The following is a 143,078-nucleotide window of genomic DNA, read 5'->3' as shown; positions in this document are numbered from 1 at the left end:
ATCTGGGGGCATAAAAATAGAGACGTGATATGTAGAAAGTATGCTGTAATAGATAGAATTTGGTGGATATGGATGTATTGGGGAATCCATGGAGTCGGGATAATAGGTATCAAATTCTCAAAGAACCCTTTTAACACGAAAAGACGTCAAAAGCCAACAACAAAGGTATAAACTAAAACATATGACTCACTTACGCTATCCTACATTAAATAAATCTACATCTGTACTTTATAGAACCGACATTTTGAATCTTCATTGAATTAGACTATTAAGAATAACTAAAGAGCGACGACTGTTTCCATCGCCTTATTCCATCTTAAAGGGATCTTTTCACGCTTTGGTAAATTGACAAAATTGAAAAAAGTTGTTTCAGATTCGCAAATTTTCGTTATAGTTATGATATTTGTGAGGAAACAGTATTACTGATCATTTACCATGGTCAAATATAGCCATTATATGCATCTTTTGACGATTTTAAAACCTTAAAATTATAAAGCGTTGCAACGCGAAACGATTGAATAATTTGGAGAGTTCTGTTTTTGTCGTTAAATTTTTTGAAACTACGAAGATTGCTTATATAACGTATAAAATACATTATATATATGTACACGGCGGAATAGCTCAGTAGGGTAAAGCGTTTTTACTTCAGGACTCTGGCAGGGCTGCAGGGGTCACTGGTTCGAAACCTGGTCCGGGCAATGTTCTTTTCCTTTTTTTAATTTTATTCTTGATTTTTTACTGGAGCTTTTACGATCCAATGTTTACATTTATCGATATAAAGCATTTAATGAATAAGTTAAAAAATGCCAAAATCTGTGAAAAGGCCCCTTTAACTGCTGTCCAAGTAGTAAAATATCATACTTGTTGTGCAACTAACTACACATAGTAATGTTTAGAAAAAGTTATGATTCTGCCCTAATGAATAAATACAGCTACAGAAACCATCCTGACTTATTTTTTTATGCGTTGAGTTAAAAAAAGTTCTGAATACGCGCAGGTCATAAAATGCAACGTCATCGATACTGCTTGGCTTACATAATGTATACAACAAAAGTTTAGACATATTGTTTTACAAATCATACACTTATCGTAGTTTGCTTTAAATTGGTCTTCCCGTCAAATAAACAAAGTATCTTTTTGTAAACTTCAAATAAATGTGTGATGAATAAATGTTTCTTTTTTTAAAGAAATGGGGAATTATTGCTAAGCCATCAACAGATTCTGTATACTTTGACGTTGTATATAAGAAATCATATGATTTCAAAATCGTTGCTCACTTCAACTGTGCATATCTGTGTGAGTACTATGAATTTGGAATACACTAAAATTGTTTAGAATTGAACTTCATAAGTCTGCTGTTTGCCGATCATTACCTTGTTACATGAGCAGAACATAACTATGCACAAGGGTAGCATTAAGTATTTGTAGTTTGAATGATTTTGTGTTTTATGTACTTGTACATTGCACAAACTTTTGTTGAATATGCAATTAACTGACTACAAATGCTATAAAGGATTTTACATTTTGTGTTATTGTTTGGCCATTTACATTGCAAAATGAAGTCAAACAAACCTGTAAAAGATTGCTCAAAGGTCGATTCCACAAAGGTCGATTCCACAGACATGCTACCAGGTTCATCTTTAACATTTCTACATTTGGCAGCAGTGTAGTTCATGAGTGCATTTATGTAAGAATTTAGATTCTTCTCAACCAGAGTCGTATCGGCTATATTTTCAACAGTTTTCAGTTTAACTTGAGCAGCCTCTAGTGAATGAATCACTTTCTGTGCAGGTGTCTCCAATATGTCATTTTGCAGCTGAATTGTAAAACAAGGGCTGTTTGTAAAACACGCATGCCCCCCAAATGGGCTGTTAGTTGTAGTGGCAGCCATTGTGTGAATATGTTAGAAACAATTTTACTGCTTCAGGTCACTGTGATCTTGACCTTTGAACTGAAAATCAATAGGGGTCATCTGCCAGTCATGATCAATGTACCTGTGAAGTTTCATGATCCTAGGCCTAAACGTTCTTGATTTAATATCATCAAGAAACCATTTTACTGTTTCGAGTCACTGTGACCTTGACCTTTGACCCAGTGACCTGAAAATCAATAGGGGTCATCTGCCAGTCATGATCAATGTACATATAAAGTTTCATGATCCTAGGCCAAAGCGTTCTTGAGGTATCATCCGGAAATCATTTGGTGAACGGACGGAAAAACGGACCGAAAGACGGACCAACAGACCGGCCGACATGTGCAAAACAATATACCCCCTCTTCTTCGAAGGAGGGCATAAAAAGTATGTTTGAAATGCAACAAACTGATACACCATGTATAGATTGTTAGATAATACCAGTACTTGACCAAGAGATGTGTTTGTCAGAAACACAATGCCCCCTATTGCGCCGCTTTGAAATAAAATTTCAATATATCATTTGGCAGGTTTAGAAATTATCTCCCTTTTATAGCTTATTACTTCCCTTGGGTTGTATTTTTTGACATTTGACCTTGAAGGATGACCTTGACCTTATTTTTTTTTGATTATATCCTTTAAAAAAATATTACTCCCCTTGTGAAATGATCTGTACCTGCCAAATGATATAAAATAGAATTATCTCCCTTTAAAGGTTGTTACTTTCCTTGGATTTTGCGTTTTGACCTTTGACCTTGACCTTGACATTTCACCACTCAAAATGTGCAGCTTTATGAGATACACACGCATGCCAAATATCAAGTTGCTATCTTCAATATTGCAAAAGTAATGGCCAATGTTAAAGTTTTCGGACGGACAGACGGACTGACGGACAGTTCAACTGTTATATGCCTCCATACCTGGGGCATAACAAATGTACAATAGTTCTGATGAAGTACATGTATTATAAATATAATATACGTGATTAACAATAAACCAATATAAATAATATATAACACTATTGTTGATAAGTGCATGCTGATTTGCCTTTTGTTATTATTATAAAGAGCTTCTTAAGTTTCTTCTTACAATAAACTTGATATTTAGTTAGTATTCTTAACATGCACTTTCAACTTGTAATAATCTGTAAATTAATAAGTAAAAAAGAGATGTGTTAATCAGAAAAACAATGCCCCCTATTGCGCCGCTTTGATTTTTTTTTTTTTGACCTTAGACCTTGAAGGATGACCTTGAACTTCCAACACTCAAAATGTGCAGCTTTATGAGAACACCGCTTTGAATGTGTTTTTTTTACCTTTGACCTTGAAGGATGGCCTTGACCTTGAAGGATGACCTTGACCTTGAACTTCCACCACTCAAAATGTGCAGCTTCATGAGAACGCTTTGATTTTTTTTTGGACCTTAGACCTTGAAGGATGACCTTGACCTTGAACTTCCACCACTCAAAATGTGCAGCTTCATTAGATACACATGCATGCCAAATATCAAGTTGCTATCTTCAATATTGAAAAAGTTATGGCCAATGTTAAAGTTTTCGGACGAACAGACGCCATATATTTAACATTTGACCTTGAAGGATGACCTTGAGTCTGATCTTCACCTTTCACCACTCAAAATGTTCAGCTCCATGAGATACACATGCATGCCAAATATCAAGTTGCTATCTTCAATAGTGAAAAAGTTATGGCCAATGTTAAAGTTTTTTTCAGACGGACGGACAGACTGACTGACATACTGACGGACAGTTCAACTGCTATATGCCACCCTACCGGGGGCATAAAAATATGTCAAATTTATAACTACATGTAAATGTACAGTACAGATTTTTTTCCTTCTTTTGTACCAGCCCAATATCTGCCCTTTCCCCTAGACGTATCTTCATGAAAATTTCCCGAAACCATCTACATGTGTATTTCCCCCAAAATTGCTTTTATATTGAACAAGAGGGCCATGATGGCCCTGAATTCGCTCACCTGACTAACCTTGCTAAATCAACTTAAATTCTATCAGACTATGGCTAGCTATATCATGATGTACAAATGGGCCAAATTTCAGGACCATAGCTAAAAAAACAAGATGGCCCTAGATCAGTCATCTGAGGAAAACTGGTATAATACATGAACAGGAGCTCCTACCAGCTCTTTGTAATATTATGTACATTTTGATTCAAGATGGCTCATTTACAAATGAAACCTGATTACATCATACAGTACACTCCACGCGTTTTCCCCAAAAAACGCGCTCCCTCCGCGTTTTTTTTTTCTGCTAGCGAGTGTTTACGCGGCGTTGGAAGAGCGAGGTGAACTCGATAAAACGCTCGGCGTTACGCCGCGTTCGCTAATTCCCGCGGCGTGTATTACTTTAGGCTAGTCGGTAAATGCAGACACTTTCCGTTCTTATCAGTGATCGCCGCGCAACGCCGCGTTAGCAGTGTGCTACTGGGCATGCCAAAAAATAAAAACATTGTTATAATTAATTGTTTAAACACTGTAGTACATGTATAAAAAAGATAATTGTATAGAAAATTAATACGTATAAAAATTATGTTTTTTAATTCACAGGTACGTCTACAATATGAATTAGTCTTATATAATACATTTGACAAATTAATATTTAAATCATAACACATATGACACAAGAATAAATGTTCCGTAAAATTTCCAAATGAGAATAATAATTCGTAATCCGAAACACACTACGATTTTTAATTGTTAACACGACGTTTACAAATGCTTCCAATATACAGTCATGTATATTTCCAGACAAAAGCGCGCGAAAATTATGCTGCAATGTACAAGGTCAAGGTACAATGTATACTCCTGCAAAGCGTGCGTGTATTGATTTTTTTTATACAAACTTTGTAGCGCAGAGAACATTGAATTTTCTTGATTTCGGTTAAAAGTTTCTTTGGTATTTATTAACGAAATTATATCGCGAATAAGTTAATATTTCCTCTAAAATAATTTCAAATCGAACACGCCGAATCTTTATCGTTACTGTATTTTAGTAGAGTAATTATTTTAACACTAATTGTATAGTAAACTGATTAAAGAAGACATCTGGGCGGAACTGGATTTTAAGTGTTTGACGTTATGAAAACACGCAAAGCTTGTCTACTGACCTATTGTGTAGACTGCTGTCTGCGGTGTTTTGACAAAAGGGATTAACATGTGTGAATGTCACTCTGCCGATTTGGTCCATAATTACTGATAAATATTGTTTAGAATGTCGACGCAACAAGAATACAACTGTTAAATGCAATTATCATCTCAATAGTTACCACCTTTTAGCAATCAATGGAATAACCTACAAACAAAGAGAAAATCAATGCATTAGCGAGCAGAGAATTGACTTTGTTCCGACAATTAAAACCATTCCTTATGCATTCGTTGAACGTGTTTACTTGAGTAAGTTATGCCTGTAGACAGGAAGCGGCTTTTCTTTGATTACGTCAAACTGTCAATTCACACAGATTTGCGAGATTTTTAGGGTCCTTGGTCATTTGTATACATGTTCAGTATAGAAAATCACCTGCTAACATGAAAACTTTGGATTAAATTATCAAAATAAAAACAATGTTGCAAACTGTGTATATATTAATTGGTAAGTATTAGTTAAAAGACGACGTTTTGTGTGTCGTAAATCAACGAGTTTTCTATACAACAACAACTACTTCTACAACCACGTCGGGATCGATCTATCTTGGTTGTTTTTTTTTTATTGTAAATATTATACTACATGTACATGTATGTACTTGTAATAAATGTAATTTTATTTGAAAATCAGGAAGTCAAACAAAATTAAATTGATCGATATCTCGTAAAACGCGGAGTTTCCCCCGCGTTGCCAACGCCGAGGGCCGCCGCGTCGGCTTATCAGTTTTGCCGATCGTTAACCGCCGCGTCCAAAATCATGCAAACGCCGCGTATAGCGGGATTTTCTTAATCTCCCTCCAGGTCGAAACCCGCGGAGTATGGAGGGAAATTGGGGAAAACGCGTGGAGTGTACTGTATCTATTGTATGGCTATACTCGAATTGACATTCTAGAGCACAAACAGATATGACCTCTTGTCTGTGTTTTGACCCCAGTTGTTTCGTGTGCAATCCAAATTTAGACGAAAGACAGACAACACCAGGAGATGTGATAGCTATTCGGCTTGACCTCTATCGTCTACAGGAAGTGTTACTATGATTTGACCAGATGACCTACTTTTTGACCTCAGATGACGCATATACAATTTCTAGCCAGATTTCATCAATTAATACATTCTGACAAAATTTAATTAAGACGTGATGAAAACTGTGACCTCTTTCATCTACACAAGGTTTTACTAGAATTGGTCTGGTGACCTAATTTTTGACCCTAGATGACCCATATACAATCCAAAATCAGATATTATCAATATAAACATTCTGACCATATTTTAATAAAATCAGATGAAAACTATGACCTCTGTTGTCTACACAAGGTTTTTCTATGATTTGAACTAGTGACCTAGTTTCTGACCTCAGATGACCCAAATACAATCCAAATCCAGATTTCATCCAGATAAACATTCTGACCAAATTTCATAAAGATCTGATGGAAACTGTGACCTCTATTGTCTACACAAGGTTTTTTATGATTTGCCATAGTGACCTAGTTTTTGACCCCAGATGACTCAAATACAATCCCAACCCAGATTTCCTCAAGATTAACATTCTGGCCAAATTTTATTAAGATTGGATGAAAACTGTGACCTCTACTGTCTACACAAGTTTTTTAAAACTTTGACCTAGTGACCTAGTTTTTGACCCTAGATGACCCAAATTTACTTTAGCCATATATAGCCATATAAGGAAAAATGCCCCGCCCCTTGGCAGCCATGTTTTTCAAGCAAACACAACCATTTTCGAACTCATCCGAGATATCATTGAGACCAATCTTCTGACCAAATTTCATAAAGATTGGACAATAAATGTGGTCTCTAGAGAGTTAACAAGGCAAATGTTGACGGCGCACAACGCACGACGGACTAAAGGCGATCACAAAAGCTCACCATGAGCACGTTGTGCTCAGGTGAGCTAAAAAGAAACAGTTTAGCTATGTTTACAAGTACCATAAGAGTTCAACAATTTTAACAATATTATTTACCGAAAAACAGCACTTTCCCAAGTGGGAGAAAACTAAAAAAATCCCAATGGCTGTCCGCAAATGCAAAAATTTGTTAATTTCCCTAAGCAGCTCCTTGGCTTAGACTTAAGTAAATATAATATTGACAACTTGACAGGGCTTAATTCCAATTTTTAAGTATTTGTTAGCACCAAATAAAATACACCAATTTCCCAGTCTGAAGACTTCGCAAAGCGAATAATCCCAATTTTAGGTTTTTTCGTGCTACTTTTTCCCCAATTAGGCTGGTACCGGTGCCTTTCCTGATTGAGCAAAAAAAAAAACGCTGAGATACCAGCTTATTAATTTTAATGTACACTGCGAAAATGTGTCACAGAAAAACGAAAGTGCCTGTAAATTGAAGTAAAAATTGAACCTGGGATAGTTTTCTCACAGCCTCCTGTGCAGTGACATCATGTGCTAGACAAGTTGGGTCTGTCAGCAAGCTAGTCAGTGTTGTAAAGATGTCTTGGAGATTTGGATCTGTGACTTTACAATGAGATGAATGACGAACAATCCTGCCGATGTCGCGTGCCTATTAATATGAAAATATGGGTATTTTATCTTAGTTTTTGTCTGATGTGGTCTAGAAAACTGCATGCAAGAAGCCAAGAATGCAACAATGTGTAAAGTAATTTGAAAGCTGCAAAATTATACCATACACATTGTTCATTTACTTGCAAATACATGCATTTTCGTTCAGTTTTTTTTAAAGATAAAAAAAGATTTTGCAAATCTGAAATATCATTTGTAAAATGTTCTCAGCAATTGTCATTATTATTGAGCCTAAAACGTGATGTCTAGAACAAATGTTTCTTTAAGTTTTCATGTTGATTGGGCAAAAAACATGTTACACTGTAACTCCAATATAACGCGGATGAGGGGGTCCAAGCCATGCAACAGCGTTATAAATGGACAGCGTTATAAGTTTTGAGCTCATTTATTTAAGGGGCTATAAAAACAGGTAAAGTATAGCCTATAATATAAGTCCTGTGTATAGTCATGCTGTGTTGTCATCCGCAAATACATGCATGTAAACCTAATCGAACGATAACAGTATAACTACCGTTTTCTAATGTGCACATTTATCCGATAATCCAATATAATTACATCACTTATGAAAAAATAATGTTTAACATTTATGACAAGAAATATGTTTACGAACTTCGTAAACAAATTCATATGCCTAAGCCATTTTTCAGAAAAATTATTACAGTGCATTATGGGACACAGCTTTCATTGGACGAGCGAATTTAAATTTAGATTGAATGCAATACGATACATGTACAAAGAAATGTTTATTTAAGTGCATCTCTGTTAACGTTTACACTGCGTTAGCATGTAAATAAATCGTCAGGATTTTTTAATTTATTTTTCGTATACGTACTGAAACATTTAACACACACAAAGATATTTTTAATTATCAAGCATGTGTAGCATATAATAAACGATAACGCACTTACACAGCCATAGTTTATACAATGAAATACAATACACGATAAATACAAAACATAAACAGGTAATCGTTTTAAATAACTTTAATTTGATAATTATTCCGCTTGCACTTGCCTTATTGAAATTAGCGCATCAAACCGCTCTGATAGGGAATACAGGTAATAAACACCGACTCGCGAGTTTTCACACCTTTATTGACATTACAGAACAGATTAACACCAATTAGCTGTAGAGTGTCGTTTAACCTCTAATCGATTAAAATCAGTTAAACGGACAAATAAAGCAATCAAGCTGTGATCGCCGGCTTCTTTGAATTTATGAAAATACATGAAGTTGCATAACATGGATTTGAATCAGAAATGGAAGGTTGGAGAAAAAAACGGGATCCAAGGACCCCCCGCGTTATATTGGACACAGCGTTATAACGGACCGCACTATATTGGAGTTACAGTGTACTTCTAAAGTTCTCACTAGGTTTCACATTAGCTATATAAGGAAACTGCCCCACCCACTTAAAGCAATGTTTTTCAATAGAGCGCAACAATTTTTAAACTCGGCTTAGATACCATATGAACAAATGTTCTTACAAAGTTTCATGAAGGTTGGACTAAAAATGTGAATGTTAGAGTGTAAACAAAATTTCACCATGATTGCCAAAATTAATAAGGAAAACTGCCCATCTGTCCTGGGAGCAAGGTGAATAAACAGACTAAAAAAATTTTCAAACACAGCTTTGATATCATAAGAACATGTTTTGAAAAAAAAAATCATGAAGATTGGACAAAAATGTGACTTCTACAGTGATAAATAGCTTTTTTATTTAGTGACCAAGTTGTCATCCTCTAGTGACCAAGTTTCAAACATGGCAAAGCTTTCTTAAGGTCAAATGTTTTGACCAAGTTGTATAAAGATTGGAAAATAAATGTTGCCTCTACAGTGTTCAACACTAACGGGAATCCGTTAGTGTGAACTCCTGGAAATGAGACTCGGACTCCTTGTTTTGTGTCAAGGAAGTCTGTTGGACTCCTTAAAAATCATCTTCAAATTATTAAAAAAATCCGTTTGTTTACTTATTCGTTTCGCAAAATCAGAATGTCTGCACAAAGGACACCTTACTCAGAATAGTCATAGTGGAACACTGTCTACTAAAACTTTGGGTTGCATTTGTTTATGGTCACATTAAAATTGTAATAATTTAATATTCACCTTGTACATACTGCAGAGAGATTTTAATACCAAGTTATTACCGCACACTTCAACCACTGCTGCTTGAGAACTGTAAAAGTTCTTCTTAACAAAGAAGATTATAGACAGCTCGTCTATTGATAGTGAGAAGTGTCCGAACAAAACTAAATGATGTCAGAAGCTAGAACTGGAACAATACCACCATTGAAACTATGCACTTCATTAGGTATTTTTCTTTTATCCTATGAAAACCCTGTCTGGTCAACAAGTTTGTTTTCAGACGATGTATTGATCCAGCGCTTTTTTTCCTTCTTTGTGACCCGCCGAAAAACGGCCCTTTCCCCTCGGATTTTTTTTCCCCTCAGCAGGTAAATTTTCCCACAGACTTCATTTTATTCCCCCTTTTTTTTTAAACTTTAAATACATTAGCTAACCTGATCCAGTGTAGAAAATATAACATATTGCATAATTAAATTATCTGTTGCCTTGAATTTGTTTTAAAAACTGCAAAATATGTTAAATCGATTATTTAAGACTTTCCTTATTTTCCCCAAATTCCGACGTTTCGCATGATTTTTTTCCCAAAAAATCCGGCATTTCGCGTATTTTTTTCCCCTAAAAAAAGGCCAGGCCCTTTCCCCAAAATCAGATAAAACCACCTGATTAATCTGTATACTTATTAATGTATTATTATGATGAAAATACTTTCATTGTCCATTTTATATTGTATGTAAGCACACACAAAAAAGAAATTCCATTTACCCGTTTTAGTCATACGACATTGAATGCAAACGACTCCAGTCTATTGAAAAAAACCCTGTGCAGAGTGCTCTGTCATAGCTTACACAGATGTACCTAGCAAGAGTCCTTATTAGATAAAAAGAGCACAACTTGCTTACAGTGAGCTTTTGTGATGACATTTTACCAATTGTTAATCATCGTTCCTACATTGTCCGTTGTCAAAATGTACATTGTTAATACTCTAGATTTTTATTTCCAATATTCACGAAACTGTGTAAGAAGACTAAATGACTATTGGGTAAATTACAAAACTGCGTTCAAATACTAGATTGGTATGTGAAATTACGTGTAAAGTTTCTGAACATTGCTGAGTTTGATAACGGTTGGGGTCAAATGAAAAATATGAGTGCCAGTGGGCTATGACGTTTTCCTTATGTGGATGTTGTGAAACTTTGTGAACAATCTAGAAGTCCAATGTTTTGCCAAATAATCGTGAAACTGAACAACAGAACAATTTTAATCATTATTTTTCAACAGAATTCGGAATTGCTTCTGTCTGTTCCAAAATAAGACTTAAGGTAAAAGTAGTTTTTTTTAAATAAACTATTATTAATTGCCTGGGTTGAAAATTGTCCCCTCCCTGAGGGTTACTTGCTCTATATGTATGGCGCAAACACTTAAAAAAAAAAGGTCTTCTTTGAAACCGCAAGGCCAAAAAGTTTGGTTTTTGGCATATCATTCTATTGTGGTCCTCCGCCTACTTGTTTTTAAATATCTTCTGTTGCGTTAAAACTGGCCAGGATGAAGACATTTATTTACACAGGGTTCCTGCTGTTGATCACCATTAGTGCCTATGGCGAAAAAAATAAAAATTCTGGCGTCAAAATTTCACAATTGGCGATTTTTTAAAAATCCGCATTTTTATCTGACTAAAATTTCCTTAATATGACATACAATGCTCTGTTTACTAGCCGCTTTACGGCAGTGGTTATGCAATCAATTTCCGTGATGTAAGCGACAGTGCAGAAATCAATGGAGCATGCGACTGTCGCAAAGTGGCATGTAATGGTGATAATTGCGATGATTTGGGGTGTTATTACATCTTAATTGATCTTCAGTTTTATTGCTTTAGAGATAAGGCAACATTGAAATACACTTCAACACCGTTATTTCGAAGTGGTCTGGACCTTTATAAATACTTCCGATTAACGATAATTCGAAATTAACATATGACAGAAGACTTATTTGATTCAGTAAAAATAAAACGTTGTGGAATTGGCATGGTTCGGTTACACGCTACTATTAATAATTGTTTTACTTAAAAAACGTAAACTAGTCAGATAGCAATACAGTGCTCCAGCTAGGATTTGAAAAGGGCAGGGGGGCTTTTTTGTGAAAAGGGCACTTTCGACGCGCAGTATTTTGTGAAAAGGGCACTTTCGACGCGCAGTATTTTGTGAAAAGGGCACGTTCGAGCGCGCGGGTGTTTCTGGAATGCTTCCTATTGCACGTTAATTTATATATTATAAATAACTGTATTATTCCAATTATTATTAAACCATTCAAATATAATGTCTACAATGAGGATTAAACTAATTACAATGTAATAAGAGATTTATGAATTATCATATATGTAAAAAAAAAAAAAAAAAAAAAATTATATTTTTTTTTCTGAGGGGGAGGGGGGGGGGGGGGCAGGGCGGAGGTTCGGGAGGGCAGGGCGCGGCGCCCTTCGATTTAGGCCTAGCTGGAGCACTGCAATAGATTTTTACTTGTAACAAATGGAGGAATAAAACAATTCTTTTTCTTCTTTTTATTTTTCTCTAATTACAGAATATATAAAATATAATGAATAACACAAAAAATCAGAACATATAAAGTATAACGATTAGCACATCATACATGTGAATACATATGAATACATTTTTGGAAATTAACATATTTTTTAAATAAGACGCCGCTTGACCCTCTTTTTATTTACTGCCGATCAGGATATCCTCCAGGGTTGGGTACCGGGCCCTTCTCCAGATTGCTCGACATTTGGTTCGGGAAATAGTAACATGGTTGACTTGTTTGTATCAGAATTTTTTTAATGATTTTTGTTATAAAGTTAGAGTTTATATATGATGCATTTCATTTTACCACATTAACTCAGACCTACCGTGAGATGTTTGTTTGTTACTAAAGAATGCAAATCTACATATATAGTAATTATCAGCTTTTGACAAAATTATAAAATTAACACGCTAAGCGCAGACGACAAAGGTGTAATTATCGGCTTCGACTTGCCACATGCAGACAACAAAGGTGTGAAATTACGCTCAGTGTTTTGCAGTTTTGACTTCGGATTAAAGATTGATAATTAGGCGCGAATTATAGTGTTGGGACCGACAGAATCACTTCGAATTAACGATTTCTTTGATTAAACGATGTTTGGATTAACAATGAAATTTTACATTAAACAAAGAAGAATCACAATTGGGACCCAGAAAATACTTAGAAATAACGGTGACTTCAGATTATCGGTGTTCGAAATAACAGTGTTGAAGTGTATACCGACTTAGCACTTAAATGTGAAGTGTTTGTCAAAGCGTACGAAGCCGATTCAAGACTGTTACATTGAACACCATGACAATCAAAAAGGTAAGTATCAATTGTTTTTAGCAAAATCGGTGTAACTATAGGAAATAATTAAACATTTTACATGACTGTATTGGTTCTATTTAAACGTGACATGATATTTCTGTTGCACTCATCAATATGGCAAGTTCAGAGTGTATAACGCCTTGTAGAAAGTGAACGTTAGATTCTGATAATGTTGAGACTGATTCAAACATGCAATCGGTCCCCCGCTAACAAAAAAACAAAGACAGTTGTTAATCAGAATTTTTTTTCCTTCAATATGATTTCTAACACACAATCTATGCTGTGTGACCTCTTTATATCCTCAAAACTAATCAATTCATTCACTACAGCATGCACTGTTTCAAACAAGAGGGCCTGAAAGGCCCAAAGTCGCTCACCTGAGATTCAAAGGAACTGACCTGATCTGTGCAGCCCAAGATGTCATAAGAACAAAATGTTCTTACCAACTTTCATGACTAGTGAACACCCTGGCAGCCACGTTTTTCTACAGACCAGAACCATTATTTTCCGTAAAGCAGGGGTTGAAGAATCCACTCCACGGCTCGCATATGCGAGTGAAGTTGACGGTCGGGCGAGTAAAATTTGTTAAATACTCGACCGACCGGACGAGTGCTGTTTTTCAAGTTGAGAAATATAAATTCAGTTCCAGAACTCCTTCCACATCGATACCAATTGCGAACAATTTTTCGAACTAACAAAAAATATGTTTATAGTACACAAAGAAACTGCACTTCCGTTTTGACAATGAAAAATGACGTCACCTGCACAGTAAAAATAATTCTCGAAATCGGCTGCGCTCTTTTCGTCGTTTTCAGTGCTCTTAGCTAATCGATTAAAAGTGAATAAAACTGTTAAATATATTGGTCATTCCGTGAATTTCAATGTAAATATCAATAAAACAATAATACATCACGGTTAATTATAATACTTCTTATATTCAGGGTTCGCCAAAACTTGAAAAATCTGTCAGTCATCCGGACTGACAGACTTGAAATTTTTGTCAGTCCGAATCAGTTTCTGTCAGTCCCACTGCCAGACTAAACTATAACAGCAACAGGGGTTTTTTTTGGCCCGATTTTATAGCCGAAATTGGGCTATGTTCCCAATCCCAAAAAGTATACTTTTTTTCCCAAAATGTGGTAAAAAAATTCCCAATTTCAAAAAAAGAAAGAAGTGTCTAATGCGTTTTTTATCTCAATTTCAATTCAATTACATTTAACAAAGTATTATATGATTTTGTTCTTTTAATTTGAATGCTTATAAAGAGTTATATCAAATTGAGTATTTCTCTAATCAGTGGACATTTCGTGTGAAAAAAAGGCCAATGAATTTATTTTCCCAATTTCATGAAAATGCCGATAAAATTCCCAATTCCAAAGCCATGGGCTATCTTCCCAAAAAGTGGAGAAAAAAACCCTGAGCAAAACACAACACAAGAGAGTACCTTTTTGATGTTTATTGGTTTTGATCACATTAAAATACAATAAAAACATGTCCAAAGTCGATATAATTAAACAATTATTATATTAATAATAAACCACATATAAACCAAAGGTATTCTTTTTAGACTTCTTTTTGTCAAACTGTTTTTTAGCCTGCACAGCTCTACAAATCCGTGTCCTTGAAAAGTTAGGGTGACATCCAATCAAGTTTGACTTAATTGCACACACCAATTCACACTACTTTGGATGACTTCAATTTCTGTTTATTAGCCGATTTCACAAGTTCTAAAACAACATCTATTGTTAAAATATTTTCTCTTAGCCGAGGTGGTTGATTTCCAGGTTCAATTAAATAAATGTCTTTCACACCTATTTCTTGATAGAAAGGCCCATGATAATTACCACCATCCATTCTTGTTGTCTGAAATAACACAAAACATATTGCTACAAACTATCAACAACAAATCAAAACATAAATATCCCTTTGTCCGAATTTTAAAATATCCGAAATATAGTACATCGGGTGAAAAATCTAATTTTGATTTCAGAAATTGTTGGTGTGTAAATTAAAATATATCCTTCCCAGAACAATATAATAATGAAACTATTTAACAGAAATGCTCACAAATGCCTGTTGAAACAAGTTTTCATGCGGGTTTTGTTGTGGAGAAATTAAATGGAACAAATAAAATGGCGGACGCACTCGGTTGCTTTTTTAACAAAGACCGTTGATTTTGAACTCGCATGTGATAGTCAATTCTAATCCAACTTTAAACATCAAAACATCAAAATGAAGGTACGAAAAAAAGGATTTTGACAGAAGTTGAACAAAAAGTATTTACCTTCTATTAATCCAATAGCATATTATACACTTTGAGTGATCTTTTTGAAACCATTTTACATCCGATTGTGTCGGTCAGTCGGACCGATTATCTTAAATCACATGTCGGTCCTTAGAAAAATTTGCCGGTCAGGACCGGCGGACCGACGGTTTTGGCGAACCCTGTATATTTAATTAAAAATAAACAAAACAAGAGCACCGCCTTGCTGGTGCAGACGGCTCATCTATTTTCTTTTTGAAGGTGACTCTCATTTTCAATCACAAAGGAGGGAGGGGTGGAGTGAAGAGGGGTGTATAGTGTGAGTGTGGACATTTATTACATTATCTTCCAAAAATGCGAAAAATATTTGGGGGGTTGGGGTAGGGGGTATAGTGTGAGGGTGTGGTGGTCATTTGTGAGATGATCTTAAAAAAAAAAAAAATAGGGGGGGGGATTCGGGAGGGGGGGATTCTTGGGTGAGATGGTTGGACGGTATTTCAAACATAAAATAATAAAAATAAATATTTGTGTTTTTTAACCGTTTCTAAAAAAATAATTTGGGTGAGGGGGTGGGGTGGGGGGGGGGGGGTATAGTGTGAGGGTGTGGTGGTCATTTGTAAGATGATCATAAAAAAACAAGGGACAAAATTGTCACAAAACCAGGTTTTCATTGTGAAAAAAAAATCTGATAAAGGGAGAAAACTCAAACTGAACTTTTGAAATGAACAAACAAAATTAACCCCCTTTGTAAGTTTGTTTTTAAAAAAAATCTATTTTTAGTCGTGGCGACCTTGACATTAAAGATATTGACGTGATTCTTTCGTGCGACACACCGTCCCATGATGGTGAACAAATGTGCCAAATGATTTTTAAATCTCACAATGAATGACATAGTTATGGCCAGGACAAGCTCATTTATGGCCATTTTTGACCTTTGAACTCAAAGTGTGACCTTGACCTTGGATATATTAACTAAGTATTTATATGTATGTCTTGTCTATTTCCAGATCTTTGTGGACATCCTTTAGACGATTTAATAAATCCATATAGAGGAAGATAGAGACTTTATTTATGCCCACAAATCTAACAAATCTAACAGTAATCATCCTACTAACATTTGAATCTCACAGCATCTAACAATCTCATCCTACTAACATTTGAAAATGGTGAAACTGACTTGCCCAGTTGATGGTTGCGAATGGGAATCACAGGACCTGGGGCCAGAATTTGCTGCCGCTTTAACTGCCGCCCTCTAGATCCATGAGAAGAATGCCCACCCAGCTCCAACTACTGTACAGCCCACCAAGATAAAGTTCGAATCGCCAAAAATTGGCATAGGATGTGACCCAGATCAGTGGTCTGCTTTCCAAAGACAATGGAACATGTACAAAGCAGGCATGGCGATCACGAACGCCATGATACCGACAGCCTTGTTTTATTGTTGTGATAGTGACCTGAGAACAGACTTAATGAGAGATATCCAGGGTGATGTCTCGAAAATGCCAGAGAACGATCTTCTCAATGCTATAAAGAGACTAGCTGTTAAAGAAGAGAGCACGCTCGTACATAGACTGAAGATGAATCGCATGGTACAGTCCCCTGCAACTGGAATTCGTACATATCTCGCTACGTTAAGGGGTCAGGCAGCCTTATGTCAATACAAAGCCAACTGTAAAGAGCCAGGGTGTGCGCATGTTTTCGATTACAGTGAAGAGATTATAAAAGACAATTTGATCAGGGGCATTGCTGACCCGGAAATTCTGTCTGATCTCCTCGGGGACTCGAAGACTGATAGGACCTTGGACGAGACTGTCTCATTCATTGCACAAAAGGAGCAAGGCAAAGCGACAAAAAGTGCTGTTGGCGATTCGCTAGGTGCAGTAGGTAATTCACAACCGTTGGTGTCAAATGAACAACCTGCTAAGAGATGTTGGGCATGTGGCGGCCCATCACACGGCCAGAGAAATGACCGTAAAACAAGAACTAAACATTGTGAGGCATGGACATCCACATGTGTAAAATGTGCGGTTAAAGGACACTTCACGTCATGTTGCAGCAAGTGTGTCAATTGTAGTACATTGGGTCACCGTGATTCATCTTCAAGGAACTGTCCAAAGAATAGGAACAATAAGTATCAAAACAATAGACCACATGACAATTCAAATTCAAACAGAGTTAAGAATGTTAACGACGTGGGTTATGTGTTTGATCAGTTATGTACTGTGTCTGAAGAAAGCCTATCATGTGACATACAAACATTACATAGTCTTCAGCACCATGTGTTCGATGGCCAGTGGATTGCACGGCCTTCAAAGCCACATCCAATGATCACAGTGACAGTCACACCAGTTCCACAGGACCACACATTGTTTGGGTACCCAATGAATGACACCTCGAAACTGAAATCCTTGAACATGGCTATGGTAGCCGATACAGGGTGCCAAAGTTCGATAATGCCATTACAGTACGTCAATCACATGGGAATCACAAAGCAAGATCTTCTTCCAGTAAAACTTACAATGCGTGGAGCCATCAAAGAAGATCTAGGTGTGATCGGAGCTATTGCTATTAACGTTCAAACCACTAATGCAATGTCACCTCCCAAATCCACTAGGTTACTTTGCTATGTTTCAGAAACAATGAATAAGGCTTTTCTTTGCAGAGAAGCTCTTGCTTCACTGGGAATGATCCATCCAGAATTTCCTATCTGTAATGTTAATTCTTCTGAGATCGCTGCTTCCACTCATGTCCCAGATGATGTACTATGCTCCTGTCCAAGACGGCAAAATAAGCCCCCACTGCTGCCAACAGAGCTTCCACCTGGGATAGACGCCACAGACGAAAAAGTTGACTGTTTGAAAAAGTGGTTGCTTGATTACTACGGATCAACTGTATTCAATGTTTGTGAGCATCAGCCATTGCCGCTTATGTGCTGTGACCCACTCCAACTTCACATTGACCCCGACTCGAAACCTGTAGCAGTTCATAAACCAGCGTTAGTTCCGATCCATTGGCAAGAAAAGGTGCATGCTGACCTTGAGAGAGATGTCCGCATAGGTGTGCTCGAGCGAGTGAGTCCTAACACACCCACAACTTGGTGTTCAAGGATGGTGGTCACAAGTAAAGCTGACGGCACCCCCAGAAGAACGGTAGACCTGCAACCTCTTAACCGTTGTTCCGTCTGTCAAACACACCACGTGCCAAGCCTGTTTCATCTTGCCGACAAAGTCCCACAAAACACGAAGAAAACTGTGACTGATGCATGGAACGGTTACCATTCCGTTCCTATCCGTGAGGAGGATCGGCACTTTACCACCTTCATCACGCCGTGGGGTCGGTATCGCTACAAAGTAGCTCCTCAGGGATTCCTAGCAAGCGGCGACGCATATAATCAGCGATTTGATGCCATCATCACCAACTTTGACAACAAAGTTAAATGTGTTGATGATACCTGTATGTGGGCAGACTCTGTCAAAGCTGCTTTTTTCCAAACATGCGAGTGGCTGGACATGTGTGCGAGGAATGGAATCACACTAAACCCTAGCAAGTTTCAATTCGCGCAAGACACTGTGGATTTTGCAGGCTTAACGATTACACCTACCAATATCCGACCGAGTGCCAAGTTTATTGATGCTGTTCGTAACTTCCCGGTCCCTACAGACATCACTGGGGCAAGGGCATGGTTTGGACTCATTAACCAGGGTGCCTATGCTTTTGCCAGAACAAAGCAAATGAAGCCATTCCGCACTCTGCTCAAACCATCTACAAAATTCGAGTGGACAGATGAACTCACCAAAGCATTCAGCCAGTCCAAAGAAGCCATCATACAAGAAATGAGGGATGGTGTCCGCTTATTTGACCCTGCTCGATTGACGTGTCTTTCCACAGATTGGTCAGTTGATGGGGTTGGCTTCCTCATGATGCAAAAATACTGTGCATGTACTTCCAGAACCCCTGCATGTTGCCCTGAAGGTTGGAAACTTTGTCTTGTTGGAAGCAGATTTACCCACCCAGCAGAGAGTAGGTACGCTGCCATTGAAGGTGAGGCTTTAGCCGTTGTGTATGCCCTTCACCAAACACGATATTATGTGCTTGGATGCACAGACCTTATCATTGCCACAGATCATAAGCCACTCCTGCAGATCCTGAATGATCGTTCACTCTCTGAGATTGCCAACAGACGCTTACTAAACCTCAAGGAGAAGACACTTGGATACCAATTTACTGTGGTCCATGTTCCAGGCAAGAAGAATCTCGGTCCTAATGCTGCATCACGCTATCCAACAGGTAGTCCGGAACGCCTCCACCTTCCAGGAGACCCGGCGGAACTTCATTCACTTGCTGATGAGCATATTTCTATCCATGACGTGCTCACTAGTCTATACCAACAATCGGATGATACCGATGATGCTGATGATAGATCCACATTGGCAGCAGCGTCAAGTACTCTCCATTCTGTATGTACAGTGGTTACATGGGACATGCTTCGTGAGGCTACGGCGTCCGACCCGAATCTCCGAAACCTCGTTCAATGCATAGCACAGGGATTCCCAGAAGATACCAAAGATTTGCCCCCAGAGTTAAGAGCTTACCATCGTTTATCACCCAGTATGTGTGTAGTGGATGGCGTGATACTTGTGGGTCATCGCATTGTGATTCCAGCTGTATTCCGGGAATCTGTACTTAACGCACTTCATGCTGCACACCAAGGCGTCAGTGCAATGCAGGCGAGGGCTGTGGACTCTGTATACTGGCCAGACATCACTGTTGATATTGCAAGGATTAGAGACCAATGCTCACACTGCCACAAAATAGCTAAATCAAACCCCATGCAGCCCCCAGTTGAAATTAAGCCACCTGAGTTCCCGTTCCAACAGATTTGTGCTGACTATTTCACTTACAACAATACTGACTATGTTGTGGTCGTGGACAGATATTCTAACTGGCCGATGGTGTACAAGTCTGAGTCTGGTGCAGAGGGACTAGTTAAACGTCTTCGGGAGACATTTGTTACCTTTGGCATTCCGGAAGAGTTGACATCAGATGGTGGACCACAGTTCACGGCTGGTAAGACACAAGAGTTTCTACGGAACTGGGGCGTCAGACACAGGCTTTGCTCAGTTGCAAACCCACATGCCAATTCTAGGGCAGAACTTGCTGTGAAGACTGTTAAACGCATGCTAATGGATAACACATCGCCCACAGGGTCTTTAGACACTGACAAATTCCAGAGAGCTTTACTGGTCTACAGAAACTCGATCGATCCAGAAACAAAGGCATCACCAGCGCTCATTTTGTTTGGCCGACCCATTCATGATCCAATTCCGATACTGATGGGACGTTATCAACCACACGAGACTTGGAAGGAATTACTGTCGCATCGCGAGAGGGCATTGGCGAAGCGCCACTCCAGAGACCACGAAAAGTGGTCGGAACATACTAGGCAATTACCCCCACTGCAGATTGGAGACCATGTGTTCATTCAAAATCTTGTTGGAAACCAGCCCAGGCGATGGGAGCGCACAGGTGTAGTGATTGAGGTGCGGCAATTTCACCAATATGTGGTCAGAGTTGATGGAACGGGTAGGGTCACCCTACGTAACAGACAGTACTTGAGAAAATTCTCCCCGTTCTTCAGTAAACCAACGGATCCCCTCGTGAAAGCAGTTGAGTCACAGCGTCCCAAATCATCATCTTTAACTCATAAACACGCACAACACCCTCAGTCGTTACCAACACCTACTGCTACGGAGAAAGCAACCCCTAAAGCTACACAGGAACCGGCCTCGCCTCCACCACAACCAACCCTGGATCCGGCCGTCGAGACGGATACACCGTCACCAACCGAGGATGTACAACCTGATCCTTCTTCTCCCATGAACAGAGACACTGGAGGGACAAAGATACCACGAGAGCTCGCTAGGTTGCTACCACACAATAACCCAGGAGAAAAAGAACTGTTACCACCTAGGCGGCCTGGCCGAAAGTCTCATTTCACCGATGGTTGAAATACCTGTGTGTGTTAACTTATAAACTGTTTAATGCCCGATAGTTATCATTTGTTGACTGTTTCCAGTTCACCTTTTTTTTTTAGATTATTGAAATCATAATCATCATGATCATTCGAGAAACATTCATGTTTTATTCTTTATAATCATGATAATTGTTACACATATTAATTTTCAGGAATCAGTTTTTCACGTACCCTCAAAAACTTACCCCCATGAAGGGAGATAACTAAGTATTTATATGTATGTCTTGTCTATTTCCAGATCTTTGTGGACATCCTTTTCCATCTTCCACATTTTAATCTAAGTCAATTTGTTTTACAGCATACCATACAAACTTTAAAGCTTGGGGAGGAGAGGATTCTTGTAATTTATTACATTGTCTGATTTCTGTATAACTTTTAAATTTGTGTGATTTATGTAATTGAACTTGTTTTATAATGTTGTCATTATGGAAAAGTTATTCCATCCTTTAGACGATTTAATAAATCCATATAGAGGAAGATAGAGACTTTATTTATATATCAACGTAATTATTTCGCGCGACACACCGTCCAATGATGGTGAACAAATGTGCCAAATGATTTTAAAATCTGACAATGAACGACATAGTTTTGGCCCGGACAAGCTTGTTCCGCCCGCCCGCCAGCCAGCCCGCCCGCATTCGCCAATCTAACAACCAGTTTTTTCCTTCGGAAAACCTGGTTAAAAATTAGGGGGGGGATGGGGGGAGGGGGGGGGAGGGCACGGGGGATGGTTTGGGTGGAGTCTATTGTGGTATGTCAGGTAAGAGTAGTTTTGTCAAAGTATCAATCAAATCTAATCATAAATAAAGAAGTTATGGCAATTTTAGCAAAATTTAATAATTTGACCTTGAGAGTCAAGGTCATTCAAAGGTCAAGGTAAAATCAACTTGCCAGCTACAGTAACCTCATGATAGCATGAAAGTATTTGAAGTTTGAAAGCAATAGCCTTGATACTTTAGAAGTAAAGTGGATCAAAACACAAAATTTTACCATATATTCAAAGTTACTTATTTAAAAAAAAGGGCCATAATACCGTAAAAATGACAACCAGAGTTATGCAAAACTAAACGCAAAACTTAACCGGACGCCGACGCCAAGGTGATGACAATAGCTCATAATTTTTTTTTAAAACAGATGAGCTAAAAAATAATTATTAATAAACAGAATAATTCCGAATTTCGTGATCAGAAGCCTTAGGCAAAATTTACCATATTGTAACCGTTTGTCAATCAAGCGTGACTTTTAGTAAAAGTTCGTCTGAAATATTAAAATGAAAAAGGGTTCTTTTTTAAAATATCTGCAAGGTGGTGGCGACAGGGAACAGAAAGAATTAGAAAGGTCGTCAAAACGAGAACCGGAAAGAATTGAGAAAAGGAAAGAGGTGCAGAAAACGTAAGGAAAGCAATTATAATCCATCAGATAATGTAGTTAATTTGTTTGCAGTTTAGTGTCACTATGTAAAGTAGGTTTAAAAGGTTCTGGTTGATCATAACTATAAATATAGATATCTATTTTTTTAATGCAGGGCGAGTATATTAAAGTGAAGGGCGAGTGAATTGTCAGGCCTACTCGCCCTGCAGGGCGAGTGGCTCTGAAAAAATTCTTCAACCCCTGCGTAAAGCCTACGGCTTTGCATGTATACTGAGCATATCGGGATGACGATATCGAGTGATCGGTATTTTAAACAACGCGCTTAAAATACCACGTGACTTGCCTACATACCCGGATGTTCAACCCCTTTTTACCATTCTTCGATTTGGCGTGTTACCGAGTGGTTCGTTCGCTAACAAGTAGGTAAAACTTGTTGAAATTGATTGCATTTATTTTGTGTTCTTGTTTTATACTGCCTTACTAAGGACGTAGTCCTAGTTAAATATTTGTTTCGTGGTAATTAAGCCAAAACGGAAGACAAGCTTTCGCTAGCAGAAGACTCAGAATTTTCGGGTTTCGGGTCTGATGAGTGTGTTTCGCCTGTCGTTCCAAAAAAGACAGTAAAGTCTGTCGTTATAAATAAAACGAAAGGCAAGGCACTTGTTGGCATGAAGGGTGCTAACCAAAAATGTGCAACTAATTCTAAGAGTAAAGTAAAAAAGACTGACAGAAATATGTCGACAGCTTCTACAAGCACGTGCACAAATTCACAATCAAATCCCAATGTGTTGGATTTTTCTAAGTTGTCCAAGCAAGAAATTGACAATCTGAAAGTAGTACTTGTAATAAAGTCTGATGACGTGGTCACGGAAAATGATGACATTACCCAGTATGAGCATAATTTAGATGATTTACCAAACATCCATGTGCAAATTGACCATGATGATAGTGACAATGATGTACATTTAGATGACAATAATAATAAGAACATTGGGGCTGAGTTCTCAGCAGTCTTGTTTGATGGTCAAAATGATGATCCCGTATCAGAGGATTTTTGGGATTTGCTCAAGTTGAGGGCACCTGAAAAGGGAGCTGCCATTTCCCAATCGTTGGCAAATTTGATAAACACTGCTTGTTCTGCTCAGTGTGACACTGATTCAATTGTTGCTAAGTATAAATTGCCAGAGAATTGTATGTATCTTGGTGCCCCTTTGATAAACAATGACATTTGGAAAGTCCTCGAAAAAAGGGCAAGGTCGCAAGATCGGGGAATGATTGAGATTCAAAATTTGGCAGCAACAGGAATTGTGCCTTATATTAAGTTGGCTGACATGTTAAAGACACAGATTGCAAGTAGTCCTGAAGCTAGGACATTAGTCTCAGATATCATGACCATTATGGGCCAAGTACAATATAATTTGTCTCTAAGACGCAGGTATATGATTAGACCAAACATAAACAAGAAGTACTCAAACCTGTGTAATGTTAACACACCAGTTACATCAATGTTGTTTGGTGATGATATTAGCAAGGAAATAAAGAATTGTGACAATGGTGTTTCTTTGGGAAAGGATATGCGAATGCGAGGGCGAGGGTACTATGCAAGACCCTTCAGAGGCTATCGGGGTAGAGGTTTTCATCCTGCTAATTTCTCTGGTGGTTTTGAACCTTCTCATGCCATGAGATTCACACCATACCCTCAAAGAGGCTCATACAGAGGGGCAACTCGATCATTTGGTGCCTTAGAAGAGAGAGATCCACTTTCCCTACTGCTACTGTTACTATGGCTGACCAGTAAAAAAACTAGTGGTGAGTACTGTGGGAAAATTGAAGTATCATGTGCAAGAATGGGAGCAATTTACACAAGACTCTTGGAATTTACAAACTATTTCTGGATATAAAATTGAATTTCATTCTCCACCGGTTCAGTATATTATTCCAAAATTAATGAAATTCCATTTAGTCTTGATCAATTACAAATTGTTGATGAGGAAGCAAATGTTTTACTTAAACAAGAGCTGTCAGAGGACAGCGCGCTCGACTATTCGAGTGCTTGACAGTATAACGTAAGCCATCATGGGGAAATTGTTCATATTCAATAATTTATTAGACGATCTTTCAAAAGTAAAAAAAGGAGGGTGAGAGGGGGGTATAATGTGGGGTGTGGTTATTTATAAGATGATGTTTAAAAAAAAAAAAATGGGGGGGGTGAGAGGGGGGTAGAAGGGGTGCGAGGGGGGTATAATGTGGGGTGTGGTAATTTATTAGACGATGTTTAAAAAAAAAAAAATGGCGGGGGGGGTAGGGGTATAATGTGGGGTGTGGTAATTTATTAGATGATGTTTAAAAAAAAAAAATTTGGGGGGTGGGGGGTAGGGGGATGAGAGGGGGGTATAATGTGGGGTGTTGTAATTTATTAGACGATGTTTAAAAAAAAAAAAATTGGGGGGGTGAGGGGAGGAATTCTGGTAGGGGCGTGGGGTATTGTTTGGGTGGAATCCATTGTGGTATTCAGGTAAGTGTTGTTTTGTCAAAGTAATAATAAAATGTGATCATAAATAAAGAAGTTATGGCAATATAAGCAAAATGTTCAATTATCTAAGTGTAAAAGGGGCCATAATTATGTCAAAATGCTTGATACAGTGGTCTGCTCTTGTTTATAGGTTGGGGTCATGTTGGTAAACAAGTATGCAACATATAAAAGCAATATGTCAAAGGATATAGGAAATATTTGGGGAAGTACGCAAACTTTAACATAGATTGATCAATAATATGCATATTCTAAGTATAAAAGGGGCAATAATTATGACAAAATGCTTGCAGGTTTTTTTTTTACTAAGAAAGTGACGCCGATATTCGGCGTCTTCCCCCATCAGAATTTTTCCGCTAAAAATACAATTTTCCCTCCAAAAATATCATTTTTCACCAAAATAAAATATTTTACCCTCAAAGAAATGTTGTTTTTTTTCTTTTGGGAAGTCGACACTTATCCAATTTGTACCATGAAGACACTTATCCAATTTGTACCATGAACAACGATCTCGCTCTCCCTCTCTCTCCCGACTAACACTCAAATCTGGGAATACCAGTGATTCTAAATATAGCTCTTAAATTACGTCATGGAAACCGGGCAACTAATCGTATTAATCATGTGACTATTTTACTGGATTCCGTTCTTGCACGAAAAGGGTGTTTCTTCAATTAATTACCGGAAACCAGTCGAATTTTCATCCGGGTTATGTGAAAGCCAAGATATAAACGTTAAAATAGAAAAAAGTCTCACAATTGGCGTTCATACACAAACAAAATAAAACGTTCGGACTCGGAAAATATTAATTGTGTCGACGCATTTTTTAAGAATGAATCATCAAAAACCGTTGAAACCCAGCAGGATTCGGAGGTACATGTAATCAACATCGAACATTGTGAAAGTAAAAGTACACAATCGGCAGCTGCTGCACCTTTCCCTTCCAATACTGTAGCAGATCTAAATCATCTACCCATTCATCATGAAATTGAAATCACAATATTGGCATCGTCCCCCGGCCCCAGTTGAAAACATTTCCCATTATTAGATCTACACCTGCAACTTTATTTAGGACTTTGACTTTAATATCATACTTGTTCATGTGTTTAAGAACAAAAAGGTCAGAGACATGCCTTTTTTTCTAAAAAAAAAACCTGAAGTCTGTAGGTGAGTTATAGACATTGAAATGAACAGTTTTTATTTTTTCCCCAAATATGTCTCTTTCGGGCTCTATTTTCCCCTTTTACCCAGCGTCTTCCCCTTTTTCTTCTCTTGTTTATAGGTTGGGGTGATGTTGGTAAACAAGTATGCAAAATATACAAGAGGGCCATCAGGCCCTAAGGCGCTCACCTGAAAGCCAAAGGAACTAGACTATTCTGAAAAAATGCAAGCTGATTCATGAAGATTATTTTGGACCAAAAAAGTGACTTTTAACATGTTTTTTTATATTTGACCTTGAGACCTAGTTTTTGAGCTCATATGACCCAGCTTCAATCTCTGGCAAAATTTCATCGGGACAAATGTTCTGACCAAGTTTCATGAAGATTGGCCTATAAATGTGGCAAATATAGTGTCAACAAGTTTTCACTAAAGCCATATAAGGACAACTGCCCCCCCCCCATGTTTGTCAACAAACCATAACCATTTTCAAACTCACTCAAGCTATTGTTAGAACAAATGTTCTGATCAAGTTTCATAAAAATTGGATAGTAAATGTGACTTCTAGAGCGTTAACAAGGTTTGTAGTAAATAGCCATTTAAGGAAAAATGCCACGCCTCCTTGCGGCCATGTTTTTAACTGATCTCAACCATTTTTGAACTTAGCCCAGATATTATTAGTTCAAATATTCTGACCAAGTTTCATGAGCATTGGACCACAAATGTGACTTCTAGAGTGTTAACAAGGTTTTACCATACAGTAAAGCCATATAAGGAAAACTGCCCTGCCCCATGGCGGCCATGTTTTTCATTCAACTGGAACCATTTTCGAACTCTTCCAAGATATTATTGGGACACATGTTTTGACCAAGTTTCATGAAAATTGGACTAAAAATGTGACTTCTAGAGTGTTAACAAGGTTTTACTAAAGCCATATAAGGAAAACTGCCACTCCCCCTGGCGGCCATGTTTTTCAACCTACCGGAACCATTTTCGAACTCGTCCAAGATATTATTGGCACACATGTTCTGACAAAGTTTCATGAAGATTGGACTAAAAATGTGACTTCTAGAGTGTTAACAAGGTTTTACTATAGCCATATAAGGAAAACTGCCACGCCCCCTGGCGGCCATGTTTTTTAACCAACCGGAACCATTTTCGAACTCGTCCAAGATATTATTGGGACGCATATTCTGACAAATTTTCATGAAGATCGGACAATAAATGTGACTTCTAGAGTGTTAACAAGTATAATATAAGATAAACTGCCACGCCCCCTGGCGCCATGTTTTTCAATCAACCGGAACCATTTTCGAACTCGTCCAAGATATTATTGGGACACAAGTTCTGAGAAAGTTTCATGAAGATTGGACAATAAATGTGGCCTCTAGAGTGTTAACAAGGTAAATGTTGACGACGCACAACGCACAACGGACAAAGGCGATCACAATAGCTCACCATGAGCACGTTGTGCTCAGGTGAGCTTAAAAGCAATACGTCAAGGGACAACGAAAATAAATGGGGTAGTACGAAAACTTTAACATTTGCTGCATATTCTAAGTGGAACAAGATGTGTTTGTGAAACACAATGTCCCCCTATATGATGTTTGACCTTGAAAGATGACCTTGACCTTGTAAAGGATGACCTTGACCTTTCACCACTCAAAATGTGCAGCTCCATGAGATACACATGCATGCCAAATATCAAGTTGCTATCTTCAATATTGCAAAAGAATTCATAAAATAAGCGATTTGGGCCACATATATTTGACCTCTGACCTTGAAGGATGACCTTGACCTTGACCTTTCACCACTCAAATGTGCAGCTCCATGAGATGCACATGCATGCCAAATATCAAGTTGCTATCTTCAATATTGCAAAAGTATTTATAAAATAAGCGATTTGGGCAACATATATTTGACCTCTGACCTTGAAGGATTACCTTGACCTTGCACCACTCAAAATGTGCAGCTCCATGAGATACACATGCATGCCAAGTATCAAGTTGCTATCTTCAATATTGCAAAAGTATTCATAAAATGAGCAATTTTGGCCACATATATTTGACCTCTGACCTTGAAGGATGACCTTGACCTTTCATCACTCAAAATGTGCAGCTTCATGAGATACACATGCATGCCAAATATAAAGTTGCTACATGTATCTTCAATATAGCAAAAGTTATTGCAAAATGTTTAAGTTGGCGCAAACAAACCAACAGACCAACAGACAGGGCAAAAACAATATGTCCCCCACTACTATAGTGGGGGACATAAAAAGGGCCATAATTATGACAAAATGCTTGGTAGAGTTGTCTGCTCTTGTTTATAGGTTGGGGTCATGTTGGTAAACAAGTATGCAAAATATGAAAGCAACATGTCAAGGGAGAAAGAAAATATTTGGGGTATTACAAAAACTAAAACATTTGCACGCAGACGCTAACGCTGACGCAGACCCCGACGCCGGGGTGAGTAGGATAGCTCCACTATATATATTTCATATATAATAGTCGAGCTAAAAAGGAGCGATCGTACGGTCAAGTGATGAAGACAATCAGTTTATTTCTACTATTTTTATAGTGCCTAAGGCTAATGGGAAGTAAAGACCAGTAATTAATCTGAAATATCTTAATGAATTTATTGTTTACGAGCACTTCAAACAAGACACATTTAAAATGGTTTTGAATCTCATTCAGAAAGATGATTATTTTACGAGTATAGATCTGCAGGATGCATATTTTTCAGTACCTATACATAAATGATCAAAAGTTTTTGAAGTTTAGATTGAATGGTACTCTCTACAAGTTTGTATGTCTACCGTTTGGGTAAGCCCCAGCTCCAAAGCTGTTTACAAAAATTTTACGCCCAATATAATATGCTTGGTTTAGATTTATGGGAATCAGGTGCTCATATTATATTGATGATTCGATTAATATGCATCAAATTAAAGAAACCTGTCACCAGAATTCAAACATGATTCTGGACACGTTGAATTTGTTAGGATTCACTATAAACTATGATAAATCTGTCTTACAACCTTCGCAGAAAAAAGTCTATTTTGGTTTTGTTATTGATTCTGTGCGGTTTATGGTGTTTTTGACGGATGACAAATTACAGAGGATTGTGATTGATGCTAAAACTTTATTGAACAAGGCTATTGTCAAGCAATATGGTCCCCTACCGGCTCCACCATTGTCAGAAATTCCACCATTTTCAGAATTTTTTATTTCTTTTGGTTGCCATAGCAACCACAATTTTTGATGTAGGAACAAAATGAAATGACGTGCATAATGTCCATATTGCCATCTATCCATGTTGCAAGTTTCATGAAAAAATATTAAGAACTTTTAAAGTTATTGCAGGATCCAGAAAACCACCATTTTCAGCAGTATTTCTAGTCTATTGGTTGCCATAGCAACCAGAATTTTTGACGTAGTTATCCCCACGCTTTTTGAAAAGCGTGGGGATATTGTGGTTATCTCCGCCGTCCGTCTGTCTGTCCGTCCTGGCCACTATCTCCTCCTACACTATAAGCACTAGAACCTTGAAACTTACACACATGGTAGCTATGAGCATAATTATGTGCGACCCTGCACTATTTGGAATTTTGATCTGACCCCTGGGTCAAAAGTTATGGGGTTTGGGGCGGGGCCGGGTCAGAGATTTTCACTCATTTTTTAGGTTATTTTACTAGAATTTCTTCATTTCTACACCGATTGTCTTCAAATTGATACCGAACCTCTCTTATGATAATACAGTCAATCTCAAATATGCATGGCCCCATTACCAACCCTGGGGCGCCCCGCCCAGTGCCACATAGGCCACAACCACCCAAAATTGCAGTTTTACTATAATTTCTTGATTTCTACACCGATTCACTTCAAATTGATACTGAACCTTTCTTATGACAATACGGTCAATCTCAGCTATGCATAGCCCCATTACCAACCCTGGGGCACCCCGCCAACATAGGCCACGCCCACCAAAAATTGCCTTTTACTATAATTTTTTCATTTTTACACCGATTCACTTCAAATTGATACTGAACCTTTCTTATGACAATATGGTTAATCTCAACTATGCATGGCCCCATTACCAACCCTGAGGCGCCCCGCCCACATAGGCCGCGCCCACCCAAAATTGCCTTTTACTATAATTTCTTCATCTCTACACTGATTCAATTCAAATTGATACTGAACCTCTTTTATGACAATACAGTCAATCTCAACTATGCATGGCCCCATTACCAACCCTGGGGCGCCCCGCCTACATAGGCCACGCCCACCTAAAATTGCCTTTTACTATAATTTCTTCATTTCTACACCGATTTACTTCAAATTAATACTGAACCTCTCTTATGACAATACGGTCAATCTCAACTATGTATGGCCCCATTACCAACCCTGGGGCACCCCGCCCACATAGGCCACGCCCATCCAAAATTGCCTTTTACTATAATTTCTTCATTTCTTCATCAATTCACTTCTAATTGATACTGAACTTCTCTTATGACAATACGGTCAATCTCAACTATGCATGGCCCCATTACCAACCCTGAGGCGCCCCTGGGTCAAACATGGGGCGTAGGGATACGCATTGGCCTCTGCCGCGCCATTTCTTTATGTCGGACGACGAGCTGGCTATGACAATAGCTCGGGTTTTCTCCGAAAACAGCCTCACTAAAAATTATATGCCACTCTTCGGGGGCATAAAAAAAACAATGTAGGGTAATAGTTAATAGGAAATAATTAAGTGTAGGGTAATTGATTTTATGAATTGCAATTCTCCTCATTGATATCTACACACCCATGATGTTTCATGTTGATATCATGTAGTGTATCTGAGACATAAAAAATACTTGAAATAGGGCAATAACTCTTAGTTAAGGAAAAGCAGGGTTATGGTTCTTGTGCATGGCACTTCTTTGGATTGATTTCTACACACCCATGAAGTTTTATGTTGAAATGTTGTATCATATCTGAGATATAGCCCTGAAAATTTCCATCATACAAAAATAACAAAGGGCAATAACTCTTATTTAAGAAAGTGAAGGGTTATGGTCCTTAAGCATAGAACTTCTTATTTCAATACACCCATCAAGTTTCATGTTGAAATCTTGCATGGTATCCGAGATATAGCCCTAAAAAAATTCATCACACAAAAAACAAAGGTCAATAACTCTCATTAAAGAAAGCATAGTGTTATGGTTCTTGTGCATGGCATTTCTCCTCATTGATATCTAAACACCTATTAAGTTTCATGTTGATATCTTATATACACTACGTCTAGCGCGATTTCTGCCATCCACCACACTCCCACCGTGGACAATTTTTCGTAAGTGGAAAATCACCGCGGACTGAAGGTGTTTCCATCATGATAGATTGCGTCGAAAGTGGCTGAACACCGCGGGCATTATCGGGAAATCGATATCACGGTGGACCACCGCGATCGCGGTGGACCACCGTGATTGCGGTGGACCACCGCGGCCTCGGCTGTTCGCGTTGAAATACAGGTAAATGTAAATGAACATGTAAATTTCAATATTGCAGACCGTATAATTTTTGCAAAGTTCTAGAATGTTTTGTTACATTTGTATGTACATTTGTATACATTGTAACTTGATTGTTAACAATCGTCATTATTTTCTATTGTTTACCCTCGTTCCAGAATCATTTGACATGTCGTACATCGAGCGTGATGTACTTTATGTTTTGTTTCTACAGTTTCTGTGTGAAGATGTACTTGTTGTTTATTTAAATAATTGCTTGTTTTTGTTAAAATTTCGGAAATGCTTTCTCGTTTGTGTATGTACAGCTTGCAAATAATTACATATCAACATGTTACGTGTAATTTGATTCTAACTATGTTAGTGACTTCCTCCTGTTTATATTGTTACATGTATTGATTTGAATATAAATTCGAAACATCGGCAGTAAGTATTCAATTCAGTGATATTTTAAGAACCTAAACATGTGAAAAGATCAGTTGTTATGTTATCAAGTGACTATGATCTGTTTTGTTCAATAACAAGTTCATTTCGATACATATTTTAAAAACGTTTACGAGGGAATATTGTGATTACATATTATTTATTAAATATCACAATACATGTACATATATTGTAACACAATAAGTAAATCAATATTTACCATAAAATTACGATTTCTTTTTTTACTTTATTTTACATACAGTGTATGTTTCAAAATGAACTTGTTATTGAACAAAGAACAGGTATACAAATAGTCACTCACCAACATGACAACTGATCTTTTCGCATGACTATGATATTAAAATATCACGGAATTTAATACTTACTGCGGATGTCTCAAATTTGTACATGTACATTTATTCGATCCAATACATGTAACAAAAGAAACAGGAAATCACAAAAATAGTCTGATATCAAATGACATTTACATGTAACATGTTTGTATGTAATTGTTGGCGAGCTTTATATGTACACAAACGAGCAAGGGTTTTCGAAAGGTTAACAAAAAACAAATCTTTAATTAAGAACAAGGGAAACGTCATGCAGAAACAATTGAAACAAAACCTGAAGCATGAAACGCAAACTATACTCACGCTCGATGTAAGACATGTCAATGATTCTGTAAAGAGGGCAACCACGAGAGAAAAGAGTTGAACATTCCGTGATTTTATTATGAAGTGCATCTAATACATGTGCATACAAAGTTAAAAAAAACAACGTTATACGATCTGCAATGTGAATGAACATGTACATTTCGATATTGCAGACCGTACATTTGTATAATGATGTTGTTGCACATGTAATTCACCGCGAACCACCTAGACCGTGGTGGTCCACCGCGATTGTGGTTGTCCACCGTGAGATCAATTTCCCGATAACGCAGAGACTGACACCGCAATTCGCCAAGGGGAAATCACCAAGTTCAACAGTGTATCGTGGTGAGAAAGTAATTGTCCACTCTGGGCTGAATCACGGTGATGGGTGGTGGATGGCAGAAATCGCGCTAGACGTTGTGTAGTTTCTGAGATAAACACAACAAAGTTTTGTGACAGACGGACGGACTCCCTCATGGACGGACAAGCTCAATTTTGTATCCTTCTGCCTTTTGTGGGGGATAAAAATGTCTAACCAAGTTTTATGAAGATTGATCAATACAGGTGGCCAGTAAAGCGTTGAAGTGTTCACAATAGCCATATTAAAATATTGCCCACCCTGGGGGCCATGTTTTTCAAGGAACTGGAACAAATTTCAAAATTCAGCCAAGATATCAACAGAACTAACAATCTAACCACGTTTCGAGAAGATTGGACTGTAATTCTACTTTTAATGTTAAAATAGTTTTACTATAACTATACAAGGAAAACTTTCCCGCTCCCTGGTGGCAATGTTTTTCAACGCACTGGCACCACTGGAAAGTCGCCCAGATATAACTAGAACAAATGTTCTTACTAAGTTTCATGAAGATTGGACTAAAAAGGTGACTTCTAGAGTGATAACAAGTTTTACTACCGCCATATAAGGAAAACTTGCACCTTGGTGGCCATGTTTTTCAAGGATCATTTTTTCGAGCTCAGCTGAGATATCATTAGAACAAATGTTATGACCAAGGTTCATGAAGATTGGACAAGAGAGTTAACAAGATTTTACTATAGCCAAAGAAGGAAAAATGCCCTGCCCCTGGCGGCAATGTTTTTCAAACGACTACAACCATTTTTCAACTTAGCTGAGATATCATAATAAGAAATGTTGTGACCAAGTTTCATGAATATTGGAAAATAAATGAGGCCTCTAGAGTGTTTACAAGGTCAATGTTGATGACACACCACGGACGTTGCACGACGGACAAAAAGCAATCACAAAAGCTCAGCATGAGTGCTCAGGTGAGCTAAAAATATAATCACTATTGCAAGCAATATAATGAAATAAAGTATAAATAATAATTCACTTACTTTTGTCAGTAGACAAGGAAGATTTCCTGGAGCTAAGAGGAATGAAAACTTGCTGTTGTCAAAGTGTTTACAGTTTATCATAAAATTAAGTATTCCGTTGAAGTCTGTATCTTGCACAGAATTATTTTCAGTATATCTGTCTGGAGAGAAGTATACTTTGGCAATTTCCCAGGGATTTGATGCCCATTGTTCTGCCCTTGTATTTTTCCATGAAGGATTTTGAAAATTATGTAGAGTTATAATTTTGTGCATAACTTGATTACACACATTTAAAGGGCACGGTCGTGGTTGTTTTGCCGCACTATCATGCATAGATTTGCATGTTCTGTTTGCTCCTTGTTTATTGCATACGCCTTGCGTTGGGCATTTTAGCATGTTTGCAGTTTTACAGCCAATGCACACTGCTGGCACCTGAACACTTGACCAGACAGCGTTATATATATTTCTGTGAATAGTTTTAGCCTCATTCTCAAGGAACGGCTCTAAACCAGACTTTGCAATGTCAATTGCCAGCCACGCCTTCAGCCAGTTTGTCCTTTCCTTCTCTTTGAACACATCAGCTAGATATGCCATAGTGTTTGTCAGCAAAATCCCAGAATACCATCAACTGAGTGTTTAGGGAGCCAAGTGTTAGCTTGAGAGGCCACTGTAAAACATAAATTAATTATACATTGTTTACGTTTACCGTGATTTTTGTCCCAAAATTATAGCCTCTTACAGGCTACTTCCCAATGGCAAAAAGATGCATTTTTCAACAAACAATCTGACCAATATTTTCCCAAAAGTTTGCAGAACAATTTCAATTAACTTAATAATTGGTTTATTGAGTTCATTATACAGGGATATAATACTGTATAACTTCATAACATACATTTTAAAATGCAGTTAAACATTCACTTATAAACAATTGGAATATTCTTATTTATAATCATATTAATAATGTTTAGTTTTTTCCAATTGCATGGTTTATCCAGCTATTTTTCCCAATCCAAAAGGCCTAGGCTGTAATAAGAAGCAAACAAAATCACTGGGTTAATTACAACAATGTCTGACAACCTGTGTTTAAAGGTATATTTTCCAAATAATTATGTCAAAAGCATGTGGGACCAAATCAACCAGTTTTGAACATTTGACTGATTTCAGTGTGGTTAACTTTTAAATTTGGGGCTTTAATTTCCCCACCTCCCAAATTAAAACAAGAGGGCCATGATGGCCCTGTATCACTCCACCGTTTTTTATGCAAAAAAAGCGTGCCATGCGCATGGGTTGAAATGTACTCAAGCATGTGACTTTCTCTTTCATTCTGAAGAGTTTGTTTTCTTTTTGAAAACAGGACTTCTGGTTTCAAAAAGGATAAATTGCTCATGAGCAATTTCTCCTTTTATCACAATGATTTCTACCCCACCCAGCCAATTTATAAATAGTCCTTTACAATATTATTTCTCGTCTGCAATCTCTTTCAATTTGGGGCGGTCCAAAATGTGTCATTTGGTAAAGGGTTAACATTTATGGATAGTTAACATGTTGGTCTAACTTTCACGCTTGACATGTATGCATTTATCTCTTATAATTAAAAAGTTATTCCAAGTGTATTTTGATAAACTTTTAGTTTGAGAAGAAAATAGTTTATTCATCCCATAATGAATAAATAGCAAAAACGCATAAACATGAAAAGTTCAACGACTTCCTGTGGCCATGTAATGATGTTTTTTGACGAATCAAATTTTCTTGAACAACTTTTTAATGGGAGCCTTCAAGGGATAAATTTGGCCCCAGGAGGGGCATAATTGGAACAAACTTGTTAGAGAACTATAAGATGTCACTACATACCAAATTTGGTAGCCCTAGGCCCAATGGTTATGGACAGGAAGATTTTTAAAGTTTGCACAAAAGAGGCTTTATATAAGCATATGTTCAGTTTTGTGACCCCCGGGGCAGGGTCAAATTTGAGCCCAGGGGAATATTTGAACAAATTTGGTAGAGGACTATTAGATGTCACTACAAATCAAATTAAGTAGCTCTAGGCTCTATAATTATAAACAAGATTTTTAAAGTTTGCACAAAATAGGCCTTATTTAAGCATATGTTCATTTTTGTGACTCCCGGGGCAGGGTCAAATTTGACCTCAGGGGCATAATTTGAAAAAAATTGGTAGATAACTTTTTAGATTTTAATACATACCAAATTTGGTAGAAATATGCCCAATGGTTATGGACAAACAGATTTTTAAAGTTTGCACAAAATAGGCCCAATATAAGCATAATTATGTTCAATTTTGTGACCCCTGGGGAACGGTCAAATTTGATCCCAGGGGCTTAATTTGAACAAACTTGGTAGAGGACTATTAGATGTCACTACATACCAAATTTGGTAGCCCTATGCCATACGGTTATGGAAAAGAAAGATTTTTAAAGTTTGCACAAAACAGGCCTTATTTAAGCGTATGTTCATTTTTGTGACCGCCTGGGCTGGGTCAAATTTTACCCCAGAGGCATAATTTGTACAAACTACATAGAGAACTATTAGATGTCACTACATACAAAACTTGGTAGCCCTAGGCCCTACAGTTATGGACAATAAGATGTTCAAAGTTTGCACAAAATAGGCGTTATATAAGCATATGTTCATTTTTGTGACCCCCGAGGCAGGGTCAAATTTGACCCCAGGGCATAATTTGAACAAACAAAGTAGAGAACTATTAAATGTCACTACATACCCAATGGTTATGGACAAGTAGATTTTTAAAGTTTGCACAAAATAGGCTTTATATAAGCATATGTTCAATTTATTGACCCCAGGGGCGGGGTTAAATTTGACCCCAGGGGCATAATTTGAACAAATTTGAAAGAGGTTCAACCCAGGAACATTTGTGAGAAGTTTTATCAGAATTGGACTTGTAGTTTAGGAGAAGAAGATGTTTAAAGAAAAAGTTAACGCACGCACGTACGCACGACGGACACAGGACCATGACATAAGCCCCGCTGGCCTCTGGCCAGTGGAGCTAAAAACAAGAGGGCCATGTGCCCTTAGGCGCTCACCTGAGACCCGAAGGAACTAAACTATTCTGGGAAGGTGGAGTTCATAGAGAATACTAGGTCGGTGCCGAATAAAGCGAAGTTTATTTTGCAAGGCTTAGAAAATTTCAGGCCGAGGAAAATAAAGTTCCCTTTATTCGGCACTGACCTAGTATTCGATTTATCCCATCAATTTTCTTAGTCGTCAATTATTTCTTTAAAAATAGAATAGGAAAATAGAACTACACGGAATATCCCAAAGTTATTTTAAGCAAATATTGTTTTATTATTTTGTTCGTGCCGAACCATATATTACAAAAAGATCACGCACTAGCCTGTTTTTCTGTTTATCATACCTCTATGTCCCCGATTTTAAAGAAATAATAAAAAAAATACTAAACTAGAAATGGCGCGGCAGAGGCCGACGCGTATCCCCACGCCGCATGTTTGATCCAGGGGCGCCCTAGGGTTGGTAATGGGGCCATGCATAGTTGAGATTGACCGTATAGTCATAAGAGAAGTTCAGGATCAATTAGAAGTGAATTGATGGAGAAATGAAGAAGTTATAGTAAAAGGCAATTTTGGGTGGGTGTGGTCTATGTGGGCGGGGCGCCCCAGGGTTGGTAATGGAGCCATTTATAGTTGAGATTGACCGTATTGTCAAAAGTGAAGTTCATTATCAATTAGAAGTGAATCAGTGTAGAAATTAAGAAATTATAGTAAAAGGCAATTTTGGGTGGGTGTGGCCTATGTGGGCGGAGCGCCCCTGGGTTGGAAATGGGGTCATGCATAGTTGAGATTGACCGTATTGTCATAAGAGAGGTTCAGTATCAATTTGAAGTGAATCGGTGTAGAAATGAAGGAATTATAGTAAAAGGCAATTTTGGGTGGGTGTGGTCTATGTGAGCGGGGCTGCCCCATGGTTGGTAATGGGGCCATGCATAGTTGAGATTGACCGCATTGTCATAAAAGACTGCACAGGCTAATATGGGACGACACTTTACACACATGCATTAAACCCCTTTTCACAGAGCACGGTCCATATTATATTGTATAAAAGTAGTTTCACAGGTGTTTGTATGGGTACTTATCGTTATAAATTCTCATTACCAATCGCAAGGCATTGTAAGGATACTGAGAATAAAATATGCATGGACGAAAGAGCATCGATTGCCAATTATCATTAGGTCTTTGTTTAATTAACGGTATTCTAAATGAAAATCAGACGTTAGATGACAGGCAAAATTTAACAAGCAATATTTTACGATAAAACAGTATAAAATATCAATATCGATTTAAGAAGTAATAATAGTATAATACGTCTTGTCCATTTGCATTGCATTTGACCATGAAAATAGTCTTCTGCAATATGCCCCAGGCGGAGCTCCAGACTAACCTGCTCATCCCCGCATTCTGGTCAGGAGCTGCATTGTCTGCTTATGAAAACACACAATATTGCGTGATTTCGTAGGCGACGGCGTAGCTCCTGTCAAGAGTGTGCAGTCGCATTTGACCTACGACCCATTTTTGCATGACGCGGATTGTATTAATATGTCATTGTTTGATGCATCAAACTTAATTCTACCACTGTTAATTGTATTTTTATGTAAATACATTCCCAAATAAAATTACGCGTACACGTTACACCGTAATGCCTTCTTCTGATTGATTATTTAAATCAGTTTCATGACATGGCTACAGGTCAGTGATTGTTTTGCGATTTAAGCAGAAGTTTAATTGAATACACGTGTTTTAATACATTTATTACAATGTTATAATACTTTTTTAAAATAAAGATTTCAGATTCGGACGAAACTTTGCTGCCATCTAACAAAGAAACACATCCACCTCTGGAGGAATGTGGTCAGGAAGTTGAATGGTCCCAGTCACCATGAGGATATTTTGTAAGTCATGGTGAAGGTAAACATGTTAAAAAGTGTCAAGTGATTTTTAACAGGACTACATTTTTATGCCCCCGAAGGTTGGCATCTAGTGATTGCATTTCCATCTGTATGTTCGTCATACTTTTTCAAATGTCTGTGCTTTGAGGTTATATTTTACATAGAATGTCAATGGCAGGAGTAGCAGATTGCAGATTGTAAGCCATCATCCAAGTTATAAGACTACATCAATGTTTACTTTATTTTCATCAATACACAGCAATCACATCAGTATTGTGGTCTCATTGGAGCAATTAAGCACTGAAATGGATAAACATTTTTCACATTCACATGATATAAATGCCTTTTTTATTCTTTCTAACTATCATCAACAAACGTTAAACTAACAGTTCAATTTGATAAATAATGCAAAATAAGGTTATGGTTGTTTTTCAATGTCATTGTTTGCAAATACATGTATTTGGTAATCAAATAGTATTGCTTATACATATTTCATCTCTATCATTGCATTTAAATTGTATTTAAATGAATCGAAACGTATTGAATGTTTATTTCATTTTCAATATTTGTCATCATAATTAATGCAGCAGTACTGTGGGATAAAGTAAAACCATGTATTATTTAATTTTTATCTCTGTTTCAGGATTATTATTTTCATATTCCATCCTATGGTGATCGGAGACTAAGAAAACAGTGTAGACAAATGAGGTATTAATTTATTGATATATTTAGTGTCAGTTAAGTACTCTGTGTAATCTAGACGATTTTGTGTCAAAACCGGATTTATCTTGATACCGAAACAGACGGAGTATGTATGCATGGATTACGTTGGAGTTTAGTGTCTCATGCCTTTGGTAATTCAGTCTTATTTTGTTCAAATATGGGACATAATTGTTCGTTAGGATCTTGAATTCGTCAATAGGTCGACTGACGAAATATACGAAAAATAATGCCTGACGATATATAATGGTTTCACAGTATATTATTTACATTAGTATTTTCACAGTCCCAATTTTCGAATTATGTACACAAAGTAATTATTTAAAATAAAAATTTATATGAGCCTCAATCTGGGAAAATGAGCTTTATGCATGTGCATAAAGTGTCCTCCAAGATTAGCCTGTGGAGTCCGCAAAGGCTCATCAGGCACGACAATTTCTACGAAAACTGGATTTTTGTTAAGGGGAGAGATCTTTAAATGAAAAATACAATAAAAGCGGAAAGCGTCTTCCCTGATTAGCATGTGCTATTTATTGTACATATATAACCATTTGAAAAAATGGTTTGTCATAAAATGTCATATAAATGAACTTTCGTGTCATGAAATTACATTGTGCAGGTATAATAAATTAAATACTCAATTATGCACTTTAAATTATTATATTATTACATTAAATTTTCTTAATGAGATATTTTTTTTGCAAAAAAGACATAATAATTTTCATTATTATCTTTAAAAAATGTGCATTTCAATTCATTACAGCTTGCAATACAGGAGGGGGAAGTTCTAAATAACTTGTATACAGCACTGTTGCAGCCGTACCCAATTTTTTTTTCATCCCCAATTTTTTGTTCGTACCCAAATTTTTTTCTGTCCCAATTTTTTTGTTCCCAAATATTTTTTCGTACCCAAATTTTTGTACCAAATTTTTTTTTTGTACCAACATACACAATTGTGGTGATTGTGGTGATGTAGATAAACTTAACTTGATGCTTTTATATCCATCCTCTCAAAAGCATCGTCACACCAGTACTGTCAGTACTTTGATTTTATTTGCCAAAAGCATGTTTTGCCGATTATGTGATTATTATTACTATAATATGTTTGCATAGTGCATTATGTTCAATAAATTAATAACATAAAACACTGTCGTTGTTATTTTATGCACCATGTGCATTACATGTATGTTCAATAAATTTAAAACAGAAAGTGCTGTTATTTTATTTGTTTGCATTATATTATGTTTGCAGAGTGCATTGTGTTCAATAAATATAAAACATCAAGTGCTTTTATTATTATTTTAGGCACCATGTGCATAATGTCCAATAAATATAAAACATGAAGTGTTTTATTTTATGCATCATGTATACATTTAAAAATAAGAAGAAAGCATGAACGAACAATAATACAAGTTATTTTCAATAAAGAAATAATAAAATGTTGGTCATTTACTTTTAGAAAAGCTTATGCTTTACTAGCAACCCGCAAACTATAAATGAGCGGCATGTGCCGCTAAAGGCATTCCACTGTTATATTAGTGAATTGCAAACAATTAATTAGTGACCCAGGCCTTTAATGGTCAATAAGTTAACATATTAACTATCTTTAATTGGCCGCGTAATTTTTATTATAAATTAAAATAAATTAATTAAATTAATTAAACATATTAAATAATAATGATAAAAATAATAACAACAATATATTACATGATGTTCGAATGTTGTTACTAGCTTATAACAATAAATAATTATTTTAGGTCGGCGGTCCTCTTCTAAATGTCAGCGTTTTTTTTCCTTCTTTAACTAGTACCGGGGAACGGTACAATTCCCAAAGCCTACCGGAGGCTTCCCAATTTTAGCACCGGACCTTTCCCAATCTCGATATCTACCGTTCCGAACGATTTTAGGTGCCGTTCCCAATAGCCAGTGCCTTTTATTTTCGCTGGAAATACCTTTTGATATTGTCGAGCCCTTCATTTTCGGCCATTTATTTTCGCCGGACATTGTTGCGTAGAAAGTAAACAAAACTTTTCAAATGGGGCGCAACTCTAACCGCTGTGTAAAATGTGAATGGATTACATAACCGCGACGAGTGATCGATATTTCCCGTGAAAGAATTCCATCGCTAAGACCAGTCTTCCTTACATCAATAAACTTTTTAACACTAATTTTTCGTTGACATTAAAAAAAAACGTAACCGTATTGAGTTAAATGCGCATATTACTTCTATGTATAGTTTTTTAAGTGTCAAATCCGGACAGTAACTATTCGGATACGGATATAAACAAAAGTTTAACATAAAATTAAAAATAATGAGACATGGGTGTAAAATCCTATAGTTATTTACAACATATACATAAGCATTTAATGGCAGATGATCTTAATATCTTATTTGATGATTTGAAAAAAAAATCAAAACAAAATATAAGACTTACCTTTGAAAATTATTGTTAAAGCATTCCACTCTAAAAACTCATTTTGGTTACGTGTGACTATTCTCACTGTCTATTGTTAAAAGATGTCAAACCAGTACAAGATCCATTGTTGTTGTTTTTGTTTAGTTTTTAAGTTTTTAGTTTAACTCACATGAAACATTGCAGGGCTTGTAAGACTTTTAAGGGCTAAAACAAAATTATTAATATTATTTTTTATGCAACCTCAGTGCTTATGCCTATCACTGGAAGATATTTTTTTCCAATTGACGGGCACATTCTAACTGAAGTGGCAATAACACAATTTTCACATGACATGATACGATAGGCAAAATATCATCACCGTACTGTAGTTTTTCTGTTACAACCTAGAGTTTAAAATGCTTTGTGATGCAGAATATAGCCCCTAATGATAGATTACATGCATTTTAAAGGTTCCCAATTCATCAATTTTGCGACTCGAATTTTTCCCAATTCATTGATTTCGCGACTCTTTTTTTTCCCAATTTGAAGATTTCACGACTCGAAAAATTCCCAATTGTAGGGGTACAGGTACCTTTCCCCTTTGGGAAAAAAAAACGCTGAATGTAGTCCTGTACCTGGAAAGAACGTGGATCAGAGGAGGAATGTGCACTCCAGCAAATTGGAGTGTGTAACGGCAAACAGTTAGAACCAACAACAACGTTGAAGGTATTATTTTTATTTTGAAATTATAATAACATAGCAACGACTACACAGCTTCAGCGGGCATGTAGTCGCATTGCAGGTCTGGGACCTGATACATCCCATGACCAGGTTCACGACGACGACGAGGTCTGAAGAAAAACAACTGAAAAAAAGGTAGTGTATAAGAGGCTCTGTTTCATTGTTTGTATATATTTGTGCTATGTGTATAACAGGCTGTTTTTATTGCTTGTGAACATGTATTTATTTGTGTAGTTTTTTTTTAAAGAAATCTTGTGAAATCTGATATATAAAAAAACAACGTGTTGTGTATTGTATTTGCTAAGAGACTGTTTTATTGTGTGTACATATGTGTACAAAATGTGAAATATATTTTGTGGTGAAATGTTTATTTTTATTTATGAATTACATATCAATATTGTTAATGTACTATATATTATATATATGACACTTTTAAAATAAATCTTTGACTGAAATACATTTAATTAAATTAATTATATTTAAATTCTTCAATTATGAAAAATCGCATGCAGAATACATTTAACCTGAATAAATAATCTTGAAATTAAACAATGTTGTTTTTACATGACACAGAGGTGACCATCACAGGTGCAAACGTTTCCCGTTTTCATTCACACCTATACGGTATTATTCACACCTACCCGGCTATATATTATCAGTGGGACGAAACGCTACCCCTTTTCAACAGTAATATCAGTTGCTCGAACTGGTAGTGGGACAAAACGACCATAACTCGAAGAATTCATTCCTTTCTTACTTCAAATCGACGATATTTGAGGTAAAAATGGACTTCTGAATTAAAACTGAATGAGTTGGTTATGTTATTTTGCAATTTTACGCAAATTGAGGAAAATTTAAACTTTCTGGTTTCCAACACATAAAAGGTCCTTCGCCGATGAGACGTTCCAAAAAATTTAGCCCATATAAAAAGTATCTCTAAATTCTTTGCGCGTCTTATAAATGAGACTAAACTACGTATGTAAAAGCATAAAAGCATTCAAGACGAACTAGAATATTGTCGACCTACCTTAGCGCATTTTTTTGTGTTTCATCACAATCAAAAGCTAACTTGGCCGACACCATGTGGCTAGGGGAATCGTGTTGATTTTAAACTACCGCCGGTGTTCGTGTAGGTAACCAAGATACATAGTACAGTGATTTTCATTGGTTTGCAAGCGGTAACTAGATTTACCGAATTCGCAGTGCAATTACCGAACTGGCACCGTATCAATTACAAATATCTCATGCAAACCAGGCTTCGAGATTTCTTCATCGCAACTTCAAAATTAACGAATCAAAAGTGAAAGGTCATGCTTACACAGCTAAAGTCAAACCCGGTTAACTCGCGGGTCGGGTTTACTCGCGGTATTTCATTAGCGCCCTCTGGATTTTGTTGATTAACAAACATGCATCACCTAGCACGTCTCTCCGTAGTATCGCTCGATAGGTCATTGTCGGCTCGGGTACTACTTATTTGTACACCGGGTGCTCTTAAGTATAATTAAATGTACCCCGGGTACGTAAAATATACTGACACGTACCCGGCCAATTTAGGCTGTACCTGAGGCCCAAAATCCGATGTCGTAAAACCCGCTACGGAATATGTAACAAAATTCTCTTCGATTTAAAAAAAAAATCAAATTGCTGTTTGAGCAGGTGTTTTGAGGCCATTTTACAGAATATTGACATAAAAAAATATGAACATAGTGAATTTGACAAAAATAGCCGACAACGATCAATTTAGGCTTGATTGGTCATTGTCGGCTAGGGTACTACTTACATGTACCCCGGGTACTCTTAAGTATACTAACATGTACACCGGGTACGGTAAATATACTAAAACGTACCGGGATATTTAACGCTAAATCGGTCGTTGTCGGCTATTTTTTAAAAATTAATTATGTTCACATATTTGTCAATTTTCTGTTCAATGGCCTCTATATTATCGGAACTCATACTCAAAAAGCATGTTTGTTTTTTTTATAAGAGAAGTTTGTTTAAGAGAAACAATATCGTTTTACGGTTATCGGTAGCGCGTTTTACGTCATCGGATTTTGGGCGGGAATACAACTCGGGCACAGTCTAATATCGACCGGGTACGTTTAAAAATATTTACCTTCTTCGTCTTCTTCTACCCGGGGTGCATGTACACGTATACTAAGAGTACCCGGGGTAGATGTAAGAAGTACCCGAGCCGACAATGACCAATCGAGCCCAATTTAGCACAAGAATTCCCGGGTACGTTTCAGTATATTTTCCGCACCCGTGCTATATTTAAGTAGTACCCGAGCTGACAATGTCCAATCAAACCGTAGTATCGGCCTTCTTAATCAATACATACGAATTTTGGAAGTGAACAAATATAAAACACGCATGAGTTATGTGTCAATCTATATTTAAATGTGTATTCTTGGACATAACAACGAAAACTGCATTTAACTCGGCAATGTTTTGACAAAATACTGGCTAGCCTTAGCTACCTGTAGTAATCTGTTTCATGTACAGTTGTCTCCTAGTATTGGCCCTTTTGATTGCTTGCTAAGATTTGTTACTATGTGCATCAGCTTGTTCTAAAAAAGTAACTTAATGGAAAAACGAAACTCTTGCTCATGTTATTCTTAAAATATGTTTACATTCTATTGAAAAATAATCGGCATATAGATATAGAACATTTGATAAAGCTACAATTAATCCATAAACAATCTTACTTAATTGTATAACGTAACGAAAAATCATAGAATCACCCTGGAATAAACATAACTTACTTTCCAATGAACACCAGAAATCATGAGAAAGATTGTCGTAATAGTCATGGATAACTATCAAATAAATTACAACTTTTTACTTCTAATATTTGAAAAAACAAGAGGGCCTGAAAGGCCCAAAGTCGCTCACCTGAGATTAAAAGAAATGACCTGTTCTTAGCAGCCCAAAATATCAATGGAATAAGTGTTCTAACCAAGTATCATGAAGAATGAACACAAATGGCCCCTTGGCGGCCATGTTTTTTAACAGACCTGAACCATTTTTAACTCTTCCAAGATATGTCCAAATTTCATGAAGATTGGGAAAAAAATGTGTCTTCTAGACTGTTCACATGTTGTCACTATATACATATAAAGAAAACTGCCCCACTCCCTGGCGGCCATGTTTTTGCACTGATCACGACCATTTTCAAACTCGTCCGAGACATCCACATAACTAATGTTTTGACAAAATTTCATGATGATTAGGCAAAACAGGTGACTTCTAGAGTGTTCACAAGCTTTTTTACTATATAAATATAAGGAAAAAGACCAGCCCCCCTCATGTTTTTTTACCGATCCAAACCGTTATCAAACTCAACTGTCCTATCCAGGTGTGGTAGTGCGGTCTCCTTCGCTTACGCAAATGAACCGGTCACAGGACGGTTACAAGTTATGTAACTTTGTGAGCACTTATGTAATGCGGAAATATTTATTTGACGAACTCTTATTTCCGGTCAGGATGACTATACTGACTGGTTGTAATTCAATTAACTAAAAGCGTTCAGTCAGGGCCGCCTTAATACACTCAAAAAAATTATTTATAAGTGAAAACCAAGGCAGCTTTAACAAAAATAACTAATTTTTATTCCAAGAACTCGGAAAATGAAGAACAATGACAGAAAATTAAGAACAGGTACAAGCCAAGTCTAAAGAATCTAAGTAATGTTACAAAAATGAACAACATACAGTAAATACCTTAATGAATGTAAAAAGAATTTCAAAATCTGTCAAAAAAACTGATATAAATATAAGTTACTGTTAGTCTAGAAAGTGCTTCAAAAATCTAGTTTACAAAATAGGTCTAATTTAATCTAAAGAACAATATTTATGGAGATTAGGAAACTTCAGTGAATCAAATGTAAAAATAAGAAAAAAATACTAAAGTTATTGAAATAGAATAGAGTCTTTCTAATTTAGAAAATGCCAAATAAAAATAATCTAAATAATAAGAATAATTTAGAAAATAATGCCAAAATGTCTTGATGCTGGTGTTAAAAATAATTTAGAGTTTAATTATTTCAAAATTCCAACCTTTTTCAAGAGCTGTTAACTTTTCAAGAAAGCATCAAGAGGTGTTTAAATCAGCCAAATCAGCTTATTTTATACAGTTCAGAAGAGATCAATGGCAGAGTAGTCAATTTTCCCTCAGAACAGTGCATTTATCAATGATTAATATCTTTCCAAATTCCAGAGCAGAACTAAAAATAGATTACTGAACCAGGTTAAACAAATAGATAAATACTGCATAAATACTGCAAAATCATGTACACATTGTCTTTCTTTCAGTTATCTCTTAGTTGAAAGGCTTATCATAAGTGTTAATGACTAAAACAGTTATGTTAACTATGAAAAATCTGTGTTATGAAAAATTACATACTAGTACTACAGTTAATGTCACATAATATTGACATAATAAAACCAAACTTTACTACACAGGAAACCAATGTTCTGACCAAATTTCATGAAGATTGAGCAAACTAGAAATTTAACAATATTTTACAAAAGCCATTTATAGCCATATAAGGAAAAATGCCCCGCCCCTTGGCAGCCATGTTTTTCAAGCCAAGGTTTCCATTTTTGAACTCATCAAAGATATCATTGGGACAAGCATTTAGCAAGTTTCATGAAGATCGGAAAATAAATGTGGCCTCTAGAGTGTTAACAAGATTTTACTATAGCCATATAAGGAAAAATGCCCCGCCCCCTGGCGGCCATGTTTTTCAACCAACCGACATCATTTTCGAACTCGTCCAAGATATCATTGGGATGAATCTTCTGACCAAGTTTTATGAGGATCGGACAATAAATGTGGCCTCTAGAGTGTTATCAAGATTTTGCTATAGCCATATATAGCCATATAAGGAAAAATGCCCCGCCCCTTGGCAGCCATGTTTTTCATGCAAACGTAACCATTTTCGAACTCATCCAAGATATCATTGAGACCAATCTTCTGACCAAAATTCATGAAGATTGGACAATAAATGTGGCCTCTATAGAGTGAACAAGGCAAATGTTGACGTCGCACAACGGACAACGCACGACGAACAACGGACAAAAGGCGATCACAAACGCTCACCATGAGCACGTTGTGCTCAGGTGAGCTAAAAAACAATAATTTTCCAACACTTATTGAAGTGTTTTTGTTAACGGCACGATACTATGAGGATGGCCGATACTATGGCTCGATTGGTCGTTGTCGGCTCGGGTACTTCTTACATGTACCCCGGGTACTTTTATGTATACTTACATGTACCCCGGGTACGGTAAATATACTAAAACGTACACGGACTCTATATTATCAAAACGCATACGCAAAAAGCATATTGATGCAGTTTTTTAAAAAAGAAGTTTGATTAAGATAAACAATATCGTTTTACGGTAATCGTTAGCGCGTTGTACGACATCGGATTTTGGGCGGGAATACAACTCGGGTACAGTCTAATATCGACCGTGTACGTTTAAGTATATTTACCGTACCAGGGGTACATATAAGTAGTACCCGCGCCGACAATGACCCATCGAGCGATAATATGAGAGTAGGGACTTGTCAAATCTGACATATGTTTGCGAATGTAATAAAATAACTTGAATTTTTTTTTTAAATAAAGTTATTAACGGTGTGTTTACATTCTGTCCAGCCCGTGTATAAACCCCAGATATTCTGCACCCTGCTTATAATATGCGTTGTGTTGTTTCTATTTTTTGGTATGATGCTTATTTAAATCACATTTAGGTGATTTAAAAGCAAGACTTCCTTTTGTTAATATTTATTTGTATTTCTTTATTGCGTTTTTAATCAATCAGTAATACAATTTTTAAAGATTTGGTACATTTATTATTAAGATAAAATAATAGTAAAAATATTTAATTAAAGACTGAATTAATCTTAGAATCGCAATATTTGTTTTTTTATAATAAATCAGTAATACAATATTTTACAAGACTTTGAACATTTAGCATTAATCTAAATTGAAGATCTTCAATTAATTCAGTCTTTAAATCAACATTTATTATTACTATCATTTTTTAAATAAATGCACCAAATCTTAAATTTTTTTAGTGTTGATTTATTTAAATCGTAAATTTGCTTTCAATAAAGTTACACTTTAAATTCAATCTACATTTTTTGGTTTTGTACCTAAAATAAATATTTTTTTAAAGTTCAGTGGTAGCTCATTCATGCCCCTAAATTCTTTACTGTAGACATTGCATTAATGAAACATTAATCACCAGTTTGCAAATATATGCCCGTAATGTAAGACAATAATAGGTGGCATCAACACCTCATTGTAGGTATACCTCTATAAAGATCCATTTTACCGAACCCTCAACAACATTTACTATATAAATACTATTTACCGAATTATTATTTACCGAAACCTCTAGTACCCATCGATACTATACCGTCACCTTAAACACGTTGTAGTAAATGCACTGTAACACTCACTGTAAGACGCCGTAACATTTTAACTCATCAAAATTTATCTCGTTACATTTAAATGCAGTTAATTTCGAGACAGATCTTGATAAGATTGATTCAATATTCGTTCTTGCTTACGTCTGTTTGCATTTTCTTCTGTGTAATGTCAGACCGTGAATTATATTCCAATGTTTGTATGAGTTGTCTATACAGGTCTGTAAAACTTCCATTTTATCGATAACATAGGAATAACTTACATGGCAAGCTGTGAAAGAGGAACACAATATCCGCATTCAAATTAACATTGGCTTACACATACAAAAACTATTCAAAATTACCGTTACTATCATTTATTTTAACAACGTCCCGTATTGTCAACAAACTGTGGAAAAACACAGTAACCGTTGTAGTTATGACGCCGTATCGCGTTGTCGTACAGACGCACCTCTCATTGTAACGTAGTTCATCGGGAGTGAACTCGATCAAAAGTTTCTTGTTTCCATTCAGAAACTATTAATAGATCCAGCACATGCATCTTTAGCAACCAATCATAAGGGCCGTACCGAAGATAAATATTTACATAATACAGATTACTGCGCATAGCTTGATCGGCTATCAGCGCCGTAGCCACGCTGAGGCACACCGAGGCAGTTGCCTCGGCTAAAATTTGCAGAGCAATGTTGAGATTACAAGGGAAAAAGGAAAATTTATGTCAAAGAATAAAATCTATAAGAAATTGAGGCAATTTAATGAATTTAAGGCACTATGATATTCACAAACAAATATTATCATTGAGTACAATTGGTTCATGTTGAGGCAGATAATTATTTCATTTTAATAACTTCATTTGATGCCAAATGGCTCAGCAAAATGATTAGGAAAATTCGTATATTAAACAAAGCGTCGCACTGTACACTTCGATGTTACAATCATTGTGGACGTCGGAACCTACCGAGCGAGGACCGGGTGTTTTACGGCCAGGTCTGGGTCTATTTTGGACCTAGACACACTTCGTGTGGTTGGCCTTTATTGGAATTCTCCTCTTTATGGCCGGCGTCGAGTTTAATCCGGGGTCGTTTCAGGTGGTAAGAATCTTTGTTTACATTAGAATTTTCAAATTATGATATCCGCGTATACAACTTTTTTGATATAAAGAAGTTCAAGTCTTTTCTTTTTAATAGTCAATGAAGTTGATGATAGAACGTTAATGATAGAACGTTGATGATAGAACTGTCAACTGACAGAAAATGATGACGCAGTGCTAAAACAAAATGTTACACAAGAAAATTGAAAACAAATGGCCAAAAACTGACCTGATTTAAGTTAAATAGTTGTACTCCTCATGACAAGCAATATGCCCCTGTGACGCAATCGGTAAGGCGTCAGATTCTGGATCCATTGCTCCCTGTATTATATTGTCACTGCGTTGGTTCGAATCCCAGTAGGTCCGTGTTTAAGTAAATTCCACCAATGATCCTTTTTATATGTGTTTATGATTGAAAACGCTTTTGATTTAATGCATTTAAATATTTCTTTAAGGAGCCCTATTGTGCTTTCAAGCTCTAAATGGAAAAACAAATCGTCCACGAATTTTTTCACGGTGAACTTGTCTGAACTACAACAGCAAGTTTGCGGAAGCTGATTTGATGTTAACTTAAGAAATGATATTTTTATTGGTTCTTGTACATGTGAGCGGAGTTTTAGCGCATTGCGAACGCTTAAAACGTGGACACGTTCTACTATGAAAGAGGAACGGCTTAATGGCATCGCTTTAATGTTTGTGCATAAACACATTCCAGTTGATCGAAAACAATTCTTCAAATGTGGGATTCGACTGGAGACAGGAGAGTTGAATTAGCGTTCAAAAAGATTGATATTTACAATTTGAAGAATAATAAAACATGTTCATGAAACATTATTCGCTAAAATGTTTGATAGATCTGTTTCTTCATATTATAAGGTAGATCTATTTTATTTTAGTATTTCAATAATAAAGCACATTATATTATCTATATACATACTATGGCTTGTATGAGAGAGCTGTGTCTCATTTTTTTCTTTTTTTATCTGACTCCAAATGAAGTATATGACTATTTTTCTGTAGTTACGTTTGTTACATCATTGTCACTTCAAACACCGTTTATGGTAACAGTATATAAAATTGACAATGAACTTGTAGCAGATTTTTTTTGGTTAACTTTATTGATACCAAACGGTAATATGTAGCGTCTACGATTCCGATAATTTAGGTATAAAATGTAGTTTAAATGGCCTTTAAAACGCACCAGAGACGTTCTAGGCATAAAAAAAATATGGGGGGGGTGGCATGCCCCCGGACCCCCTAGCGGACCCCCCTAGAAGGACCTAAGATACTGCCTCGGCTTACTTTTGGGTCTGGCTACGGCACTGCAGCCAATGCATTTTGTCCAATTAAAAACATTTTACCAGTGACTGACATGTCAAACTTCTGTGTTAAAGATCTGTTGACTTATCAATCTTCGGTGTATTCATAAAGCGTGCCGATCATTACGCAACAGGATACATGTGCTACACGAATAAAACACCGTGTCTAGTGTTTGCTAATTTTATGTTATCAAATTAAGATGACTAAAGAAATGCAAGAAATTGTGCTAGTTTAAAAAAGAAAATTGTTCCGCGGAATAACTCTTAAGAGTATAAGAAGTGTGCCTACTTATCCGGATATATACAGAAGAAAGAATACGTAGGGACGTAAAGGTATGTATTCAATAAAGTTAGATGAGAAGCGAGATATATAGACACAATCAAGAACGGAGTGTACACAATGATCACAACCGAAACACGTCGGTGGGATACTTAGCATGTTTATCCGTAGAATAGGCCCTCTTAATAAAAAAATTCTGAATATTTTAAGTGAAAAGAGTGAAAAACATACATGTTTAATACGCCAATCTATAGTTAAATGTGTATTCTTGGACTTAACAAAAACTGCATTAAAATTGGTAACATTTTGCTCAAATTCAGGTGAGACTAAGCTACATGTAGTAATCAGTATCGTGTACACTGTTTCTCATAATATCGGCCTTTCTGATCGGTTGCTAAAGTTTTTTACTTTGAGCATGTGCAGTACGTGCGTTACTGCTGTGAGGTTTAATACAATCGACCGATAATGAAACAGACTTTTATAATCATTTATAGCCTCTTTTCCTATGCATTCCACCACCTAAGGATTGAATCTCGCGCATGCGCGTTGTAAGGAAATATATTGACCTTAAACTGTGCTCAATTCATCGCCTGACATTCATTTGATGTAATTTCAATACAAATAAAGCAATCGATGCATATAGCTATATTGATTTACTTAATTCGAAAAATGAAAAAGTCGTTTTCATCCATATACGTTTTACTTTCGATTTGAGGCGAGGCGTAAACTGCGCAGTGAAAAATCCAGTCAGCCATTGTTTCTGTAAACTGTTTGAGTCATCTGTAAACTCTTAAGGTAGATCAACAGGATGCTCATATTGCTGGAAAACTAAAAATCAGAAATATCGATGTTAAGCAGTGATTTCAAAGGATAAAATTCACAGAATAGAGGTACAATATAACTTACAGTCACAATAAATAACTTCCTTATGTCTTATAAATAACTTCCGTAGTCTTATGAAACTCCACGCAGCGGTTATCTTCCCACGGCGATTTGACAAACTCCACAAACGATCTTTCAGATCTTTTAATAACATAGTGACGTCATCCTATATTTATAGATTGGACATTCCTTGCACTCGCGTACCATTCACAATCTATAAATAGAGGATGACGTCACCGAAAGAGCGTTTGTTTACACACCGGTCTTACTGACCTGTGTGTACTCACTGGGGGCTGACGAGGTCAAAGCGTAGTCCGTTTCGCTACGACGTCGAGTATATGTTTTACTACGAAAACATTGTTTAAATACACATGACATCGAGAACGGATTAGTCGAACATTGTGTTTAAAACATGTAAGATTATGATTTTGTAATAACAAAACTCTGAATTTAAGCACAATGTCATTTCATAGGTCTGTTACATCAAATTATAATCCAAGATGTGTCTGGTTTATGCGGTTTAACATGAAATATACCGCTGATTTATCAAACCGAAGTCAAGTTTCACTTTAAAAAATGCAATTAAGGTTTACAACTGTGTTTAATTGACACAATTTTACAATTTCCATATTGATCTATGTATTGTTAAGCCACTGGTGTGTTAAGAAATGTGTAGGGTGACCCAGTTATCAGAAATAAAGGCTAATTATTATTATAAGGCATGATCATGTCTCTGACAGTATACGTATATGCCTCGCTACGACAACGCTTTAGCGTGCATGCGTTTCTCACAGAAGACGTATTAGTTATCTCTCAAAGGCAAAATAAAGAAAAAAAAGTTTTTAATACAGAGTCATGGAGTGGCTGGATATTTCCTTTGAGACAGAGGTAGTAACAACGGCACAACATGATCCGAAGCGCACAGTCGACATGGTAATGCACATTATTATGATCTAATTACATTCACGACTAGGCCAAAGGAAACGATTAAAATCGAAAATCCATATATAAGATGACAGTTGAGAGTCGAGAACCTAATGTCGTCGGTCTCAATAAAAATGACGCATCTTCACCTTTTGACAATCCCTTATACGTTCATTTTGATAGAGACCGACGATAGGTTTTCAGCATACGGTACTCTTTATCAAATGACATTCGATTCTCGTTATCCCCAACTCGCTTATCTCTGCTTATGTCAAAGTAAATCCCATGTCCCAACTTCGATCATTATTTATCTCATACGGATTTTGATTTTTACATTGTATATATCAAAGCGATTTTCTTGAAAATCGGTTATCGTCAACTAATTTTGAGGTGAATTTCATGTTCGTATACATGATTGTACCTGTAAAATCCACACCTGTAACAGCCGTAAGGTGTGGAAAGTAGGACCCCAACGGCACAAATTCGCAATTGCATAATCAATATATTGTTGTAAAGGTGTGGCAGTGGGTTTCTGTCACAGGTTATTGTTAACTGCGTACATGACGGCCGGTAAATTTACCTCGTGTTACAATGCGGTTAAGGCCCAGTCTCACTATGATGCCGGCGGAGCCCCAGTGCGTGATCAGGCATATACCGGGATGAACCGGGGCCCTACCGGGATGAACCGGTGCTCCACCGGGATGAACCGTGGACGACCGGGGCTCCACCGGGAAAGTATTAAAATATTTAATACCTCCGGGATGAACCGGGAGTCACAAGGTAGGACCGGCAACGACCTGCGTGGCACCTGGAACAACCGGGACTGTACCGGGAACAACCGGGACGGCACCTTAGCTCCACCGGGGCCCAAACACACCCCGGCAGAGCTACGGCAACGCCCCGGTGAATGCCGGCAGAGTCCCTTTATAGCTACGTTACATAAGTAAACCGGTGCTCTGACGGTACCGTCCCGGTTGTTCCCGGTGCAGTCCCGGTTGTTTCCAATGCCAAGCTGGTTATTGCCGGTCCTTCCCGGTAACTCCTGGTTCATCCCGGAGGTATTAAACATTTGAATACTTTCCCGGTGGAGCCCCGGTTGTCCCCGGTTAAACCGGGGCGTTGCCGCAGCTCTGCCGGGGTCTGATGCCGGTATAACCCCGGTGAGTGCCGGCGTAGTGACGGTTTACCGGGGCTCTGCCGGGACTCTGCAGGCTTTCACCGGGTTCAACCTTTTCGTTTGGATGTTCATGCGCACAGTGAAGCACGGCATCTTTTGCACTGGGAAATGGCAGTCTGCAGTAACTGCAAACTGCATGTGATATGTCCTGAAATGGATACAGAAACTTCGTTGAGCAACCTATACATTATATTTGTACTTCGTTGCGCAACCAATACATACTCTGTGCGAAACCTTTACATAAAGCGACTTGTAATTTCCTTCGAAACAAAGCATTTGAATAATTAAAATATATGTTCGTAACCTGTTTTGTACTTTAAAATGTGTAATGTACACTGAATCAAAGTAAAATGTAGTTTTATTTAATTTAAGTTACCGTAATTGGCTATTTTAACAGAATAACCACCTTATGCATTGCTTCAAATCAAAATAATTCGATTTTAGCTCAAAATAAACTTAAAGGTTGCAACTACGCGCATTTGTTATTAGTTTGTTATTGAAAATAAGTACCTACCATTACTGGATGTTCCGTTCTCTAATCCATAAACACCAGAAAATATGAAACTCGCCTGATTAAGTAGTGTATTTACACCATGTTTTCGTAGTAAAACATATACCCGACGTCGTAGCGAAACGGACTACGCTTTGACCTCGTCAGCCCCCAGTGGTACTAACGCGAAAGGAATTGTGGGTAGCACTTCTTTTATGAGTGAAAAGTGAAAGCGAAAGTAGGTCAGGTAATCGTGCTTCTTATAATCGCTATCAGTCTTAATAGAGATTCAAAATCACATTTAAACATAATTTAATAACATTTCTTTAAAAACATTCCGTTTTAAATAAACAATAAAAAACGATTTTTCTTTCATTATTAACATTTTCATTCCTACGCAGAACTACTTTAGTATAGAGGTAACAATAACGTAGTGACGTTACCATCTATGTATAGTATGGACACAAAAAAATTGTACAATTCAGCTATTCTGGTTTCCGTCTAATCACGCGGAGGTTTGCAATTTGATCCCGAGCATTGCTCGGAGCCAGTCCAAGATTGCTTTCTTCTCAACACCACTGTGCTGTTTCAGCAAATTCGAATATATGTTTCTCGGAAAAGCAACCATTTGGAAAAAAACCCACTAATTTTCTGCTGGTACAAATAAAGCTTACCCATGTATAATCCTTTAACAATAACACAGCGAAGCAACCGTTATTATTTAAAGTATGCTATCATTGGTTGATATAATGAACCAAACGTTGTTAGTATCGATGGGTTAGTGGGTTTTTCTTAACTCGTGTGAAGTCCAGGATCAGTCTGTTGGCAAGCGATAAATCTGTAATTGAAATACCAGCCAGTGTCATGCCTCATACCATACATATCGGAACCTCGCTGTATCGCGGTACTTGCCGAAAATCAGTAACTAACTAATTTGCAAAAACGCCGATTTATTACCTCAAGTATAGATTCACTCCCTCACAAAAATCATTATACAAACGCATTTATTTCTCTTTGTTTTGAGAATTATGGACGTGTAAGTAGAAGGGACGTATAACCTGTCAAAACGTCCGTAAAATCTAGGTCACTCTATAATACATTACTTTTTAAGTATGGTGGGCAACAATAGCAATTTCAGAATTTAATAGTATACATAACATGTTGATTTTTTCGGTGAAGTGTTCCACCCAGATTTTCTCGTTTCTTGACCTTTATGCCAGCCAATAAAATGTTGGTGATATTTTCCCGCCAGTAGATACTCTACTCATGGATTTTGTTAATTAAAAATATAGATATACTGTATTTCGTTTTGAAATCGCGCTAACCGAATATTAAGTATGAAACTATCGTATCTAAATACAGAAATAAATAGCATGTACAGCATTTTTAATCTGAACGATTTGAATAATCATTGTGTGTGCCTGTCCTTTCTCATCAGTCAATTCGTGTGTTATAAAATTTCAAGATTTATTTTTCGGCGTAAGCTGTATTAAGCCAGCTGTTCACCTTAGCCTGACCTTTGTTAGCGTCCATTAGAATTCAAATAAAACTTCCCGCGGCCAAGTACAGATGAATACACTTCATTGACTGCATTGGCTGATTTGAGAATACGACCAGAACATTGGAAACATGTCCGCGTCTTTGTAACACTGTTTTACTGCGTGTTCAGCATGAAACAATTATATATCTAATGAAAAGGCTTAATAGATAGAACAGTTTTACACTCAATCTCGACATCAATACAGTTTGTGCGTCCACCTTTTATTTTCAGAAGATTTTCAGCGCGAGAACGTTTGCACTTAAAGGCTATTTTCTCATATTTAGTACTAACTTCCATATTCCTGTCAACATGTTAACATGTTAAAGTATAGAGAGCAGTGGAAGCGAAGACTCACTTTAATGCATTGCATTTCAACTCGCGAGGTATACCGGGTCAATTTGCGGCCACTGTGTGTGAATGTCAGAGTTTACATACAGGTCATCGCTGCGTCTCTACCCTATGTGCTGATCGCAGTTCGCGGCCAGGAAAATAATCGTTACATAATAAAGACGCTATAGCGTGAACTAGGTGAACTGGAATTTTCTTTAGACCAGACAGATGTTAAATGAAGATATCCAGCGATATCATATGGTATGTCAATAATAGATTCTTAATGTGTTTTACAACAATACCATGATAAATATTATTTTTAATTAATTTAACAAGAATTATGCCATCATATTGACTAATGAATTAAGCATGAGCGCAATGATTCTCGATACTGTTAAAAATCGAATCAAATAGCAACGCCAGACAAACCACTAAAACAGGTTTGTTCGAAGAACGCGCGTATAAATATTTAAAATATATTCGGATACTTCGCGTGTGGCCGGTTGACTCATATGTTTTAATTTCACTTCCATTCTTCTTTTGGTTTTCTGTTTTGTATCTATACGTTTATGACCAGCAATATGTAATAATGTAAAATAAGCCGCGAAAACTCCGCGTATTATCCCGTACTGCGTTTGCTGCAGCTAAGAACTGCACAGAAAAAGACATTCGCTATCTTTGATCTCATTCATTGAAGTCTTTAACTTTCATTAACTGCAACCACAATCAACGCCGTTTATCTTTTTTAAAGATATTTCTTGTTAATATTACATTATTTGCTCCAATATTTTCATAACATGCAATTATTGCTTTTCCGATTTGTTACCTAGCCTAATATTATAACGAACCGCCATGTTATATAGTTATGTATTGAAATACAAACCTATGAAATTATTGGGTGTTGCATAGGCCAGCGTTTCAGTACGAACATTGTGTACTTTCTTTAAACGTAATATACCTTCCATCTCGCAAAAAGGTCAATAGTCGGACATCGTCTATAAAAGTCAGAATATGTTATCGACGTTTCTCCGTTTGCTTCTAAAAACAGTCTGGCATCAATTCTTCATACAAATGAATTACAATTTGATTTGTCATTTACAAAACGTAATGTGATATTAATGGGTGATCTGAAATATCTGATTTCCGCCTGATACACAAGTGACTAATATGGTGTTTTTATGTCCCCGGATCAAAAGATCGGGGGCATATTGTTTTTGGCCTGTCTGTCTGTCATAGTATGTGTGCGTGTCCCAAAACTTTAACAAAAACTTTAATCTTCGTTAAAGTTTAGTAATAACTTTTTGAATATTGAAGATAGCAACTTGATATTTGGCTTGCATGTGTATCTCATGAAGCTGCACATTTTGAGTGGTGAAAGGTCAAGGTCATCCTTTAAAAGTAAAAAAAATACAATCCAAGGGAAGTAATAAGCTGTAAAAGGGAGATAATATCTTAACCTGCCAAATGATATATTGAAATTTTATTTCAAAGCGGCGCAATAGGGTGCATTGTGTTTCTGACACATATATTCATCTTTGGAGGTTTGCGCTATTATTCGGAATCAAGTTATACTATTGTTATATACAGGATTTGAAAGAGTTGCAACGTATGCGGCTCGACACAAATGAAAGTCCTCAAAGGCAAATCTCGCCATTTTTAGCTCGACTATTATATATGAAATATATATAGTGGAGCTATCCTACTCACCCCGGCGGCGGCGTCTGCGTTAGCGTTAGCGTCTGCGTGCAAATGTTAAAGTTTTCGTACTACCCCAAATATTTTCTTTCTCCCTTGACATATTGCTTTCATATTTTGCATACTTGTTTACCAACATGACGCCAACCTATAAACAAGAGCAGACAACTCTATCAAGCATTTTGTCATAATTATGGCCCCTTTTCCACTTAGAATATGCAGCAAATGTTAAAGTTTTCGTACTTCCCCATTTATTCTCATTGTCCCTTGACATATTGCTTTTATATTTTGCATACTTGTTTACCAACATCACCCCAACCTATAAACAAGAGCAGACAACTCTATCAAGCATTTTGTCAAAATTATTGCCCCTTTTATACTTAGAATATGCATATTATTGATAACTCTATGTTAAAGTTTGCGTACTACCCCAAATATTTCCTATATCCTTTGACATATTGCTTTTATATGTTGCATACTTGTTTACCAACATGACCCCAACCTATTATCAAGAGCAGACCACTGTTTCAAGCATTTTGACATAATTATGGCCCCTTTTGCACTTAGATAATAGAACCTTTTGCTTAAATTGCCATAACTTCTTTATTTATGATCACATTTTATTATTACTTTGACAAAACAACACTTACCTGAATACCACAATGGATTCCACCCTAACAATACCCCCACGCCCCTACCAGAATCCCTCCCCCCCAACCTCAACCCCCCCCCCCAATTTTTTTTTAAACATCGTCTAATAAATTACTACACCCCACATTATACCCCCTCTCACCCCACCCCCTACCCCCCAATTGTTTTTTTTAAACATCGTCTAATAAATTACCACACCCCACATTATACCCCCCTCTCACCCCACCCCCCTACCCCCCACTCCCCCCCCCAAAAAAATATTTTTTTTTAACATCATCTTATAAATTACCACACCCCTCATTATACCCCCCTCTCACCCCCCACCCCCCCTACCCCCCAACCCCCCCAATTTTTTTTTAAACATCATCTAATAAATTACCACACCCCAGTCTCACTCCCCTACCCCCCCCCCCTACCCCCCATTTTTTAATTTGTTCCTTTTTTATTTTTGAAAGATCGTGTAATGAATTATTGAATATGAACAATTTTCCCATGATGGGTGGTTATACTGTCAAGCACTCAAATAGTCGAGCGTGCTGTCCTCTGACAGCTCTTGTTATGCTTAGCATCACCTGATAAATTACACAGTAATAGTGTAATAGTCTCTCTCTCTCTCTCTCTCTCTCTCTCTCTCTCTCTCTCTCTCTCTCTCTCTCTCTCTCTTTCTCTCTCTCTTTCTCTCTCTCTCTCTCTCTCTCTCTCTCTCTCTCTCTCTCTCTCTCTCTCTCCTCTCTCTCTCTCTCTCTCTCTCGATCGATCGATCGATCGATCGTCACTGTTGAATGAGGTTTTACACCAGGAAAACATAACATTAATTAAAAAAATATGGCTTGCATGAATATTCATGAGCGAAATGTTGCAAGCCGGTTGGTCATAAGGGCGTGTAAGTTAATGCGTTTTACTTTTCACATTATTATTTGTCGATGTACGATTTTGAGAATATTACTTGTTCGGTTATTTTTTTAAATTGTTATGTTATATATTTAAAGTTGATCAATTAAAATTAAATTTATATCAAGTATTAGATATGCGTTGAATTATTCTGAGTAAAAATTTCAACAAAATCCGTTTTAAAATAAGGGAGCTAAATTGATATGAATACGCGTTGCGTTAGAAAAGTCTACAAGTGTATGTAATGGGGATATTTTTAGAAATCTTTTATTATGCAAATATCAGAGTATGTAAATTCACGAACGGTCTAAGGAAATGTTATATGAACTATGCAGTGATATATAAAATGTATAAACAAGTATAACACTTGGCATGTATTAATATGCAATACATTGAATAACACACATTTCATGCGGTGGATAATCGACAACAACTGGAAAAAAGACTAAAAGCCCTCTGCTTTTAATTTAATTATCTCAAAATATAAATGTTCAACCTTGTTCAACCTTGTAATCACTTGAAACAATAAACAAATCAAATTTAAAATAAACTTTTATAAAAAATAGTAATATTCATCACTTTTAACGTTTACACAGAGAATGTATCTGTGTTTTCAATCGTAATACAGTGAACATTTTTATTCGCAATGTGGAAACAGAAATTTAGTGTCCCGTCGTACAACTCTGACATTTGAATATAATTTCAAATGTATCCAATGTGGACCTTTGTCAAACTTTCCCCATGTCACCAATGTATGGGAACTTATCAATGTCTGCTGGCAAAAACATATTGCACACACAACACGTTTCAAAGTCAGTAGTAATATCCTCATTAATAATGGCACCCTCAGGTCTCAAAATAGAAACATTTTGTTTGCTGAGCCCAGATGTACTCGGCTTAGATTTTTTTGGTGTGTCATTTTCTTTATCTCCAAGATGAATTGCGACAACGGATGTATTGGCTACAGCTGTTAGCTGTTGAACATTCTTTTCGTCCATCAAGTTGCCTGTGACTTTAAATGGAGGCACATATCGTTTCGGATTGGGCTTTGCTGCTTTGGTAATGGTTTATTTGGTAAAGAAATCAACATCTCGGGACTCTGATTCATGTTTTGCATCATCAGCACTCTGCATGGGGTAACAGTTTCTTCACTATGATTGTTGTTTCGGATGATATATCAGTTTCATCAAAGATTGTAGATTGTGCTATCTTGTTTCAATGAATTGATGATTTATTGTACGGTGCAAGGCCAGTCTTCTTTAATGCTGATGTTAAATTTTCTGGAGAAAGGGCTTTTATATAGGGCATTGATTTTACCTCGGCAAGGTTGTATTTGTAATGTTCAACCCAGGATTTATCTTCATGAAAGACCCGAAAATGCCTTCATCCAGGAGCTGAGTTAAATAACTCGAGTGTGGTAGCAGAAGAAAAAGGATGACATTATTCGCTTTTGCCCATTCAGCCATGTTAATGTTAATGCGAACGGTGACCATTATACACTATGAGTGTGGGATATTCGCTGTCTTTAGAAACATAAGAAATAAAATGTTTTGTCAGATAATTCAGTAACTCTAGTGTATTTCACTATTTAGATTTTGACATCTCCCCTGCTGATCCTGGACATGAACCTTTCAAAAGCCATCGTCCCAACGTTGTCCCGGGAAGACATAATAAGGTGGCACACTTTGACCAGCAGCATTACCAGCTGCAATGATGGTAACAATGGATAACCGTGCAGCCGTTATATTTTGTGGAATGGTGTCCTTTTTATATGATTTTTGTTGGGGAATGTTCACTGGTGACACCATATTCGTCAATATTGAATATCTTTTGAGGTGTATCTATTATTTTGTTCTCGGTGAGTACATGGAAAACATAATATACATGTATATTGGGTGCTTCTCTGGACAGTTTTGCTTTTGATAGATCTAGCTTTTGAGATTTTGATGACTTCAGTTCATGCCATCTTCATCTACAAAATCCATCGAACCAGTTTCGTTAAGGCACTTTAGTTCGGGTTTTATTGCTTTTCCCAAAGACTCCGCAAAATCTTTCCCCAAATACTCCACCGATTTATGTGTGTACCCAGATCCAATATCTCCCATATACGTTACATGGTCGTAGGCCTTTGTTTCTTCTTCTATGGTGAAAATTGTCTCGTGTCCTACTTTTGCATTTGCATCAACGCGACCTTTTATTCTGTCCCTTAGGGTCGTTTCGGTACAGAGTACATTATTGCGGCTCTGTACGCTGAAACTTCACCCAAAGTGAACCTTTTTAGGTTCCTGAAAATTAGATGAACATTATTAGTTCAAATTGTAAATTAACGATATAATTATGCACATTGATTAGGACTGATAATGTTTAAAGTTAATTATTGTTTGTTATCATTGTACACAGGTGTTTATTAGAGAATACGTCATGTCCTTAAAGCGGGTATATACGATTTTTTATATGTGTTTAATTGTAATATATTGATAAAATATGTTACAATAACACAAAATAGGCAAGAAAAATTATACATTAAAGCCGAATTTCATAAAATGCAGCAAAGACAAATTAGCGCCCCGAGCCGATAATGACGTACATATTTTCCTACAATAACCGAAGCATTCGTCTTTGTATTAGGATCGGAGATAGTGTTCGTGTGTCGTATGAATAGATGTCGTTGCAGGAATTCAAATAAACCGTTAAACTAAGTTTAGATGCACATCGTACATGTATGGTATACATGCTGGCGAATTCGGCTGTACAGCCGTTTTCAATTTCAGAATTAAATATCTGGCTTATTTCGCATTTTTCGACACATGTTCTTCTTAACTTTTATTTTAATTTATATTAAAATATATATATATAAAGTTTTTTACACAGTTTATATAAATTCATAAATATTTTACAAAATCGTATATACCCGCTGCGTGTTCAGCTTAACGGAATATACCCTACCATTTGCATATTACGCATGGTATTGGTGGAAGAAATTCTATATTGCAAAGTGCAGTCGGTGGCGCTATGTTCGCTGGAATACATGACTTCACCAACTTATTGAATATATTTGTGTTAAAACCAAGTAGCTGGATATTACATATACAATTTATATTTATATTATTTATTTATTTTTCTTCCGAATGTTCTTGATTTCGAATGTGCGTGATTTTGAATAATATCCGGTGATAGCTAGGTAATCATCCTTGGGTACAAATTATTTAACGGTCTCGGTGCTTTTCAACGAGGATCAATTCGGATGCATTTGACGATTAATTCGTAAAATCAGTTCACCTAGGTCAATATTTAACTTATTGTTAGGAAGGCACGCATAAACTTTTGTGATAAGTATTTGTCCGGCGTCCGTCGTCGAGCGGTGTGTAGTTCGCGGTGGACATCGTGCGTAGTTAAAACTTGTTAACACTTGTTGTCTTGCTTACACTCTACAGACCATATTTGGCTCAACCGTGAGGACACTTGGTTAGAATATTTATCTTATATCAAGGTCAAGTTCAAATCTGTCCCGTTTTCCCTAAACTAAGGTCACCAGGTCAAATCTAAGTGAAACATTTTTACCACTCTTGAAGCCACATTTATGACGCAATCTCAATCTGTATCAAGGCCAAGATTGAATTTGTGTCAAGTGGGGTCAAAATCTAGATAACCAGGTCAAATCTTCTACAATTCGTTTGCTTTTAAATTAGGAAGATTCTCGGGGTCCATCATGGCTCACTTGTTTATGAGAATTAGGCATATACAATAGTCTTTTTGCGTCCTTTAAAGAACTTAACAAATACAAATACAACCGCTATTAAAAGATGCATATATGGGACCTTTGAATGTCGAGGGTGCGTCCCTTTCATGCACGAACAAGTAATACACGAAAGAAAATAAGACATTTTAATGTCAGAAAAACAATTGTACATATTTAAAAGATTATACTATATATAACGTTATTAGTCAACTTGTGTGTTCATGATTGAACATGAAGGTAAAGAAACACGATTTTGACTTATTAGAATACTTCTGTCACAACATCTAACGTATTATTTTTTTAAGATTCATTGAATGACTGATGATTGGATGATCGAATAATGTTTGCTGGAAAAGTTAAACTAATTTTATACAATAATAAAAAGTCTTACGCGAGAACCCAACCACAAATAAAAAATACTCATAAACACGGCCGACGTATTGTACGATTATATATACATTGTGTCACAGGCAGCAGTATCATAAATTTGCCCCCCCCCCCCCGGGGACCCTACCTCCCCCCCCCCGAGCTTACCCCAGGGGTTCCAGATTGTTAAATGTACAACTATTGTGTATGGTTTGACTTTTCAACAACGAATATTGACAAAAATACACAGTTTGAAAAAATAACCCTCGTATAGTTATTATATATATATATATATATATATATTATATATATTGTATATATAATACCTATAAGAGGGGTATTTTTTTTATGTTTTTAAACTGTTATTTTTTGTCAATGTTCGTTGTTGGAAAGTTAAACCATACACAATAGGTGTACATTTAACAATCTGGAACCCCTGGGGTAAGCTCGGGGGGGGGGGTATGGTCCGTGGGGGGGGGGGGCAATTTTTTTTTATGATACTGCTGCCTGTGCATTGTGTATATCAATTTCTGACTTCATGTAGTTATCGGGGTTATGATTATCCAAATGCTTATTGCGCTAATTGTTTAAACGCAATTGCCATTTATCTTGTTTGTTGCGCTCTTATGGGCACAACATGCAGGCAGTTAACTTTGGTGAACTTTTTTGTGTCCGTCGCTTGTCGAAAACATTGACAGTGTGATCACGTGTATTGAACATTATTCGTCAGAATATTTGTGTCAATCAATTTCGAATATGTGTTATGTGAGATTATCACTCTTTGCAGGAAATAGAAGAAAGTTGACGCTGAAGAGGGCGCATTTTTGTGTGAATTGCACAGAGCTATTGCGGGTACGATATATTGGCATACATGTAGTTCGAAAATTCACTTTTAAAAATGGCCGCCATTGCATACATAATTAAGTTGTAGAGAATATTTCTGAACATTTAAGAGTTGAAAGTTTTTCTAAAAAATCCTGATATAATGAATTTGATAAAAGGTCATAATGTGAGGTATTTATTCTGATATCCTATATTCAAAATTCTGAAATAAATATATACGGACTGTTCGGAATGTATTAACTTTTCCTTCAGAAATGAATTATTTGTTTGATAACCTATATTCTGTTCAATGGATCTATCATGATCTCACTTTTTTCAACAAATTGGAGCATACGATTTGGAGAAAAATTATAATTTGCTTATTGATATGATGCGTTGTGTTTATTGCAGAGGTATCGTTTTTCAACAACAAAAAACCGTAATTTTCGGAATCCTTTAAAACAACGATATATTGTTTGTAAAGTCCAAGCCAAAAAGACAGAGGGTGATGAATCAGAATCAAAATCCAAATGCCTCTTCTACATATGCCAAGTCCACAACAAGCTACGGATGCTACGGAACACGACGAAAATCGCCCCATGGTGACTTCAATTGGCTCGGTTATCTCAGGTGGTGGGTCAAGGTCATCATCCTATATCATTCCGACAACCAATCAGACGACATGGGATAACGAGCGACGCTTTTGCGAAACACTACATCCCCACGGGAAGGTGCGCCAAAAGTAGTGTGGCATATGTATTCAAAGAGAAAAGGGATCGGTATTTATAGGATGACTGTTTTACGAAGTATTTTAATTTACGTTTTTAATTGAAGACATTTTGTAGTCCATTTTAGTAACCTAGCTTTTATGTACGTATTACGACAATCATAGGAAAAATGACCATCCAGAAATGTTATCAGAAGATAAATTCTTGTTAACCCATGTTTTATTATTTAAGGCAAGTCACAGACACCACAAATATTAACACTCTGGATCAGCAGAAGATTTATTGCTTAAATCTTACGGATGAGTCCGGAGATAGCCGATGTAGCACGATTGAAATATTAAATGTGTAACAATGATTATAACTTGGGTCACCGCGTTTTGACTGTACATGTAAATCATGGGGATTTAAACAGGTTGATGGCTATAAAAACATAACTCTAAGCCCAGAATTCATCCCAAAACACACACGTGTAAGAAAACTTAACATAATAGCACCATACTTTATTCAAGCGTTATGATACACAGCGCAAGAGTAACAGAATAACAACCTCTTGATGTACAATACCATTAACTAATTATAAGTGTCGGCTAAATCAGTAAACACAATTTGAGAACCTTACATCTTACAGCACACATTTCAGATCATCGCAATGCATCTCCGGAAGACGAAGAAGTAATGCAGGGTATACCCCTCATTAAGTAGCGTTGATAAACCTGCATACTACTATATATTACATATTATCGATTTTCTTTGATGTAATCGTTGAAACAAAAAAGAAAACTTGATGTATTGACACAATGCTTGTACTGCATAACTGCTTAAGAAAAACTTATATAAGCAATAGTGTATGTCTGAATGCGATTTTAACACGAGTCTGTCTTTTTGCGAAGTTAAAAAATTTCAATGACAGTTGTTGTTAATCTATCTATCTGTATTTTATAACACGCACATGCCAAGCAAAAATGTGTGTTGTTTATCCGTTTAGATGTTCTCCTTTTATCCCACTTGCCTCAACCTGATTTGTACATGTATTGGATTTTTCTGTAGGGCAATTATGGCGATGAAACCCACGTCAATGAAACTGCAGCATCCGAAAGTAAGATAATTATAATAATTATAATCATCATCATCGTCGTCGTTCGTCGTCGTCTTCGTCGCTATCATCATCATCATCATCATCAATCATCGTTTCCCTTGACCGGTCTGTCTGTTGCAGGGATTTTGTTTCTGACGGCCTCGACGATGACCTCCTTCTAGCGTGCCCTGGAACACAGCTTGCAAAGAGAGTCGTGCCTGGTGACCTGTCAAAAGCAAGCCAACTTTTGTTTGATGGTCGCCAGGAGGGGATCTTGTTGGCCAACACGTGTCGCTGTCATGTTCGGGATGTACTCGTTGGTCTTGTGCTCTATATTGGAGATGCGGAGCAGTCTTCGTAGACACTTGTGTTCAAAGGTCTTTATTTTGCGTTCTTAAATCGCGTGAAGTGCCCAGGTCTCAAAGCAATACAATAGGATAGAGACTGCGATGCATTTCTAGAGCCGATGCTTAGAGGGGAAGCTGATTCTTATAAGGACCTCAGCGTTACTGGCACCATATTTGGACAGGGTTCCCCACCCCCTTAAAAAGCACTTTAAAGTGGTCATCTCTTCCAGCTTTTTGCCGTTCATGGTGATGTTTGCACTGGTGTTGTTCATGCTGTTCATCATGATCTTCGACTTCTGCTGACCTCCATCGCGTATGCTCATGCTCTTTCATGGAGTCTGTTGGTTTGGTATGGAGTTCGCTGCTTGTACCACCCATGAGGTCAATGCCATCAGCAAATCTCAAGTAGGAAATCGGTCTGCCACCGATGGAAATTGAGGTGTGATTGTCTTGGGTGTCTTTTGCATTATCTTTCCAAGGAAAGGATTGAACAGAACGAAGAATAGCAGACATCCCTGACCGACGGCCAGTAATGTCCTGAAGAAGTCATCCATCTGTCCATGGACAAGTACTGCGCTGCTAGCGTTTCCGTAGAGTTTTTAGATGACTTGCACCAGCCCTTCGTCAGTTTGAATAATCTCAGAACCTGCTATAGGTCATCATGCCACTCGCGGTCGAACTATTTCTTGAAGTTCACACGTTGGTGTTTCAGGTGTTTCTCAATGATAAATCTGCAGTTGAAGATTTGTTCACTGTGCTCCGTCCAGCTCTGAATACATCCTGCTCTTCCGCCAGCAGTTCCTCGGCCTTACTTTTCATTCGGTTGAGGTTGTACTTTTTGTCAGGAGGTTGATCTGAAACTGTGTCCAATCATTTGGCCACTTCTTCTCTTAGATCTTCTGGCACAGTACCGTCAATTCTGCAATCGTTTCCTCTCCACCGGGCTTAATCAGCTCTTAAGAGACGTTGTCCAATGCCGGAGTTTTCCTGCCTTCAGACTGCGCGGGTAGTTATAGACGGCGCTGGAGGTCTGGAGGACGCTGTTTGGCATTCTCACTGTTGCCCGTGGTCATGTGTTTGTTAATGTTGATACATGGCTCCTCCTTGCATCTTCTTCATAACCTCCCTGTTCACGTTCTTGTATTCTGTCCTAGAGTCCAGGCTGGTGCACTTAACATGCCCCATCTCTCTTCGTTTGTCGCAGATCATTGATCTCGGTCGTAACCCATGGCTTGTTCTCTCGCTCCCAAAAACGTCTTTCGGAGATGACAGCAGGGCTGCATTGTTGATGTTGGTGATGATGTCAATGCTATTGTCTACACATTGTTTAGGGCTGCAAACTTGTCACTTATCTGTGCTTGAAAGGCCTCTGCTTTCTCTGGATCTTTCAGTTTCCCCAAGTCACATCTAATGCGAGTGTGCTTGGTGATGCGCTTGTTCTTTAGCTTCAGTTTGATGGTTGTCAGCACTAAGTCATTGCCACTGCCGAAGTCATCGCTAGGAAACGTTCTTGTTTGCGCCTTTTTGATGTTGTACTTGAACGATTGCGGCGCCAGTATGAAATCGATCTGGTTGTGTACTTGCACGTTTGGAGCATGCCATGACGCTGTTCTGTACGGTTTGTGTGGGTGCAGCCTGTTGGCCAGGGTGAGTCAATGGCTACTAGCGAACTCAAGAAGTCTCTGCCCTGTGTCGTTGGTCTGTCCTGTGCCAAATCTACTTACTGTCCATGGCCATGTATTGGTAGGCGTCTGGTCCGACCTTGGCGTTCCAGTCGCCGATGATTATTAACACACCTGTAAATCATATTTGTTTAAATACAAGTCTCAACCTTGTATAATGCCAAAGGTACCTGCATCTTAAAGGGACCTTTTCAAGTTTTGGTTAATTGACAAAAAGAATGTTTCTGATTCGCCAATTTTCGTTGTAGTTATGGTATTTGTGAGGAAACAGTAAAACTGAACCATGCTCTAAAATATCAATTGTATGCATCTTTTGACAGTTTAAAAACCTGAAAATTATAAAGCGTTGCAACGCGAAACGATTAAATAGTTTGGGAGTTCTGTTGTTGTCCTTATATTTTGTGACACTACCAGGATTGCTTATATAAAGTCTAAAGTACATCACTCATTGTATGACCATGGATGGCCGAATGGTCTCAGCGTTAGACTTTAACCACAGGGGTCAGTGGTTCAAGCCCAGTTGTGGGGTTACTATTTTTTTCTTTTTTTAACTTTATTCTTGTTATTTCTTTACTGGAGCTTTTTAGATCCAATGTTTACATTTATCAATATAAAGCATTTAATGACAAACTTCAATTCATGCTTTAATCTGTGAAAAGGTCCCTTCAAGTGATTTTATTTACTAAAACAAGAAATTTTTTATTTATAACATGTCAACATGAAAATAATTAAAAACAAAGTTTAGCGTTTTCTATCGTAGGTCTGAACACCCATGCTCAACAAACCCGACCCCGGATTGTTCGAGAACCTGATCGGGCTACCATGAGACAGCGATTGGACACGTTTACTGGTTGGCCACACACCAATGGTCAGCCCCCACAGAGACTGGCAGAGGCTGGAATCGTCACCACAGGTCAAGTATTGAAGATATAGTTTTTAGACACCACGGTTTTATTATATACAAATATTTATATGAGGTACAAATCCTGGTTATTATATGTAACAGACAGACACTCACTCACTGCCTTAGCCTCAATTTCAACTTCAACCTTTGAATGATATCTATGTATGCTATATATCTTAGTTCATTCATGCTTTAACTGTGTCTGTCGTAAGAAAAAATATCACATGAAAGCATTAGATGGTCTTGTTTTAAAAACAGTTTTCACACAAATGTTCTTTTGGTCCTGTACTACCGGTAGTTCCCTTTTATTCAGTTTGAATCGTTAAACTGCATTTATGGTGGAGAGTTATTCGAAGCGACTGAATACAATCACTTTGTATATATATTTCTTGCGATATTTTATGCACACCGATATTTTTTTTAAACGCATTCACATAATTGTTGTATAATTTACATACTTAAATAAAATGATAATGATAAAAAATTCGATGAAAAAACAAGTATGTAATCGATTTAATACGTTTTTTAAAAATATCTTCATCATAATTCGAAGACAGTAACATTAAATTTTACTCACTGTATGCCACGAAGTGTTACTAGTATTCATTTAGTTCAGTAACTAAATGTATGTTGGAACTTTGTGACGTTTTTTGTTGTTGTTTGGCCTACAAACGCAATAAGCTCTTATGACAGCAATTAAAATACAAATCGCTTAAGAAGAGCGCCCCACGTTTGTTGAATGGTTTTTGACGTTCCGGTATGTTAATACATAAATAATATCAATCTCCATGCGGAGCTGTCGTTCCATGCTCTCACATGCAAATGTAATGAAACCGTCGTGCACGAGATTGAAATAATTTAATAATAGCAAATATGATGACGCTTTGTTAGATTTATCTATTTTGTAAAACTAGACCTTGGTACTCTTGTTTTTTATCAGTTATTAATGTGTGTATCAATGAATGTGTGTCAACAATTCATGTTTTCGCTCTTTACCGACAACTCTATAATACATGTATTTAATAAAACGCTTAATTGCAAACAATCTATTAAGCGTTTTTTTACGTTTTTAATTTTGCCGATTTCGATTGAGTATCCATTAACTATCCGATTTTTTAACAGTGTTCGTATTCAGGACTGTTAGTTTGCTTGTTTGAATATAATGCAGACGGTTGTCTGTGAATTTATGTCAATTTTGTTTTAGAAAAAAAATCACCTATCCAAACTATAAACAATTCTCTTTCAGATGCAACAAATTAACGTTCAACAAAATAAACACTAATCCATTTATTAAACGTAAATGAGAAGTGAACACTGATACGAAGACTGTACGACATAAAAAAGTAAACTGAGTAAACCCTACTTACTCGCCTGCGCAATTTGAAACAGGAAGGCGGTATTCGTGATTTCGCCTTCTCGACCTATGCTCATTCGAGATCACGAGAACACGATGCGAAATAGCGATATTAAAAATGTGTTCTCGTATCGTTGTATTGCTGTCCCGCATCGTATTCTCGCTATCTCGCGTCGGAATTCGTCGTGAAATTAATTTTCGACATAATAATTACGCAACATTGCTATTTACATTATATGTGAAAACATTTAGGTAGGTCGTTTCTCGGGCGTGTTTCTCGGTCCCAAACTGGTGTTTCCACCAAACTCGATACCACATACACGTGGAGACTTTTCGAACGCAAAAGTTTTCAAACTTGAATATCAGTAAAGATTTTGATTTAAAGTGTGCATTTGATCATTTGACTACATTTTGAGCAAGCTCACGAAAAAATCATTCATTCGTGACGATCAGACGCTTGAGCACGTGGGGGGAGGTATATTTTTGTGAGCATGGACAAACGAAATATAATTCTAATTTTATTATGCCCCCCCCCCCTTCGAAGAAGAGGGGGTATATTGTTTTGCACATGTCGGTCGGTCTGTCGGTCCGTCCGTCCACCAGATGGTTTCCGGATGATAACTCAAGAACGCTTAGGCCTAGGATCATGAAACTTCATAGGTACATTGATCATGACTGTCAGATGACCCCTATTGATTTTCAGGTCACTAGGTCAAAGGTCAAGGTCACAGTGACTCGAATCAGTACAATGATTTCCGAATGATAACTCAAGAATGCTTACACCTAGGATCATGCAACTTCATAGGAATATTGATCATGACTGGCAGATGACCGCTATTGATTTTCAGGTCACTAGGTCAAAGGTCAATGTCACAGTGACTCGAAACAGTAAAATGGTTTCCGGATGATAACTCAAGAATGCTAACGCCTAGGATCATGAAACTTCATAGGTACATTGATCATGACTGACAGATGACCCCTATTGATTTTTAGGTCACTAGGTCAAAGGTCAATGTCACAGTGTCTCGAAACAGTAAAATGGTTTCCGGATGATAACTCAAGAATGCTTACGCCTAGGATCATGAAACTTCATAGGTACATTGATCATGACTCGCAGATGACTATTGTCACTATGTCAAAGGTCAAGGTCACAGTGACAAAAAACATATTCACACAATGGCTGCCACTACAACTGACAGTCCATATGGGGGGCATGCATGTTTTACAAACAACCCTTGTTTCAATATTATCATTCGTACAATCAATGAAAAACAATATGGTTTGTATAAATATTCAGGAGTGCAACCCTGCAAAAAGTCATATTGCAGGCTACCTGCTGCACGTGCTAAAGCGTCCGTGATGTACGTTATCACTTATAATTATTTAATTAGAACTATTAATATTCGCCCTATATCTCGACTTAACTCGCTTCAAAATTTCTTAGCGGGATAACAAAATTACAACTTTCGCTAAGAAAATTCGTAGCGAGTAAAGTCGAGATATATAGCGAATATTAATACGAAATACACGCTAATCACTTTCTTACTGATATGGCTGGAAAGTGAGCGGCATTTAAATTTTTTAAAAGTAATTAGGGGTTTGGAACGGCGAAAAGTACCTGTCTCGGAATGAACATCGCCATATTGACTATTATCCCCGCTGTTGTATATACATGTACCTATCGTTAATTTTCCTTGCAAAAACTCATTTTCGTTTCCCTCGTTTTACGGTCTAAAATCTGTCTATGCATACACATGCATGTTATTATTGAGCCCATTAGAACTTGAACCTGCCAAAATACATGTTAATTTTCACAACTCACTTACTGACTAGGCACATTAGTTAAGAATATAGAGCGGAATCAAAACACATTCAAAAATCTCAATTGCAACGATTGTCAATTGCATAAAAAATACAGAAAATGTGTTTGTTTTCGTGGACATTATCCGTTTTATTTTCTCAGAGACGACATAATTGAGATAGGCAATGTTGGATATAAGCGATCAAATACAGACATCTCTATTTCCGCATATTTGTTTTAAAATGATCTAAAAATTTCACGAAAAAGGGAGCCCTAAATAATAATAATAAAAATGATATTTTTGCAAAAAATAAATGCATTTTTATTGAAAAAGGAGAGGGCACATGACAACAAGTCACATATGGTTCATATGAGTATTGTGGGATTCGCCTCTTACGTTTAAGCATTGAGAATGTTAATATCACATTTACATAGACATGTAGACTAACAATTTGATGTATTTTTTTTAAACTTTGAACTTAAAAGCGTAGAGAAACATCATAAATTTACTTATAAACAGTTGTTCTTCAAATCACTCACATGTGCCAAATTTGGCCACACCGTAGGGATCGGGAGTCAAGTGCTACATTTAGACTTATATGGCAAACAATTAAAAATGAAACCACGAAGCTTACTATATAGCAATGCACCATCTACTACTATCTTCTACAATGTTTATTTAAGTTATGTCCTTTTTTTTCATAACTAGTGTGTGTTATATTTTTATAGCAAAATAACATTCTTTTAAAACAATACAAGGACAGTATGCGTAATATTTTTGGTCTATAACATCGAACAATGATCCTCTATACAGTTGAGTTCAAATCATGCCGCTGCGGTCAAAACTGGCCTCTCCACAGGGACTAATGGGTAATTTAGAGATTATGAGAGAATTTGTTTTATTTCTTGACACGTTACGCAGTTGAACGATTTATGCTATATAGGCATTTTAATATAAAACTTATTAATTTTCTCCTGTACTAATGCACTTGTTTATCTAGTATAAATAGTATTTTGCACACATATAGGATCTGGCACGAGTTGTCATATCATACCATATTTTATTAAACGAGTTCAGGAATTTTGTTAGTAAGCGAGATTTTGGCGAGCTGAGTAACGAATTTCCTGGACGAGTTTAATAAAATATGGTATGAAATGACAACGAGTGTCAGCTCTTTTTTATCACATGCTTTTAAATGAGCAAATTTAATAAATATTTACGCAAACATGATATATCTCGAATGTTGTAAACATTTCGCGATGTCATTTGACGTTGCAACGTCATTTCAGCAATATAACAAAATGTGATTGGTCAATCGAACGAAAACTAAGCCAATGAAAACGCTTAAAAAGTATATTACACATGTGTAAGATAAAAATATATGTAATGGTTATATTACATGGGAAACAGGGTATGGCATGTGATAAAATAAGATGTAAACTTTTTTTCAGATGCTCAGCCCAACAACACACTGAAGTGTAAGGTATGCCATGCCAATGAAAGCTGTATACAAGTAATGCCTTGTAACCACCTCTGTCTGTGTGTGAGGTGTGCACACAGGGCCCATCGCTGCCCCGAGTGTGGTCGCAATGTGGAAATGAGCTTCAGATCGTACAGTGCATCTTCAAGTTCTGCGGGAAACAACGATACATCATAATTTAGAGATAACATTATTGAATATCAGACTAACAACACAAGTTGTTACTTTTTTTGTTATAAATTCTTTTTCAATAAATCTTTTGCTGACACATTTTAGCTCCCCTGAGCACGAAGTGAGCTATTGTGACCACCCTGTGTCCAACGTCAGGTGTCGTACGGTATGCGATATAAATGGTTAACGTTTAGCTCGTCACCATTCTAAAGGCCACTTTTGTAATCCAATTTGATGAAACTTTGTCAGAATATTTTATGTACGGAAAATCTAGGCCGAGTTCGAAGCTGGGTCACTTTCGTCCTTTATCAAGAAATTGTTATCACACCAGAGGCCACAATTATGACTTAATCTCTAGATAGATAATATCTAGGCCGAGTAAGAACCAGGGTGACGTGCGCTCAAAAAAAATATCACAAGGTCAAATCTTAGAAAAACCGTGTAACTACTCTGGTAATAAATTAAGCGTGTGTAACATGTGAAGCAACTCTTATTAATATTGAATATAGGATAAGCGCCGCGACTCCCCTTTGGCTTGGAATGCAAGGTTATTTACAATAGTTCAGTTAACTTTTGGTGTGTATAGAGTATTTATTTTTCGTAGTTCGATTCATTGTATGCCCAGTTTTGAAAAAAAGGAGCATACAGCAGTCGCACATACGTCTGAGCGATATTTCTTGTCTCAGCAATAACTTTGCCGTACTGTGATGGGTTTTTAATAACTTTGCACAAATTTCCACCATCATAACATGATTTTTTGTCGCGTGTAGCACCCCTTCCCCTACCTTAAAGGTCAATGTAACACTTAAAGTAAAATTTGGCCATAAAATAGCTTTAACATTTCTGTCTGTGGAGTATGAGATAATTTGGCACTCATGCAATCCAGCATAAGACGACAAGTCTAGTTTTAAACAGGTTTCCATACCTTAAAGTTCAAGGTAACTCTTAAAAATTTAAAGATCAATTTTTGCAAAAAATGTTCCTTTGTTTTTTTAACATGCTATTTTACGATAACTTACCACAAATGAAAACCACGGAGAGACGGAATTTCTTGAGCAACAACCATCTCCCTACGTCAAAAGTCAAGGTCACACTCAGAGGTTAAACCTCCCATTCGGCCATAAAACAGCTTGAAAATTCATTTAAAAAATGCTAATCATCATGATACAACATTTCGCGTGTTACATTTGTTTACCACCTAAAATGTAAAGGTCACACTTCAAACAGCAAACTTGGCCATATAACAGCTTTTTCGGACTGTTCCTTTGTCATTCATCATGCTATTTTAAGATAATGTACCACTAACGACAACCATGAGTACACGGCGTTTCATGTGGAAAACCTGTCTCCCATCCTGAGAGGTCAGGGTCACACATACAGGTCAAATGGTCAAATTTTTCTATATAACAGCTTGTTCAAACTGAACCCTTTTCATTCATCATTCAATTATAAGACAACTCTCAATAGATGACTATCAGGAGGAGACTTAGTGTCAAAAGTCAATGTCACACTACGATGTCAAGAATCAGATTTGGCCCTCAACAACTTTTGTTTGACATAAGCGAGGTTTTGAGACAAATATGGAATGTGGAGGGACCCATGCTCTATCGACGCTTTTATTTTGCATTTAGTTCTATCCAATTGTTCCCTTAATAAGCTCGTGCCTTCTATCAAGTCAATTGTTCAACAATGGGTGTCCGAGAACTCGGGTAAGCGCTCAAGAGCCATCATGGCCCTAGTGCTAAATTGAAAAACTACAACAACAACAACAAAATAAGATGACCGGATAGTTACTCTAGTGTGTTTTACTATTGCTAGTAGTAGTAATTTACTTCATAATCACAAAGCTTAACAATCATGCTATAAAATGTTGATTTTTATTTGTACTGAAATGTTAAAATTATCAACTGTTTCGATTATATATTAACAACTAACATGTTGATTCTTTATTTGAATGAATATGTATCAGCCAATGTGTTGAATTATTTCAATCATTAAGGTATGGTATTGTTAAGACTACTAATAATATTGTCCGACGATTGTTAATTTTCACATTTCCGATGTTTATAAACATGTACAAAAAAGGCCAATCATACATTATTTAACATAACATCGTTTTAGAAGAGAAATGAATTATTTTCATCCTTCAATATATTTTGTCTATTGACAAATCTATAACAAAACTAGATTAATTAAAGTTATTATACGGATCTAAAAAAATATGCAGTGTCTGTGTCGCGTATGCAAATTCAACGTCACTGCTTGACGATAAGCGTGAGATTATTTTTTTGCTCAGGAAAATTACGTGGTCTGAGCGGGATTCGAACCAGGGACCTTCCGATTCCTAGATTGTAGTAAGCAATTCACTTGTGAACACATCTTTACCATATGTACTATTAAATAACCTTTGCATGGGCTTTGAGACGGTATGTTTTGCCGTACACGATTTGCCTTAATCGTAGAAACTTTAAATTTATATACTTCACATTTTTCTTAAGCTGTACGACACATTCCTGTGATAAAGGATGAACGATTTCTTAACATCTTGTCGTACAGAAAAGTGAGTTATGATTTACTTCAAAACATACGGATTAAAATAATTTACGACAATTCGATTAAGTTTGATAACAGTTTGCGCGCGTGCGTGCGTGCGTGTGTGCTTATGAAGGTATGCTGTGTGTTTCATAGAAATGCTGTGGGTTAAAATCATATAATATTTGCTTATAATAGTACGCTGTGTGCTTTTCATAGTATGATGTGTGTTTGTGATGGAATGATGTGTGCTTGTGACGGTATTCTGTGCGTTTGTGATGATATGCTGTTGTAATTAAATGTGATTAGTTAACATTTTTCCCATATGTACAAGACTTAAACATGTTGAGTAGAGCGTGTCGGCTGGGCCAGAGGGCGCGCCTGAAGAGATATCTCTCGCCCGTGCATTCTGGCTCCGTTGACATGACATCCGTGCACTCTGGCCCCGTTGACATGACATACCCAACATGACAAAAATAAAAATAAAAAGAGAATGGTGACGGTATTTGTTGTTGTTGTTTCCCCTACTGTAGCGTAGGTGATGTTTTCTTGTAGAGTAGTGTAAGTTTTTTCCTTGCATGCCTGTGCCTTGTTACGTTTGACGTTGAATTGTAAACCTTGTATTGTTAACCTGCACGTATTACCCTTGTCACTATGAGGATCAGATCGAATTAGAGGGATGGGCAGCATTAACATCCCAGATCTATTCCCTCCTGAACAAAATGCACTAATACATATAATTACCATCTGTGTACCACTAGCAATATAAACAGGAAGAAGAACGTGCGCTCTCTCTCTCTCTCTCTCTCTCTCTCTCTCTCTCTCTCTCTCTCTCTCTCTCTCTCTCACTCTCTCTCTCTCTCTCTCTCTTCTCTCTCTCTTCTCTCTCTCTCCTCTCTCTCTATCTCTCTCTCTCTCTCTCTCTCTCTCTCTCTCTCTTCTCTCTCTCTCTCACAAAAACAAATAAAGGCGCGTGAAAATTGTCTCCCAAAGAAAGAAAATGTAGAACCAGATATTGTCCTCCCTGTACCACCAACAACCAACCAGTCATCTCGGTCCAACCACACAAACGCAGCCCCTTTTCTACTATATTAAACTTCAAACCTATTCTGACCCTTGCAACACCATTAAACACCTGACAATATCCAACAGCACAACAGAGAGAGCCCATGTGAATTTACACCAAGACACAGGGCAATAGAGTAATATCTGTACTAATCTATGTTTATGTACTAACAAGTCCTCCGCGAGGGACGTTAAACGGGGGTGCAGTGTATCGGTGCTGTACACCGGGCACTTAAAAGAACCAGGGGCGCCTCTGGAATCGGGGCGCCCTCTGTATCCCGCTCGAACCCCCACTAACACCTCTTGGGGCGGAGAGCACAAAAAAAAACACACAAAATATAAGGAATTAACATTAATGCCAATAAGAATAATGATAATCTAGAGATAATAGGAATACTGCAAAAACCATTTTGATAAAAGGCAAACCACTACATAATCCATAAAAAAAAAAAAAAGAGCATCTTGTCACATTAAGGTCTCATTGGCCATCGTGCTATGATGTATAATATGACCTTATTTTCTCCCCTGAAGGGTCACAGGGGCAGGTCGATACATCTGTAGTCGAGAAGACGCTGGACGACCTGTAAATAAATCTCAAATACACACACACAACATAACCTTTGACCAGACGTGTTCGGAATTGAACACATCACTGCTAGACCAGCCGGGAACTACGTTTATTCAGTTAGCATCGGGTTATAACTACGATGCATACGATAATTTCGACAATATCAATGAATACTTACTCGAAGTAACACATACTCTCGAAGCATTTATCTGAGCTTTCTGACCGACCATACATTCTTATGACCTTTCATCAGTTCTTATTGATACAACACATCATCTGGCAGCTTTGAACGAATCACAGAAATAAACACTTGTTGATCAACATTTTCTCCTAGCAGCTCTAGACTTCTGAGGTGTTTTTCTATTGAATCAAACAGTACCTTCACACTTTCCACTCTGTTTGAAGCCGGAGACATGATCATCAACTCTTTAAAGTGGATGTCTACGATATCCTGTTCAACACCGAAGCGATCCCTGAGAATATCAACAGCAACACGATAATTGCCACCTGTTATGGCTTGATCCGCCACCGCACGAGGGGCCTCTCCTGTCAGTTTACTCAACAAGTAATTGTATTTTTCAACATCTGTTAATTTTGTGTTCAAGTGTACGGTAAACGCGAATGCATCTCAAAATGTTGTCGATTTCATTTTATCACCATTGAAAGAATTTAATTCTAATTTAGGAAGCTTGACATAATTTTTTGCTAACGTATCTTCCGTTGACTTTGCTTCTTAGAACTCCTTTTGATGGTTTATTTTGGGCAAACATCAGTTTGTGCATGTTTTCTTGAAGAGATATTAAACGTTCACTTTCTATTTCTTTTTTTCTCTTTTCCCTTTTCTCCATTTTATTTGTTTTCAAACGACTCTTGCATTTCCTTTACCTTCTTTATAAAATCAGTACAGTCTGTATCCTCTAGTATAGACAGATCACATTTCAGAATCAATTCACAGTCTGACTAAACTATTGCTTGCACTGAGGAGTCATCAGTTTCACCCACCGCTTTAAAAATCTTATCCATGTGTTCAGATAGTTTGTAACAATAACTTGTTATCAAAGGAATGCACTTGTTCATTTTTTATACATTCTTCAACATCATCAAAATTTGCATTAAAGGAAGAAATGATTACCTTTAGATTTTCTTCCTCTCGCTTCAATATATTCCGATATCTTGTCCGCACAGCTTTCATCGCAGCAGTGGCCATCTTGAATATTCGAATATTGTAATCCAAAATATCACTTTTGTTTACAGCTCCTTAAGTTCCTTGACTATCCCGTTCATATCGAATTCCGGTTCGCGGGACCAAACAATGTGACAGACTTACATTAAATTTCCACACTGGATTATAACAAACTCAACGACCTGTAATTCTATATATTATTTTTATTTCACACTTCGTTAATAACACCGATGCAGTGGCTAACATTTTATAAACAGTGAATTTTTACTATAGACTTCTATTAACTATAATGACTCCCATGTTACTCTAAAACAGACTGCCGGATAACTCTTGAAAGAAGGGGCCTGGTAACAGTCATCTTCAGTTTTTACAGCCAGAAAGCACGTGGTCCGTGCATGCAAAACACGAGAGTCGTGTACGTCGTGTTGCAAGTGCAGAGACGTTAGCTCAGTCGGATACAGGCTCTGACGGAGCTACGGATCTGAGGTCAATAAGTAAACGTGCACTATACGTATAGGACAGGTTGCGCGACAGAGCACCACGACTACGAAGTTATAACTATGCAATTTCAACAAATACCTTAATCTTAACAAAATGAAAGTAAGTATATATATATATTGTCAATGAAAAAGAATCATTCTCATGATTCATTGTTTACACAATGCGCGTTTTTTGTTTGTTTTTTTAAATGAGAGTTTATTTACAGGTCCTACCGGCCTCTTCACGAGGTCTTTGAGGTTCGACCTGCCCCTGTGACCTTTCAGGAGATAAAACTTGTTTAAGTCAGAGTAGGTCAGATTTACCCCGGGTGTCCGGGTGTTTTGCCAAAGGTTAGTACTTTTAGTTTTAGTAGAGTTCAGTGCACGCTGGCCAATGAGACCTTAATGTGCCCTGTACTGTATTGTTGGTGATGATTTTATGATTAGGTGTAGTGCTGTGTGCATGGGTAGTATGAATTTGTTTGTTATGTAGGGGTGTTCGGTGTATTGGTTTGCTTAGGGTGTTAGGTAGGTTAGTGTTGTGTGTATGTGGGAGTTATATAGGTGTGTTCGGTGTACTAGTTTGTTTGGGGGTGCTGAGTAACTGAGTGTTATGTAGTTGAGTTCTAGGTCTTATGGTGATTATGTATATGCGGTTGTGTGTAGCTCAGTCCTAGAGGCCGACCAAGGAGCAGCACTCATTCAACTCGGAGCCACCATCGTCTTTTTTCGCCCGCCTGCTCCCCATCCAGACCATGCATCAGATTTGCCTGAATTATATTTATTTTTACGTAGAGTTTGTTTTTATATTTAGGTGTGAAGTGATGTACTATGTTATAAGGAGTATTTTGAGCTTTGTTAGACGTTATTATTATGTTGTAGTAAATCCGTTTTTGTCTGACTGTGTATGGTTGTTGTGCTCTCCGCCCCAAGAGAAGTGTTAGTGGGGGTTCGAGCGGGATACAGGCAACGCCCCGATTCCAGAGGCGTCCCTGGTTCTTTTAAGTGCCCGGTGTATAGCACCGGTACACTGCACCCCCTTTTAACGTCCCTCGCGGAGGACATGTTAGTACATGGTGTTAGTTATGTTTCAAATATCGCTATGCTGCCTTGTGTCATATTTATGGTGACGTGGGCTCTCACTGATATTTTTATGAGAGTTGGTAGTATGGTGTTGTCAGGGCCAGATCATTTACTAGTATTTGATGATAGAAGAGGGGGCCTGACTTTGCTTTATTCGACCGAGATGACTAGTTTAATTGTGGGCATAGACAATATCAGGATTTTTCTTTCTTCTTGCTGAGGTGTTGGTCTGCCGCTCTGTGTTGTTGTGGGGGCCAGACTAGTTTTGATAGGTCATTTACTCGATGATAGAAGAGAGGGGCTGTGTTTAAGTAGTTTGGTATTAGGAGAGCACGCACGTTATAGTTATATTATCTATGGTGACACCGGCAGCAGCCCTATGTACTATTTTGTTTGGCCGTAGCGCAGCTACTTCCTGCGTCGTAATTGACGTTCTGTGGGCGACGCCGGCTATATAGGTACATAAGAGTATTCAAATACAACGGTTAGTGTAGTTCTGGGATATAGGATGGTGAGCAAATAATAAATACATTTACCTTTCTTTTTTTGGTCATCTTGGATGGGTCGTGTCGGCAGAGTCATAGATAATCTATCCCGTCCGGCACGCTCCAACCAACATAGTTTTATAATATATATATATATATGTAAATAATGACAAAAACATGGTAGTATGATACTGTTATGCTATATACACCTAGGGGTTGCACTGAAGATATCTCAAGTAATGAGTTACTTACGTGCGCACTTAGTGCGGCTTCCGCTAATTTGTGGAAGTGAGTTGTCTGTGTGCATTCCCCTGTTACGTTGTCGTCGGTTGCTGCGTGCTGTATGCAGCGGAAAAAAGGAGAGTTAAAAAGCCAGCACGGGGAGGGGTCTCGCGGAACCCGGATACTGTTATCTCAATTGCTAACTGTTTCTCACGGGGGGGGGGGCGTTAATTTGCGTCTATGTTGCTAAGTTGCGGTTGTTAACGAGGCAGGTGACCGATATATTTCGTGGGTTTGGGTGTCAGTTATGTTTGGTAGCGTAAAAACTTCCGTCATTGTATTAAGAGGGTGTTGTTGCTGTTGTACTGGGTTACTTTGTGTAGCCTGTCAGCCCTTGCCCGTCCGCGGTGTCGTCACAGGGCACAGACCAGGGGGCCCCACTGACACACAGGTGTGATCCGTTGGCTGTGCCCTGCGACGGGGGAAACTATAGGTCGGCTGACATATCCGTGCCACGTTCGGGCCGTGATACTGCCGTAGGCCTACTCTGGGCGGGCTCGGGCGAGTGGCCACAGTGACATACTGAAGTGACCCGTCATCCGTGCCCGCCCAGGAGATCCTCTCATTAGCCATAGTCCACGGACAGGGTCCGGAAGACAGGGTGTTATAAAATTAGCGTATTTTTATTTTGGCACCGGCACGCGCTTTATTTTATTTATTACGCGATTTGCTTATATGCATATTTTTGCTTTTCGGATAAGCCTAAGGGAGGTAATTTATACAGAAGACGCTAGATTGATTAGTATGCCCTATTGTATCGCTTTTTTTAAAGATTAAGTGCAGGTATACATCTAGTTTTGAATTGAATTCTGACAGAACATACTACATAAACGAGCAGAATTTGTAGCAATAAGGGTTTAAGATTGCGAATGTTCGTATAATGCGATCTTCCTTATAACTTGCTATTACAGGGGAGATAATTAGAATACGTTAGAATCTCAAAAATAGTCTTTCCTGTACATATTTGTGTTTATTTGGCAACTTATATGAGAATTAAACTTTAAATTACTATAAGTATGAGAACAAAGAGGTATTCTTACGGATATATAATGTTTGTATAATGTTGGGATGAAGCGATATTGTAATTCTATTTTCCTTCCTGCGGCGTCTCCCACATCACCGCGGCGTCCCACTCGGGACCATTGTTTTCAACAGTCACGAGGGTCTACGAGTTATTACTTAGGTTGTAAAGAACACGATATATCTTGTGTATATATATTGCCGTATTTATAATTATTTTAAAAAGGCATTCGCGTTGGAAGCTTGCTATCGGAGTGTTTAACTGTACGTTTCATGCGCGATGTAATTAGCGTATTTATATTTTGTTCAGATATCCCGTGTCTCGCAAAAATTTGAAAACATGTTGCCTTACAACGGATCCGATCTTGTTCGGAGGCATTAGCAGTAGACGGCGATCAATATTTACCGTGATATTGCTGTATGCTGCTATTCAGAGCGACTCTGGTCCCTGGCCGTCTTTACCTTATATGGTAATCATAACCATATATGTCACAACACAAACATCTATAAATAAACGTTATGAATGAGTGTAATATGACCATATATGAAGAAAGCGTAATCAAATAACGTGCGAGGGGTACCGAATGGAGAAACAAGAAACAAGAAATATCTTCAAAAAAGATATACGGCGTTCATTGTGGTTGGAGTTTATGGAAGGTAAAGATTTAAATGAATGAGATCAAGGATAGCTAATATCTTTTTCTGTGCAGTTTTTAGCTGCATCAAACGCAGTACGGGATGTTACGCGGAGTTTTCGCGGCTTATTTTACATTATTACATATTGCTGGTCATAAACCTATAGATACAAAAAAGAAAACCAAAGTCAACCGGCCACACGCGAAGTCTCCGTACATATTTTAAATATGTATACGCGCGTTCTTCGAACAAACCTGTTTGAGTGGTTTATCGGGAATTGCTACGTGTATTTGATTCGATTATTTACAGTATCGAGAATCATCGCGCTCATACTTAATACATTAGTCAATATGCTGCAATAATACATTAGTAAATATGATGGAATAATTCTTGTTAATTAATTAAAAATAATATTTATCATGGTATTGTTGAAAACACATTAAGAATCTATTATTGACATGCCATAAAATAATATCGCTGGATATCTTCATTTCACATCTTTCTGGTGGTAAAGAAAATTCCGGTTCACCTAGTTCACGCTATAGCGTCTTTATTATATAACTATTATATAACTGACCGCGAACTCCGAACAGCACAGAAGGTCTGACCTGTATATAAACTCTGACATTCAAACACACTAACCGCGAACTGACCCCTTATACCTCGCGGGTTGAAATGCAACACATTAAAGTGAGACATCGCTTCCACTGCTCTTTATACTTATACATATAACATGTTGACAGGAATATGGAAGTCAGTACTAAATATGAGAACATGGCCTTTAAGTACACAACGTTCTCGCGCTGAAAATCCTCTGAAAATAAAAGATGTACGCACAAACTGTATTGATGTCGAGATTGAGTGTAAAACTGTTCTATCTATAAAGCCTTTTTATTAGAGATAAAACTGTTTCATGCTGAACACGCAGTAAAACAGTGTTACAAAGACGCGGACATGCTTCCAATGTTCTAGTGGTATTATCAAATCAGCCAATGCAGTCAATGAAGTGTATTCATCTGTACTTGGCCGCGGGAAGTTTTATTTGAATTCTATTGGACGCTAACAAAGGTCAGGCTAAGGTGAAAAGCTGGCGTATACAGCTGACGCCGAAAAACATCGTTGTAATAATCTCCCCTTTTGATTGCACACGAGGTTTCAAACGGTTGAGATCCGGTATTGTATACGTTTGTGACATTGTTTTGAGATCAAGAAGTCATTTCGGCGCTTATATATTTCAGTTTTGTTTTTGAACTTGCAATAGCTATCTTTTAATTGTGATTTGGTGTATTTCGACGTTGTAAAGTGTATAATTCAAAGTGGCATTCATTTTCGCGACCTAGTCCTAGTAACTCGGTGCAGGTGAACGAAGGATTTGTGTTTACTTTTCACCTTAAGTTCAACTGTGCTTTTTATTACCCATTTTGTGATCTATTAAAAACACGTGCTTCGCGCATTTGGACACTTACAGTGTGTTTTACACTAGTGCAATAATTGACGCTTTTGATGTGTTTATAGTGACTGTGTGATATTTGCATTGATTGAACACTTACCAGTGGATTGCAATTTTGAGTGACACTTTAATACTAATTATTAAAAAACAGGTGCTTTGCGCATTTGGACACATTCAGTGTGTTACACACTAGTGCAATAATTGACACTTTTGACATGTTCATAGTGATATTTGCACTGAACACTGACCAGTGTATTGCAATTTTGACACTTATTGATTATTGAAAACTAGTGCTTTTTAACTTGTGTGACCTTTATTTTTATTAAAGCGTGATTGATCTGTTTTGTTTATATTCTTTTTGTGTAGTAAGATACACATAAGACAAGTTTAGTCGTCCTTATTAGTCTTGTTGCAATAGTATTGTTAAGGTAGTATTTGGGTTGTTAAGACTTGTCTTTTTATAATTAGTAGATTTATTACGCAGGCTCTTTTGAACAGGATGCAGTGTTGTGTCAGGAAGCGTTTTCCTTTTATTTTTTCAGGTGCCCAAGACAGGAGAGAAGTGAACCGTATTGCTGGGGACTCCAATGCTCATCGGATTAAGGATATTCTTCCTGACGATATAGCTGTCAAATGCCTGCCAATCTCTGATGAGAATATGTAATGACAATGGTATAGAACAGTAATTACAGTTTCAGGTTTGTTTCTATTAATGGTATCACATGTACACATTTTTCTAAACGTTAAAACGAAATGATTAATGAAATAAACAAAAGGTTACCGTTTAAACGGTATCTATATGTCAGTTATAAAGCGTCATTGACATCGCATTTCCAAACTGAAAGTAATGATTATTTCCAGAAGTTATATTCAGATCATAACCCATTTGGGCAATGACATCATATTAAAACCAACTGTTCTTGCCGTTGTTGAGTCATTGGGTACACATTTTCTACTTACATGCCGTAGTATTTTATAACAAAGACAAATAAATATTGATCCCACATTTCTTCAATAAGACTACACCTGTGTAAATTTTTTATTGTTTTCTACCTAACAAGATGTACATAAAAACGAGTATCTGTTTATTAAATTAAAAATGAATGCGGATGAATAAATGTCGGAAAAAATTTCCTCATGCACGTTGTGCTGACCCGCGTCAAATGTTCAAGACAATTCGGGGAATGATCATGCAACAAATAGCTGGAAAATTTTCCCGAGCACTTTGTGCCGACGTGTGTCAAATATTCAAGACGTCTAGGTTGTACATGGACTTGGTGTTTTGTTATGTTTACGCTGTTGTGAATAAGGGCCATCTGGCACACATGATACAAATGTATACCAGTCTTTTTTTAACAGCTTTTAATAAGTTTTGCAACATTGTAACGTAATGAACTAAAATGGATTATGTTGATATCAACAGTCGTTTAAATGTTTACTGTTTTTGTAAACATTTTTGAGAAAACACGAAATGCCACCTTTTTAAACGTGATACTCATAGTTTCTATAAATGATGTAATTATTTCATTTCTTTATACTTAAACAGTTCAAATGTCAAGTCCTAAGCTTCGTATGATTACAGTATTTGTCATCAATATAAAGTTAAACTTATTATGCTGATGTGCAATGATTGGCATCATTGCGTTTTCTAACTAATTTGCATGGTTATATATTTTATTTAAGCGTGTGGAATATTTTACAGATTGTAGGGAATTGTAATTGCAAACTTTTCATTTTAATCTTGAGGCAAAGCATGCATTTTCCTTGTGTATTCATTCATGTATATTTGTGATTTATTTACACAGACATTCGCCAACTCTGTTTTCAAAGGTGCCAAATTTTCTTGTGATCGTTTTCGCCATGCATTGTTGAGAGACTTGCGGAAGATGGATGTTCAACAGCTGTATCTTCATCTAGGCTCAAATGACATTCTTACGAATGAAGCGGTGTTTTAACGGTACATATACAATTATAAACAAGAAATATCTTTAAAAAAGATATACGGCGTTGATTGTGGTTGAAGTTTATGGAAGGAAAAGATTTAAATGAATGAGATCAAGTTTAGCTAATATCTTTTTCTGTGCAGTTTTTAGCTGCATCAAACGCAGTACGGGATGTTACGCGGAGTTTTCGCGGCTTATTTTACATTATTACATATTGCTGGTCATAAACCTATAGATACAAAAAAGAAAACCAAAGTCAACCGGCCACACGCGAAGTCTCCGTACATATTTTAAATATGTATACGCGCGTTCTTCGAACAAACCTGTTTGAGTGGTTTATCGGGAATTGCTACGTGTATTTGATTCGATTATTAACAGTATCGAGAATCATCGCGCTCATACTTAATACATTAGTCAATATGCTGCAATAATACATTAGTAAATATGATGGAATAATTCTTGTTAATTAATTAAAAATAATATTTATCATGGTATTGTTGAAAACACATTAAGAATCTATTATTGACATGCCATAAAATAATATTGCTGGATATCTTCATTTCACATCTTTCTGGTGGTAAAGAAAATTCCGGTTCACCTAGTTCACGCTATAGCGTCTTTATTATATAACTATTATATAACTGACCGCGAACTCCGAACAGCACAGAAGGTCTGACCTGTATATAAACTCTTACATTCAAACACACTAACCGCGAACTGACCCCTTATACCTCGCGGGTTGAAATGCAACACATTAAAGTGAGGCATCGCTTCCACTGCTCTTTATACTTTTACATATAACATGTTGACAGGAATATGGAAGTCAGTACTAAATATGAGAACATGGCCTTTAAGTACACAACGTTCTCGCGCTGAAAATCCTCTGAAAATAAAAGATGTACGCACAAACTGTATTGATGTCGAGATTGAGTGTAAAACTGTTCTATCTATAAAGCCTTTTTATTAGAGATAAAACTGTTTCATGCTGAACACGCAGTAAAACAGTGTTACAAAGACGCGGACATGTTTCCAATGTTCTAGTGGTATTATCAAATCAGCCAATGCAGTCAATGAAGTGTATTCATCTGTACTTGGCCGCGGGAAGTTTTATTTGAATTCTACTGGACGCTAACAAAGGTCAGGCTAAGGTGAAAAGCTGGCGTATACAGCTGACGCCGAAAAAAAGCTTTGATATTTAAATTTAATGTAGTTGTTTCCCATAACTATATAAATTTGCAAAACTAACTTTTAAATGGTTTATTCCTCAATGAGTCATGGAAACTTGCAATCATTTTAGAAGTGTTATCTAGTTTCTAATTTATAAATAAAGCATTTCACAATATTTTCTATTATCCATGTTAATTTGACATTTTATGCTCCCCCAAAAAATTTGGGGGGGAGCATATAGTCGCCGCTTCGTCAGTCCGTCTGTCCGTCCGTGAAAAATTTTTGTCCGGGCTATTTCTCAGCAACTAAAGGCCGGAATTCAATGAAACTTAATGGGAAGCTTCACTATTAAGAGGAAATGTGCATATTATCAGCGGGTTCGTGTCCGATGATTTGTCACAGAGTTATGGCCCTTTTAAATTTTCTATTAACTGTACATATAGTGCAATTCTTGTCAGGGCTATTTCTCAGCAATTAATGACTGGAATTCAATGAAACTTTATGGGAAGATTTATTACCAAGAGGAGATGTGCATATTATCAGCGGGTTCTGGTCGGATGATTTTTCACAGAGTTATGGCCCTTTGAAATTTTCCATTTACTGTACATATAGTATAATTCTTGTCCGGGCTATTTCTCAGCAACTAATGTCTGGAATTCAATGAAACTTTATGGGAAGCATCACTACCAAGAGGAGATGTGCATATTATCAGCGGGTTCTGGTCGAATGATTTTTCACAGAGTTATGGCCCTTTGAAATTTTCCATTGTATATATAGAGCAATTCTTGTCCGAGCAATTTCTCAGCAACTTATTACGGGAATTCAATGAAACTTTATGGGAAGCTTCACTACCAACAGGAGATGTGCATATTATCAGCTGGTTCTCGTCGGATGATTTTCCACAGAGTTATGGCCATTTGAAATTTTCCATTGTACATATAGTGCAATTCTTGTCCGAGCTATTTCTCAGCAACTTATTACATGAATTCAATGAAATTTTATGGGAAGCTTCACTACCAACAGGAGATGTGCATATTATAAGCCGGTTATGGTCGGATGATTTTTCACAGAGTTATGGCCCTTTGAAATTTTCTATAAACTGTACATATAGTGCAATTCTTGTCCGGGCTATTTCTCCCCAACTACTGACTGGAATACAATGAAGCTTTATGGGAAGCTTAACTACCTTGAGGAGATGGGCATGTTATTAGTGGGTTCTGGTTAGATGATTTATTTACAGAGTTATGGCCCTTTGAAATTTTTAAGTTACTAAACCATCCATTGTATTATTTTGTCCAAAGTTATGCCCCTCAAGACGTTTCCTTTTATCTGAATATATAGTGCAATATTGTGACAAAAAAACCTTTGTGGAGCATCACCCGTCTCAAACGGTTTCTTGTTTCATTATTTGCTGTCTACAATTAATTTTACATGAAATAGCAAATGTTTTATTTATGCGCATAATATTAACAATATAATTATACATATTTGTTTATGTAACTATTTTGATAGGTAAGTCAGTCTGCAAAGAAAAAGAACACATTTGTATATATTTTACTCCACATTTGTTATGCCCCCTTTCGAAGAAAAGTGGGTATATAGTTTTCGCACTGTCTGTCTGTCTGTCACACTTTTCTTGTCCGCTCTCTAATTCAAATAGTTTTCATCTGATCTTTACCAAACTTGGTCAGAAGTTGTATCTAGGCAATATCTAGGTCAAGCTCGAATATGGGCCATGCCGGGTCAAAAACTAGACCATGGGGTCACTTAGTGCATTTTAAGGTTTAAGCATGGTGTCTGCTCTCTAATTGAAGTAGTTTTCATCTGATCTTTACCAAACTTGGTCAGAAGTTGTATCAAGACAACATCTAGATCATGTTCGAATATGGGTCATGCCGGATCAAAAACTAGGTCACAGGGTCACTTAGTGCATTTCAAGGATTAAGTATGGTGTCCGCTCTCTAGTTTGGGACTTATTTTGCATTTCTAAATTAACGTTTTTTATGCCGCCGAAGGAGGGCATATAGTGATCGCACTGTCCTTCCGTCTGTTTATCTGATGTCTGTCTGTCCGTCCGTCACACTTTGTGTTTAGGTTTCGAAAAATGCTCATAACTTCTTTTGTCGCTTCAGATGTAACATTCATATTTGATATGCATGTGTACATGGACAAGGCCTTTCCATACGCACACAAATTTTTACCCCATGACCTTGACCTTAGGGTCTGTGTTTAGGGTTCAAAAAATGCATTTAGTTTTCGAAAAATGCTCATAGTTTCTATCAAAGCATTTATTGGGGGCATACGTCATCCTACGGAGACAGATCTTGTTTAACAATTTAATTGAAAATAATATGTTGTCAACATGAAGTGTATATATGCAAGATCACATTCCCAGTGACAACAACTCTTTAATTGTTGACTGTATTTTAGCTGGACTATTATATATGAAATATATATAGTGGAGCTATCCTACTCACCCCGGCGTTGGCGTTTCCGTGAGCGTGCAAATGTTAAAGTTTGCGTACTACTTCAAATATTTTCAATGTCCATTGACATATTGCTTTCATATTTTGCATACTTGTTTACCAACATGATCCCAACCTATAAACAAGAGCAGACCACTGTATCAAGCATTTTGACAGAATTATTGACGCTTTGCTGAGCCACTTCTGCAGTCGCCACATCAAGCAACCAGAGACTGGAAAAGAGAGTAAAATTAAGCTGATAAGCTCACCAATGGTATGACTTTAAATCACTAACTTGTGTATGCTTGACAAGCATTTTATGTACAAATAAAGTAACAAAAAAAGGAGGTCAACACATGCACTTTCCCATATAATGCTTTCTGTATCTTTTAGCAACTAATGACACGATTTTGTGTTGACATACTCAATATGATAGTTATAGCCCTATATAACTGGTATGTTCATTTTAGTTAATCTTTCTATTTTATTAAACCTGTTTGTTTTAGCTAGATTGCTTGAAAAACACAACCAGGATTATTTTTATGCCCCAGGATCGAAAGTTCGGGGATATATTGTTTTTGGCCTGTCTGTCATTGTATGTGTCCATGTGTGTGTGTGTGTCCCAAAACTTTAACCAAAACTTTAACCTTCATCATAACTTTTGCAATATTGAACATAGCAACTTGATTTTTGGCATGCATGTGTATCTCATGGAGCTGCACATTTTGAGTGGTGAAAGGTCAAAGTCAAGGTCATCCTTCAAGGTCAAAGGTAAAAAAAAATAATTCAAAAACTTTAACCAAAACTTTAACCTTCTTCATAACTTTTGCAATATTGAACGTAGCAACTTGATATTTGGCATGCATGTGTATCTCATGGAGCTGCACATTTTGAGTGGTGAAAGATCAAGGTCATCCTTAAAGGTCAAAGGTAAAAAAAATAATCAAAGTGGCGCATTAGGGGGCATTGTGTTTCTGACAACCACATTTCTTGTTAGCATTGTCTTACCCCTGTTACATGCAATGTACATGTGGCTTATTAAATTGGAAACCCTGGTTTGCATGAGAATATTTTGCAAAACATAGTTGAAAAAACATACATGTATACAAACTTAGTCATTACTGTTAGTATAATGAGCACCTCTATTTCTGAATATTTTGATTGGATGGTTATGGGCCTTTATGCGTGTGTCACATTTATGTATGTGAAAGTGTGTAATTAGACAAAAGAATTAATATTTTTTTATTTTTTGGGTAACAATCACTTATTTTAGAGTTATTTATAAGTAAATCTTACAGATTGCATCTGCTAATCATGAACTCAACGAAGTCAGCTCAAGGAAGTGGAAGGCATGCTTGGAAATTAGAAGTTTCCATTATGAAGGCAAATTTTAGTATATTTCAAATTTGTAACCAAATGAAGTGACAAGATCTTGAATGAAAATTTGATTGAACATTTGTTATCTGTCAAGAGAAACAGTTTGAAGCGAATGAATTAAGTATTGCCTATTGTCTATAAGTTAATTGTGTGACCTGAACCCTGTGAGGGATATTACTTATTTTTATACGCCGGTTTTGAAAAAACGGGACGTATTATAGTTTCACCCTTGGCGGGCGGCGGCGTCCATAACAGTGTCCACTCTCTAATTCAAATAGTTTTCATCCGATCTTCACCAAACTTGGTCAGAAGTTGTATCTAGACAATATCTAGGTCAAGTTTGAATATGGGTCATGCCAGGTCAAAAACTAGGTCACGGGGTCACTTAGTGCATTTGAAGGATTTAGCATTGGTGGCTCTCTAATTGGAGTAGTTTTCATCTGATCTTTACCAAATTTGGTCATAAGTTGTGTGTAAATGATATATAGGTCAAGTTCAAATATGGGTTATGCCGGGTCAAAAACTAGGTCGCGAGGTCAATTAGAGCATTTCATGCATTTCGCATGGTGTCTGCTCTCTAATTGAAGTAGTTTTCATCCAATCTTCACAAACTTTGGTCAGAAGTTTTATCTAGACAATATCTAAGTCAAGTTCAATTATAGGTCATGCCGGGTCAAAAACAAGGTCAGGGGTTCAATTAGTACATTTCAAGGATTAAGCATGGTGTCCGCTCTCAAATTGAAGTAGTTATCATCCGATCTTCACCAAATTTGGTCAGAAATTGTGTCAAAATGTTATCTAGGTCAAGTTCAAATATGGGTCACGCCAGGTCAAAAACTAGGTCACGAGGTTACTTAGTGCATTTCAAGCATTTAGCACGGTGTCCACTGTCTTATTGAAGTAGTTTTCATCTGATCTTCAACAAATGTGGTCAGAAGTTGTATCTAGACAATATCTAGTTCAAGTTCAAATATGGGTCATGCTGGGTCAAAAACTAGTTCACAGGGTGCATTTCAAGGATTTAGCATGGTGTAAGCTCTTTAATTGAAAGAGTTTTCATCCGATCTTCACCAAATTTGGGCAGAAGTTGTGTCTTAATGATATCTAAGTCAAGTTTAGATATAGGTCATGCCGGGTCGAAAACTAAGTCACTTAGTGCATTTCCAGCGTTTAGCATGGTGTCCAAAACCTTCAAACGGGTTTATCTTGTGACAGTTTAGCACTCTTGTTTATTACATTAAAGCCACAAACCTTGAAATGAAATACATGTTACTCAGTACATATAGATGCAATTTGAAAGTGTGCAAAATTGTCATTAAATCTAGAGCCTAGTTAGCAAGTAATTTATTTTTTTATATTTTAAAACTGAATGTATGATTTGTATACGTACATGTTCAATTCGAGAAACACAATTATTTATTAGTTTTAAAGCACAAGAAAGACGGATTTCTACCTTGCAAACACCAGATATATTCTAATTGGCAAAGATAAAATATGTTTCTTATTTATATCCAAATTTACTATGCCAGATATTTCATTTCAAGGTGTGTGGCTTTAAGGAATGTTTTTTAAATGGGTATATTACCAAGATCTGCACAGCCAGGGTGATATTAACCTTCAGATGTTAAAGCTTTCTAAGAATTTTAAGGCTTGCCTTTTATACTTGAAATGATAAATCATTAACATGTTTTGTTCTTTAGGAACATACAAACATTTCCCACCAACCATGTTGATCAAGATGTTTGGGCTGATGATTCTGGGTCGTATGTGTGGACAAGGTGGTCCTCATTACATCATGATGCAGCTGTGTATTCAACAACATGTTAACCTGTCCCAGCGGATGTTGATGCTCTTAAATGATGTTGAGAAAAATCCAGGACCGGTACTTTATGACAAAATATACATCGTTTATTGAATAACTATATATATTTATTTTAACATTAAAGTGATTTTTTTCTTGCATTTTTGTGCCTTTTGTTACTGAGAACTATTTTATCATATGTTGGTGATTGAAACCCAGGACCTGTAAGTGCTTCTTAATATTTGCAACAAATGACAAATCATGTTAAGTTCAGTTAAAGGACATATTGAACTCACTAATTGCTAAGTTAACTTAGATGCATCAAGTTTTTATTGATGATTTCTACTTTCTGTTGAATCATCCAAAGCCAGAGAGATATAGTGTTGGCGTTTTCCATCGGTCAGTCTGTCAGTCCATCCATCTGTTTGTTACAAACATTTTAGGGCTTCAATCATGAATTTAATAAGATTTCAACATGGAAAAATAAGTGTATGCCATATTCATACAATAGTGCAAATTTACTTTTTTTCTTTCTTTTTAGATTAGTTATTAACAGAAGAACAGAACAGTAACATACTTTTATTACATTAACAGAGGCTCTGATTAGATGTGTATCTGCGTAAAGAACTCATAGAAAATATCAATATATAGATAAATAAAACAAAAATAGAGTTAAACAAATCATGGTCAAATCCACATTACACACCAAGAGCTATTAGTAGGCTTATCTCCATTGACTTATTTCACAGTAAATCTCTTTTTTTTTGCCTTTTCATTAACATTTTCAATCAAAAATAACATTTGTGAAAAACTTAGTCAATGATTATAACTAAAGTTAAAAATTTGGACACTGTAAGTTACTTGACTTTGGCTTCCAATCTGCAGTTTACAAAGTTGCTTGTTATAGGAGTATTCGTGCAAATGGATATCCTGCAAGGAAGACTTCCACTCCATAGGACAGCAAGATGCACATATCATCTCTCATGTGGTTCAAGAGAAATGATATAGATGGGGAGACTGTACCAAAGTCCTGAGCTTTAATAGTCTTGAAATCCACGAACTTAAACATCTCTATGATGTGAGTTTAGCACTGTGTATGAACTGGTGTTGCTTCATTTTCTGCATAGCTTTATCTCAGTCTTCTCTAGTTTTGATGGTCAAATACATATTGTCTGCCAGTTTTTTTCCCCCAATACTGCCGTTCATCGTTTGCTTGCATCAAGAGTTTTAAAAGAAATTAAAACTCATTTGTTAAGTTAGAATCTTATGAAAGACTTAAATGGCCATGTTTAATGCAATTGTATAACAACATATACGAGCTAAAAAAATAGTTGGAATAATTAATGTATATATGAACATAACAAATTTACTTAAAATCATAGGTCTTGTTTTTGTCTGCCACTATAAGAACCAGAACATATTTCGGACATTCGAGGATTGACTTGCTGTGTTAGAGGATCATCAGGTGATGGAAGAAACCAGGCTTTTTTCGACTCAATGTTGATGAAACCTGATCGACATGCTCATCTTGGTTGAGTAAGCCTGGGTTGAGTGTGTCCAAAAAGTAGGTAACCTGGTGAAATCTTAGGAAAACATTGTAACCAGATCCAGGTTTATTTGACTGACAGACCGATGGACAGTGGGTCAACCGTAAATCCCTTCATGTGAAAACGGTAGGGACAAAATAAATATCACATTGCTTTTCTGAGTTCATTTGTAAAACAAGTTTTATCACAAAAATAAAATGGTCAATGTATTATTTTGTGTATTTAAAAATTATGTGAATATTAAGTTTCATGAAATCTTACTGAGTTTTCTCAATTTTAGCTACTATTCGGACATGGAATGACGGACAAATGGGCAACAATGTCGCAATTTGTATAACAAGTTTTATAAGAATTGTTTCATAAAAGTAACCAATGTGTCTGTTCTATGTCAAGGTAACTACTAGGATGAAATACACAAAAAGATTTTGGTTCACAATAGGGTAGGCTCCGCGTGCCGTGAACCGGGCAACAGCTTTTGTCATTTAACATTTGTGTTATAATGGCATAAGCTGGCAGATACCCTTTAACTTTAACGATGTTTTCCGATAATTTCTCGGAAAATACAATCTAGCAATTTTTATTAGCCGGATTTTTTTCGAAAAAATCTCGGCTTATAGATTGATGTTGTCGGGCGGGCGGGGGGGCGGGCGGGGTGGCGGCGTGCTCGAAAATGTTAAAGTTCTTATTTCATGGTATAACTTTGGTATGCTTGGACCTAGAGTCTTCAAACTTGACATGAAGGTTGGCCAGGATTAACAGATGACCACTGGTCATTTCAAGGTCATTCATTTGAAGGTCAAGGTCACTGTGACCTTCAATATAAAAAATGTTAAAGTTGTTATAACTTTGGTATGCTTGGACCTAGAGTCTTGAAACTTGACATGAAGGTTGGCCATAACTAGTTAGTAACCACTGGTCATTTCAAGGTCATTCATTTGAAGGTCAAGGTCACTGTGACCTTGAATGTAAAAATGTTAAAGTTCTTATTTCATGGTATAACTTTGGTATGCTTGGACCTAGAGTCTTCAAACTTGACATGAAGGTTGGCCAGGATTAACAGATGACCACTGGTCATTTCAAGGTCATTCATTTGAAGGTGAAGGTCACTGTGACCTTCAATATAAAAATGTTAAAGTTGTTATAACTTTGGTATGCTTGGACCTAGAGTCTTGAAACTTGACATAAAGGTTGGCCAGAACTAGTAAGTAACCACTGGACATTTCAAGGTCATTCATTTGAAGGTCAAGGTCACTGTGACCTTGAATGTAAAAATGTTAAAGTTGTTATAACTTTGGTATGCTTGGACCTAGAGTCTTGAACTGGTGTGATAGAAACCTTTTGGAGTGATCATAAGGCTGTCTGGATTTCTGTGTAGGTATGTGAAAGCAAAACAATAAATAGTATTATTTCATCTAAGTTTATTTTCTTACATTTGATAATGAAATTGATGGAAACTTCAAACAATATGTTACTAATTTGCTAATAAAAAAATTGAGATCAAACTTTCCTAATTGTCAATTCAAGTTCATATTTGTGACCTTAAATGTTATTGTTGTTCATGTATATGCATGCATTCAAAACATAACACAAGGTTTGCTCATGCCTTGAAAAGTACTTACATTTCATTTTGACCTTTGAACAATATTTCAGTAATTTAAGTATTGCATTGACAAAAACACGAAAGGTACTTTCCTGTCATTTAAATCAAAAATCCGGCTTCAATGCGGTCATCTCCGACCGCGGAACTCTTGTTTAATTTAGATTACTAAAAATTAATATTATATTTATGCCCCCCTTGGAAGAAGAGGGGTATATTGTTTTGCACATGTCAGTTGGTTGGTCCACCAGATGGTTTCCTGATGATAACTCAAGAACGCTTTGGCCTAGGATCATGAAACTTCATAGGTTTATTGATCTCGAAATAGTAAAATGGTTTCCGGATGATAACTCAAGAACGCTTACGCCTAGGATCATGAAACTTCATAGGTACATTGATGATGACTCGCAGATGACCTCTATTGATTTTCAGGTCACTAAGTCAAAGGTCAAGGTCACAGTGACTCGAAATAGAAAAATGGTTTCCGGATGATAACTCATAAATGCTTACGCCTAGGATCATAAAATAAAAAAATCAGAGGTACATTGATAATGACTGGCAGATGACCCCCTTCATAGGTACATTGATAATGACTGGCAGAAGACCCCTATTGATTTTCAGGTCACTAGGTCAAAGATTAAGGTCATAGTGACTCAAAACAGTTTAATGGTTTCCTGTTGATAGCTCAAGAATACTTAGGTCTATGATCATGAAACTTCTCAAGTACATTGATCATGACTGGCAGATGACCCCTATTGATTTTCAGGTCACTAGGTCAAAAGTCAAGTTCACAGTGACAAAAACGTATTCACAATGGCTGCCACTACAACTGACAGCCCATAGGGGGGGGGGGCATGCATGTTTTACAAACAGCCCTTGTTCTGTGTTAAAATTATGTACACGTCTGCGTTAAATAAATATGTTCACATTTGAAATAAAGCTAAAAATGTGTATTGTTATTATTAGTAATTTGAACCGAATTGCTCTGTGGGAAGTAAAAGTACTACCAACCAGACCTAAATATGTGGGTAATTAAAGAGCACGAGAAAAGATGAAAATTAAGTTAGCTCAACCAATTTAAGCAATATTACTGGGTCACACTTTTTACGATGCAAAATCTGAAGGGTCCCTAGACTATGATGATTACTTACAGGAGGAGTGTCCTATTCATTGCTGCCGCATGATCCTATCAGTAACGAATTAACGCTTGTATCGTTAAAGCAAGTCGTATATTGACGTTTATAAATATTTAAATAGAAAATAAAGGTTTAATTGTCGCATATCCACCGCATGATGTGTTTCTTATAAAGTGCACGTATATTCAAACCGAACAATTTTGTCCTTAGATAAAAATATACTACATGCGATCATATGTGGCCTCACAAGGCTTATTATGAATTTATTATATCGCCATCGCAATTAGATGTAAATAGTTCATACATGCACAGTGTTCTTTCAACACAACCAAATCACACTTATAGTCGCGTCTTGCGAAAATAGGTCTTAATGCGTATGCGGCCAGCGTAAGTCAAACACGGTCTGCGCTATTTCGCAGTGATTGTTGTTAGGTCAAAAACGTGCATGAAGAAGTCCGGATTTCCGCAGTGATTTGGCCAATGCTGTGGGTGATTTCTCTGAAATAAATAATTAAAATATTCTGATTCATTCATTCGGGTCTACAGGCGTGAAATTTCCCCATCATTTAATTGTTTGTTGATAAAGGGTATTTAATGTGAAAAGCTTGGTAAGACAGCTACGCCGAACAACCGAACTAGCATTCATTAATTTGATCAAAATATGCACACAGCAGAATGATTGTGTTTCTTACATGGCTTTTAGAAGAACAGACCATGCAGGCGAGCAGTGAACAATATGATTAGGTTTAGTTGCCCTAACCCTATATACCATTGGTATGACTTGTGAGTGTTGAACTAATGTGCTACAGCATCACTTAAATACGAACATACGATAGTCAGGTATCCCCGCATAATGACATATAGAATATTACTGGGTAGATACCGCTTGGCAAACTTGAGCCTGGGATAGTCGGTTATACCCGCTTTGTGAAATTAGGAATATAACAGGTTTGATATAGCATTAACAGTACGTACTTGGGGGTTATAGGAAATACCCGCTATATGACTATCCTGTATTTATCCCACTTTTACAGCGAAATCGGTTGATTAAAGCCCCGTTGATTAAATTTCATCTATAATCAACGGCAAGGCTATAATCAATGGCACGAAATGACGTCATCAACTGCCGAACCGGGACTACTTTTTCCCACGCACCTCGTCACCTGTATTTGCCAAGTGCATCAATAATAAAAACAATCTCAAATGTTTGTCAATCTTAATGACCTTAAAACAAAGGAAAGTAGCAAAAACGAGTTTTTTGTCATTTATTGTCATTAAAACCTAGTATTAGGTAAATTTAACACTATGCAAATAGGTTCTGTTGTTGTTGCTCCCCTTTGAAGAAGTCAGTTCGAGTTGCTCCCCTTTGACCGTAGAAAACAATCGTCTGGACCAAGAAATCCTGTGTTCATTTACAAGCTGTACTCGGATATGCGTCCATCTGATTTTTCTTCAAAGCATCTTTTCTACCTGGCAATACGCACAAATTACACTGCATCCCGGTGAGTCTTGCGTCAACAATTGGGTGTCAACAAGTTAGGTCAGATGCTGAAGGCCATGGCAAAAGACGCCAGCTTTCTCATGCACAAGAGAATAACGAACCACTCAGTTCGCAAATTACTGGTCCAAAAACTTCGAAATGCAAACATTCCACCCACTGAAACCATGGCCATAACAGGGCACAAAAATGTCCAGTCCATAACCAATTATTCCAACATATCTGTTGAACAGCAGCAAAAGTGATCATTCTTGCTCAGTCCAGTAAATGTTACAATCCAACAGATTCCTCTTGTTCACCTTCATGCACCGAAACTATGGCCGAAATGCAGCCTAGACAACCACTGTCTACCGTCGAACAAGTTGATCTTTATGTTCGCCCCACCCAGTCACTTCACCAGCAAATGTCTTTCTCTAGTTCGAACAACTTTGCCTCACAATTCTTTGGTGCCACTTTCAACATTCAAAATGGTAATGTATATAATTAGCTTAAATCCAAGTAATCTTTGTTATTTCGTCACGAAATAACCACATATTATAACAAAGAAGCAAATATTGTGCACCTCGTGATCGACTCTATAGTTTGATATCGAAAGTGAATTGTGTGTGGTGTTAGGCTACGTTGTAAACAAATGTAGTTCCTTGTATATAACAACTTAATGTCATATTGATATCATAAAACTTAAGATTTGCAATTCAATATGATTAAAATTGTAATTAATAACGCTCGACACTTTGTTACAGAACGATATTCTGATTAAAAAAATTGATTATTTGATCATCGGTTATTTTTGGAACGCGGAGTAATACACTGACCTTGGTTACACTACAGTCATTATCAAAGTACGACAAACACTCATGAAAACTTATTTTGTTTAAATAAAAAAAGTTTACTGAATAAAAAGTGGGATAAATAGAATAATAGGTTAGTGTTGATTATAGATCAGGTTTATCATGCTTGGCACGAAAACGAAAAAGCACTCGCCAAGGCTCGTGCTTTTTGTTTTCTAAGCCTCGCATGATAAACCTGATCTATAATCAACACTAACCTATTATTCTCTATATAACTAAATGACGTCAAAAATACAACTGATGTGATACGGCATTACTTATACGAGCATAGGGTAGTAAGGTATAACTCGCCTCCTACAAAAATGACCTGATTCGATTTGCTTTGAGAGGCCATGTGCCCATTGTGTATTTTCCATACACCCTGAGAAATTTCCATACACCCCGAGTAATCGGTTGAGATATAATGGATACACAGTTAGTAACTGATTGTGTATAGGATATACACCCTCAGTTCCCTGCTCGAGCTTCGCTCTCATACACCATCAGTTACAAACAGTGTAACTTATACGGTATTACTTATAACAGCATGGGGTAGTAGTATATACCGCTATATAACTCGCTAGTATAGTACAGGCTTGATACGGCATTACTTATATACGAGCATTGGGTAGTAGGATATATCCGGTATATAGCTCGCTAGTATAGTACTGGCTTGATACGGCATTACTTATATACGAGCATGGGGTAGTAGGAATACCCGCTATATAACTCGCTAGTATAGTACTGGCTTGGTACGGCATTACTTATATACGAGCATGGGGTAGTAGGATATATCCGGTACATGACTCGCTAGTATAGTACTGGCTTGATACGGCATTACTTATATACGAGCATGGGTAGTAGGATATACCCGGTATATAACTCGCTAGTATAGTACAGGCTTGATACGGCATTACTTATATACGAGCATTGGGTAGTAGGATATATCCGGTATATAGCTCGCTAGTATAGTACTGGCTTGATACGGCATTACTTATATACGAGCATGGGGTAGTAGGATATACCCGCTATATAACTCGCTAGTATAGTACTGGCTTGGTACGGCATTACTTATATACGAGCATGGGGTAGTAGGATATATCCGGTACATGACTCGCTAGTATAGTACTGGCTTGATACGGCATTACTTATATACGAGCATGGGTAGAAGGATATACCCGGTATATAACTCGCTAGTATAGTACTGGCTTGAAACGGCATTACTTATATACGAGCATGGGGTAGTAGGATATACCCGGTATATAACTCGCTAGTATAGTACTGGCTTGATACGGCATTACGTATATACGAGCATGGGGTAGTAGGATATACCCGGTATATGACTCGTTAGTATAGTACCGGCTTGATACGGCATTACTTATATACCAGCATTGGGTAGTAGGATATATCCGGTATATAGCTTGCTAGTATAGTACCGGCTGGATACGGCATTACTTATATACAAGCATGGGGTAGTAGTATATACCCGCTATGACTCTCTAGTATAGTACCGGTTTGATACGGCATTACTTATATACGAGCATGGGGTAGTAGAATATACCCGCTATATAACTCGCTAATATAGTACTGGCTTGATACGGCATTACTTATAATGAGCATGGGGTAGTAGGATATACCCGCTATATAACTCGCTAGTATAGTACCGGCTTGAAACGGCATTACTTATATACGAGCATGGTGTAGTAGGATATACCCGCTATATAACTCGCTAGTATAGTACAGGCTTGATACGGCATTACTTATATACGAGCATTGGGTAGTAGGATATATCCGGTATATAGCTCGCTAATATAGTACTGGCTTGATACGGCATTACTTATATACGAGCATGGGGTAGTAGGAATACCCGCTATATAACTCGCTAGTATAGTACTTGCTTGGTACGGCATTACTTATATACGAGCATGGGGTAGTAGGATATATCCGGTACATGACTCGCTAGTTTAGTACCAGCTTGATACGGCATTACTTATATACGAGCATAGTGTAGTAGGATATACCCGGTATATAACTCGCTAGTATAGTACAGGCTTGATACGGCATTACTTATATACGAGCATTGGGTAGTAGGATATATCCGGTATATAGCTCGCTAGTATAGTACTGGCTTGATACGGCATTACTTATATACGAGCATGGGGTAGTAGGAATACCCGCTATATAACTCGCTAGTATAGTACTGGCTTGGTATGGCATTACTTATATACGAGCATGGGGTAGTAGGATATATCCGGTACATGACTCGCTAGTATAGTACTGGCTTGATACGGCATTACTTATATACGAGCATGGGTAGTAGGATATACCCGGTATATAACTCGCTAGTATAGTACTGGCTTGAAACGGCATTACTTATATACGAGCATGGGGTAGTAGGATATACCCGGTATATAAATCGCTAGTATAGTACTGGCTTGATACGGCATTACGTATATACGAGCATGGGGTAGTAGGATATACCCGGTATATGACTCGTTAGTATAGTACCGGCTTGATACGGCATTACTTATATACCAGCATTGGGTAGTAGGATATATCCGGTATATAGCTTGCTAGTATAGTACCGGCTGGATACGGCATTACTTATATACGAGCATGGGGTAGTAGTATATACCCGCTATGACTCTCTAGTATAGTACCGGTTTGATACGGCATTACTTATATACGAGCATGGGGTAGTAGAATATACCCGCTATATAACTCGCAAATATAGTACTGGCTTGATACGGCATTACTTATATACGAGCATGGGGTAGTAGGATATACCCGCTATATAACTCGCTAGTATAGTACCGGCTTGATACAGCATTACTTATATACGAGCATGGTGTAGTAGGATATACCCGGTATATAACTCGCTAGTATAGTACTGGCTTGATACGGCATTACTTATACGAGCATGGGGTAGTTGGATATATCCGGTATAAGACTCGTTTACCAGCATGGGGTAGTAGGATATACCCGGTACATAATTCGCTAGTATAGTACTGGCTTGATACGGCATTACTTATATACCAGCATGGGGTAGTAGGATATACCCGGTACATAACTCGCTAGTATAGTACTGGCTTGATACGGCATTACTTATATACCAGCATGGGGTAGTAGGATATACCCGCTATATTACTCGCTAGTATAGTACTGGCTTGATACGGCATTACTTATATACGAGCATGGTGTAGTAGGATATACCCGGTATATAACTCGCTAGTATAGTACTGGCTTGATACGGCATTACTTATACGAGCATGGGGTAGTTGGATATACCCGGTATAAGACTCGTTTACCAGCATGGGGTAGTAGGATATACCCGCTATATAACTCGCTAGTATAGTAGTGGCTTGATACGGCATTACTAATATACGAGCATGGGGTAGTAGAATATATCCGGTATATGACTCGCTAGTATAGTACTGGCTTGATACGGCATTACTTATATACGAGCATAGGGTAGTAGGGTATACCCGGTATATGACTCGCTAGTATAGTACCGGCTTGATACGGCATTACTAATATACGAGCATGGGGTAGTAGGATATATCCGGTATATGACTCGCTACTATAGTACTGGCTTGATACGGCATTACTTATATACGAGCATAGGGTAGTAGGGTATACCCGGTATATGAATCGCTATTATAGTACTGGCTTGATACGGCATTACTTATATACGACCATGGGGTAGTAGGATATACCCGGTATATTACTCGCTAATATAGTACTGGCTTGATACGGCATTACTTATATACGAGCATGGGGTGGTATGATATACCCGGTATATAACTCACTAGTATAGTACTGGCTTGAAACGGCATTACTTATATACGAGCATGGGGTAGTAGGATATACCCGCTATATAACTCGCTAGTATAGTACCGGCTTGATACGGCATTACTTATATACGAGCATGGTGTAGTAGGATATACCCGGTATATAACTCGCTAGTATAGTACTGGCTTGATACGGCATTACTTATACGAGCATGGGGTAGTTGGATATACCCGGTATAAGACTCGTTTACCAGCATGGGGTAGTAGGATATACCCGGTACATAACTCGCTAGTATAGTACTGGCTTGATACGGCATTACTTATATACCAGCATGGGGTAGTAGGATATACCCGGTACATAACTCGCTAGTATAGTACTGGCTTGATACGGCATTACTTATATACCAGCATGGGGTAGTAGGATATACCCGCTATATTACTCGCTAGTATAGTACTGGCTTGATACGGCATTACTTATAATGAGCATGGTGTAGTAGGATATACCCGGTATATAACTCGCTAGTATAGCACTGGCTTGATACGGCATTACTTATACGAGCATGGGGTAGTTGGATATACCCGGTATAAGACTCGTTTACCAGCATGGGGTAGTAGCAGAGCTCCAGATAAGGTTTGGTGAAATTCTTAAATTACTACCAGATTTTCAAAAAGAATTCTTAACTCTTAAATTTTATTCTTAACGTTACTACTAAGTTTTGGAAAATAATTCTTATTTTTTCTAAATGACCTAAAAATAAATAATAATGGTTATTTTCATGCAAAATAATAAAAATAAACATACTAGCAACTTTATTTATACGAGTCCAACAGTGTCTTTTCAGTATTATACAATTTTATTTTTCAAATACCTTCATATGCCCAAACTGTGCTTAGATTGCATGCCTTAGATGAATTTTTACATATTTCACAATTAAAACGGGTCTCCCCTTCAATCTTTTCAACGATTAGCCACGGGACTTGTCCCTTCCACTCGTTCAATGTTTTTGTGTGTGTTTAAGTTTGGACCCGTCGTGTCGCGTTTTTGTTTAGCTTTTCCGACTGTGTCGGCAACTGAACATGCATCATCGTATAAGATCTTTTCTATAATGTCTTTCTAAACATTAAACTTCGGCTAACTTTCCGTACAATATGTTAAAAGCGTGTTTTTGGACGCTTTGCAGTTTTTTAGGACGCTATCTGGGCGCCGCCATTGTTTTTTGACAGATAGACTGTAAACGCCGCTTTTATTGGAAACAAGAAATATCTTTAAAAAAGATATACGGCGTAAATAGTTTAATGAATGAGATCAAGTATAGCGAATGTCTTTTTCTGTGCAGTTCTTAGCTGCATCACACGCAGTACGGGATGTTACGGGGAGTTTTCGCGGCTTATTTTACATTATAACATATTGCTGGTCATAAACCTATAGATACAAAACAGAAAATAACTCAGACAAAATAAAAACAACATGCTTTTTGGAAGTTCTGAAAGCATAGAAAGTATGATGAAAATGGTAATGATAACTTAAAATAAAGAAAATTTGCAGTCACCATCATATTAAAGGAATATTTTTTTCTAATATCAAATGACTATCACACCAAGAATATAAATTCATAATGAAAGTTCCGTGTACAAAACTTTTGATTTTTGACACCATATACAAATTCAAAATATACAACAATCTTCGTATCTTGTATATGGAGGAATAAAAGTATATAAACATTGCTGTTTATGCTTTACTTATTACCCGAGCAGTTCACACGGTGTCAACAACGCTAACATAAACATAGGTATAGAGCACTAATGCGCTTTTAGGCGTAGCTGTTTCAGTTTTCATCTTAGTGACTTTTACATAACGCCAACAGACACGCATGAATATTTTCGAATATTTAATAAGCTGATTCGAGATACAACCTCTGAATTTTTGCTACATCACTGCGTATGTGCTCAATTCAAAGGATGTAGCACTGTTCAGTGTAAGGAATTCCGGACTACACACTGTATGCTCAAACGACACAAATTGTGGCCCTGTTACAATTACGCGTTACAATCCATCTCGCAGAATTTCACTTTCGCCTCCAAGATGAGAAAACAATCATTAGCGAAATAGTATAGTGTCACGACAAGAGAAAATCGTTTAATTATCATACCACAATGTTTGCCGTACTTGGTCAGCACGTCTGGAAATCATTCCTTAATGTGTGGATAGGCTGCCCTTATTAACAAGTTTGCTATTTTCAATTCAATTTTGTATCAAAAAGCATTGTTCTTAAATGTGGCATTTTCAATTCGCAATGAGATTTGTAATGACCCTCGTCATGCGAAAATGGGTCTTATTCCATATGCGCCCATCATATAAATAGCCCACTCAGCTATCTCTCCTTCTGGTAAGGAGAAACATAACATATTGAGTGATTTTAAAGCGAACAGCATCGCCTATGGCCTGACTGCGCAAAAGCACATGTTGGGTTTAACAAACGCTTGCCGAAACGCATAAGACCCATTTTCGCAAGACGGCGCTATTGACGTGTGATTTAAATGTGTCGAAAGAAAACTGCGTTTAAATAAAATATAAACATACGATATATTTCGATAGTGAAGAAAGATACTCATAACAAGGCATATGAGGACACATATGAAGTGCTCTACCGTAGTATATATTTTATTTACTCACACTAATGTGTGGTTTGACAATGCTAACACACATTTCATGCGGTGAATATGCAGCTTACAAGTGAAAAACACAACACAATAGTTAAACTTTTGTTTAATTGTATTTAATTATTTAGAAAGGTAAATTGCTAACTTTATTTCAAAGTCAGCGTATACGCCGACTACATTTTTAAAAGACATTTATTGTTATAAATATATTTAATATAATATATTAAGTTGTTTTCGGTTTTAGCGATAAAAAAGCATTTTCGAGGTTGCCTATAGTATGCCTGTAGTAATTGATGAACTCATATCCAACTGTCTATGTATTGAGAACTGTGAATATAAACAAAGTTAACCTTCTACTAACCTTCTACTATTGCATTCGTATTATTATTATAAATTGTTTGTTATATTCGGGTTTAGCAATAATGAAACTTTTTTTTGTCTATCGTATCGCTGAAGTTATTGTTGAACTTATGTTCAACGTTTTATTAATTGAGAATATAAATAAGCGTCAACTTTTTCCCGAATCTCTCAATTTACGACCTGCACTACGTCATTGAGTTGTATGCGAGAGCGTGTGTTTCAGAGTTTATTTACAGGTCCTACTGGCCTCTTCACGAGGTTACGGTAGCCCGACCTGCCCCTGTGACCTCTCAGGGGAAAAAGATTAATTTTAGAGTCAAAGTAGGTCAAATTTACCCCGGTTTCCCGGGTATTCGCCAAATACTTTAATTTTTAAAAGAGTTCGTTGCACGTTGGCCAATGAGACCTTAATGTGCTATCTACCTAAAGGTGGTGATGAGGAGCGGATCCCGCCGAGTGTCCCGCACATTACCAATGTACAAGCCACTCAACGCGACCCACATCCCAACACCACCCGGTACATAGGACCCGGAACACACACACGTATCGCTCTCACACCCCCACTCATTACGGGTGGCGCGTATGAGAGCGCCACGCCCGTGCGTTCCGGGTTCCTTGGTGGTGATCTGTGTATGGTTGTGTATAGTGGGTGGTATGTGATTGTTGTGCATTTGTCTGGAGCGGAAGAGGAGGTGTCTGTCGGTAATTTACGGTCGTCGGTCAGTCGTGAAGGGTAGTATATTGTTGCAGTTCCCAGATCGCAGAACCCGCCGCCCCCGCACAAGCGCACCCACGCCGAGCGAGCCCGAGCCCCCCCCTCGCGCCCGCATACTGCCCCGGCCCGAGCACCCAACCGCCGAAGACCCTCGAGACAAGCACCCTCATCCACCCACTTGCTGCGCGCGACAACAAATCAGTCGAGAACCATCCATGGAGCCATCCAAAGCCCTATCTAGAGTCACCATCGTTCCTTCCCACCCGCCTGCCAAACATCCAGACCATGTATCAAGCAGGGATGTATTAATTTTGCTGTTATGTTGTATTTGCTTTTATAATTGGATAGGTAAAGTAAATAAATGATCTAAAAACTCCGTTGATATATCATATGATTTATTTATGTTTGATGTTAATTTGTAAAACTCATGGTGTTATAGATTATGTCCTGTGTTCTAGCTTTCATTTACCCAAGTGTGGTTGTTGTGCTCTCCGCCCCATGAGAGGTGTTAGTGGGGGTTCGAGCAGGATACAGGAAACGCCCCGATTCCAGAGGCGCCCCTGGTTCTTTTAAGTGCCCGGTGTATAGCACCGATACACTGCACCCCCGTTTAACGTCCCTCGCGGAGGACATATTAGTATATAGTGTTAGTATTGGTGTTTATATACATGTGTAGTTCTGCTGTTTTGTACCATAGCTTGCGGTAACGTGGGCTCTCTCTGTTGTTATTTGGTATGTAGTTTGGATGTTATTGCGTAGGGCCGGCTAGTTTTTGAAAGATCATGTATACGATGATAGAAGAAGGGGACTATGTTTGTTTGATTGGGCCGAGATGACTAGTTCGTTGGGGGCAGACAATCTTTTTGTAAATTCTTTCTTATTGATGTGTTAAGTGTCTTGTGAGACTGTGGTGTTGTAAGGGCCAGACTAGTTTTGATAGGTCATTTACTTGATGAAAGAAGAGAGGGGCTGAGTTTGAGTAAATTTGGTATTAGGGAGAGCGCACACGTTAGTGTTTCTGGTTATAAAAGCAAAGACAGCATTCCTATGTGTTTGTGTAATATGCCAGGTTTAGAATTGTGGTCCGGTCTAGGGCATGTCGAGCTAAGGGCTCGAGCCGGCTACATAGGAACATATAAAGGTTAGTGTACCAATGAACTGCAAACAGTAATTATTTTCAGTATTTTTCAAGAGGGACGGCATGTAGCGTCTCTCGCTGAAGACATAATAGTATATAGTGTTAGTAAGGTACATATAGAGATCTGCTGCCTTGTGTCATATGTTATAGTAGCTTGGGCACTCTCTGTTGCTTTTTTGGGTAATGGTTGTATGTTGATTTGAGGGTCAGACTAGATTTTTGACAGATCATGTATTAGATGATAGAAGAGAGGGACTGAGTGTGTGTAAATGGACCAAGATGACTATTTTGTTTTGTGGGCTTTGACAATTTCGAGATTTTCTTTCTTCTTTCTAAGGTGATTGCCTGTGGCACTGTGGTGTTGTGAGGGCCAGACTTTGTTTTTGATAGATCATTTATTTGATGATAGAAGAGATGGGCTGTGGTTATGGTAGTTTGGTATTAGGAGAGTGAGCGCTTTACTGGTTCGGGTTATGTATGATATCAGAGGCAGCAGTTCTATGTGCTATTGTGGCTATTTCAATGGTTAGTAAATAAATGGACTGCAATGAGTTATTCTATCTATACACTGAGAAACAAATATACTAACTATCATCACTTTTCTTTTTTTGGTAATCTTGGGTGGGTCGTGTCGACAGAGCCGCAGTGCGAAGAGGGGGCGCCTCACCACCCCAGCCGACACGCTCCATCCAACATTTTTTTAAATATAATGCATATATAAAATGGTTGTGATATCTACATCTAAAGGGGTTGTACTGATGGTTTCTCTATTGAGTTACCTGAGTGCGCACTTGATGCGGCTTCCGTCTCTGTGCGGAAGTGTAGTGTCTGCGTGCTTACCCCACTACAGTCGTCGTCGGCTGCTGCGTGCTGGGTGCAGCGGCAAAAATTTAAAATAACGAGGACCAGCACAGGGGGGGGGGGGGGGGAGGGTCTCGCGGAACCCGGATACTGTTAGCCCGATTTTTTGGTTTACAAAGGGGGGATTTTAGATTTGTCCATATCTTTACATAGTGGTTACAGATGTTCGTTTTTATTTTTATCAAGCGTACCTATCCGTCATTGATTCTGGTAGCGTGCCCTTAGGGTTAAGATGCGTTTATGTTGTACGGTCGCGGTTGTTAACGAGACAGGCGGCCGATACATTACATGATTTGGTTGACAGTTATATTCGGTACCGTAATCCCTTCCGTCGTTTTAGTAAGAGAGTGTTGTTGATGTTTTACTGGGTAGCTTGTCAGCCCTTGCCCGTCCGTGGCGTCGTCACAGGGCACAGACCAGGGGGCCCCACTGACACACAGGAGTGACCCGTTGGCTATGCCCTGCGACGAATAACTATAGGTCGGTTGTCATATCCGCGTTATGCTCAGGCCGTGATAGTACCGTAGGTTCACTCTGTGCTGGCCCGGGCGAGCAGCCCCAGTGACATACGGAAGTGACCGTCGTCCGTGCCCGCACAGAGGGCTCCCTTATGGCTATAGTCCACGGGCGGGGTCCGGCAGACAAGGTAGATGTTATGTAGTTACCTAAATGTGTGTTTTAGTCCGGCACCAGAACGCGCTTTATTCGCACTTTTGTAAGTTACGCGATTTGTTTATACGCATATTTTTGCTATTACGGATAAGCCTAAGGAAGATAGTTTATGCAAGAAGACTCTGGATAGTTAGTATGCCCTACTGTATCGCTTTATTTTATAGATTAAGTGCAGGTATGTATCTAGTTTTACCCTTAATTTTGATTTTAATGCGATTTTCCTTATATCTTGCTTATGCAAGGGAGATAATAGAAATACTCAAAGTTCGTAAAAATAGTCCTTTCCGTGCATATTTATGTTTGTTTTGCAATATATATGGGAATTAAACCTTAATTTACTATTAGTATGGGGATGGAGAGATATTGTTACGGATATATGATGTCTGTATAATATCTTGGGATAATCAATACATATATATATTTTTAGCATTGTGTGTTGTTGGTGCTGCATTGAGATTCCAACTCCCATTCGAGTCCATCTCAGCTTATATGTATACATCTGGTTTCTATTTTGTGAGGGCTATACTGTAGCCTGATGATCACAATGTGATATCGTAATTCTCACGAAAATCAATTCCAGTCCTTAGGTAGTGGTTTTCAGTTTGTGGATCATAGATTGCTATTTATCGTGTTTCAGCTTATATGTATACATCTGGTTTCGATTTTGTGAGGGCTATACTGTAGCCTGATGATCACAATGTGATATCGTAATTCTCACGAAAATCAATTCCAGTCCTTTGGTAGTGGTTTTCAGTTTGTGGATCATAAATTGCTATTTATCGTGTTTAATTGTAAATTGAATCTTGTCCAGATGATATGTAAATGTCTGGTTTCAATTATGTGAGGGCTTAAACTCTGACATTCACCCATACATATATATACACTATTATGACACCTACCCCCCTGCGGCGTCTCCCGCACCAACGCGGCGTCCCACTCGGGGTCCACGGTTTAATAATTAGGTTGTTAGAGAAACAATTTATCTAGTGTATTTATATTGTTTTATTTATAATATTTAGATTGCTAAGGAAACAATGTATCTTGTGTATTTAACTGGTAATATTTATATTTTATTTTAATAAGGTATACGCAGTGGAAGCTCGCTTATCGGAGTATTTTAACTGTTTGTTTAATATGCGATTTAATTAGTGTATTTATATTTTATTGAGATATCCCGTATCCCGCAAAAATTTAAAAACATGTCTTATAACGGATCCGATCTTGTTCGGGGGCATTAACAGTAGGCTGCGATCGATTATAACAGAAATATTGTTATATGCTGCTATTATACCTGCACTTAGTTCTAGTCTTTGGGCCGCGTGTTGAGGGCATATGAAGAATAAATGTTCGAAGGTGTCTGGGACACAGCATTTGGGGCACAGAACAGTTTCGTAGCTATCACCGTGTAACCTAGTCACCCCTAAGCGCATACGCGTATATGCCCTATCTTCTTGCTTAATGGGGCTATAGATATGGATCTTATGGCTGGGGTTAGTGATAAGTGGTAAATCATGCTCAGTGCAGTATTTTGACCATTTGTAGTCCTGTTCATTGTACGCTTTTTGGTTTATAATGGCTATAATTTCGCGTGCGCTGGGTTTTAGCTCAGAGAGAAGGCCGTCTTGGGATCCTAACTTGGCAAGTTTATCTGCGTATTCATTGCCCGGGATGCCTACATGACTAGGTATCCATATAAGTTTAAGAGATATGTTTTTATTAGTCAGTTTTGTGATACCTTTTAGAGTTGCGTATATCAAATCTGGTCGCGTTTTCGAGGATCCTGCGTGTAGTGCTTGCAATGCGCTAAGGGAGTCGGTTAGAATCGCGTAGTAAGTCTGTTCGTGCGTGTTAAGCGTGTTAAGCCACCTTACTGCGTCATTAATTATTGCTAGCTCGCAGGCAAATATGGAAAGTTCTTTTTTAAGTTTTAATCTGTTGTGGTGGATAATGACATTTTGAGGGTTGTATACTACGTACGCAGCGCCGGCTAATTTTAAATCCTCGTTTTTACTACCGTCTGTGAAAATCTGTGTATACCCGTCGTATGTATTATTTATGTAATTTAAGGCTATGGTTGCGCTATTGGAGTCGATTTCGGATTTTTTAATCAGTGTTGATAGATGAAAGTCGATGTCGGGTTTTACTATTTCACTAAGGCTGTAGTAGGTAGGTGGTTGGAGTTCAATTTCGTTAATTTTATAGTATAAATTAAGCGCTCGGACATTTTGCGCGTACGGGACTCCAATGCGACTTTTAGGTTTACGGTAGGCCGGGTCTTCGGTGACCTTTGAGTTGATCGGTAGGTTGTTTTCCATAGGATTAGTGCGCGCGTAGTACTTCATTTGATTTATTTGCCTTTGTTGGTCCAGGTCAAGCATTCCACACTCGAGATGGATAAGAACGGTGCTTGTGGTTTTGCGTGTGCCCGTGATTATTTTGAGTGCCGTGTTTTGGATGACTTGTAGTTTTTTGAGTAGTGTATCGCTGGTTGAGTTATATGCTATGCTTCCGTAATTAAAGGGGCCTTTTCACAGATTTTGGCATTTTTTAACTTATTCATTAAATGCTTTATATTGATAAATTTAAACATTGGATCGTAAAAGCTCCAGTAAAAAATCAAGAATAAAATTAAAAAAAGGAAAAGAACATTGCCCGGAGCAGGTTTCGAACCAGTGACCCCTGGAGTCCTGCCAGAGTCCTGAAGTAAAAACGCTTTAGCCTACTGAGCTATTCCGCCGAGTACACATACTTGACGTATTTTATACCATATATAAGCAATCTTCGTAGTTTCACAAAATTTAACGACAAAAACAGAACTCTCCAAATTATTCAATCGTTTCGCGTTGCAACGCTTTATAAATTTTAGGTTTTAAAATCGTCAAAAGATGCATATAATGGCTATATTAGACCATGGTAAATGTTCAGTATTACTGTTTCCTCACAAATATCATAACTAAAACGAAAATTTTCGAATCTGAAGCAACTTTTTTCAATTTTGTCAATTTACCAAAGCGTGAAAAGATCCCTTTAATCTTTGCCCAGATAGTGGCTTTGTAAATACTCATCAGTGCTTTCTTGTCTGTGCCCCAGTTATTTTTTGGATGCATTTGAGAAAATTAAGATCTTTCTGGCAGCGCACTGCTAATTTGAGGATGTGTTCTTCCCATGTTAGGTATTTATCAAATGTCATTCCTAGGAAAGTAATTTTGTCGAGGTACGGAAGCGGAGCGCCACATAGTGTTAATTGCGGAAGTTCTGTGATTTTTTTAGAGGTTGTTTTGGATGCGCGGTTAGAAAAAACAATTGCTTGAGTTTTAGAGGGATTAATTTGAAAGCCGTATGATGCACTCCAAGTTTCTATAGCAGTCAGGGCGTTTTGAATTTTATCAATTGCTAGTTTAGGCGACCATGAGGTAGTCCATATGGCACTGTCATCTACAAAGAGGGGAAGATCAATTAGGCCTGTTTTATTTTGTGCGTTATGTTTATGAATCGTGCGTTCTAGCGAATTCATTGTAACGGAAAATAATATGGGGGAGAGGACACTTCCCTGGGGGCAGCCGTTTGTTGTGTCGACCGTTTCGGAGGTCGCGTCATGTAGTCTTACTTTTATTTTCCGCGTTGTGAGGAAGGCTGCGAGCCATTTGAGCATGGTGCCCTCTATACCTAATGTATGTAACATATGGATCGCATGTTCATTCCATAATTTATCGAACGCGGCAGTGAGATCTAAGAAAACAGCTGCTACCGATTTGCCTAGATTTTGAGCTCTTCTGATGTCGGCTTCGAGGCGCACTATATGATCTTCGCACGAGTGGTGGGCTCTACACCCTGATTGATTTTTCGAAATTAGGTTGTGTTTTTCAAGATAAGCGCATAATCGAGGTTTAATCATTTTTTGCATTAGTTTTGTAAACGTTGATGTTAACGAGATCGGCCGGTATGAGGCTGGAGATTCTTTGGGTTTGTTAGGTTTGAGGATCGGTATAATTGTTGCCTCGTGCCATTCATCCGGGAGGGTGCCTTCGGCCCATGATTTATTGTATAAGGCAAGGAGCTCTTGTTTTGCAGAGAGAGGGAGTTGTTTCAGTATTTTGTAATGTATATTATCATCACCTGGCGCGCCGTTTTTACAAGTCAGTAAGGCTGTTTCTAGTTCGAATAACCTAAAAGGCGAATTGTATTTGTGAGTTTTGGTCTGTGTATGAGATTCGAGCCATTCTGGAAATTCGTTTTTAGTTTTAAGTTTTCGCGCTATGAAGGCTCGCGAGTAGCCTTCGTCACTGCTTACCGTTTGGTAGTGGCGTACTAAGGCCGTAGCTTTATCTGCGTTTGTTACAAGTATTTCATTATTGATGCGGAATATCGGAGTTATAGGAGGCGGTCTGCCTTGCATACGGTGTACTTGAGACCAAAGTTCTTTGCTAGTGGTTTTATACGAGAGATTGTCACAGAACTCGTTCCAGCTATCTAGTTTTGCTTGTTTAATTACTTGTTTTACCTTAGCGCGGGCTTCTTTAAGTTTTTCATATTTGGGGCCCGTTCTGATTCTGATGCATTTTTTCCTGCATTTTTCTCGGTATTTAATAGCGGTTTCACATTCCTCGTTCCACCAAGGTACTGAGCGTTTAATTTTTTTAGTTTTTTTGTTGACTATAGGAATAGAATTGTCTAGCGCTGTCGTGAGTTTATTTAGATAGGAATGGAAGTGAGTGTTAGAGTCAGTATTATCTTCGTTGGGCAGAAATTTGTTATTGCATTGAACTTTAAAGTTATTCCATTGATCAGGTGTAGCCTTATGGATTTTCCACTTATGTTGTATTGACGGAAGGGTGTGTTCAATTTTCAGTTTTAAATTCACCACGATAGGGAGATGGTCGCTACCAAATGAATTGTCGAGTACATTAAAGTCGCTTATCGCTTGTAATTTAGCTGATATAAGGGCGAGATCGATCGCGCTGTCGGAATGGCCGGCGCGGTCGGCCAGTCTCGTGACCTGCCCGTCGTTTAAGAAATTGAGGCTTGTGTTATTTAGTAATTTTAATAGATTTTCCGCATGATCATCACATCGCGGATCGCCCTCGGGGTTCCAGCAAGGGTGTTTGAGGTTAAAATCGCCAATGATAATATTGTTTTGTCTATGGTCTAGAGAGTGAAAAATTTTTGAGTAGTTTTTGAGAGTATTTTCTACAGTTTGAGCGTAGACACATTGGATACGAAAGGACAGGTTTTTATCGAGATAGAGTGTGATAGCACACGACTCAATCGGGCAATCCTGGTTAATCTTAATTTCAGTAAATGGGATTCCCAATTTTACATATATAGCTACCCCCGTGGCCGTTGCCTTTTTTCCTTCTATTGATCTCACGGGTTCTTGGTATCCTTTTAATTGAACTTGTTTATTTTTGCTTCTAAAGTTTGTTTCTTGGATGCATACAACATGTATCTCATTATTATTTACATAGTTTTGGAGCTCATACAATTTGTTATTGGTTTCATGACAGCCAACCCCTCGGGCGTTCCACGACATTACGGTTAGATTTGAAGTAATATTAGGTGATGTCGTAGCCATTGAGGGGCTTGTATTGGGAGATTGCACAAGCTTAAGTTATTCTATTAATTTAGACCGTACGCGTGACGGAAGTATATCGGGAACGGCGGCGCGAGCGCTTGCCTTTTGTGCTGGCTATGTCGCATGATGATAGGATTCGGGCGGTATCGGTTCAAATTAAGTTTTTTCCTAATATGCGAGAGCGTAACCTATTGCGTTGTTATAACCCGTAAACTTTCCTTTGTTTATCGACAGGCGCATCTATTAATAGCCTCATATCATGAATGCCAAAACAACCGGGAAAAAGAACCACGTGACCAAATAGGACGCAAAACGCAAATACCATGCGACTACGACTTTTATTATGTAAGAACGCTCCGCAAATCCTTTGAAGTCGGAGCCTTGTGATTGCTATTACGTAAATAATTGACCTCTAACTGAAGTAAGCAAAGGAAACGCAGCACCTAATTGACCAATTCCTTCTATGTGCGAAGGCAGATTGAATTTTACTAATGTATGGTTTGCCTATTATAACACACATTATAATGCGGTAAATATGCGACTAACAAGTAAAAAACACTATAATTAAACTTTTGTTTTGAATTAAGTTATTTAGAAAACATTATTCCAAACCTTATTTCAAAACAGCAAGACTACATTTTTTAGAGAATATTATTGTTATATTTAAATGGTTTTTTTTTACAATTTCAGCGATAATGAAACATTGTTGTATGTTGTCTATCGTATCCCAGTAATAATTGTTGAACTCGTGGTCAACGTATTATTAATTGAGACCTGTGAATATAAACAAGCTTAACCTTATACTACTGCGTTATTCTCACACGGACTCCCCTTTGTTTATCGCCAGCCTCAGATTTATGAATGAGCTGAGCGAAAATACTACGTCACGCACACGCAGCAGAAAGTGAACTATTTTAATCATTCATAAACAATCTCCTCCGCGACACGTACAATACGATCATTGTTTATTGATTCTTTTCTATAAAACACCGTTCGAAAATATTGAATGTAACACGATATTAATATAATGTTTCCATTTGTGAATACACATAATTGAAGAACTCAAACCTCTTGCATAAATTATACAACTCTTTCTTGCGCGGATACGCAACGGGTATTGGGTTAATCATACCTAGGCCGTATCGACCTGAATTTCACATTAAGCACTTTAGACGGGCGCTAAAGCGCCCATCTAAAAACCAAAAGAAGAATGGAAGTGAAATTTAAACATATGAGTCAACCGGCCACACGAGAAGTATCCGTATTTATAGGCGCGTTCTTCGAACAAACCTGTTTTAGTGGTTTGTCGGGCATTGCTATTTGATTCGATTATTAACAGTATCAATTATCATCGTGCTAATGCTTAAAGTGATATTATGGGCATTTTGCACTGTTGAATTGAGCTGAAAAGAATTAACAGGTCAAAATAGTTAGTTAAAATGTGGTTACTGATTAATTATCTGCAACTCACCTTGCTACCAGTTGTTTATAAAAATATATTTTATATTCGATATTCTTACGTGACCCACCCAGTCCTGTAAGCTGAAATGATCCGTAAAACAATTTCGTGTCTTTGTGTCGTATGAACAAATCTGCACTAAAACTAAATTTAGGTTCAACTCGTAAACGCATGATCAGTTGTCAAACGAAAGTACGGTTGATATTCAAATGCATTATTTTTCACTTTCTGGTATATTGTTTTAGTATGATGATGCTGCATTAATTAATATAAGTGTATATGAAGTAGAAACATCAAAAATAATCAACGGTTGCGATAGACACCTATAAACTGTTACATGCTCATAATATCACTTTAGTACATTAGGCAATATGGACGAATAATTATTGTTAAATTTATCAACAATAATATTTATCATTGTATTGTTGAAAACACATTAAGAATCTATTATTTACATACCATAATTATATTGCTGAATATCTTCATTTAACATATTTCTGGTCTAAAGAAAATTCCAGGTCACCTAGTTCACGGATAGCGTCTTTATTATATAACGATTATTTTACTGGCCGCCAACTCCGGTGATGACCTGTATATAAACTCTGAATGTCCGCGAATTGACCCGATATACCTCGCGGGTTGAAATGCAATGCTTTAAAGTGAGGCCTCGCTTCCATTGCTCTTTATACTTTTACATGTTAACATGTTGACAGGAATAAGGAAGTAAGTACTAAATATGAGAACATAGCCTTTTAAGTATAAACGCTCTTGCGCTGGTAATACTCTGAAAATAAAAGGTGTACGCACAAACTGTATTGATGTCGAGAATTGAGTGTAAAACTGTTCTATCTATTAAGCCTTTTCATTCGAGATAAAATTGTTTCATACGGTAAAACAGTGTTACAAAGACGCGGATATGTTTCCAATGTTCTGGTGGTATACTCAAATCAGCCAATGGAATAAATGAAGTGTATTCATTCGTACCTAGCCGCGGGAAATTTTATTGGAATTTTATTGGACACTTACAAAGGTCAGGCTAAGGTGAAAAGCTGGCTTATGCAGCTTACGCCGAAAAAAATGCGCTTTGTTAAACAAACCCAATAACCATTCTATATAATCACCGCAAAGATCTTCAATACGCGAAAAGAACTCAATAAAAATCGATACGAACCGATGTAAAAATAATATTCGTAACTTGATTTTGTAATTCTTAATGGTACGACAAGATTTTAAAATAAATACGTAACGGACTTGAAAATAATTCGTAATAACGAACATACGACCCTTATCTGGAGCTCTGGTAGTAGGATATACCCGGTACATAACTCGCTAGTATAGTACTGGCTTGATACGGCATTACTTATATACCAGCATGGGGTAGTAGGATATACCCGGTACATAACTCGCTAGTATAGTACTGGCTTGATACGGCATTACTTATATACCAGCATGGGGTAGTAGGATATACCCGCTATATTACTCGCTAGTATAGTACTGGCTTGATACGGCATTACTTATATACGAACATGGGGTAGTAGGGTATACCCGGTATATGACTCGCTAGTATAGTACTGGCTTGGTACGGCATTACTTATATATAAGCATGGGGTAGTAGTATATACCCGCTATGACTCGCTAGTATAGTACCGGCTTGATACGGCATTACTAATGTACGAGCATGGGGTAGTAGGATATATCCGGTATATGACTCGCTAGTATAGTACTGGCTTGATACGGCATTACTTATATACGAGCATGGGGTAGGAGGATATACCCGCTATATAACTCGCTAGTATAGTACTGGCTTGATACGGCATTACTTATATACGAGCATGGGTAGTAGGATATATCCGATACATGACTCGCTAGTATAGTACTGGCTTGATACGGCATTACTTATATACGAGCATGGGGTAGTAGTATATACAATGGCTGTTTGTAAAACATGCATGCCCCCCATATGGGCTGTCAGTTGTAGTGGCAGCCATTGTGTGAATACGTTTTTGTCACTGTGACCTTTGACCTAGTGACCTGAAAATCAATAGGGGTCATCTGCCAGTCATGATCAATGTTCCTATGAAGTTTCATGATCCTTAGTTTCATGATCCTATGCCTAAGCACTCTTGAGTTACCATCTTGAAACCATTTTATTATTTGGAATAACTGTGACCTTGACCTAGTAACCTGAAAATCAAGATGGGTCATCTGCCAGTCATGATCAATGTACCAATGAAGTTTCATGATCCTAGGCCTAAGCGTTCTCAAGTTATCATCCGGAAACCATCTGATGGACGGACTGACCGACCGACATGTGGAAAACAATATACCCCCTCTTCTTCGAAGGGGTGCATAATTAGAGAGCGGACACCATGCTCAAAGTTTAAAACGCACTAAGTGACCCCTTGGCCTAGATTTTGACCCGGCATTACCCATATTCGAACTTGACCTAGACATCATATAGATACAACATCTGACCAAGTTTGGTGAAGATCGGGTAAAAACAACTTGAATTAGAGAGCGGACACTTAATACGGACCGACAGACAAGACAGGCAGACGGACCGACAAACTTCGTTTGTGGGGGTATAAAAATGTATTAATAATGCTACTGGTATTTCATTTCTGCGTATTTTAGTCTTATATACAATATGTATAGTTTCCATTAAGTGCATAACTCGCTAGTATAGTACTGGCTTGAAACGGCATTACTTATATACGAGCATGGGGTAGTAGGATATACCCGGTATATAAATCGCTAGTATAGTACTGGCTTGATACGGCATTACGTATATACGAGCATGGGGTAGTAGGATATACCCGGTATATGACTCGTTAGTATAGTACCGGCTTGATACGGCATTACTTATATACCAGCATTGGGTAGTAGGATATATCCGGTATATAGCTTGCTAGTATAGTACCGGCTGGATACGGCATTACTTATATACGAGCATGGGGTAGTAGTATATACCCGCTATGACTCTCTAGTATAGTACCGGTTTGATACGGCATTACTTATATACGAGCATGGGGTAGTAGAATATACCCGCTATATAACTCGCTAATATAGTACTGGCTTGATACGGCATTACTTATATACGAGCATGGGGTAGTAGGATATACCCGCTATATAACTCGCTAGTATAGTACCGGCTTGATACGGCATTACTTATACGAGCATGGGGTAGTTGGATATACCCGGTATAAGACTCGTTTACCAGCATGGGGTAGTAGGATATACCCGGTACATAATTCGCTAGTATAGTACTGGCTTGATACGGCATTACTTATATACCAGCATGGGGTAGTATAATAAACCCGGTACATAACTCGCTAGTATAGTACTGGCTTGATACGGCATTACTTATATACCAGCATGGGGTAGTAGGATATACCCGCTATATTACTCGCTAGTATAGTACTGGCTTGATACGGCATTACTTATATACGAGCATGGTGTAGTAGGATATACCCGGTATATAACTCGCTAGTATAGTACTGGCTTGATACGGCATTACTTATACGAGCATGGGGTAGTTGGATATACCCGGTATAAGACTCGTTTACCAGCATGGGGTAGTAGGATATACCCGCTATATAACTCGCTAGTATAGTACTGGCTTGATACGGCATTACTAATATACGAGCATGGGGTAGTAGAATATATCCGGTATATGACTCGCTAGTATAGTACTGGCTTGATACGGCATTACTTATATACGAGCATAGGGTAGTAGGGTATACCCGGTATATGACTCGCTAGTATAGTACCGGCTTGATACGGCATTACTAATATACGAGCATGGGGTAGTAGGATATATCCGGTATATGACTCGCTAGTATAGTACTGGCTTGATACGGCATTACTTATATACGAGCATAGGGTAGTAGGGTATACCCGGTATATGAATCGCTATTATAGTACTGGCTTGATACGGCATTACTTATATACGACCATGGGGTAGTAGGATATACCCGGTATATTACTCGCTAATATAGTACTGGCTTGATACGGCATTACTTATATACGAGCATGGGGTGGTATGATATACCCGCTATATAACTCACTAGTATAGTACTGGCTTGAAACGGCATTACTTATATACGAGCATGGGGTAGTAGGATATACCCGCTATATAACTCGCTAGTATAGTACCGGCTTGATACGGCATTACTTATATACGAGCATGGTGTAGTAGGATATACCCGGTATATAACTCGCTAGTATAGTACTGGCTTGATACGGCATTACTTATACGAGCATGGGGTAGTTGGATATACCCGGTATAAGACTCGTTTACCAGCATGGGGTAGTAGGATATACCCGGTACATAACTCGCTAGTATAGTACTGGCTTGATACGGCATTACTTATATACCAGCATGGGGTAGTAGGATATACCCGGTACATAACTCGCTAGTATAGTACTGGCTTGATACGGCATTACTTATATACCAGCATGGGGTAGCAGGATATACCCGCTATATTACTCGCTAGTATAGTACTGGCTTGATACGGCATTACTTATATACGAGCATGGTGTAGTAGGATATACCCGGTATATAACTCGCTAGTATAGTACTGGCTTGATACGGCATTACTTATACGAGCATGGGGTAGTTGGATATACCCGGTATAAGACTCGTTTACCAGCATGGGGTAGTAGCAGAGCTCCAGATAAGGTTTGGTGAAATTCTTAAATTACTACCAGATTTTCAAAAAGAATTCTTAACTCTGAAATTTTATTCTTAACGTTACTACTAAGTTTTGGAAAATAATTCTTATTTTTTCTAAATGACCTAAAAATAAATAATAATGGTTATTTTCATGCAAAATAATAAAAATAAACATACTAGCAACTTTATTTATACGAGTCCAACAGTGTCTTTTCAGTATTATACAATTTTATTTTTCAAATACCTTCATATGCCCAAACTGTGCTTAGATTGCACGCCTTAGATGAATTTTTACATATTTCACAATTAAAACGGGTCTCCCCTTCAATCTTTTCAACGATTAGCCACGGGACTTGTCCCTTCCACTCGTTAAATGTTTTTGTGTGTGTTTAAGTTTGGACCCGTCGTGTCGCGTTTTTGTTTAGCTTTTCCGACTGTGTCGGCAACTGAACATACAACATCGTATAAGATCTTTTCTATAATTTCTTTCTAAACATTTAACTTCCGCTCACTTTCCGTACAATATGTTAAAAGCGTGTTTTTGGACGCTTTGCAGTTTTTTAGGACGCTATCTGGGCGCCGCCATTGTTTTTTGACAGATAGACTGTAAACGCCGCTTTTATTGGAAAAAAAATGCGCTTTGTTAAACAAACCCAATAACCATTCTATATAATCACCGCAAAGATCTTCAATACGCGAAAAGAACTCAATAAAAATCGATACGAACCGATGTAAAAATAATATTCGTAACTTGATTTTGTAATTCTTAATGGTACGACAAGATTTTAAAATAAATACGTAACGGACTTGAAAATAATTCGTAATAACGAAAATACGACCCTTATCTGGAGCTCTGGTAGTAGGATATACCCGGTACATAACTCGCTAGTATAGTACTGGCTTGATACTGCATTACTTATATACCAGCATGGGGTAGTAGGATATACCCGGTACATAACTCGCTAGTATAGTACTGGCTTGATACGGCATTACTTATATACCAGCATGGGGTAGTAGGATATACCCGCTATATTACTCGCTAGTATAGTACTGGCTTGATACGGCATTACTTATATACGAACATGGGGTAGTAGGGTATACCCGGTATATGACTCGCTAGTATAGTACTGGCTTGGTACGGCATTACTTATATATAAGCATGGGGTAGTAGTATATACCCGCTATGACTCGCTAGTATAGTACCGGCTTGATACGGCATTACTAATGTACGAGCATGGGGTAGTAGGATATATCCGGTATATGACTCGCTAGTATAGTACTGGCTTGATACGGCATTACTTATATACGAGCATGGGGTAGGAGGATATACCCACTATATAACTCGCTAGTATAGTACTGGCTTGATACGGCATTACTTATATACGAGCATGGGTAGTAGGATATATCCGATACATGACTCGCTAGTATAGTACTGGCTTGATACGGCATTACTTATATACGAGCATGGGGTAGTAGTATATACAATGGCTGTTTGTAAAACATGCATGCCCCCCATATGGGCTGTCAGTTGTAGTGGCAGCCATTGTGTGAATACGTTTTTGTCACTGTGACCTTTGACCTAGTGACCTGAAAATCAATAGGGGTCATCTGCCAGTCATGATCAATGTTCCTATGAAGTTTCATGATCCTTAGTTTCATGATCCTAGGCCTAAGCATTCTTGAGTTACCATCTTGAAACCATTTTATTATTTGGAATAACTGTGACCTTGACCTAGTAACCTGAAAATCAAGATGGGTCATCTGCCAGTCATGATCAATGTACCAATGAAGTTTCATGATCCTAGGCCTAAGCGTTCTCAAGTTATCATCCGGAAACCATCTGATGGACGGACTGACCGACCGACATGTGGAAAACAATATACCCCCTCTTCTTCGAAGGGGTGCATAATTAGAGAGCGGACACCATGCTCAAAGTTTAAAACGCACTAAGTGACCCCTTGGCCTAGATTTTGACCCGGCATTACCCATATTCGAACTTGACCTAGACATCATATAGATACAACATCTGACCAAGTTTGGTGAAGATCGGGTAAAAACAACTTGAATTAGAGAGCGGACACTTAATACGGACCGACAGACAAGACAGGCAGACGGACCGACAAACTTCGTTTGTGGGGGTATAAAAATGTATTAATAATGCTACTGGTATTTCATTTCTGCGTATTTTAGTCTTATATACAATATGTATAGTTTCTATTAAGGGCATTATTCCAATTTACTATTCATGACACTAACTTCTACGTTATAAACAAATACTTTCAGATCATTTGCTGTTATTTGTAACTGAACGAGCAAAGAAAAAAATCTTACGTTTTGAAGAACTAATAAATCCTTCCAACAATAAGCATTTTTCCTTGTGACTTGACTTTCACTGGGAATCAAACGCAGATTTCCGACGTACTTAGTAAGTCGGCATGTTTTCTTTACACCATGAAAGCGATAAGTTGAAGGAAAAAGCTAATCATTATGTACACAAAATATATTTAACGGATAAAAATTTTAGAAGTCTTTTTCCTACAAGTCTGTATTAACCATTTGACCCCCATGTTATGGCCAGTTTTATGCTAACACAATTGTGTTTAGTTTTACTACATTTACACGATGCTTTGCTGAATACCAAATATCTATGCAGTCAGATTCATAGATAATTTTCCACTTTATACATATAAGGAAAACAAGATACTACAAAGCAGGGTTAATTAAATTTGGACTTGCTCACATTTTGGCAAAATGACAATTTTCCAAAACAATCAAATTATAGAACAAGAGCCCTAAGGTGCTCAATTGTGACCAGAAGTAACTAAACTATTCTGAGAGGGTGTAGTTTAGAATAATAAATGAACTTGATGAAAAATATGTAATTTGTAGGCAAATAATCATTTATAAACTTGACTTTGCTTATTATTACAGCAAATGTTTTGACAAACTTTAAACAAGATGTGTTTGTGAAACACAATGTCCCTCTATATGACGTTTGACCTTGTAGGATGACCTTGACCCTTCACCACTCAAAATGTGCAGCTCCATGAGATACACATGCATTTCAAAATAAAATTGCTAGCTTCAATATTGCAGAAGTGACATTACATGATCAATTTTGACCCATATATTTGACCTTGAAGGATGACCTTGACCTTTCACCACTAAAAATGTGCAGCTCCATGAGATACACATGCATGCCAAATATCAAGTTGCTATCTTCAATATAGAAAAAGTATTCATAAAATTAGCGATTTGGGCCACATATATTTGACCTCTGACCTTGAAGGATGACCTTGACCTTTCACCACTCAAAATGTGCAGATCCATGAGATACACATGCATGCCAAATATCAAGTTGCTATCTTCAATATTGCAAAAGTATAATAAAATGAGCGATTTTGGACACATATATTTGACATCTGACCTTGAAGGATGAACTTAACCTTTCACCACTCAAATTGTGCAGCTCCATGAGATACACATGCATGCCAAATATCAAGTTGCTATCTTGAATATTGAAATACTGTAAAAGTGTACATTAAATGAGCGATTTTGACCCATATATTTGACCTTTGACCTTGAAGGATGACCTTGACCTTTCACCACTCAAAATGTGCAGCTCCATGAGATACATATGCATGCAAAATATCAAGTTCCTATCTTCAATATTGCAAAAGTTATTGCAAATGTTAAAGTTGGCGCAAACCAACCAACAGACCAACAGACCAACCAACAGACAGGGCAAAAACAATATGTCCGCCACTACTATAGTGGGGGATATAAAAAAGGAACACAATTTTAAATGCAACTTCCAGTGTTTACAAGCTTTTTTTAATTTGACATTTTAACCCACTTTTTGACGTTATGTGATCCAGTTTCAAAGTCAGCTGAGATTACATTGGGCCAAATGCTCTGATCATCTTTCATGAAAAATGCACATAAAAAGGGCCAATTGTGTGTTAACAAGGTTCTACTCTAGCACTTTAAGAAAAACTGTCATGTCCACTGGCAGCCATGTTAGTCTACAAACCGGAACCAGTTACAAACTCGACAACTGAGCTATCATTAGAATAAATATTCTGACCAAAATTTATGGAGATATGGCTAAAAATGTCACTTCTAGAGAATTTACAAGGTTTCATTATAGCCATATAAAGACAATTGCCTCGTGCTCTAGTGGATATGTTTTTTGAATAGACATAAAAATTTCGAAACTGGACTGAGCCATCATTTGAACAAATATTCGACCAAAATGCATGAAGATTGGAAAAAAAACAGTGACTTCACTAGTGTTCAAAAGGTTTCACTATAGCTATATAAGGAAAATTGCCCAGCCCTGTTACATACGGTCATTTATGAAGTTCCACAACTGTTGTCGTACGTTAAACAGTTTTCTAGATAGTAATTTCCCACTATTTTTTCCATCAGTGCAGCTTATGATCAACAGTTAACTAGTCACTTCCACTTTAAACCTGTCCACTGTAAACACAAGGTTTACTGTTTTGACCTTTTTATACTTTTTATTTCTTATTGCTTTTGAAATATCATCTTATATATAATGTTATAATGTTCGCATGTATCTCCAATTATATTCTACAACACCGGTTCAATACATTGAGCTGTACACTATAAATGTAGGGACTAAAATATGATGATAACATTTCTCATCTCTTCTTCTTCTTGTCAATCACTCAAATGGAAACACTGGCCCCTGTGGTACACATTCTTTTTGATCAGCATGTTTTGTCTGCCAAACTGAAAAAAATAATAATCACAAATAAACATTTTAAAGAGAAGTGTAATGCCCCAACACTAATCTTTAGTTTCAAAACAATTGTAATGTCCAAACAAAATTAAACTAAAATACCAAAGTGTGCAAATTCAAATGCTTTTTACTTTGAGCTAATAGAGAGAGTTATACAGACAACAAGACATTTGGACATGGTGAATACTTGTGTTATTTGGATAAGGCATTACCATGATATAGTCTGAGCAGTAGTAGGACGCAATGCATGCCTCTCCAACCGCTCAACTATTGTGACTGCTAGATGATGATTTCAGCTGAGGAGCTAAACAAAAATGAGCAAGGGCCATAGTTCTGCAAAATTTGGGCTCATACATAATTTATTCCTTTAAGATGCCAATGTTTCCAATGTTGACTAGAAATGGAGCGGCAGAGACCGACGCATATCCCCACGCCGCATGTTTGACCCAGGGGCGCCCCAGGGCTGGTAATGGGGCCATGCATAGTTGACCGTATTGTCATAAGAGAAGTTCAGTATCAATTAGAAGTGAATCGGTGTAGAAATGAAGAAATTATAGTAAAAGGCAATTTTGGGTTGGCGTGGCCTATGTGGGAGGGGCACCCCAGGGTTGGTAATGGGGCCATACATAGTTGAGATTGACCGTATTGTCATAAGAGAGGTTCAGTATTAATTTGAAGTAAATGGGTGAAGAACTTTTAAAGTTATCGAAGGATCCAGAAAAGTGTCAGACTGACAGACACAGAGCGCAAACCGTAAGTCCCTCTCCTTTTTCAAGGGTAGGAAACTAACAAGTTTTGATTATAATGTAAAAATAATGGTCAAAACAAGAAACTGATTGAAATACAAAGTTAGGTCGCCCAAAGGGTGTTCTCATTATGTTATATGCACAAACAGGGATTTCAGATATTAAAGGGGTCAGGGCCATGGATAATTAATAAACCCTCATGTCAATTTCATGTGAATTGCCAGCATTTAATTCTTACGTTCACCTACCATTACTAACATCAAGAGTGTCTTGGTTTGGGTCAAGCTTTCGTATATTGTTTGGAGGCATAGTGTAATAGCTGTGATATTTTAGGAATAAAATGAACCTAAACACAAAACTGAAGCAAATCTGCACCTTTCTAGGTATATTTTGACCTTTGACCTTGAAGGATGACCTTGACCTTTCACCACTCAAAATGTGCAGCTCCATGAGATACACATGCATGCCAAATATGAAGTTGCTTTCTTCAATATTGCAAAAGTTATGGCAAAATATTAAAGTTGGAGCAAACAAACCAACAGACAGACCAACAGACAGGGTGAAAACAATATGTCCCCCACTTTAGTTCATTCCAACGCTCACGGACACTGGAACCCCGGGGAGAGTAGGAAAGCTCCACTATATATATTTCATATATAATAGTCGAGCTAAAAACCCTATTTTACGATGATTCAAGGGCCATAACTCAGGGGTGTCTGGGTCTATTTGGCCCATTATCTAACTTGACCTAGATATTATTGCCTTACACATTTTCATGAAGTTTGGTGAAGATCTGATGACAATTGCTTGACTTATTGAACGGAAAATAATCCGGACGGACTGACAGACGGACTTACTAACTTACAGACGGACGGATGGACTAACAAACTAAAGGACGGAGCGATTTTAATATGCCCTCAAAATCGCTGGTTCGGGGGCATAAAAACGACATTGTATAAATTGTATTGTATTTCTTAAACTGTATGAACTGTCATATCATACATGCCATACGTCCCGGATTTTCCGGGACAGTCCCGGAAATGAAGAACTTGTCCCGCTGTCCCGGAAATCTGTCAAATGTCCCCGAATTTACAAAATCCATATATACATGTACCTTATCTTAGGCTTAACTGCACCTCGAATCTGTGTTTATATGCAGCGTCTCCATGACAATGCCTACCCGAATAGGCAGACTACGCTACGTGTCAAAATCGATCAATTAACAGGGGTCCTGTTATCATATTGATTGTCTCACGTTCGCTGTCAAACCGAAAAGGCGGCATTGTTTTGGTTGTTAATTGACTTATATCTACATCGAAACAAGAGTGTAACTAATGTGTGACTGTACGGATTTTAAGTTGACGATCTACCGGTACTGTTTTGTTGTATTTGTTTTATGTGATTGGTTGTATGTATTGTGAATTGATTTGAGTTGACAATCTAACGGTACTGTATTGTTGTATTTTTTATTATATAAATGTTATAAATGAATAAAGGCGTATCAACAACTACGCGTTACACATATTTATAATATATTCAGAGACAAAGATGATCCATCCATGTCTTTGGAAATAAACAAAGGGCATTTAACAATTATTTTTGCCTCATTTTAGCCATGTTGATAAATATAATGGGTCATACTGCTTGGTGTGTTACAAGTGAAACACCATCAAAACCAGTGCTCCAGCTTGGCATGAATGGAAGGGCGCAGCACCCTGCCATTCAAAGATTCCAACCTGTCAACCTTGGACACCCTTCATGCCCTTTGATGAAAATGCCGAGTTGGGAATAGGGAGTTACAGTTGTAAGATCGTACGCGAATATCATTTGCCATTTAAAAGGAATCATGATGTTCAAACTTAACCTTTGACCTAGAAGTTGGCAAAGGGTTTGTTTTTAGTTGGTCGCATTTTAGAATTTACAGAGCATATTTTGCAAATCAGTGTGTGCTTAGAAGCCTTAGCTACGGAAAGAACCGCAACTCAATTTGCTAAGAACGATCACCACTGCCTGTCTGCAACAGATGACAAATGATTCTGCTCTAGCAGTGAGTGTATATACCAGCTTGTAAGACGACATTGGCCAGACTAGTGTTTATCATTCAAGTCTGTACGTATTTGTACCATTTTTGACCTCATCCAAGATATCATTGGGACAAATCTTCGGACAAAGTTTCATGATGATCAGACAATAAATGTGGCCTCTAGAGTGTTAACAAGGTTTTACTATATAGCCATAAAAGAAAAAATGCAGAGCCCACTGGCAGCCATGTTTTTCAACCCATTAGCATCATGTTTGAACTCGTCCAAGATATTATTGGGATGAATCTTCTGACCATTTTTCATGAACATCGGAAATAAAAGTGGCCTCTAAAGTGTTAACAAGACTTTACTATAGCCATATAATGAAAAAAATGCCCCGCCCCCTGGAAGTCGTGTTTTCCAAGCAAATGTACCCATTTTCAAACTCTTTCAAGATAACATTGAGACCAATCTTCTGACCAAATTTCATGAAGCTTGACAATAAATGTGGCCTCTAAAGTGTTAACAAGGTTTTACTAAAGCCCTATAAGGAAAAATGTCCCGCCCCCTGGTGGCCATGTTTTTATAGCAACCATACCCATTTTTGAACTCATTTAAGACATCATTGGGACAAATCTTCTGACCAAGTTTCATAAAGATCATACAATAAATGTGGCCTCTAGAATGTTAACAAGGTTTTACTATAGCCATAGAAGGAAAAATGCTCTGCCCCCTGGCAGCCATGTTTTTCAACCAATCAGCATCAGTTTTAAACTCGCCCAAGATATTATTGGGATGAATCTTCTGACCATGTTTCATGAAGATCCGACAATAAATGTGGCCTCTAGGGTGTTAACAAGATTTTACTATAGCCATTTATAGCCATATTAGGAAAAAAGCCCCGCCCCTTGGCAGCCATGTTTTTCAAGCAAACATAACCATTTTCAAACTAATCCAAGATATCATTGAGACCAATCTTCTGACCAAATTTCACGAAGATTGGACAATGCGGCCTCTAGAGTGTTCACACGGTTTTACTAAAGCCATATATAACCATATATGGACCATATATAAATAACAATATAAGGAAAAATGCCCCGCCCCCTGGTGGCCATGTTTTTAAAGCAACCAAAACCATTTTCAAACTCATCAAAGATATTATTGGAAAAATGTTCTGACCAAGTTTCGTGAAAATCTGACAATAAATGTGGCCTCTAGAGTGATAACAAGGTTTACTATAGCCATATAAGGAAAATGCCCCACCTCATAAATGCCATGTTTTTCAACCAACCGGCGTCATTTTAAAACTTGTCAAAGATATTATTGGGTTGAATCTTAAGTAATATGCATATAATAATGGAAAAAGGGCCATTATTCTTACAAAATGCTTGATACAGTTGTCTGCTCTTCTTTACAGATTGGGGTCATGTTGGTAAATAAGTTTGCAAAATATGAAAGCAATATTGAAATGCCCCAGCATTTCTGATTGGCTTTAAAGATGTTTTTTTTTAACAATTCTTACCTTTTGATGTTGTTGTTTTGTCATCTTAAACAGGCACCCAACGCGAGTGGTCATGTCCAACGTTGTTTTGTATAAACTGTGCTTATCAAATTTTATTATTTTATAAGCACAATTTTACACTTAATATGTATTTTATCCTGGGCTTGATTGTGTTCCGACTTTACATTGCAAGTAACATTACGACTCGCGAAATTTCATTACACTGATCCTTAAAGCATATATTCAACTTCTTACTCACGTTTGTGAATGGTAATATCCATTGCATGTAATTAATTTCTACTTAGTCTCCTTATATGTTTGTTCCTTTTTTGCTTAAAATGCCATTATCCATTAAGAAATCGTAAAACTCCTCTGAGTGAAATCACATTTTTGTCAGCCGTCAGCCATCTTACTTCCTGTGTTCGTAACGGTTGAATTGTTCCAAGTCAAGGATGTCGGCAACGAACAGAAAACGCCCACACTATTTCATGGTATAATACACCGCTCTTGTAAATGACATAATTTAACTGCGCTTTATGTTTAATTCTTATTTTAAATCCAAGATGGCTGCCATTTGTCTGTTTTACTGAGTCAGTTGTTAAGTTGACGTTCGAATGTAGCTAAGTCATAATGACGTCATTGACCAGTTATTTCGTCACCGACCACTTTTTGCCCATGTATTTTTGGTCATTGGCCGATAGTTGGTACATGACCACCTTACGACCATTTTTCGACCGCTTTTCGCCCCAGATTTATGGTCGATCCCATCTCAGAGTATATAAGGAGCCAATTTTTTGCTCCAAGACAGTCTCGCTCAGTCTTTTCATAGGAACCTACTCCACGTCATTTTTAACAAAAAATCTAACTTAAAAGTCTTTCGAGTACGTGGTTTGATTGCTATAACTTTTAAATGGTTTATTTTTTTAATACTTAATACTTTAATAACAGTCTAACATAAAAAGTAACTACTTAAGCGTAAGCCGCATGTATTGTATTAATGCACTTGTGTGAATTGATCTGTCTTTGATCAGCTGTTTATATTGAATATTTTTTAATATCGCCATATTGGGAATAATCTGTATCTGTTCAAGAGGATCAGTGTAAACAATACGCAGAATTTGTTAGCCAGTGGGTGCCTGTATACGTGTATTATCAACTTTAATTGTATAATGTTTAAAGTTGAAGGTGAGCGGAAATAGTGAATAAAAAAAAACAGTTTTAAACGTTTATTGTCTTAGTCATTTTATTAACCATCCAGAATTTATCTGTACAGTAAAGTAACACTAAATAGATCAACGCAATCGGCAGAACGCTACATATTTATGGCGGTCAGCGGTGGAATACTGTTACATTCCTATAAAATCAGTATTCAGTGATTTGTTCCTAGTCTTCGAGAAGAATAAGAACGCTACCGAACCTATTTCGTTTATTTTAAAGGTCTGGTTTAGTAACACACAGTTAACTAACAACAACAAAGAATATAACTTTAATTGTGAACAGAAAATTGAACTCTTATAATTTTAAATCATTTATTGAGACATAAGATTAAACAACATAACATAAATTGGCTAACAGTGACCCTGAAGTTCAGTTCAATCTCCCTTACAATGAGGATGGCCCGGTTAATGCAGAGAGTCCAGGCGCCGGTTATATCGACCCGGAAACAGTATCAGAAGCCTCTGATAGCGATTCTACACACCGACCCATGAGTCTAAGCAAACAACCATCTCGCCGTAGATCATCTCGTGACCTCTGGAAGGCCGTAGATACGCTTCAGAGTTGTATCAGGGACCTTGCCACTGAGGTTAAGGCAGCTAAGGGGGCTCACCCAGAGGCATCGGCCAATGCGCAGACTAGCACCAGAGCTAGGCCGGTTGGTGATCGGGGTAGTTCATTGCAACAGCCTGCTTCGTCCCTCGATGGCACGGCCCTGATTAATGTCAACATGTCCGCCCTTAGACCGGATGCTCCAAGCTTCCACGCAGGGGGAGATAGCAATCAACCGTGGGCAGCACCTGCAAACCATCAGTTTACTCCGCCACCTCAGCGGGCTCCTCAACGGGTATGCATGCCCACCAACGAGCGGATCAAGGTGTCCCCATTCACCGGCAATGAAAACTGGCAAGTTTGGATTGCCAGGTTCGATACCATTGCAGACCGCATGGGTTGGGGAGACGAGCGAAGGCTAGACCATCTGCTGCAAAACATAGAAGGGCAGGCGGCCGAGTTTGTCTTAACGCAGCTTCACGCATCGGTGGTAAGCAACTACCAATCCTTGGTATCTGAGATAGGGGGGCGATACCGAGTGCTGGAGTCAGCACGCTCGTTTGCTTCTAGATTCAACCATCGAGTGCAGCAACACAGCGAGTCCGTAGAAGAGTACGCGGCTAATTTGAAGATGCTTTATGACAAGGGACATCCGCATCGGGATAGGCGCACGCGTGACGAAGATCTGGTACGCCAATTTTTAGATGGTCTCCTAGACCAGGACGCTCGTTTTGAAGTCGAGTTTAATAAAGAGCCATCCAATATTGAAGACGCCGTCTTCTATGCCGTGTCCTTCTTGCAAATCACTAAAAGCACCCATAAGGGCGATTGGAAGCAGCGACGGCCTACCAGGAGAGCAACAGAGTGCATGGAGGCGGACGACAAGCAGCGACATCGGGACACCAGGCAGCACGACAGTCCGTACAAGAGGCAGTATAAGACTATTGAAATGCGTAGTCCCAACACGGAGAAACAGCATTGGTCCAGCGAGTCGGCGATTGACCGCCAGGAGGCACTAATGCAGCAGATCCTTAAAAGGCTTGAATCTCTAGAGGCACAGAAATCGGAAAGAAGACCCTGGTTAAAAAGGGAGGTCGAATGTTTCAAGTGCCATGAGAAGGGTCACTACGCTAGGGAGTGTACAGCCACTAAACAAGGTTCGCCAAACGTCAAGACCGAGTTAAGGAAGACAGCAGACAACCATTTAAACGAACAGGGACCAGCCCTTGCGGCCAAAGGGAGGTCCCATTAGAGAGCTGCAAAGGCCATGATGGAAAGGAGGAGAAGCAACGGATCCGTAGCCGTACGGATGAAGCCGCTACCAAAAGGGATGTACAGAGGCCAAGGAAGTTGGCAGAAGGGGTTTATGTACACGGCAAGGTAAACGGTCATCCGGTAACGTTCACGGCAGATACGGGTGCTTCACGGACCATTATCTCGACGAGGGCATTTAATCAGTTGCCGGTCACTTCACGTCCGCTGTTGGACAGATCATCCCGATTGGTTGGTGCAAACGGGGCACCAATTAAGGATGCTGGTGAAGCGATTATGGATCTTGAGCTGGGCCCACTTTTACTGTCTGAAAAGGTCATTATTGCTGAAATAGAAGACGAAGCATTGCTGGGGTACGACATTCTTAAGGGAAGACACGGAGAACCAGCAGATATCTTGTTAAGCAGCAACAAGATCCTCCTCGATAGGCTCGAGATACCTATATTCCAGGTGGGCAAGTCCAACAGGGCCAGGCGCGTTACGGTAGCAAACGACATGATACTTCCTGGTATGGCCGAGGCAGTTGTAAGCGTATTTGTGGAGCGCTTCACAGACGATGACGAAGACGTCAACTCTGACTTCATAGTCGAACCTGTCCAACAGTTAGAGGACATGTATGCACTTCGAATGGCAACAACGTTGGTCAATGTCAATCAATCACCAACATGTAGTATCAGGATTTTAAATCCTTTCTCCACGGAAGTCATGCTTCGACAAGACACCGAAATCGGTAGGGCAGAAAGGATCGAGCGCATCGTAAGTGTGCTGGCCAAAGAAGAATGTACTGAAGACAAATTGAACCATGCACCCATCCGCCGAGTGAAGACAAGCCAAGAGTCTGCAAGGTCGGATCATATCAAAAGCATGCCGATGTCAGCGTCAAAAGAGATACCGAAGCACCTGATTAACTTGTTTGAGCGATCCACTTTGGGGAGTAGTCATCAAGAAGCCCAACAAATAGCAAGCCTTCTTATCAAACACAGTGATACCTTCTCAAAAGATGACTGGGATCTTGGTCTGACACATCTGGCCGAGCACGCCATAAACACCGATAATGCGGCACCTGTAAGACAAAGGCCAAGGAGAGTCCCACTAGCGTATGCCGAGGAAGAAAAGCAAGCAATAGAAGACCTCTTGCAGAAAGGTGTTATCCGTGAGAGCACCTCTCCATGGGCAAGCCCAATAGTCCTGGTGAAGAAAAAGGACGGATCGGTTCGACCTTGTGTGGACTATAGAAGGGTGAATGCTTTAGTCAAGCAGGACGGTTTCCCGTTGCCAAGGGTGCAGGATTGCCTGGACGCAGTAGCAGGATCGAAGTACTTCAGCAGTTTGGACCTTACGTCAGGTTATTTCCAGATTCCCTTAAAGGAAGCAGATATACCCAAAAGTGCGTTCGTTTGCAAGTTCGGGCAATTCGAGATGACCCGTATGCCGTTTGGGCTCAATAATGCTGCTAGTACCTTTCAGAGAACGATGGAGTTGGCACTCCAAGGCCTGCAGTGGTTGACCTGTCTGGTGTACATCGATGACATAATCATCTACCACGCTAATTTCGAAGGTCATATGAGCCGGGTGGACGAGGTGCTCAGTCGGCTACGGTTAGCCGGATTAAAGTTGAAACCAGACAAATGTCACCTGCTACAAACCAAGGTGCGATGTTTAGGACACATCGTGTCAGAAGAAGGTTTACAGCCAGACCCAACCAACGTAGCCAAAATTCTTGACTGGCCAAAACCAAACACCCCAAAGCAAGTAAAGCAGTTCGTGGCAACCGGGTCCTACTACAGGAGATTCATAAAAGATTTCGCTCGCAAGGCCCGTCCCCTGATACAACTCACTTGCAAGGACGCAGTTTTCCACTGGGATGACGCGCAAGAAGAAGCTTTTAAGGCCATTAAAGATGCACTGGTGAGTCCGGAAGTGATGGGCTATCCACTCAATGATGGCGGAACATTCTTGCTTGATGTAGATGCATCTGGCCTGGGAATAGGTGGCGTACTGTCGCAAGAACAAGAAGGTCGTGAGCGGGTCATCTCTTACGCAAGCAGAGCTATGAACCGTGCTGAAAGAAATTACTGCATCACCGAACAAGAGTTATTAGCTGTAGTTTACTTTGTCCAGTACTTTCGCCAGTATTTGCTAGGTCGCCATTTTGTTGTCAGAAGTGATCACCAAGCCCTTGTTTGGCTCTTCAGTATGAAAGAGCCAAGCGGTAAAATCGCGCGTTGGATCGAAATTTTATCGCCTTTTGATTTCAGCATAGAGTATCGCCCTGGCACAAAGCAGGCACACTGTGATGCACTTTCACGGTGTGAGAGTCCTAGAGACTGTTCCTGTGACCAGGTGGACATGAGCGAGCCCCTTAGATGCGGTCCATGTTCGAAGTGTCAGCGCAGAGCGGAAATCATGCTGGCTAGCTGGAAACCCCCTATTCTCGATGATAGAGCAGAGGTCAGGTCAGGTGAAAAGAGCAGCGATGGTAGCACCCCGGGTAACATCTCAAGAGTGGTGACAAGAGCCAAGGCCTGGATGGAAACATACTCTCCACAGGAAATGGCAAGGCTTCAAAATTCTGATCCCTGCATCGGTCCTGTAAAGTCCTTGTTCAAAGAACAAAGAAGGCCGCCCAGAGACGATACAGCCTACTGGAGCCCTGAAGCACGACACTACGTACTGATGTGGGAGCAGCTCCACCTAGACGATGATGTGCTGTACCTCAAGTGTCCGTTCAATGGAGTATCCGTCAAACGTTTGGTGGTGCCCACTCAGCTGAGGACCAATCTTATTGGCCAGATGCACGACACCGTTGTAGGAGGACACCAAGGTATCAAACGCACAAAGGCGAACATCACCAAGGTGCATTACTGGTACGACCTCAAGACCGACGTGAAGTTGTATGTCCAGCAATGTGATGTCTGTGAAGCAAATAAGAAACCACAGCGTCTACCTCGAGCTCCAATGGGCCACCTGAAGTCAGGAGCTCCATGGGATCTTCTCTGCATGGACTTCCTGGGTCCGCTGCCCGTAACATCTAGAGGTAACCGGTTCATCCTGGTCATGAGTGACTACTTTACGAAATATGTTGAGGTCATCCCCGTAGCCGATCAAACCGCAGAAACCTGTGCCAATGCGGTCATTGAGCATTTCATCGCACGATGGGGTTCGCCGCTGCAGATACACAGTGATCAAGGTGCCGCATTTGAGAGCAACCTCTTCAAAGAGCTGTGCAGTATTCTACAGGTTACCAAGTCGAGGACCAGTGCGAGGAATCCCAGAGGAAACGGACAAGTGGAGCGGTTCAATCGCACGCTAATCAAAATGGTAAAGTCATACTAAGCGGGGGAGCAGGCAAGCTGGGATCAGCACCTTGGCAGTCTCGCTGGTGCTTACAGAGCTACACCCCATGAGGCGACAGGTTTCTCTCCAAACATGATGGTCTCGGGTCAAGAAGTCCGTCTGCCAGCTGATCTCGTGTATGTCAGTCCTTCCCCCAATGTCATGCCTGAGCAACAAGCCGGCTACATTGGACAACTACGAGAAAGGCTGGTCCGTGTCCATGAAATTGCCAGAAACCACCTAAAACAAAGGGCAAAACGCAGCAAGGCAGTGTACGACCAGAAGGCTTCACTCCAAGAATATAAAGTGGGCGACCCAGTGTGGTGTTTGAACGAAAGTCGTAAAGTTGGATCTTGTCCTAAACTCGAGCAAACCTATGAGGGACCTATGCTTATTAAAGAAAAGAGATCCGCAATTAACTTCATGATACAAATTGACAGAGATGGTCATAATAGACTTGTGCATCATGATAAATTGAAGCCGTACAGAGGCAAAAACATCCCAGCTTGGGTGTTAAAAGTGCAGAATAAACTGAAAGTGAAGTGCAAAAGTAGTGTAAATTAGTTAATCAAGTATCGGTTTAGCAAGTGCTTTCAGTTTTACTTCGTTAGTATATGATTGTTCATACTGCAATTTGAATTTGTTGATACATGTACAATGTACTCTATAAAAATAAAGAGAAAGTAAAAAAAAAAAATATGATAGAAAAGTCTGGTTTATAGCCAGTCCGTTTATCACAGACATGTGTACAAGAATATTGACAATAAACAGGTTATTAACAATAAACAAAAAACTCAACAAATCGGCGTCAACTATATCACAGTCATAATATCACAGACACTTGGCGAGCTCGCAAGACTTAAATTAAATATAAAAATAAGTAACCTAAATGTTAATGGTATCACAGTCATCCACAAAAGTTCTAAATTCGTGAAAAAAGGTACCATAAAGTCAGCGTAATTAAAGGGGTCAAAACAAAGTGTTTTTGATCAAAGACAGATTGGTTCCCTCAACTAGACCGGTAACTCGCCCTTCATTCCATGATGCTATATTTGCAGGATATGGAGACAGCAAAGAAACCAAGGGTGCAGTACCGCTGCAAAAAATGTCAGAAGACCGACAGAAAGGGAAGACTGGTGGGCCATTTCTTCAAATACCATGTTACTTTTGATCAAGTACCTTACACATGCAGCCTCTGCAGCTTCAGATGTCAGACACAGCAGCACCTTCTGGATCACGTTACGAAATACGCACCCCATGTTAAGGAGGCGAAGATGAGGGGCGTAACGGATTTACGTCGTTATCTGAATAAATCAGATAACCCTTACATTGTCTCCGAGTTGGACATTGAACGTTTGGGAGACCCTGTATCGGAACCACATGCGGACGAAGCAGAAGAAGGGTGGTTTGATGTCCCTGAAGAAAATCCAATACTACCTGATTGGCTTACACCTACTCAGGCGCCTAAACTCCAGTCACCCGTCATTGCCGCGCCGACGGGTCTGAACATGTTCAGGCATCAACCCTATGTGCCCAACCATCTGCCGCTTCCGCTTCAAGATATCTCGAATGGCTGGTTCATTCAGAACCATATTTCTAATGAAGTCCCGGTCTACAGGCCTACACCGAAGGCAGCAGGTCAGGCCCAGCTATTCCAGCCTGCGAAGACTCCAAATTCTACTGCAGGAGCCAAGTTCGTCAAGTCGGTTGTGACACCTGGAACACCCATCCAGGATGAGATCGTCCTGCAACTGGATGACACCTCAAGCTTGGATTTCCTGGATGAAGAGCCTCTGGAGTTGTTGGCGCAAAAGGTGTGTAGTGGGTCAACAACGGCTAAAGGGGTAGATCCCGATGTTCAGCCTACTCCAGCCAAGCAGGTCAGACAATCTGCGTCTCCCACTAGATCCCTTCCGAAAGTCCCCGAGGAGCGTGTTGAAACAGCAGTGCCAACGTCCCTAATCCTGGGGAACATCCAAAAACTAACCTCGGATATGGCTGCAGGTGTAGAAAGGATTGTGACAGAAATGAGCCGTCATACCCGGTTGTTGGAGAGGCAGAACGACTTGCTGCACAGAGTAACCTCGGCCGTGCTCCAGGTAAGGGACGACATGGACAGGTTGCGGCGAAGAGAGAACCGCTCATCAGTGAAAAGTGTTTCTAAAAACATTAGAAAGTGACTTTAAACACTCAGTACATGAACATTGTTTTTAATTATAATCTTTACAGTTTAAAGTTTAAATTTACAAAAAGACACTTGACAATGAAGAAGTGCCATTGTCAGGAAGTTCATATGAACAATCTGTTAATGTACTGTTTATAACATTACTTCAAATTTTAGTTTAAATGTTTATTCATAAAATTTCAAACATATTTGAATACAGTGAAACCTCGCTATTAAGGCCACCAATATACTTTTGAATGTATACTTTCATTCATGTTTAAAATGAATTGAAATTGACATTTGTGAATTGGCTCAGGAGAGCCAATTTTGTGCGAGGGGGGTAATGAAATGCCCCAGCATTTCTGATTGGCTTTAAAGATGTTTTTTTTTAACAATTCTTACCTTTTGATGTTGTTGTTTTGTCATCTTAAACAGGCACCCAACGCGAGTGGTCATGTCCAACGTTGTTTTGTATAAACTGTGCTTATCAAATTTTATTATTTTATAAGCACAATTTTACACTTAATATGTATTTTATCCTGGGCTTGATTGTGTTCCGACTTTACATTGCAAGTAACATTACGACTCGCGAAATTTCATTACACTGATCCTTAAAGCATATATTCAACTTCTTACTCACGTTTGTGAATGGTAATATCCATTGCATGTAATTAATTTCTACTTAGTCTCCTTATATGTTTGTTCCTTTTTTGCTTAAAATGCCATTATCCATTAAGAAATCGTAAAACTCCTCTGAGTGAAATCACATTTTTGTCAGCCGTCAGCCATCTTACTTCCTGTGTTCGTAACGGTTGAATTGTTCCAAGTCAAGGATGTCGGCAACGAACAGAAAACGCCCACACTATTTCATGGTATAATACACCGCTCTTGTAAATGTCATAATTTAACTGCGCTTTATGTTTAATTCTTATTTTAAATCCAAGATGGCTGCCATTTGTCTGTTTTACTGAGTCAGTTGTTAAGTTGACGTTCGAATGTAGCTAAGTCATAATGACGTCATTGACCAGTTATTTCGTCACCGACCACTTTTTGCCCATGTATTTTTGGTCATTGGCCGATAGTTGGTACATGACCACCTTACGACCATTTTTCGACCGCTTTTCGCCCCAGATTTATGGTCGATCCCATCTCAGAGTATATAAGGAGCCAATTTTTTGCTCCAAGACAGTCTCGCTCAGTCTTTTCATAGGAACCTACTCCACGTCATTTTTAACAAAAAATCTAACTTAAAAGTCTTTCGAGTACGTGGTTTGATTGCTATAACTTTTAAATGGTTTATTTTTTTAATACTTAATACTTTAATAACAGTCTAACATAAAAAGTAACTACTTAAGCGTAAGCCGCATGTATTGTATTAATGCACTTGTGTGAATTGATCTGTCTTTGATCAGCTGTTTATATTGAATATTTTTTAATATCGCCATATTGGGAATAATCTGTATCTGTTCAAGAGGATCAGTGTAAACAATACGCAGAATTTGTTAGCCAGTGGGTGCCTGTATACGTGTATTATCAACTTTAATTGTATAATGTTTAAAGTTGAAGGTGAGCGGAAATAGTGAATAAAAAAAAAACAGTTTTAAACGTTTATTGTCTTAGTCATTTTATTAACCATCCAGAATTTATCTGTACAGTAAAGTAACACTAAATAGATCAACGCAATCGGCAGAACGCTACAATATGTCAAGGGACGTTGAAAATATTTTAGGTGGTACGCCAACTTTAACATAGATTTATCAATAATATGAATATTCAAAATGGTAAAGGGGCCATAATTATTACAAAATGCTTGATATAGTTGTCTGCTCTTGTTTATAGGTTGGGGTCATGTTGGTAAAGAAAAATGCAAAATATGAAAGCAATATGTCAAGGGACGTTGAAAATATTTGGGGTAGTAAACAAACTTAAACATTTGCTGCATTTTCTAAGTGGAAAAGGGGCCATAATTATTACAAAATGCTTGATAGAGTTGTCTGCTCTTGTTTATAGGTTGGGGTCATGTTTGTTAAGAAGTATGCAAAATATGAAAGAAATATGCCAAGGGACATTGAAAATATTTGGGGTAGTACGCAAACTTTT

General features: G+C 37.9%; 1 protein-coding gene and 1 long non-coding RNA gene across 3 annotated transcripts; one reads left to right on the top strand and one right to left on the bottom strand.

Annotated features, from left to right (window-relative positions):
• Positions 1-28,090: 28,090 nt before the first annotated feature.
• LOC127845826 (uncharacterized) lies at positions 28,091-128,695 on the bottom strand. Its single transcript, XR_008033406.1, has 3 exons — positions 128,384-128,695; positions 126,850-128,161; positions 28,091-28,269 (listed from the first exon to the last, which is right to left on the bottom strand). It is a non-coding gene; the product is annotated as an uncharacterized LOC127845826 (long non-coding RNA).
• LOC127845822 (uncharacterized) lies at positions 52,969-76,140 on the top strand. Of its 2 annotated transcripts, none has more exons than XM_052376973.1 (6): positions 52,969-53,195; positions 65,778-65,842; positions 66,224-66,543; positions 67,588-67,636; positions 70,405-70,557; positions 75,156-76,140. In XM_052376973.1, the coding sequence occupies exons 3-6, from the start codon at positions 66,343-66,345 to the stop codon at positions 75,359-75,361; spliced, it is 609 nt and encodes a 202-aa protein (XP_052232933.1). In that variant the 5' UTR covers positions 52,969-53,195; positions 65,778-65,842; positions 66,224-66,342; the 3' UTR covers positions 75,362-76,140. The 2 variants fall into 2 exon arrangements, with proteins under 2 accessions (XP_052232933.1, XP_052232932.1); XM_052376972.1 differs by lacking the exon at positions 52,969-53,195 and adding an exon at positions 56,008-56,025 and having other exon boundaries at positions 75,156-75,395.
• Positions 128,696-143,078: the final 14,383 nt, after the last annotated feature.

The sequence above is a fragment of the Dreissena polymorpha genome, chromosome 9 (genome assembly GCF_020536995.1).
Source record: "Dreissena polymorpha isolate Duluth1 chromosome 9, UMN_Dpol_1.0, whole genome shotgun sequence".
NCBI classification, from domain to species: Eukaryota; Metazoa; Mollusca; class Bivalvia; order Myida; family Dreissenidae; genus Dreissena; species Dreissena polymorpha.
Note: the sequence above shows the minus strand (reverse complement) of the source record. Positions and strands in the feature narration are given on the sequence as shown.

What these genes read in the sequence shown, in the direction of transcription:
- LOC127845822 (XM_052376973.1), top strand. Translation starts at nt 66,343, where the DNA reads ATGCCTCTTCTACATATGCCAAGTCCACAACAAGCTACGGATGCTACG. An exon ending in CACTACATCCCCACGGGAAG is followed by an intron (nt 66,544 to 67,587) that starts GTGCGCCAAAAG and finishes ATTTTTCTGTAG; the next exon opens with GGCAATTATGGCGATGAAAC. An exon ending in GGCTGGAATCGTCACCACAG is followed by an intron (nt 70,558 to 75,155) that starts GTCAAGTATTGA and finishes ACTTTTTTTCAG; the next exon opens with ATGCTCAGCCCAACAACACA.